Here is a 144,179-nt window from a genome sequence, read left to right as displayed (position 1 = left end):
CAACGACTACAGAAGTATCTCCCTTGGAGTGAAGGAGTCACTCCCCGGCACCATACAGGTTCCGTGTAGGACACTGTGGAGCATCAAAGACTACAGAAGTATCTCCCTTGGAGTGAAGGAGTCACTCCCATGCACCATACAGGTTCCGTGTAGTACCCTGTGGAGCATCAAAGACTACGGAAGTATCTCCCTTGGAGTGAAGGAGTCACTCCCATGCACCATACAGGTTCCGTGTAGGACCCTGTGGAGCATCAAAGACTACGGAAGTATCTCCCTTGGAGTGAAGGAGTCACACCCATGCACCATACAGGTTCCGTGTAGGACCCTGTGGAGCATGAAAGACTACGGAAGTATCTCCCTTGGAGTGAAGGAGTCACACCCATGCACCATACAGGTTCCGTGTAGGACCCTGTGGAGCATCAAAGACTACGGAAGTATCTCCCTTGGAGTGAAGGAGTCACTCCCATGCACCATACAGGTTCCGTGTAGGACCCTGTGGAGCATCAAAGACTACGGAAGTATCTCCCTTGGAGTGAAGGAGTCACTTCCCTGCACCATACAGGATCAGTGTAGGACCCTGTGGAGCATCAAAGACTACGGAAGTATCTCCCTTGGAGTGAAGGAGTCACTCCCATGCACCATACAGGTTCCGTGTAGGACCCTGTGGAGCATCAAAGACTACGGAAGTATCTCCCTTGGAGTGAAGGAGTCACTCCCATGCACCATACAGGTTCCGTGTAGGACCCTGTGGAGCATCAAAGTCTACGGAAGTATCTCCCTTGGAGTGAAGGAGTCACTCCCATGCACCATACAGGTTCCGTGTAGGACTCTGTGGAGCATCAAAGACTACGGAAGTATCTCCCTTGGAGTGAAGGAGTCACTCCCATGCACCATACAGGTTCCGTGTAGGACCCTGTGGAGCATCAAAGACTACAGAAGTATCTCCCTTGGAGTGAAGGAGTCACTCCCATGCACCATACAGGTTCCGTGTAGGACCCTGTGGAGCATGAAAGACTACGGAAGTATCTCCCTTGGAGTGAAGGAGTCACACCCATGCACCATACAGGTTCCGTGTAGGACCCTGTGGAGCATCAAAGACTACGGAAGTATCTCCCTTGGAGTGAAGGAGTCACTCCCATGCACCATACAGGATCAGTGTAGGACCCTGTGGAGCATCAAAGACTACAGAAGTATCTCCCTTGGAGTGAAGGAGTCACTCCCATGCACCATACAGGTTCCGTGTAGGACCCTGTGGAGCATCAAAGACTACGGAAGTATCTCCCCTGGAGTAAAGGAGTGACTCCCATGCACCATACAGGATCCGTGTAGGACCCTGTGGAGCATCAAAGACTACGGAAGTATCTCCCTTGGAGTGAAGGAGTCACTCCCCGGCACCATACAGGTTCAGTGTAGGACCCTGTGGAGCATCAAAGACTACGGAAGTATCTCCCTTGGAGTGAAGGAGTCACTCCCATGCACCATACAGGTTCCGTGTAGGACCCTGTGGAGCATCAAAGACTACAGAAGTATCTCCCTTGGAGTGAAGGAGTCACTCCCATGCACCATACAGGTTCCGTGTAGGACCCTGTGGAGCATCACAGACTACGGAAGTATCTCCCTTGGAGTGAAGGAGTCACTCCCATGCACCATACAGGATCCGTGTAGGACCCTGTGGAGCATCAAAGACTACAGAAGTATCTCCCTTGGATTGAAGGAGTCACTCCCATGCACCATACAGGTTCCGTGTAGGACCCTGTGGAGCATCAAAGACTACAGAAGTATCTCCCTTAGAGTGAAGGAGTCACTCCCATGCACCATACAGGTTCTGTGTAGGACCCTGTGGAGCATCAAAGACTACGGAAGTATCTCCCTTGGAGTGAAGGAGTCACTCCCATGCACCATACAGGTTCCGTGTAGGACCCTGTGGAGCATCAAAGACTACGGAAGTATCTCCCTTGGAGTGAAGGAGTCACTCCCATGCACCATACAGGTTCCGTGTAGGACCCTGTGGAGCATCAAAGACTACGGAAGTATCTCCCTTGGAGTGAAGGAGTCACTTCCCTGCACCATACAGGATCAGTGTAGGACCCTGTGGAGCATCAAAGACTACGGAAGTATCTCCCTTGGAGTGAAGGAGTCACTCCCATGCACCATACAGGTTCAGTGTAGGACCCTGTGGAGCATCAAAGACTACGGAAGTATCTCCCTTGGAGTGTAGGAGTCACTCCCATGCACCATACAGGTTCCGTGTAGGACCCTGTGGAGCATCAAAGACTACGGAAGTATCTCCCTTGGAGTGAAGGAGTCACTCCCATGCACCAAACAGGTTCCGTGTAGGACCCTGTGGAGCGTCAAAGACTATGGAAGTATCTCCCTTGGAGTGAAGGAGTCACTCCCATGCACCATACAGGTTCAGTGTAGGACCCTGTGGAGCATCAAAGACTACAGAAGTATCTCCCTTGGAGTGAAGGAGTCACTCCCATGCACCATACAGGATCAGTGTAGGACACTGTGGAGCATCAAAGTCTACAGAAGTATCTCCCTTGTGTGGAAAAGTAAATTTTGCCATGTTCTGTGTCCCTACGCCTCATCCATCATATGTTATGTGTGCATGACCAATATGCATATGTTATTCCCCATGTCCGATTAATGACGCAATTCCAGTTGTGTCCACCTTTTTCTATGCTAGTTTCCAGTCCTCGTGAATACTACGAATATCAGGCCTATGTAAAGTTATGTTGCCACGTTTCTCAGTGTGCACGTTATTCCATTGTAAAGTCCCCGTTTCCAGGCCTCAAAAGGGCCCGGACATCAGATTCAGCTCCTGTCTCCTGAAAACCTCGCTGAGGAGCGATACAGCCCCCACCTGTATCCTCGACCCTTCACTTACTTCCTGCCTCGCAGTGCCCGGTGCAGCTTGGCTCTGCCTCTGAGTCTGCCAAAAGTATGTTATAGTTCCAGCTATCAGTTCAGTCCTCCTCCTTAGCATTCCTAAGCTACTGAACTGCATCAATAGTTTCCGTCATTGTCTAGCCTTCTCGTCTCCACGTTAGAGAAATACTGTATTAATGGTCATTTAATATTCTTCATCACGCACTACATGTAGAATAATGCATGGTCCAGTCTTAGAGTCAAGTTAGCTTTTCCCCTCATGACTCCTAGTTTATATCAACATGTTCCCTAAACATCAGATACCAGATAGGGTTTAGGTACATGTCGCTCCGACCCTCCAGACTTTAGTCTCTGCTCCTAGCACAGAGTTCGTAGCCCCCAGCTTCTCCTAGTGATACGTCATTGTCAGTTTTCGCGCACCATTAGATTAGAGGTCCCGGCTCCTTAGGTAGCCCCCTCCAATGTTTCCGCCCATTCATGACATATTCTGTTACGTTTTGCATCACATGTCTATGTATACTCCCAGTTACACCTCTTTTTACTGTTATCTTTCGCGACTGCTACGCGTCACGCCTTCTGCTCCACCCACTGCTACGCCTACTGCAATGTAATGCTATGTGTTTGCGCTATGTATATAAGTCAATGTATTGTTATTAAAAGTTAGCGCGCTCATCCCAGACCAAGCCCCAGCAGCTGCTGGGTCATCCTATGCAGGTTGTCCTGATCCTGTCCTTATGCTGTAATAAACCTGCAGATACTCCTACTACCTCGAATCTTGACTCTTATTTTATTGAGCTATCTGTTATTCATTCATTCATTTAAAAATAGATCCGGTATTATTTATTTATATACCACATAATGGCGCCCGAACAGGGACTTGCCCTTTCCCCACGCGTCGGTGAAGCCACGCCGACCCCCTGACCCTCTGCAGCCGTGACGGAACCATACCGGCCACGTGCAGATATTTCTGCTTCAAGTATCCCTCAGGCCCACGGAGGAGACGGAGGAGGCGGTCCAGCATCCGAACGAGACGGTGGAGGAACGCGGCGAGTCCCGACCAGAGCCCAAGCCGAGAGTCCAAGGTCCGAGGTATCCGGAGGCCCACCCGTAACTGAAGTCCGAAGTCCGAAGTTCGTCGTCGTAGCAGTCCAGTCCCGTCCGAGGCCTTCCGTTCCGTGCTGCCCGGTGAGTACCATTGCTGGGGTAGTATCTAGACAGGACCAATCTAAATTGACTCCTGGTCCGTGGGTTGGTGGTGCCCAGACTCACAAACGAAGTGTTCACCTAGGTGGATACGGGTCTTGATGCGTCCCTTTATGGGACCGGTATGTTCCGTACTGTTACAGCAGTGCATCCAGTAACTCTAGTCTGTTCCGTTCTCGAGAAAATCTGTCCTGTTTCTGTTTTCAGTATTTTCAGGTAATATTCTGTTCGAACTGTTATGTTATGATATTGTTTAATGTATTTCCAATGTCGTGGTATGCCTGAATTGTTTTCCCACTTGTTATTGTTCTTCGTGTATTGTATTGTGTTCCGATTTAAGTTTACAATGCCGCTCTTTTCAAGATTACGTCAGTTAAAAACTAGAAAGGGTCTGTTAGAGGAAGCAGTTCCTGTCCCGCCTAGGGACAGTCCAGGTCATTTTATGTATCAGAAACATGGCATAAGCGCCATAATGTATCTAGATTTATGGGTAGAGTATACCAAACAGTTAGAAGAAAAGTATAGATGGCCCGTATCGGGTACATGGGATGCCGAATGCATCATGCGAGTAGAGGAAGCATTATGGAAAAAGAAAGCCAGACAGTCACAGAAAGATGCCATCGAGTTATGGCGCAAGGAAGCTCATAGAAGAACGGAAAAGGAAGTCAGAAAGTCAGAGTTAAGTAGAGAATCCCAGGAACGAGCCCAAGAAAGAGAATTAATCGAGATAGGTGAACAAGTCAAAGCCGAACAGTCAGACAGACAGAGGCATGCCCTCATTAAGGGTATGTATCCTCTCCTTGCCGAAGGTTTGCCAAAAGCGACCCCAGAGGCATCCAGTAATTTCCCGCCGCCATTAGTTCCGACCAAGCTACGTCACAAACAGACCGCAGCTGATATTTTTATTTCGTCCTATTTGGACGACACAGTCCCCGAATATGCAAATCCTGTTCGCGCTCCGCCAGTCCCTGTAAATCAGGCACTTCCTGCTCCTCCAGACACCGGGGTGCCCTTAACAGCTCCCCCGGCCCAGTCCGCCATACAAGTCCAGCCCACGTTACAATTACCGACCCTGCCAGGACGAAGAATGTCAGTCGACGATTCTAGTCTAGGGGCCGCAGGAGGAGGTCCTCCTCAAACCCCGCCGCCACACAAGCGTTTATCAGCACTCGAATTACATGCTCAAGCATCACAGCGTACTCCTAAAAGTAATAAGTCTGTCACAGAAATCAGACAAGCCCTTGGCGAATGTGTCTATGATCCAGTCCCAGGCGAGTATAATATGGTTTTATATTCCGTACGTGTAAGGAGAGTGACCGAGTATCTAGTCACCTTACCGAATATGAAAGAAGATCTAGACAGAATATATCGTTTCATCCGTACAGGGGATGATCCAGAAAGTATTGGCGAGATTATGTCTCAAAGGAAAGCCGAGATTCAGCTCATGATATTAAAGTTCCTGATCAATTGTCTAATAAGAGAACAAGATTATCCGTCTAAAGATCCCGCCGAAATGAGAATCCTGACAAGGTGGAGTGATAATATAGCCGAGGGTAAGCACAAGACCGTCGGTGCCATGGAGAGTATGTACAAGAAAATTCGTAAAGAAATAATAAAGATACACGAACAGCGTAAAGCAGCACAAGTAAGCGAGAAAGAAAGTATCTCTGATCCTGAAGAAGAGGACGAGAATCCCGTCAGAATAGCGTATGTAGGAAAATCTAGATTTCCAGATCGCCATTTACGCCTAGAACACAAGTCTATTTTTCATCATCCAGCACCAGAACAAGGTTCCCTAGAACAAGTATTTCAAGTTACCGATCACATTCTGAAATCACGAGTCGGTTACAGTGAATTAAGTACTATGCATGAACAAGAACTAGCCCGATCAGCAGTCCGATGGATTACTGATTCTACCACTTTTCCAGACGAAATAGTGGCACAAATGTTTCTGGAACTGCCCCCAGCCGAGCAGCGACTGGTGGGTATGTATATGATTCAGCACCTCATTACTTTGTATGAGGGTCAACATTCCGACCCAGGTCCGTTGCATCATATCCTGAACGAGTTACTCCAGTATAGATGGAGAGGTCTAGGTACCGATTTAATTAGTGTCATTCTAGAACAGCGCCACAAATATAGAACGTTTCTGAACCCGCATTTCGTTCATGTCTCACCCCCAGAAAGTAAATCATTCTACATAGACAGACAGAATCCGTTACGAGAAGTCCACCCAGTCCAAGGGGCGGGTGGCGTAATGCAACGAGTGTTTGTATACACTCCGATATCAAAGATGGAACTTCTTGAAATGAAGAAATTAATTCCCTGTCATGACAAAGATCCAGCAGGGTTCCATAGAGAATTAAAAGACATGCTCCGTATGGGAGAATACACGTACCCAGATATCATTAAAATGTTAAAGGTCCTGTTACCCGCAGGGGTGTATGAAAAGTTAAAGGAAAAGGAATGGGAGGTGGGAGAGAAAAAGATCGATTGGACAGCTCTAGAAGCTGAAGACAAGGCACGAGTACCAGGTACCGGTCTTGGAGATAAATGTAAAGAATTACCAGAATTATTGATTCAAGTTTTACCCAGATTATTGACAACGAGAAAAGAAGACTGGGATGCAATCTCAGCCTGTAAACAGAAACAAGACGAAGATATTAGTGATTTTTATTCTAGATTTGAGAAATGTTTCAGTATTAACAGTGGTCTCAAGACAAGTAGTGAGTCATACCCTCATCTTTTTGTTACTAAATTAGTCGAGAATGCGAGTCCACAAATTAAAAACCGAGTTTTGAAAGTCGAAAGCACCTGGCAAGCAAATACTCCGTCCCAGATGCTCCAGATGCTCCAGTATCACCAGAATAGAATCAGAGAAGAGCAAGAACACGAGAGAAAACGTATGAAAGACACGAAAATGAAAGTGCTAGTTGCACAAACTGTTCCTCAAGACAGTCAGAAGAGGGGTCCGAATCAAGCCAGTCATCCTGCAGCTCCCGTTACAGGGAACTGCAATTATTGTAAACAGCCAGGTCATTTTATAAACGAGTGTGCAGTTCTGAAACATAACATAGCTACTGGTAAGACTAAAGAAAGACCACGTCCGCCTAGACAAGAACAAGTTTCACAGACTCCTCAGTCACAAAATGCACAACAGACAGTTACAGTACCGCAGCCTATTGCTGCAACACAGCACGTTACATCGCAGATGTACCAGTATGCACAGTCTGAGTATCCAGAATATCAGTCATATTCATGAAACAGCCTAGAGAGGGAGGTAGGCTTGCCTCTCATCGAGATACCTGTAGATCAAGAAGGTCCCTATGTTCACAGTCAAGTATTAGGGAAAGACAGAAAGTTTTTGATCGATACAGGGGCAAGTAGGACCACAATTAGTCATGCCGAAGTTCCAGGGGCTCCGCTCTCAGGCTCAAGAAATGTTTCCCTTGGATTTTCAGGAAAGCCAATAGTTAATGAGATATCAAAGCCAGTCACTCTAGAAGTAGGTCCATTGTCCCGTACTACTGATCTGTTACTTACTAAGTCATGTCCAGAAAATCTGTTAGGCATTAAGACACTGAAAGAGTTAGGTGCAGTTATTTGCTGTTCCCCAGAGGGAATACGTCTGTTCCTACGTGACTTTAAGGGTCACTATGTATTACGAGATTTTGATTCAAGATTGTCTAATGTTCCGCAGCATCTATGGGCGCAAGGTCCAACTGATGTAGGTTACATGCAAATCACACCCCATCGTGTGACTCTCAAACCAGGTGTAGTGTTACCCCGAATCAGACAGTACAGATTGCCACCTGAGGCTGTAGCAGCCTTATCCAAAATTATTGACGAGCTCATGGCTCAAGGAGTAGTTGTAGAAACTGACTCCAATGTATGTAATTCTCCGATCATTCCAGTCATGAAACGTACTGATCCGAATGCACCCCCAGTATATCGATTAGTGATTGATTTGCGAGAGCTTAATAAATGTATTATTCCTCAGTACCCAGTTGTCCCAGATATTTCTTCCCTGTTAACTGCTATTGATTCCGAAGCCATGTTTTTCACTGTCATAGACCTCAAGAATGCATTTTTCAGTGTTCCAATTCATCCAGACAGCCAGTTTCTTTTCGGATTTTGTTTAAATGGAAGGAGCTATATGTTTACACGCGCTCCTCAAGGTTTCACAGAAAGTCCTAGTATTTACAGTCAAGCACTCAAGAGACAACTAGACAACATTCACATGCCAACTGACACTGCCCTGCTCCAGTATGTTGATGATCTACTGATCACAGCCCGTTCTGAACGTGACTGCGAGCAAGCGTCACTGACAGTTTTGTATTTTCTAGCCGAGATGGGGCACAAGGTGTCACCTTCGAAGCTTCAATTCTGTGTCCAGCAAGTGGTATACTTAGGACACTTGCTGTCCAAGAGGGGTAGGCAGTTGACACCCGACCGTATCCAGTTAATAGCGAGTCTTCCCCAGCCCAGAACCCAGAAGGAGGTACGTGCCTTTATCGGCCTTACTTCTTATTGTAGACAATGGATTCCCCAGTATGCATTTCTAGCCAAGCCACTGATACAGTTAACGACACAGGAGGCAGCCGTATCGACTGTCCTCCCTTGGACATCTGAACATACACTTAGTTTCAACGAGTTAAAGAAAGCCCTATGTCAAGCTCCAGTTCTAGCTACACCGAACTACAGTAAGCCTTTTACACTTTTCGTTACTGAACGCGAAGGTACAGCATTATCTGTTCTCACACAAGATCAAGCAGGACAATACAAGCCCTGTGCTTATTTTTCGAGCACATTAGATCCAGTCGCCCAGGCGTTGCCTGCGTGCCTCAAGTCAGTTGCAGCCACAGCACTAGCTATCAGACAAAGTGATTCCATAGTTTTAGGACATTCCCTGACAGTACAAGTCCCACATTCAGTAGAAGTTCTTTTAAACCGAACACAAACACAGCACTTGACAATTGCACGTTTAACAGGTTATGAATTGACACTGTTCCAGCCACACATAGAGATTAGACGCTGCAACGTCCTGAATCCTGCTACACTGTTACCATCAGTTAGTTCAAATCCAGACCCACATGATTGTGTGGAAGTAGTTAACATTACGACTAAGCCAAGACAAGACCTGACAGACATTCCGTTACCAGATTCCGACCTGACACTTTATGTGGATGGTTCATGTATGAGAACTAGTACAGGAGAACTAGTCGCCGCGTATGCAGTGACTACTGACACTGAAGTTATTGAAACACACCGTATTGATACTCTGTCCGCTCAAGCAGCAGAGCTGGTTGCTCTGACACAAGCCTGTATACACGCCAAGAACCTGAAAGTTAATGTTTACACAGATTCACGTTACGCATTCGGAGTTGTACACGACTTCGGAGTGCTCTGGCAGGAGAGAGGTTTCATGACTTCTCATGGAACCAAGATTCAGCATGGTCTCCTTATTCAAGCCCTGTTAGATGCCATACATTTACCGACATCCATTGCTATCATGAAATGTAAAGCACATACGAAAGTTACTGACATTATTTCCCAAGGTAATGATCTAGCAGATCGCACAGCCAAGCATACAGCACAGACTCCCGACATTCCAGTTAACCTGACACATACTCCAGATCCGATTACATGCATGACAGTTAAGGACCCTACACAAGATGTCATAGATATCCAGTTACATGCTACTCCCGATGAAATCAAGAAATGGTCTGAACAAGGAGGGGTTCAGACAGATCAAGGATGGTTGACGAAGGGTAGAGCCACATGGTTTCTCCCCGATTCTATGGTTCAAGTCCTTATCAATACCGCACATAGTCCAGCACATTTAGGAGAAAAAGCTATGTTAGACAGTATCCAGAACATTTGGTTCAACAAGCATTTACGTGCTGCAGCCAAGCAGAAAGTCCGCACCTGTATGATATGTTGTCAGTTTAATCCAGGTAAAAGTGTCCCGGTGGAACAAGGTGGTTTCCAGCCCCCTGACCACCCTTTTGAGGTCCTCCAGATGGATTATATTCAGATGGAGCGATGTCGAGGTTTCAAGTATGTCCTTGTAGTTGTATGCGCTTTGTCCAGGTGGACAGAAGCATATCCAGTCCCAGATTACACAGCCGCGACCACTGCCAAGCAGTTGGTTCGTGAATTCTTCCCTAGATATGGACTCCCTAAAGTCGTATATTCTGATAACGGTCAGCCATTCTCATCCGAACTCATGAAGCACGTTTCCCTTTTGTTAGGGTACCAGTGGAAGTTCCATTGTGTACGCCATCCTGAAGCAGCCGGTCTCGTAGAGAGACACAATCAGACCCTGAAAATCCGTATTGCCAAAGTCTGTAAAGAAAAAGGTGTGGACTGGCTAGTAGCTCTGCCAGTCGCTTTGTTTTATATGCGCATGGTCGCACATTCCAGATCAGGTCTGTCCCCGTATGAGGTCGTATTCGGCCGCCCCCCTAACATGTGGGGTACTCCTAGACCCCGAAGTATTACCGATGTTTCATGTAATATGCTGACAGATTACCTAGCTTCCTTGATGTCTGCCCTCAACTCATGTCGTTCACAGGTTGCTGCCGCCTTTCCAGACAATACCGAGGTGGCACCGCACGAGATCGTTCCAGGCTCCTTGGTGATGATCAGAAATTTCGACAGATCAAGTCCGCTGGAACCACGTTGGAAAGAGCCACGTCAGGTCCTCTTGACCACCCGTACTGCCGTCAAGTTGGAAGGCAGAAAAGGATGGATCCACCTTTCTCATGTAAAACTTTTTAAAGGACTGAAATCTGTTTCTAAAAACATTTCCCAGGATTTGAAGGATTGCCCGAATATTGCTCTTAAGGACTGTCCCGCACAAGACATTATTACAACCCCTCCCTTGTTAGAGAAAACTCCGCAGCAGGAGTATAAGTTAAAGCTCAGGTCTAGTAAAATAAGTCAGTCAGTTTGATTGTATAAGTCCTCCCCTAGGTGAAACGGTTAGACTGTTTCTGACATGTATAAAATAGACCCCCATAGTGAGAGAGTCAGTCAAAGTTCAATCAGATGTATCGTTTTTCTGAGTTTCCTATTATTCAGCAGCATAATGATTTCCTGCACCAGCTATGCGTTCTATCTGTATTTTCCAGTTCCTCATGTAAATATGTCTGCTAATGCTACAGTAGAGCACACGTTTAGTGATCTGCCTCCTCACGAATATTCTTACCGCCTCGCTATGCGAAACAACTCATTTATCCGTATGTTACATTACTCACACCAGACCAGCAATGCCACTAATTGTTGGGTGTGTGGTCGACTCCCCCCTTTCCAGACACCGAAGGGAGTTCTGCCACTCTTTCCTTATCCATTCTCACACAATGGTTCGTGTGGAGCATGGTCCACGTTAACGTCATCCTCAACAGATATGTCTTTTCTTAACAGTACATGTTTTCCAGACAAGCAAGGTCTCCCCCACAGAACAGGTTTAGATCTAGAAAATGAAGTATATAATTTAGGTAATTATTCGTCGAATTTTATGGTCCTGAATGTTCAGTCTGATACTACTCCAGACTTACCTGCTATTTCAGTACTACCTGTCAAAGGCGAATTATGTGTCCGTAGTTATGGTTCCATACATGTAGGTCATAGTGAATGTACTACTGTTATCCAGTATAGTGACAGTGGGAAATCTGTTTTCAAAGCTTCACGTCATTCTTATTTTATTTGTGGTCAGACCGCATATGTCCGTCTGCCCCTCGATTGGGAGGGAACCTGTTACATTGCCTTCCTACTGCCACCTGTTTTTCTAGCCCCATCTGATTATCACAGAAACACACATCTAGTACACATTAGACATAGAAGGGAGTCCCCAATTGTCGATTATACTGAAACTACTCTAGAACAGTATACAGATTTCAATAAAGGTTTCTTCTTCTTTGTAGGACCTGTCCAGAATAGTAAACTGATCCGTAGGTTAACAAGAACCCTTGAAGCTGTAGTAAATGAGACTGCCTCTGCTCTAGGTAACTTAACCGAAGAACAATCTGCTATGAGATTTGTCGTTTTGCAAAATCGTCTCGTCCTTGACGTCATACTGGCCGATAGGGGCGGGGCCTGTAGAGTCATCGGATCTAGTTGCTGCATTTTCATTCCAAATAACGCGCCGTCTGTTTATTCAGCTATAACCAGACTCCATAAAATTGCCCATCTGTTACATCAAGATCCAGGCACCTGGACATGGTCCGGTTGGTTCTGGAATATACTGTCCGCATGGGGATGGAAAGTCCTGTCCTTTCTAGGTATTGCAGTAGCGATCATATTTAGCTGCTGCCTCTGTATACAATGTGGCCCTGCGATTTGCAGCATGTGTGCTACCTCTTGTATTTCTAGTCCCAAGCCCCGTTCTAAATCCCGTTCCAAGACAATTCGAGATGAGCAAATGGTACTGTATGAAATGATAGATGGTATCATGAAAATTGATGTTTCCTGATGGAAACGTAGTGACAAGGAGGGAATGTGGAAAAGTAAATTTTGCCATGTTCTGTGTCCCTACGCCTCATCCATCATATGTTATGTGTGCATGACCAATATGCATATGTTATTCCCCATGTCCGATTAATGACGCAATTCCAGTTGTGTCCACCTTTTTCTATGCTAGTTTCCAGTCCTCGTGAATACTACGAATATCAGGCCTATGTAAAGTTATGTTGCCACGTTTCTCAGTGTGCACGTTATTCCATTGTAAAGTCCCCGTTTCCAGGCCTCAAAAGGGCCCGGACATCAGATTCAGCTCCTGTCTCCTGAAAACCTCGCTGAGGAGCGATACAGCCCCCACCTGTATCCTCGACCCTTCACTTACTTCCTGCCTCGCAGTGCCCGGTGCAGCTTGGCTCTGCCTCTGAGTCTGCCAAAAGTATGTTATAGTTCCAGCTATCAGTTCAGTCCTCCTCCTTAGCATTCCTAAGCTACTGAACTGCATCAATAGTTTCCGTCATTGTCTAGCCTTCTCGTCTCCACGTTAGAGAAATACTGTATTAATGGTCATTTAATATTCTTCATCACGCACTACATGTAGAATAATGCATGGTCCAGTCTTAGAGTCAAGTTAGCTTTTCCCCTCATGACTCCTAGTTTATATCAACATGTTCCCTAAACATCAGATACCAGATAGGGTTTAGGTACATGTCGCTCCGACCCTCCAGACTTTAGTCTCTGCTCCTAGCACAGAGTTCGTAGCCCCCAGCTTCTCCTAGTGATACGTCATTGTCAGTTTTCGCGCACCATTAGATTAGAGGTCCCGGCTCCTTAGGTAGCCCCCTCCAATGTTTCCGCCCATTCATGACATATTCTGTTACGTTTTGCATCACATGTCTATGTATACTCCCAGTTACACCTCTTTTTACTGTTATCTTTCGCGACTGCTACGCGTCACGCCTTCTGCTCCACCCACTGCTACGCCTACTGCAATGTAATGCTATGTGTTTGCGCTATGTATATAAGTCAATGTATTGTTATTAAAAGTTAGCGCGCTCATCCCAGACCAAGCCCCAGCAGCTGCTGGGTCATCCTATGCAGGTTGTCCTGATCCTGTCCTTATGCTGTAATAAACCTGCAGATACTCCTACTACCTCGAATCTTGACTCTTATTTTATTGAGCTATCTGTTATTCATTCATTCATTTAAAAATAGATCCGGTATTATTTATTTATATACCACACTTGGAGTGAAGGAGTCACTCCCATGCACCATACAGGATCAGTGTAGGACCCTGTGGAGCATCAAAGACTACAGAAGTATCTCCCTTGGAGTGAAGGAGTCACTCCCATGCACCATACGGGATCAGTGTGGGACCCTGTGGAGCATCAAAGACTACAGAAGTATCTCCCTTGGAGTGTAGGAGTCACTCCCATGCACCATACAGGTTCCGTGTAGGACCCTGTGGAGCATCAAAGACTACGGAAGTATCTCCCTTGGAGTGAAGGAGTCACTTCCCTGCACCATACAGGTTCAGTGTAGGACCCTGTGGAGCATCAAAGACTACGGAAGTATCTCCCTTGGAGTGAAGGAGTCACTTCCCTGCACCATACAGGTTCAGTGTAGGACCCTGTGGAGCATCAAAGACTACGGAAGTATCTTCCTTGGAGTGTAGGAGTCACTCCCATGCACCATACAGGTTCCGTGTAGGACACTGTGGAGCATCAAAGACTACGGAAGTATCTCCCTTGGAGTGAAGGAGTCACTCCCATGCACCATACAGGTTCCGTGTAGGACCCTGTGGAGCATCAAAGACTACGGAAGTATCTCCCTTGGAGTGAAGGAGTCACTCCCATGCACCATACAGGTTCAGTGTAGGACCCTGTGGAGCCTCAAAGACTACGGAAGTATCTCCCTTGGAGTGAAGGAGTCACTCCCATGCACCATACAGGTTCCGTGTAGGACCCTGTGGAGCATCAAAGTCTACGGAAGTATCTCCCTTGGAGTGAAGGAGTCACTCCCCTGCACCATACAGGTTCAGTGTAGGACCCTGTGGAGCATCGAAGACTACGGAAGTATCTTGCTTGGAGTGCAGGAGTCACTCCCATGCACCATACAGGATCAGTGTAGGACCCTGTGGAGCATCAAAGACTACGGAAGTATCTCCCTTGGAGTGAAGGAGTCACTCCCTTGCACCATACAGGTTCAGTGTAGGACCCTGTGGAGCATCAAAGACTACAGAAGTATCTCCCTTGGAGTGAAGGACTCACTCCCATGCACCATACAGGTTCCGTGTAGGACCCTGTGGAGCATCAAAGACTACGGAAGTATCTCCCTTGGAGTGAAGGAGTCACTCCCCGGCACCATACAGGTTCCGTGTAGGACCCTGTGGAGCATCAAAGACTACAGAAGTATCTGCCTTGGAGTGAAGGAGTCACTCCCATGCACCATACAGGTTCCGCGTAGGACCCTGTGGAGCATCAAAGACTACGGAAGTATCTCCCTAGGAGTGAAGGAGTCACTCCCCTGCACCATACAGGTTCTGCGTAGGACCCTGTGGAGCATCAAAGACTACGGAAGTATCTCCCTTGGAGTGAAGGACTCACTCCCATGCACCATACAGGATCAGTGTAGGACCCTGTGGAGCATCAAAGACTACGGAAGTATCTCCCTTGGAGTGAAGGAGTCACTCCCATGCACCATACAGGTTCCGTGTAGGACCCTGTGGAGCATCAACGACTACAGAAGTATCTCCCTTGGAGTGAAGGAGTCACTCCCCGGCACCATACAGGTTCAGTGTAGGACCCTGTGGAGCATCAAAGACTACGGAAGTATCTCCCTTGGAGTGAAGGAGTCACTCCCCGGCACCATACAGGTTCAGTGTAGGACCCTGTGGAGCATCAAAGACTACGGAAGTATCTCCCTTGGAGTGAAGGAGTCACTACCATGCACCATACAGGTTCCGTGTAGGACCCTGTGGAGCATCAAAGACTACAGAAGTATCTCCCTTGGAGTGTAGGAGTCACTCCCCGGCACCATACAGGTTCAGTGTAGGACCCTGTGGAGCATCAAAGACTACGGAAGTATCTCCCTTGGAGTTAAGGAGTCACTCCCATGCACCATACAGGTTCAGTGTAGGACCCTGTGGAGCGTCAAAGACTACGGAAGTATCTCCCTTGGAGTGAAGGAGTCACTCCCATGCACCATACAGGTTCCGTGTAGGACCCTGTGGAGCATCAAAGACTACGGAAGTATCTCTCTTGGAGTGAAGGAGTCACTCCCATGCACCATACAGGTTCCATGTAGGACCCTGTGGAGCATCAAAGACTACGGAAGTATCTCCCTTGGAGTGTAGGAGTCACTCCCCGGCGCCATACAGGTTCAGTGTAGGACCCTGTGGAGCATCAAAGACTACGGAAGTATCTCCGTTGGAGTGAAGGAGTCACACCCATGCACCATACAGGTTCAGTGTAGGACCCTGTGGAGCATCAAAGACTACGGAAGTATCTCCCTTGGAGTGAAGGAGTCACTCCCATGCACCATACAGGTTCCGTGTAGGAACCTGTGGAGCATCAAAGACTACGGAAGTATCTCCCTTGGAGTGAAGGAGTCACTCCCCTGCACCATACAGGTTCCGTGTAGGACCCTGTGGAGCATCAAAGACTACGGAGGTATCTCCCTTGGAGTGAAGGAGTCACTCCCATGCACCATACAGGTTCCGTGTAGGACACTGTGGAGCATCAAATACTACGGAAGTATCTCCCTTGGAGTGTAGGAGTCACTCCCATGCACCATACAGGTTCCGTGTAGGACCCTGTGGAGCATCAAATACTACGGAAATATCTCCCTTGGAGTGAAGGAGTCACTCCCATGCACCATACAGGTTCCGTGTAGGACCCTGTGGAGCATCAAATACTACGGAAGTATCTCCCTTGGAGTGTAGGAGTCACTCCCATGCACCATACAGGTTCAGTGTAGGACCCTGTGGAGCATCAAAGACTACGGAAGTATCTCCCTTGGAGTGAAGGAGTCACTCCCCGGCACCATACAGGATCAGTGTAGGACCCTGTGGAGCATCAAAGACTACGGAAGTATCTGCCTTGGAGTGAAGGAGTCACTCCCATGCACCATACAGGATAAGTGTAGGACCCTGTGGAGCATCAAAGACTACAGAAGTATCTCCCTTGGAGTGAAGGAGTCACTCCCATGCACCATACAGGATCAGTGTAGGACCCTGTGGAGCATCAACGACTACAGAAGTATCTCCCTTGGAGTGAAGGAGTCACTCCCATGCACCATACAGGTTCAGTGTAGGACCCTGTGGAGCATCAAAGACTATGGAAGTATCTCCCTTGGAGTGAAGGAGTCACTCCCATGCACCATACAGGTTCCGTGTAGGACCCTGTGGAGCATCAAAGACTATGGAAGTATCTCCCTTGGAGTGAAGGAGTCACTCCCATGCACCATACAGGTTCCGTGTAGGACCCTGTGGAGCATCAAAGACTACAGAAGTATCTCCCTTGGAGTGAAGGAGTCACTCCCATGCACCATACAGGTTCCGTGTAGGACCCTGTGGAGCATCAAAGACTACGGAAGTATCTCCCTTGGAGTGTAGGAGTCACTCCCATGCACCATACAGGATCAGTGTAGGACCCTGTGGAGCATCAAAGACTACGGAAGTATCTCCCTTGGAGTGAAGGAGTCACTCCCATGCACCATACAGGTTCCGTGTAGGACCCTGTGGAGCATCAAAGACTACGGAAGTATCTCCCTTGGAGTGAAGGAGTCACTCCGATGCACCATACAGGTTCCGTGTAGGACCCTGTGGAGCATCAAAGAGTCACTCCCATGCACCATACAGGGTCCGTGTAGGACCCTGTGGAGCATCAAAGACTACGGAAGTATCTCCCTTGGAGTGAAGGAGTCACTCCCATGCACCATACAGGTTCCGTGTAGGACCCTGTGGAGCATCAAAGACTTCGGAAGTATCTCCCTTGGAGTGAAGGAGTCACTCCCATGCACCATACAGGTTCAGTGTAGGACCCTGTGGAGCATCAAAGACTACGGAAGTATCTCCCTTGGAGTGAAGGAGTCACTCCCATGCACCATACAGGTTCCGTGTAGGACCCTGTGGAGCATCAAAGACTACGGAAGTATCTCCCTTGCAGTGTAGGAGTCACTCCCATGCACCATACAGGATCAGTGTAGGACCCTGTGGAGCATCAACGACTACGGAAGTATCTCCCTTGGAGTGAAGGGGTCACTCCCGTGCACCATACAGGTTCAGTGTAGGACCCTGTGGAGCATCAAAGACTACGGAAGTATCTCCCTTGGAGTGAAGGAGTCACTCCCATGCACCATACAGGTTCCGTGTAGGACCCTGTGGAGCATCAAAGACTTCGGAAGTATCTCCCTTGGAGTGAAGGAGTCACTCCCATGCACCATACAGGTTCCGTGTAGGACCCTGTGGAGCATCAAAGACTACGGAAGTATCTCCCTTGGAGTGTAGGAGTCACTCCCATGCACCATACAGGATCAGTGTAGGACCCTGTGGAGCATCAACGACTACGGAAGTATCTCCCTTGGAGTGAAGGAGTCACTCCCCGGCACCATACAGGTTCAGTGTAGGACCCTGTGGAGCATCAAAGACTACGGAAGTATCTCCCTTGGAGTGAAGGAGTCACTCCCCGGCACCATACAGGTTCCGTGTAGGACCCTGTGGAGCATCAAAGACTACGGAAGTATCTCCCTTGGAGTGAAGGAGTCACTCCCGTGCACCATACAGGTTCAGTGTAGGACCCTGTGGAGCATCAAAGACTACGGAAGTATCTCCCTTGGAGTGAAGGAGTCACTCCCCGGCACCATACAGGTTCCGTGTAGTACCCTGTGGAGCATCAAAGTCTACGGAAGTATCTCCCTTGGAGTGAAGGAGTCACTCCCATGCACCATACAGGTTCCGTGTAGGACCCTGTGGAGCATCAAAGACTACGGAAGTATCTCCCTTGGAGTGAAGGAGTCACTCCCATGCACCATACAGGTTCCGTGTAGGACCCTGTGGAGCATCAAAGACTACGGAAGTATCTCCCTTGGAGTGAAGGAGTCACTCCCATGCACCATACAGGTTCTGTGTAGGACCCTGTGGAGCATCAAAGACTACAGAAGTATCTCCCTTGGAGTGAAGGAGTCACTCCCATGCACCATACAGGTTCCGTGTAGGACCCTGTGGAGCATCAAAGACTACGGAAGTATCTCCCTTGGAGTGTAGGAGTCACTCCCATGCACCATACAGGATCAGTGTAGGACCCTGTGGAGCATCAACGACTACAGAAGTATCTCCCTTGGAGTGAAGGAGTCACTCCCCGGCACCATACAGGTTCCGTGTAGGACACTGTGGAGCATCAAAGACTACAGAAGTATCTCCCTTGGAGTGAAGGAGTCACTCCCATGCACCATACAGGTTCTGTGTAGGACCCTGTGGAGCATGAAAGACTACGGAAGTATCTCCCTTGGAGTGAAGGAGTCACACCCATGCACCATACAGGTTCCGTGTAGGACCCTGTGGAGCATCAAAGACTACGGAAGTATCTCCCTTGGAGTGAAGGAGTCACTCCCATGCACCATACAGGTTCCGTGTAGGACCCTGTGGAGCATCAAAGACTACGGAAGTATCTCCCTTGGAGTGAAGGAGTCACTTCCCTGCACCATACAGGATCAGTGTAGGACCCTGTGGAGCATCAAAGACTACGGAAGTATCTCCCTTGGAGTGAAGGAGTCACTCCCATGCACCATACAGGTTCCGTGTAGGACCCTGTGGAGCATCAAAGACTACGGAAGTATCTCCCTTGGAGTGAAGGAGTCACTTCCCTGCACCATACAGGTTCCGTGTAGGACCCTGTGGAGCATCAAAGTCTACGGAAGTATCTCCCTTGGAGTGAAGGAGTCACTCCCATGCACCATACAGGTTCCGTGTAGGACCCTGTGGAGCATCAAAGACTACGGAAGTATCTCCCTTGGAGTGAAGGAGTCACTCCCATGCACCATACAGGTTCCGTGTAGGACCCTGTGGAGCATCAAAGACTACGGAAGTATCTCCCTTGGAGTGAAGGAGTCACTCCCATGCACCATACAGGTTCCGTGTAGGACCCTGTGGAGCATCAAAGACTACGGAAGTATCTCCCTTGGAGTGTAGGAGTCACTCCCATGCACCATACAGGATCAGTGTAGGACCCTGTGGAGCATCAACGACTACAGAAGTATCTCCCTTGGAGTGAAGGAGTCACTCCCCGGCACCATACAGGTTCCGTGTAGGACACTGTGGAGCATCAAAGACTACAGAAGTATCTCCCTTAGAGTGAAGGAGTCACTCCCATGCACCATACAGGTTCCGTGTAGGACCCTGTGGAGCATGAAAGACTACGGAAGTATCTCCCTTGGAGTGAAGGAGTCACACCCATGCACCATACAGGTTCCGTGTAGGACCCTGTGGAGCATCAAAGACTACGGAAGTATCTCCCTTGGAGTGAAGGAGTCACTCCCATGCACCATACAGGTTCTGTGTAGGACCCTGTGGAGCATCAAAGACTACGGAAGTATCTCCCTTGGAGTGAAGGAGTCACTTCCCTGCACCATACAGGATCAGTGTAGGACCCTGTGGAGCATCAAAGACTACGGAAGTATCTCCCTTGGGGTGAAGGAGTCACTCCCATGCACCATACAGGTTCCGTGTAGGACCCTGTGGAGCATCAAAGACTACGGAAGTATCTCCCTTGGAGTGAAGGAGTCACACCCATGCACCATACAGGTTCTGTGTAGGACCCTGTGGAGCATCAAAGACTACGGAAGTATCTCCCTTGGAGTGAAGGAGTCACTCCCATGCACCATACAGGTTCCGTGTAGGACCCTGTGGAGCATCAAAGACTACGGAAGTATCTCCCTTGGAGTGAAGGAGTCACTTCCCTGCACCATACAGGTTCAGTGTAGGACCCTGTGGAGCATCAAAGACTACAGAAGTATCTCCCTTGGAGTGAAGGAGTCACTCCCATGCACCATACAGGTTCCGTGTAGGACCCTGTGGAGCATCAAAGACTACAGAAGTATCTCCCTTGGAGTGAAGGAGTCACTCCCATGCACCATACAGGTTCCGTGTAGGACCCTGTGGAGCATCAAAGACTACAGAAGTATCTCCCTTGGAGTGAAGGAGTCACTCCCATGCACCATACAGGTTCTGTGTAGGACCCTGTGGAGCATCAAAGACTACGGAAGTATCTCCCTTGGAGTGTAGGAGTCACTCCCATGCACCATACAGGATCAGTGTAGGACCCTGTGGAGCATCAACGACTACAGAAGTATCTCCCTTGGAGTGAAGGAGTCACTCCCCGGCACCATACAGGTTCCGTGTAGGACACTGTGGAGCATCAAAGACTACAGAAGTATCTCCCTTGGAGTGAAGGAGTCACTCCCCGGCACCATACAGGTTCAGTGTAGGACCCTGTGGAGCATCAAAGACTACGGAAGTATCTCCCTTGGAGTGAAGCAGTCACTCCCGTGCACCATACAGGTTCAGTGTAGGACCCTGTGGAGCATCAAAGACTACGGAAGTATCTCCCTTGGAGTGAAGGAGTCACTCCCATGCACCATACAGGTTCCGTGTAGGACCCTGTGGAGCATCAAAGACTTCGGAAGTATCTCCCTTGGAGTGAAGGAGTCACTCCTATGCACCATACAGGTTCAGTGTAGGACCCTGTGGAGCATCAAAGACTACGGAAGTATCTCCCTTGGAGCGAAGGAGTCACTCCCATGCACCATACAGGTTCCGTGTAGGACCCTGTGGAGCATCAAAGACTACGGAAGTATCTCCCTTGGAGTGTAGGAGTCACTCCCCGGCACCATACAGGTTCCGTGTAGGACACTGTGGAGCATCAAAGACTACAGAAGTATCTCCCTTGGAGTGAAGGAGTCACTCCCCGGCACCATACAGGTTCCGTGTAGGACCCTGTGGAGCATCAAAGACTATGGAAGTATCTCCCTTGGAGTGAAGGAGTCACTCCCGTGCACCATACAGGTTCAGTGTAGGACCCTGTGGAGCATCAAAGACTACGGAAGTATCTCCCTTGGAGTGAAGGAGTCACTCCCCGGCACCATACAGGTTCCGTGTAGTACCCTGTGGAGCATCAAAGTCTACGGAAGTATCTCCCTTGGAGTGAAGGAGTCACTCCCATGCACCATACAGGTTCCGTGTAGGACCCTGTGGAGCATCAAAGACTACGGAAGTATCTCCCTTGGAGTGAAGGAGTCACTCCCATGCACCATACAGGTTCCGTGTAGGACCCTGTGGAGCATCAAAGACTACGGAAGTATCTCCCTTGGAGTGAAGGAGTCACTCCCATGCACCATACAGGTTCCGTGTAGGACCCTGTGGAGCATCAAAGACTACAGAAGTATCTCCCTTGGAGTGAAGGAGTCACTCCCATGCACCATACAGGTTCCGTGTAGGACCCTGTGGAGCATCAAAGACTACGGAAGTATCTCCCTTGGAGTGTAGGAGTCACTCCCATGCACCATACAGGATCAGTGTAGGACCCTGTGGAGCATCAACGACTACAGAAGTATCTCCCTTGGAGTGAAGGAGTCACTCCCCGGCACCATACAGGTTCCGTGTAGGACACTGTGGAGCATCAAAGACTACAGAAGTATCTCCCTTGGAGTGAAGGAGTCACTCCCATGCACCATACAGGTTCTGTGTAGGACCCTGTGGAGCATGAAAGACTACGGAAGTATCTCCCTTGGAGTGAAGGAGTCACACCCATGCACCATACAGGTTCCGTGTAGGACCCTGTGGAGCATCAAAGACTACGGAAGTATCTCCCTTGGAGTGAAGGAGTCACTCCCATGCACCATACAGGTTCCGTGTAGGACCCTGTGGAGCATCAAAGACTACGGAAGTATCTCCCTTGGAGAGAAGGAGTCACTTCCCTGCACCATACAGGATCAGTGTAGGACCCTGTGGAGCATCAAAGACTACGGAAGTATCTCCCTTGGAGTGAAGGAGTCACTCCCATGCACCATACAGGTTCCGTGTAGGACCCTGTGGAGCATCAAAGACTACGGAAGTATCTCCCTTGGAGTGAAGGAGTCACTTCCCTGCACCATACAGGTTCCGTGTAGGACCCTGTGGAGCATCAAAGTCTACTGAAGTATCTCCCTTGGAGTGAAGGAGTCACTCCCATGCACCATACAGGTTCCGTGTAGGACCCTGTGGAGCATCAAAGACTACGGAAGTATCTCCCTTGGAGTGAAGGAGTCACTCCCATGCACCATACAGGTTCCGTGTAGGACCCTGTGGAGCATCAAAGACTACGGAAGTATCTCCCTTGGAGTGAAGGAGTCACTCCCATGCACCATACAGGTTCCGTGTAGGACCCTGTGGAGCATCAAAGACTACAGAAGTATCTCCCTTGGAGTGAAGGAGTCACTCCCTTGCACCATACAGGTTCCGTGTAGGACCCTGTGGAGCATCAAAGACTACGGAAGTATCTCCCTTGGAGTGAAGGAGTCACTCCCATGCACCATACAGGTTCCGTGTAGGACCCTGTGGAGCATGAAAGACTACGGAAGTATCTCCCTTGGAGTGAAGGAGTCACACCCATGCACCATACAGGTTCCGTGTAGGACCCTGTGGAGCATCAAAGACTACGGAAGTATCTCCCTTGGAGTGAAGGAGTCACTCCCATGCACCATACAGGTTCCGTGTAGGACCCTGTGGAGCATCAAAGACTACGGAAGTATCTCCCTTGGAGTGAAGGAGTCACTTCCCTGCACCATACAGGATCAGTGTAGGACCCTGTGGAGCATCAAAGACTACGGAAGTATCTCCCTTGGGGTGAAGGAGTCACTCCCATGCACCATACAGGTTCCGTGTAGGACACTGTGGAGCATCAAAGACTACAGAAGTATCTCCCTTGGAGTGAAGGAGTCACTCCCATGCACCATACAGGTTCTGTGTAGGACCCTGTGGAGCATGAAAGACTACGGAAGTATCTCCCTTGGAGTGAAGGAGTCACACCCATGCACCATACAGGTTCCGTGTAGGACCCTGTGGAGCATCAAAGACTACGGAAGTATCTCCCTTGGAGTGAAGGAGTCACTCCCATGCACCATACAGGTTCCGTGTAGGACCCTGTGGAGCATCAAAGACTACGGAAGTATCTCCCTTGGAGTGAAGGAGTCACTTCCCTGCACCATACAGGATCAGTGTAGGACCCTGTGGAGCATCAAAGACTACGGAAGTATCTCCCTTGGAGTGAAGGAGTCACTCCCATGCACCATACAGGTTCCGTGTAGGACCCTGTGGAGCATCAAAGACTACGGAAGTATCTCCCTTGGAGTGAAGGAGTCACTTCCCTGCACCATACAGGTTCCGTGTAGGACCCTGTGGAGCATCAAAGTCTACGGAAGTATCTCCCTTGGAGTGAAGGAGTCACTCCCATGCACCATACAGGTTCCGTGTAGGACCCTGTGGAGCATCAAAGACTACGGAAGTATCTCCCTTGGAGTGAAGGAGTCACTCCCATGCACCATACAGGTTCCGTGTAGGACCCTGTGGAGCATCAAAGACTACGGAAGTATCTCCCTTGGAGTGAAGGAGTCACTCCCATGCACCATACAGGTTCCGTGTAGGACCCTGTGGAGCATCAAAGACTACAGAAGTATCTCCCTTGGAGTGAAGGAGTCACTCCCTTGCACCATACAGGTTCCGTGTAGGACCCTGTGGAGCATCAAAGACTACGGAAGTATCTCCCTTGGAGTGAAGGAGTCACTCCCATGCACCATACAGGTTCCGTGTAGGACCCTGTGGAGCATGAAAGACTACGGAAGTATCTCCCTTGGAGTGAAGGAGTCACACCCATGCACCATACAGGTTCCGTGTAGGACCCTGTGGAGCATCAAAGACTACGGAAGTATCTCCCTTGGAGTGAAGGAGTCACTCCCATGCACCATACAGGTTCCGTGTAGGACCCTGTGGAGCATCAAAGACTACGGAAGTATCTCCCTTGGAGTGAAGGAGTCACTTCCCTGCACCATACAGGATCAGTGTAGGACCCTGTGGAGCATCAAAGACTACGGAAGTATCTCCCTTGGGGTGAAGGAGTCACTCCCATGCACCATACAGGTTCCGTGTAGGACCCTGTGGAGCATCAAAGACTACGGAAGTATCTCCCTTGGAGTGAAGGAGTCACACCCATGCACCATACAGGTTCCGTGTAGGACCCTGTGGAGCATCAAAGACTACGGAAGTATCTCCCTTGGAGTGAAGGAGTCACTCCCATGCACCATACAGGTTCCGTGTAGGACCCTGTGGAGCATCAAAGACTACGGAAGTATCTCCCTTGGAGTGAAGGAGTCACTTCCCTGCACCATACAGGATCAGTGTAGGACCCTGTGGAGCATCAAAGACTACGGAAGTATCTCCCTTGGAGTGAAGGAGTCACTCCCATGCACCATACAGGTTCAGTGTAGGACCCTGTGGAGCATCAAAGACTACAGAAGTATCTCCCTTGGAGTGAAGGAGTCACTCCCATGCACCATACAGGTTCCGTGTAGGACCCTGTGGAGCATCAAAGACTACAGAAGTATCTCCCTTGGAGTGAAGGAGTCACTCCCATGCACCATACAGGTTCCGTGTAGGACCCTGTGGAGCATCAAAGACTACAGAAGTATCTCCCTTGGAGTGAAGGAGTCACTCCCATGCACCATACAGGTTCTGTGTAGGACCCTGTGGAGCATCAAAGACTACGGAAGTATCTCCCTTGGAGTGTAGGAGTCACTCCCATGCACCATACAGGATCAGTGTAGGACCCTGTGGAGCATCAACGACTACAGAAGTATCTCCCTTGGAGTGAAGGAGTCACTCCCCGGCACCATACAGGTTCCGTGTAGGACACTGTGGAGCATCAAAGACTACAGAAGTATCTCCCTTGGAGTGAAGGAGTCACTCCCATGCACCATACAGGTTCCGTGTAGGACCCTGTGGAGCATGAAAGACTACGGAAGTATCTCCCTTGGAGTGAAGGAGTCACACCCATGCACCATACAGGTTCCGTGTAGGACCCTGTGGAGCATCAAAGACTACGGAAGTATCTCCCTTGGAGTGAAGGAGTCACTCCCATGCACCATACAGGTTCCGTGTAGGACCCTGTGGAGCATCAAAGACTACGGAAGTATCTCCCTTGGAGTGAAGGAGTCACTTCCCTGCACCATACAGGATCAGTGTAGGACCCTGTGGAGCATCAAAGACTACGGAAGTATCTCCCTTGGAGTGAAGGAGTCACTCCCATGCACCATACAGGTTCCGTGTAGGACCCTGTGGAGCATCAAAGACTACGGAAGTATCTCCCTTGGAGTGAAGGAGTCACTCCCATGCACCATACAGGTTCCGTGTAGGACCCTGTGGAGCATCAAAGTCTACGGAAGTATCTCCCTTGGAGTGAAGGAGTCACTCCCATGCACCATACAGGTTCCGTGTAGGACCCTGTGGAGCATCAAAGACTACGGAAGTATCTCCCTTGGAGTGAAGGAGTCACTCCCATGCACCATACAGGTTCCGTGTAGGACCCTGTGGAGCATCAAAGACTACGGAAGTATCTCCCTTGGAGTGAAGGAGTCACTCCCATGCACCATACAGGTTCCGTGTAGGACCCTGTGGAGCATCAAAGACTACAGAAGTATCTCCCTTGGAGTGAAGGAGTCACTCCCATGCACCATACAGGTTCCGTGTAGGACCCTGTGGAGCATCAAAGACTACGGAAGTATCTCCCTTGGAGTGTAGGAGTCACTCCCATGTACCATACAGGTTCCGTGTAGGACCCTGTGGAGCATCAAAGTCTACGGAAGTATCTCCCTTGGAGTGAAGGAGTCACTCCCATGCACCATACAGGTTCCGTGTAGGACCCTGTGGAGCATCAAAGACTACGGAAGTATCTCCCTTGGAGTGAAGGAGTCACTCCCATGCACCATACAGGATCAGTGTAGGACCCTGTGGAGCATAAAAGACTACAGAAGTATCTCCCTTGGAGTGAAGGAGTCACTCCCCTGCACCATACAGGTTCCGTGTAGGACCCTGTGGAGCATCAAAGACTACGGAAGTATCTCCCTTGTAGTGAAGGAGTCACTCCCATGCACCAAACAGGTTCCGTGTAGGACCCTGTGGAGCATCAAAGACTACGGAAGTATCTCCCTTGGAGTGAAGGAGTCACTCCCATGCACCATACAGGTTCCGTGTAGGACCCTGTGGAGCATCAAAGACTACGGAAGTATCTCCATTGGAGTGAAGGAGTCACTCCCCTGCACCATACAGGTTCCGTGTAGGACCCTGTGGAGCATCAAAGACTACGGAAGTATCTCCCTTGGAGTGAAGGAGTCACTCCCATGCACCATACAGGTTCCGTGTAGGACCCTGTGGAGCATCAAAGACTACGGAAGTATCTCCCTTGGAGTGAAGGAGTCACTCCCATGCACCATAAGGTTCTGTGTAGGGCCCTGTGGTTCATCAAAGACTACGGAAGTATCTCCCTTGGAGTGAAGGAGTCACTCCCATGCACCATACAGGTTCCGTGTAGGACCCTGTGGAGCATCAAAGACTACGGAAGTATCTCCATTGGAGTGAAGGAGTCACTCCCCTGCACCATACAGGTTCAGTGTAGGACCCTGTGGAGCATCAAAGACTACAGAAGTATCTCCCTTGGAGTGAAGGAGTCACTCCCCTGCACCATACAGGATCAGTGTAGGACCCTGTGGAGCATCAAAGACTACGGAAGTATCTCCCTTGGAGTGAAGGAGTCACTCCTCTGCATTCACAGGCATGTAACACAATTAACCATTCTGCTGATCCTGAGCTCCTGCGGATTCCGAAGGCTCCAACAACACAGGAGGCAGGTTGCCAAGTTCCCTGAGGTCGAGCTGCCCTCTCACCGAGTTTGAGGCCAGTATCCCTCGTGGGGACCGCATAACCCATACCCCTGTTCACCGCGTTCATTTGCAAGTGCATATGCTTGTTGGCATTCCCCAAATTTGTGCATTGGGGTGTCAGCCCCAACCTGTGCGCACATTTCCTACCAAGGACTTCGGCCTCCTCACACTCTTGTGCCCTAGGAACTGAGATTTTGTGAAATTGCCCGAGGTCCCCTCGCGACTCCTGTGCCTCCAGCATGTGGGTCCTCTTGAGGGTCAACACTGCTTTATTTGGGCTCCCCTGGTTGCTCCAGGCTTGCCCGGACTTCCTTTGCTGTGGTGAGTCTCATGGTCCTTGTTGGGCCAGACCCTAACCAATCTTGACCATCTTCGTGGGTTGCCATTGCCAAGGCTTGTTGGTGTTCCCGCCGGACACTGACCCCTCAGCACTCGACATCCGGGTCAGCTCACATCTGGCTCCTGGTCGTCCTCGATGTCTCCTTGTCCCTGCAGCTGAAGAATCAAGTACCCCCTCATCTCACCAGAAGCACCCGATGTTGGACTTGGCCCGCAGGGCAGGTTCGCCCCTAAACTTTTTGCCTTATGTGTGACCCTGTGTCAGTGATTTTTGGGTCTCTGCGCACTTTCCCCTGGGTCCCAGAGTGAAAGTGCGTGCGTGTAGTATGGCTGGCCTGCCCTCCCATAGGAATGCATGGGGAATGTGTGTGTCCATGGTAGTTCCTGATGCGTGGGGAGTGCAGGCTCGAGTTTAGTATGTGTAAACTCGTGAGAGTGAATGCTGCGAGATGGTGTCTGCGGCATGTATGTGTCTAGAAGGGAAGTGCTACTTCTGGACACTGAGATATGTGTGCATGTGCTGTGAGGGTGCTGGAGCGTGATTGGCTGGAGCTGGCTGGCATGCCAGGCTCCAGGACGTCTAGATGGGTTTGCCCGGTGGTGAGTGGGAGATTAGCATGAGTGATGTGTGGGAGGAGTGTACCTGTGTCCTGGATGGGCTGGGTTTTCCCCACACAATGCTGGCTCCGCCCCCCTGTGGTGTGTCTAACGACCCTAGCCTCCCCAGTGAAAGAAATGGGTGGTTGGGCCATCAAGAGTGCTCCAAAGCCAGCTGAAACTGGTTTTCCCCCCACCCTGCATCTCAAACAAAGGGAAATACTGTATAAAAATGGGGCTGTGTCCCCACTGAAGTTGTTCTCTTCCAGGATCCTGAGGGGGCTGTTGCTGCTGCTGGGCCAGAGGACCGCCACTTGGGGTGTCTCCCTGCCTGGAGACCCAGTGTGCTGGCTCTGGGCCCAGCCTTGCCCCCTGCCTTGCTGAAGGACTCTGCTGGACCTTTATTTTACTTATAGCGCCTGGGAGCGCTCTATTTTGGTCCTCTAGCGCTTGGGAGCGCTTGATTTTGTCCCAGCGCTGGGAGCGCTGTATTTTGCCCCCGCAAGCGCCTGTGAGCGCTTTAATGGTGTCCTAGCGAGGGAGCGCTTTATTTTCCACATATAGCGCTTGGAGCGCTTTAGGTTTGCCTGGCGCCGCCTTGATTGCTTCGGCCGGTGCCCACCCGGCATTGATCGCCCCGTTGTGGATCAACTCGAGGGAGCCAACCCCTCGGTTGAGTCATCGTCTGCTTACATCCCACCGCTGCCACCAATGTTGGAAATGGGATCCCTGGCTGGCCAGGGCTTTCGCCAAAGTCAGTCAGAGACCACCACACCCAAGTCAGGGCAAGGGAGTTACACGCCAAGATAACCCCTACTCGCCCTCTAGGTAACGTGGCGCGAGCAGCAAGGCTAAACTTGGAGGCGATGTAAGTTAAGTATTTGCGCACGCACCCCAGCAACAACAACCAAAGGCCCACCACAAAGGAAAACTCCACACAAGGTTATATAAAAATAGCCTTTGTATTATAATAAATATACATCAGATAAAACACACATCTTGTTACACTGTGCCAACAGGCACGGGTAGAATTTACAAGGGATATTGTACAGGACAGGGCCACTTGGACCACTGTCAGGGGTATCAGCACTTTTAGAACTTTGTAGAAATAAAAATCAGTGTAGCACACAAGATAAAAATAGAGCACACCACCAGCAATCACTGGTAACAGGACCTCACTAGCACCACCTGTACTAGGGAGAAAACAACCACCTACACATCACAGTACCTGTAGGGGTGTAAAAACAAAACACATGATGCATTAACATTCAGAGGTGTAGCAATAACATTGCGCAAAACTCAGATCAGTCACCACCTGTGACAGTCCCTGTGTCCCAATGTCAGGGGCCTAAACGTAGCAGTTGCCCACAAAGTGCTGGGCAACTGGTTCAGGGAAAGTTAGGGCAACTGTGGAGCCTCTCTGGGCTCAAGAACCGCTGCTGTGGCACTCTGGGGCAGTGGTTCTGGAAAGAAGTGCCTGAGCGAGGCTCAGGGCGCCATTTCTTGTCCAGAAGCCCAGTGAGGCCCGGGCCTGCGTCCGTGTTCTATCGCCCCAAGCAGGGAAGTCCATCACGGTGGTGATTGTTCTCCCCTGCGTTTTGGCTGGAAGGGGGTTGTGTTGGACTTGGCCCGCAGGGCAGGTTCGCCCCTAAACTTTTTGCCTTATGTGTGACCCTGTGTCAGTGATTTTTGGGTCTCTGCGCACTTTCCCCTGGGTCCCAGAGTGAAAGTGCGTGCGTGTAGTATGGCTGGCCTGCCCTCCCATAGGAATGCATGGGGAATGTGTGTGTCCATGGTAGTTCCTGATGCGTGGGGAGTGCAGGCTCGAGTTTAGTATGTGTAAACTCGTGAGAGTGAATGCTGCGAGATGGTGTCTGCGGCATGTATGTGTCTAGAAGGGAAGTGCTACTTCTGGACATTGAGATATGTGTGCATGTGCTGTGAGGGTGCTGGAGCGTGATTGGCTGGAGCTGGCTGGCATGCTAGGCTCCAGGAAGTCTAGATGGGTTTGCCCGGTGGTGAGTGGGAGATTAGCATGAGTGATGTGTGGGAGGAGTGTACCTGTGTCCTGGATGGGCTGGGTTTTCCCCACACAATGCTGGCTCCGCCCCCCTGTGGTGTGTCTAACGACCCTAGCCTCCCCAGTGAAAGAAATGGGTGGTTGGGCCATCAAGAGTGCTCCAAAGCCAGCTGAAACTGGTTTTCCCCCCACCCTGCATCTCAAACAAAGGGAAATACTGTATAAAAATGGGGCTGTGTCCCCACTGAAGTTGTTCTCTTCCAGGATCCTGAGGGGGCTGTTGCTGCTGCTGGGCCAGAGGACCGCCACTTGGGGTGTCTCCCTGCCTGGAGACCCAGTGTGCTGGCTCTGGGCCCAGCCTTGCCCCCTGCCTTGCTGAAGGACTCTGCTGGACCTTTATTTTACTTATAGCGCCTGGGAGCGCTCTATTTTGGTCCTCTAGCGCTTGGGAGCGCTTGATTTTGTCCCAGCGCTGGGAGCGCTGTATTTTGCCCCCGCAAGCGCCTGTGAGCGCTTTATTGGTGTCCTAGCGAGGGAGCGCTTTATTTTCCACATATAGCGCTTGGAGCGCTTTAGGTTTGCCTGGCGCCGCCTTGATTGCTTCGGCCGGTGCCCACCCGGCATTGATCGCCCCGTTGTGGATCAACTCGAGGGAGCCAACCCCTCGGTTGAGTCATCGTCTGCTTACATCCCACCGCTGCCACCAATGTTGGAAATGGGATCCCTGGCTGGCCAGGGCTTTCGCCAAAGTCAGTCAGAGACCACCACACCCAAGTCAGGGCAAGGGAGTTACACGCCAAGATAACCCCTACTCGCCCTCTAGGTAACGTGGCGCGAGCAGCAAGGCTAAACTTGGAGGCGATGTAAGTTAAGTATTTGCGCACGCACCCCAGCAACAACAACCAAAGGCCCACCACAAAGGAAAACTCCACACAAGGTTATATAAAAATAGCCTTTGTATTATAATAAATATACATCAGATAAAACACACATCTTGTTACACTGTGCCAACAGGCACGGGTAGAATTTACAAGGGATATTGTACAGGACAGGGCCATTTGGACCACTGTCAGGGGTATCAGCACTTTTAGAACTTTGTAGAAATAAAAATCAGTGTAGCACACAAGATAAAAATAGAGCACACCACCAGCAATCACTGGTAACAGGACCTCACTAGCACCACCTGTACTAGGGAGAAAACAACCACCTACACATCACAGTACCTGTAGGGGTGTAAAAACAAAACACATGATGCATTAACATTCAGAGGTGTAGCAATAACATTGCGCAAAACTCAGATCAGTCACCACCTGTGACAGTCCCTGTGTCCCAATGTCAGGGGCCTAAACGTAGCAGTTGCCCACAAAGTGCTGGGCAACTGGTTCAGGGAAAGTTAGGGCAACGTTGGAGCCTCTCTGGGCTCAAGAACCGCTGCTTTGGCACTCTGGGGCAGTGGTTCTGGAAAAAAGTGCCTGAGCGAGGCTCAGGGCGCCATTTCTTGTCCAGAAGCCCAGTGAGGCCCCACAGTGCCACAGCAGCGGTTCTTGAGCCCAGAGAGGCTCCAACGTTGCCCTAACTTTCCCTGAACCAGTTGCCCAGCACTTTGTGGGCAACTGCTACGTTTAGGCCCCTGACATTGGGACACAGGGACTGTCACAGGTGGTGACTGATCTGAGTTTTGCGCAATGTTATTGCTACACCTCTGAATGTTAATGCATCATGTGTTTTGTTTTTACACCCCTACAGGTACTGTGATGTGTAGGTGGTTGTTTTCTCCCTAGTACAGGTGGTGCTAGTGAGGTCCTGTTACCAGTGATTGCTGGTGGTGTGCTCTATTTTTATCTTGTGTGCTACACTGATTTTTATTTCTACAAAGTTCTAAAAGTGCTGATACCCCTGACAGTGGTCCAAGTGGCCCTGTCCTGTACAATATCCCTTGTAAATTCTACCCGTGCCTGTTGGCACAGTGTAACAAGATGTGTGTTTTATCTGATGTATATTTATTATAATACAAAGGCTATTTTTATATAACCTTGTGTGGAGTTTTCCTTTGTGGTGGGCCTTTGGTTGTTGTTGCTGGGGTGCGTGCGCAAATACTTAACTTACATCGCCTCCAAGTTTAGCCTTGCTGCTCGCGCCACGTTACCTAGAGGGCGAGTAGGGGTTATCTTGGCGTGTAACTCCCTTGCCCTGACTTGGGTGTGGTGGTCTCTGACTGACTTTGGCGAAAGCCCTGGCCAGCCAGGGATCCCATTTCCAACACCCGACATCGGTGGGCATTCGTCTCCAGAGCCCCTGGTCACTCCTGAATGACCCAAACTCTGTCCCCTTTGCTTTCAGGTTCCTTCCATCAAGAATCCACTTGTGGATTCCACTGGACATTCTTCTTCCTTCCAGCAGAGGCATTTCCTTGAAGTCTCCCATTGAGAACGACATCGTTTTCCGACACCACTTCAGCCCTATGCACCCAGCTTCCCTGGGATAGGTAACACTGGTACTACGGTATCCACGTCTCTCCAACATTCTAAGTTCCAAAGGGCTTCTTCGTAATCCACTGGGAAGGGTCCTTAATCTTTAAAAATTCAACCGCAACTCTCCCATAGAGTTGTACGGAGCACGCGTCCTCCGTGGGGTTACTATGTACTCACCTTGGGTCGTTCCTTGGGGTTGTGCGATTCTACACCCCCTAGACATTGTCTTGACTCAAGTCGTGGTTCTTATTCCACTATTTTAGTATATGGTTTGGTCTTCCCCTGGAGCCCACTGTGTATTGTGCTACTTATGATTGTTTAATTGCTAAAGTATTGCGTGCTGTGTGTTGTATCCTCAAATAGAGGATACTAGAGAGTGTTATATTAATAAATACATATTTTTATAACTACTGTGTGGTTTACCTTTCATTCAACCAATACTATAAGGTTGCATTCTGGTAAAACAAGCTGCTTAACATTCCTTCAAGACTAATCCTAACAGGTGCTCTCCACAGATACCACTTGGATAGCTTTCTAAGGTTATCATTAACCTAATTATCATAAGGGATGTTTGGACTGGAGCAAGGTGCCCACTTTAACTAGTGGACAGCATATACCAGACCAACTTCTCACATTGGTGTGCAGCCGTTGGGATTCACCCCTGCATTATTTTACCACATACATCTTTGTATTGATTAACTGGAAAACCACAAGTACTCGGTACCTATAATGCTAGCTTGGATAAGTAAGTTCTACTGAACTTGGGGTTGAGAAGTCAAGGGTTTAGCACACCTTTCCCCAACCTAAGAGAGTTTAGTTTCCCATTAGGTTAGGTAGGTGCACACACCACACCACACTTAGTATGTTTACTAAAGGAGAAACCAGTGGCTCTCTGCCCTCTAGATACCGTGAGCTTTCATTCCAGGAATTGAAAGCCCTGTGTGCCTCTAGAAAGCTGAAGACAGGGCGAGCAGCCAACACTCAACGCCTGACTGAGGTGTTACTCATAAATGACCTTAGGAAGACCCCTGGGTCAGATGAGCTGGAGAGAGTGGGTGGGTCAAGGAATGAGGACATGTCAGGAGGTGACACCTTTTATGACTTAGACTCAAACCCTGGCAGGAGGAACCTGAAGGTTCCCACCTGGACTGTTCAGATATTCCAGAGGATCAGGGAGATGGCTCAGGGGAGCCAATCTTCACCCCTCCCGGAAGAGAGCAGAGTTTACCAAGGAGATCTAGATCCCCATTTGCAGAATGAGATCGCTCATGGCACTCAGTAGGGACCTCTGTATCCAGCTAAAGGGATCACTCTTTAGATAGAGAATAACAGTTACTTGAGCTTGAGAAAGCTAGGTTTAGAGTCAGGCAAGAGCAACTGCACTTGACAAAAAGTCCCTGGAAGTCTAGAGAGCTAGAAAAAAAGTTGGGACTAGAGTCCCATGGTGGCAGCAACAGTATCCCTAGAGTTAAGAAACATTAATTTGACAACAGGAACCTGAGCAAGATTGTCCCTCTCTACCATGTTGGGGATGACATCCACAAATGGAGACCTGCTTTAGAGAGGGCATGTAAAGTACAGAGGGTCCCTCAAGAGCAGTGGGCAGCTATCTCGCGGCTCTCCTTTGCTGACAATAGAGATAAGCCCCTCACTGTTAGACAAGAAGATGCTGACAATTATTCAGTTCTGAAGAGTGCTCTCATTGATGGGTTTGGCTTAACCACTGAGCAATACAAGATTAAGTTCAGAGACACCCAGAAGGCACAGACTCAGGCCTGGGTGGACTTTGTGAACAGTGCTATTAAGGCTCTGTAAGGCTGGTTGCTTGGCAGCATGATTTTGTAGGATTGTATAATAAATTATGAGGGAGAAGATACTTAATAATTGCCAAAGTTCGTTATTGCATCAGTACCTGGTTGACTCAGATTTGACTTCTCCCCAAGAATTGGGAAAGAAGGCATATAAGTGGGTCAGAACCAGGGTGAAGCAGAAAACCCAGAACACTGGTGGTGACCAAAAGAAGCAAGATTCCAAGACTCCGGATGGGGGTTTGGAGAAAGGTAAAGATCTGAAGTCTTCATTGGGGCCCCATAAACCTAAATCTAGGGGGGAGAGGTATCACAGTCTAACAAAGGTAAAGGCAAAAATAAACCTTGGTGCTATTTATGTAAAGAAAAGACCCATTGGACAAAAGATGTCAATTGTCCAAAAGGCAAGGATTCAACTCCACCTATTACCACTGCCCCTAAGGTAACTTCACCACCTAGCACAGGTACAAGTGGTGGTACAGGGAACAAGGCAATAGTAGGGTTAACCTTGGGCTCCGAGGTGGGTTCTGTCTTAGCCAGAACTCCAGCACGGGCTGTACTTGTCTGTGATGGTGGCAAGCCCGTCTGCGCCCATCCGCTCCTGACCGGGGCCAGGGGCCAGGACCCCTGCTACTCGCAGCACGGACCTGCGATACTCGCAAACCTATTCCACAGATGTTCCTCACTGACCTCAACAGGCATGCCCCAAGCAACCACGAAGAATGCTTTAGAGCTTCTCCTGAAAACATCAAAGGACCATTCACATGCTTAAAATGCAAATGGTGCAGCCTAGCACACATAGAATCCACACCCAAAACGGTGAATAGCGGCCTAAGAACCAAATGCCTATAGTTCAGATCCCTCCACAAAAACTCCGAGGAGATCTGGAACATTATTAACGAAATGAACCCCAACTTAGTGTTTATAACTGAAACCTGGCTAGATGAGAACAACTGCCCTGATATAGCCAACGCATTCCCCCCTCCGAAATATAAAATCATATGTCAAGATAAGCAAGGGAAAAGAGGAGGGGGACTTGCAATAATATTTAGGAACAACATCAACTGCCTCCCACTCACAGTAGCCCAGCTTGATGAGCACGAATTACTAGCATTCCAAGTAGCTAAGGGTAATCACACCCTATTAGGAGGAGCAGTGATGTATAATCCCCCCGGATATCATGCAGACTTCAGCGCGAAGCTGCTCACGCAACTATTCCCTGTCTGTCTCAAATACAAAAACTTTCTGGGGATCGGAGATTTTAACATTCACTTCGACAAACCAGACAGCTTAGCTGCCACACATCTAAACAATGACATGCAAATTCTCCAATTTAAACAATGGATCCAAGGTCCCACTCATAATGCAGGCCACACATTGGACCTACTGTTCTCCAACATTGAAACTACCTCGATTGAGGAGATTCAACCCGTGACATGGACGGACCACTCCCTTGTCTCCTTTTCATTTGCTCTGCCTGCGTTATCCGCTAGACCTTCTCTACCTGCACCCGACTTTTACAGACCTTGGAAACTGGTAACTCCAGAATCATTTAAACTCCACTGGCCAACAAACACCAACCTAGAACACCTAGGTACTCCCCTCACCAACAAAGGTGCTCTGAATCTAGACACGGAGATCACCCACACTTTGAACTTATGTGCCCCCTTAATCAAATCTAAATCCATAAAAAGAACCACCTCTGAAAAATGGTATACCTCAGAAATCAAAACACGTACAAAGAAATGCAAAATCAAGGCGGAGTAAGCAGAGCGGCTAGCGCCTTTCTAAACACTGCGAATATTTTAATTGTAAAATCGTGACTACAACGTTTTACATTGTTTTAAAATTTAACTCGCACATGTTGTCACTATTTTGATTGTAACCCGAACGCGCACAATTGATTGCAGAATTGTACGTTTGTCTTACCTGACACCCTAATCCCTGGTCCGCCGCGGGAAGTCCCGTTTGAAGCGGAGGGATAATAGGGTTGCTCAAGAATCCATCTGTCACTTAGCCGCCATCTTAGGTGTGGCGTGACTAGTAGGACGCGATCTAGCTGTCGCGACTTCCGCCCCACGAGCCCTACGAGCCTATTTAGCCCTATGCTCTTCCGGAAGTGCAGCGGGCGCGCCGGCAGCGCGCCAAAGGCGCGCAGTAGGCAAGCCCGTCTGCGCCCGTCCGCGCCGGGCCAGCGCCCAGGGCCCTAGCCCCTGCCCAAAACCCACTAGCTCATATGAAACATGTCTACTCCAAAGAAACGCTTATTAACCTAAGACGCAACGATTTTGAACATCTGGCTAAACCCTCTGACAGAGGCATGCCGTACACTCGCAAATGCGGACTGTGCGGCTACACAATACCTTATCTCGCATCCAGCGAACCCAATACTATACCCAGGGCAACTTCTCTCTACCCCCTGCTCCACCCCCGCACTGGTGTTTTAAACCGAATATCAAATCCTTAAAAAACATACTTCTAAATGTCAGGTCAATGCCAAAACACAAATATGAAATTGAATCCCTCATCTCAAACAACGAGATCGATCTGGCCTTCCTGACTGAAACGTGGGCCACAGATTCATCTGGGCCAGACTGGAACATCGCAGTACCCACAGATTACTCTGTGGCACATGTGGACAGACAGGGAACCACTGGTAGAGGGGTAGCCATCATTCACCGGTCTATCTTTAAACTACACATTCTCCATCAGCCGGGACTAGAAGCAGAGGCTATATCTTTTTCGGTCAAATATAACAACCAACTTATATTTACCGGACTTCTGATATACCGACCCCCAGGACCCAGAGGTCCATTTACCAATGCCCTTCTAACCTTCCTGGAGTCCACATCAGACCATCCCACCTTTACTGTTCTGGGAGATTTTAATTTTCACCTCGAAGACAATAACTCCAATGAAACCACCACCCTTATAGATAACTTCCATAGCTACGGACTAACCCAACTAAGGGCTGGACCAACCCACACAGCTGGTCATACGCTAGATTCAATTTTTACCAATAACCACCACATCCAGATCACCTCCACTACGCCTCTCCCCTGGTCCGATCACGCTGTAATAAACTTCAACCTTGCATTTACGTTGACAAATGCAAGGAGAAAGGACCTTGTACTTCCGACTAAATCCCGTCCATGGAAAAAATTAGAAGCTACATCCCTAGCAAATACACTCAGCAGGGATCTATCCACTTTAGCTAGCACGGACAGTAACGATGGAGCCCGCAAATTTAACACCTGGCTCACACAGGCAATGGACAAGCTAGCCCCGGAAGAATCCAAAAAACCTAAGATTCGTTCAGCAACCTCACAATGGTACACCCCTGAGGTTAAATTGATAAAACTGAAATGCAGGAGGGCCGAGAGGCTGTGGCGAAATGACTACAGTTCCCAGTCTAGAAAGGAGTATACGGCCACTCTACATGATTATAAGCTCGCTATAGAGCAAGCTAAGGCTGCTTTCTATACAAAGAAAATCCAAGAGTCCGCAAACTCCTCAAAGGAATTATTTAAAACCATCACACACCTAGCTAAAAGCCGCAGAGAAACCATTTTTAAGCCTCACCGAGATTTTGTGGAAACTATAGCAAAATTCTTTCAGCAGAAAGTCCAGACAGTGTATGATGACCTTCGCTTGCTTCCCACGTGTGAAGAGGTCCCCCATGAAATAGACCAACAGCTATCAGTTCCAGAATTCCCCAAATTCTCCCAGCTTAGCTACGATCAGGTTGCCACCTTGCTCCTGCAGACTAAATCTGAGTCACCGCTAGACCCATGTCCCCCTCACATCCTACATTTGGTCCCTGAAACTATCAGCTTAGCCTTAACTCCCCTCCTTAACACTGCAATTAACTCCGGCCAATTTCCCAGCAGTTGGAGGAAGGCGTGTATCAGGCCCATCCTTAAAAAGGAGACCCTGGATCCTAAGGAAGCTAAACATTACCGTCCTATATCGTGTTTGCCCCTTCCTGCTAAAATTCTTGAAACTGCAATGAATCAAGAACTTACCAAACACCTTGAAGACAGCCACCTATTAGACCTCACACAACATGGTTTCAGGGCCTGTCACTCAACGGAAACTGCTCTGATTATAGCATCTGATGACATTCGTCAAACCATGGACAAGGGAGGCAGAGCCGCTCTGATCTTATTGGATCTGACAGCGGCGTTTGACACCGTTAATCATGACGTCCTTGTAAATAGACTAACAATGATGGGCATTACACATACCGCCCTAAAATTGCTTCATTCCTTTTTAGAGGCACGCATTCATCAAATTCACTGGGATGGTCTCCTTTCTAAGGAGTTCCTTCTACCATGTGGAGTCCCTCAGGGTTCGGCTTTGTCACCAACCCTTTTTAATCTCTATGTCAATCCCCTAGCTGCACTGATAAAAACCCATGGCCTGCATTTAGTCTCTTATGCCGACGACACCCAACTGGTGGTCTCACTGGCGCACACAGTAGAAGCCACAGCCACCAGTTTCAGGAACTGTATATCGGATGTTAAGTTATGGATGAACGCTCACTTCCTCAAACTTAACACTGGAAAAACGGAGGTCATCGAGTTTGGCCAAAAACCCTCCATTTGGAACGATCTATGGTGGCCCTCTGAAGCTGGCACCTGCCCGACTCCGGCCGACAAGGTCAGAAACCTCGGTTTCATAATGGATAAGGACCTTTCCTGCACAGCCCAAATAAACCAGGTCACATCGGGTTGTTTCTTTACACTTAAGGTCCTTCGAAAAATCCTGCCCAACATCCCTTTCCCCCTGAGGAAGACAGTGGTGGCAGCTCTGATCATGTCCAGGGTAGATTACTGTAACGCCCTGTACATAGGGGCCGGAGAAAAACAACTTAACCGCCTCCAGTCAATTCAAAATGCTGCGGCCAGAGTACTGCTTAACCTCCCTAAACGACATCCCACTTCTAAAGCAATTAGTGAACTACATTGGCTTCCGGTCAGGAGAAGAATTCAATTCAAGGTCATGTGCCTGGCCCACAAATCCCTTTATGGGCAGACCTCCAAACAGCTCTCTAATCTCCTTTCCCCGTACATACCTGAGCGTTCACTCAGATCCAGTTCCAAAAATCTACTGTGCATTCCTAGGACTAGGAGAGTCCGTTGGGGCGGCAGATCTTTCTCCCATCAAGTCCCAAAGCTCTGGAACAGTTTACCATACTTGCTTCGTTCCGAAAAGAGCATAGCTAAGTTTAGAAAGGCACTGAAGACCTGGCTTTTTGTGCTGCCCTAATTCCAACTTCTCTCTCTCCGTCCCACAGCGCCAAGACGCCTCGGCATAAGAGCGCTCTAAAAATAATTCAGTCTGTCAGTCAGTCAGTCAGTCAAGGAACACCACCTGGAGAATGTCCCGACTAGATGCTGAAAAGTTAATCTACAAAACTGTTCTCAAAACTTACAATCATGCCATACAAAAAAGGCAAAAAGGACACACTATGCACAAAGAATCAACGAAAATAGCAACTCAACCACAGAGCTATATAAAACCGTAAAAGAACTGTGTAAACCCGCCTGCATGTCCCAAACATTGCACCGTTCAACAGAAAACTGTGAAATGAGGAGTAATTTTTTCACAGATAAAGTAGAGAAAATCTACTCAACATTGGACCTAAACACCCCAGTGGCCCCCACTAGCAGGGGAAAATCAGACCCCCCCCTTGAATAATCACACCCAACTAAATAGCTTCACCCCAATTTCAGAAGCAGAAGTTGCCAGAACCATGAACGATATCAAATCTGGATCCCCCCTTGAATCCTGCCCACATTTTATTTTAACCGCATCGCTGCGGCGGCTATTCCGCCACAGCGCTAAGGGGGCGGGGCGGCCGCGCGGAGACCGCATGCTGGTGACGGAACCAATCCGTCACCAGCCGCGGTTGCGCTGTGCTCATGACGGAGCGGATCTGTCATGGCCCCGCCTGCTCAATAGAACGCCCAGCGCAGGCGCGGAATTCGCACCGCGCAGGCGCGGCGGCCGGGCCATGACGGAACCGCTCCGTCATCAGCACAGCGCCACCGCAGCTGATGACGGAGCGGTTCCGTCATCAGCATAGAAAGGGTTAAGACAGATCATACCTTCCCTCGCCCCAGCTATCAAGCAGCTTTTCAACAACTCCCTAGAAGCAGCAACTCTCCCAGAAACATGGAAACAAGCGATTCTGACCCCGCTGCTAAAAAAAGCAGGTACAGATGTGACAAACCCGGTCAACTACAGACCCATATCTCAACTCCTGTATCTCGCCAAAGTGTTGGTGGAGCTGATTAATATACAGCTATCCAAATACCTAGAATACAACAACCTACTGGACCCCTACTGGAAAAAGGGATAAATGGAAAAGCCCTTGAATGGCTCAGTTCTTTTCTGTGCAACAGAACCCAAACGGTCCAGCTAGGAGCCTTCTCATCTAAACAGAAACAACTGAAATGTGGTCTCCCGCAGGGAGCATCCCTCAGCCCCACGCTGTTCAACGCCTATGTCTCACCTCTGGCACAAATTGGGACAAAATTGGGCTTTGGGGTTTGCTCCTATGCGGATGATACACAACTTACAATCACCATAGGGAAGGGGCATGAAGATACCAAAACTAAACTTACTAGCTGCCTTACCGAAATGGCTGACTGGATGGTAGACCACTGCCTAAAGCTAAATGCAGACAAAACCGAAATCCTGCTTCTCGGAGAAGCCAAACACATCTGGGACTCTTCCTGATGGCCCTCCTCTTTAGGAGACGCCCCCACACCCAAGCACTGTGCCAAAAACCCATGTGTAACTATTGACGACACACTATCTATGCAGGCCCACGTACGAACTCTATTTGGGAAAAGCTTCACCACCCTGAAACTCCTAAAAAGGTTATTCCTGTGGATCCCCCTGGAAAGCAGGAAAACAGTCACACAGGCCCTGCTAGTCAGCAGGTTCGACTATGGCAATGCCCTTTTCGTGGGCATGCCAGACTACCATTTAAACGTTTACAGGTGGTGCAGAATGCTGTAGAAAAACTAGTGTGCAACAAAGGCAAACACAGTTAAGCAAAGGACTGCCTAAAGCAACTCCACTGGCTGCCCATGCGTCAAAGAGCCTGCTTCAAGCTCCTTGGTCATGCTCACAGGACACTCCATGACACAGGCCCCATGATCCTTCAGAACAAAATACACTTTTATATTCCCACTAGACCACTAAGATCGCAACACCTTGCTCTGGCCGAAACAAAAAAGATAAATAAGTCTAGAACAGGAGGCCGTACCTTTTCACATCTGGCAGCACGGCATTGGAACGAGCTCCCAGTCGAACTTAAGTTGACTAAACAGTACAACGCCTTCAGGAGAAAACTCAAAACACACGTATTCCCTAAAGACTGATATCTGGCCCTCACCCACCTACTCACTACCGTAACCCTTAGCGCCGTGACATACCCTGGGATAAATGTTGAGCTTTATAAATATATGAATAAATAAATAAATAAATAAATAAATAAATATAAATAAATATGGTCACCTTATTTGTCAGTCCAAGTAACTTCGGAAAATGCAGGCAGCAGCCTTTGATTAATGGTAAGGAGGCCATAGCATACAGGGACACAGGTGCCAGTGTCACTATGGTGGACCCTAATCAAATCAAACTTGGTGAGATGTAGGAAGTGATCAAAGTTAACAATGTCAGGGCTGATCATTACTTGCCAGTTGTTAATTTCAGCTGGGAAGGGTTCACAGGCGCTAAAAAAATTGTGGTTAGTTCAGACCTTCCGGTGGAATGCTTATTGGGCAATGATTTAGAATCTTCAGCATGGGCTGAAGTAGACCTAAGGACTCATGCAGCAATGCTGGGCATCTCTGCAGATGTGTTTGCTGCGACTAGGTCACAGGCCAAACAGACATCCACTGAACAGACCCTGGATCCTGGAAGAATGGACCAGGAGGGGTAAGGCTGTGTCTTCCCCCCAGGCTCAGAAGGAGGACCAGTGTCTACTGAGGGAGATGATCACGGTCCCTGTGAAGGTACTGTCTCAGAGGAACTTATATCTGATCAGGTTGAGTTCTTGGGGACAGGGGGCCCTTCAGGTCAGATCTGAGCCAGGAGAAGCAAACCTGCCCCTCTCTTGAACCCCTCAGCCAGCAAGTTGCTGCTGAGGCTGATGAGAGTGCCAGTGGGTCCCACAGGATCTACTGGGATGAAGGACTCCTTTACTCAGAGGATAGAGACCCCAAGCCTGGTGTCACCAGGAGGTTGGCCATTTCTACCTCTGAAGTTTAGGGGCTTCCTACTGACACTGGCACATGACATCCCTTAAGCAGGACACATAGGCCAAAGTAAGACTTGGGACAGGCTTGTCCCTCACTTTCATTGGCCTCACAAGTCAGAGGACACAAAAGAGTTTTGTCACTCCTGACCCACCTGCCACAGATGGCTCTTCCTGACCAGGGGGAGGTGTGAACACCTCCAACCAACAAAGGCATTATCGACCTCAAAGTGCGCAGGCACTCTCCCCATGAGGACAGAACACTGTCCGGTGGTAGCAGGCTGGCTCAGGCCAGTTGGTGACCCCCCTAAGGATTGGTAGATTTTAGGGGACCCCTCTAAGGTGCACTCTGTGTGCAATTTTTAATAAATCGGACACTGCATCAGTGCAGGTTTATTATGCTGAGATGTTTGGTACCAAATATCCCATATTTCAGTGCTTCCTTCATGGAGCTGTGGCACTTGTAATGACGAGTGTCCAGCCAATGTACTTACTATAGAGCTTCCCTGGTCACTTACAATATCCAGGAATCGACAAGGATATTGTAGGGGCATATCCAGGAATCGACAAGGATATTGTAGGGGCATATCTGCTCATGTAGATATGCCCTCTCAGGAGATATCCATAAAACATCATGCACTATAAGGCCTGCTAGAGCGGTGTCTTACCTACATCTCAGTAGAAAAAGGACAATCCCTTGGTGGACAAAAACTTTCTTAAACTAATCTGTGTGCTCTTCACACAGATTGCAGCCCATGTATTAGAATGTACACCTAATACCAACACCATTGATTATAAGGTAAGTAAATACTATAATTTCTTTATTTTTTGTTAAAGTCAACATCCTAAACATTATACCAGTCAGTACTAAAAATTCATTGCCATTAAAAACATATGCAGTAATATTACATATACATCCAACAGTATCTCATCAATCAAGCAAAAAATATTATTCCATTAAAAAAAGTTTGAACCTAAACAATACTACACCTAAATTGCCCAAGCTAAATACTAATAGGCACTAGACCACAGGGAGAGACAAAAGACAGACACTATTTTTTGTCATGAAATCAGGGTTAACAATACTTCTTAGCTTTTCCTAAATATGCTCAATATTTCATATCTACAGGTTAGGCTATTTCCATTGATTGTGTACAATGAAGCGTCGATGGTTTATATACGATAGTTCATCTTTATCAAGACAGTTATATATGTCTCTCTTTTTATAGGCAGGGCTCGAAAAATCTGAACAATGGTACTAGTCCTGCAGGTCTAGTACCTTTAAAAGTCCCCTTGACCTAACAGTAACCTACTTCACCTCCGTCCCTGAAAGCAGAGCAAACGTGACAGGATAAAAAGATTTAAAGGCATCTTTATTGCTCATTTGGTTTGTGAGCAATAAAAAGGCCTTTAAATCTTGTTATCTTGTCACATTTGCTCCATTTTAAAAGAGGGAGAACAAGAGCTAGTATGTTTTCCTACTCGCCAGAAAAGGCGAGTAGGACCTAAAAAAAGCTCGACCTCATAAAATTTACCTCGAAATGCCAGCGGTTGTGTGGATTTGTCGAGCCCTGATAGGCACTGGTAGGTTGCCACTTTAGTTTGATTCCTGTAGAAAAACACAATTAAATAGTTGTTTTAGAAAACAAGGCAATCTCACATTGTCCCATTCTATACATTTCCTATTCAATATAGTTGTATGGACATATTCCAACTGCACATTATCTTGGGTGCACATTCCTCCTATACATTTCCTTTTTAGGTCTCGCCTGTCAATGCGCATGCGCATTGAGCAGAGCGAGACTATAGGGGCTTAAACAGAGCTTACCTACACTGGCGATTTGATGCAGTGCATGTGTAATTTTAACTCAATGCGCAAGCGCAATCAGTTAAAATGCGCGTGCACAGCATCAAATCGTCAGCTTGGTGCCGCCAGCAGCTCTTCCCGCCCCGCCCCCTGCTGCATCAAAGGCTTTGCGCTCTGCCTCAGCCCAGCCATTCTCCTCCCCTAATTACCCCCTGCTGCATCAAAGGCTTTTTCACGGCCGGCCGGCCGTGCTTTCAGTTTCACGGCCGGCCGGCCGTGTCTTCTTTTCTTTTTTTCTATATATTTTCCCTTCTCTCCCATTCACTCATTACCTCTCTCGCCCTTTCACTCGTACTCTCGTTTTCCGTCTATATCTGTCTGTCAGCCCTCTTTCTTTCTATAGTTCACCCTCGTTCTTTCTCGCTCTCATATTTATACAACTTGCTCGCTCCTCTGATTCGTCCCCCACTCTGTCCCTTCTTTTTTTCTCTCTCTCAAGATACCCCCTTCTCTCCTCGTATGTCGGTCTCTCTTCTTCTGTCCGTCTCTCCCCCCACCACCGCCTCTCTTGTCCTGCCCTCGGTTATGTAAGAAGCTCTCCTTCTGATACTTTTACTTGGACAGTACCGGCACTTCTTAGAAACAATCGGGTATTTATTTATTTATTTCATGCAATTGTATATTGTTCTATTTCAGAGGGGTGGGGTTTCTTATTTCCTCTCCCTCGCTCTTGACTTTGTTTGCCCCCTCGTCCTCCCTTCCTTGACCTCCGTCTTCAAGTGTATTGGTTGTAATTTATTCACGTTAATTAATGTTATTGTGGCTGCTATTTTCCACCTAACACTCCATCTAGGGAACAGCAGTAGTATTGCAGGCGTTAAAGCAGCTTTCAAAAGGGGCATCTATCTTCGTACACTGAGCACACTTCGTCAGCTCCAGTATTTAAGGAATACTCCACTACAGTGCACCTCCCAATCGTCGCGACTCCAACTCTATTTCTACCCCTTTACATACAGTTTATGGTCCAATGGAGAAATTAATAAAGAACATTGCGGCTGCTATCAGAGAGTGGCAGCAGCAACTCGCAGAAAACCGCCTGACCCATAACTTGGTTTTTTTGGATTTACTTTAAGCTAGTGCCTTTATAAATTACAATTACTTTCATTTAAGTATTAATTATTAGAAAAAAATTTAAAAGCCATTGTTATTTGTAAAATCAATTAATATTTCACCTCTGTTCTTGCATTTTCGTCATAATAAAATACACTGAACATATTCTTCACAAAAGTTATTTACAATAGTTTAAGCTATTGCTATTATAAATTACAAGAACTTTTATTTAAGTATTAATTATTTAAAAAAATTAAAAGCCATTTGTATTTGTTATATGAATACATGTAAGTCACGTACATACAAAACATGTTGCATTACAAATGCTATAGGTGGCGCATTTGAAAAAGTTAAAAGTATTGGCATTGTAAATGACAAAGATATTAATTTTGCTATTTTCAAGACCAACCCCAAAAAAAAATTGTCATTTACAAAACCAATAGCTCCAACTTTTCTAATGCGAGACCTATTGCATTTCCAATGCTTGTTAAACATAGTTGTATGAACATATTCCAACTACGCATTTCTTGGGTACACATTCCTCACTAGCTAGAAAACCATTCTTAAGGGATCTTGTCTCCTATCTTTATTTATACAATATTGTCACAACCATATTTGATTTGATCGTTCTGATAAATGGGCTGTATCCCTTTTATCTATTGGTCACCCGCTGTTCCATCCCAAAGGTCCCCTCTACGTATATCTGCTCTTTCACTAGATCCAGGGTAGCAGGAAAATGGGTTTGGTAATGGGGGCGAAAAGACCTGCCTGTACCATTGGATACAATCTTGCAACTTATACTGGAAACATGCTTTGGAGGCACTACAGTAAAACAAATGTGGGTGACCTTATCTCATGTTAGTCATTCCTCTCATCAATATCCACAATGTCTTGGATTTTGGGACCATGACCTACGGGTTTCCGAAGGGTAAATTATATTTCATTATTATTCTTTCCTTCCTTTTTAAAGTGGGCTAAACGCTGTTCTTTAAATAGACAGAAAATCATTACCTTAGCTTTCACGACACCTTGTGTATGTGTTTCTGATGTATTCGCTTCTTTAAGTACAGTACTATTAATATGTTCGATCCATTAAAATCATTTAAAATCCGGCTCTCATCTAAAGAGAAATAGATGTTTTAGTGCTAATTCTAAATAAACAACCAGATAGACCGAGTGTCTTTTGTCTATTGTTATCAACTCTATACCTACTTTAACCCCTTAAGTGCTTCTGTCGGCCATTGGGAACACTACCTCCGTAGTGCTGCGCGCGTCCAACGGCACTGGCGCTGAACGTTCGAAGCAAGAAACGGGTTAAAGCCACATTTGCGTGATGTCTTCTCAGTCTTTCAAATTTGCACCGCGGGGATAATCCTTTATCAGACAAATTCACTGCCACCTCGAGGCTATTTCTGTTAAAAAAAAAGGGGTCTCATTTCAGTTTGCTGTTTTGTTTGCACATATCCACACTTGTTGGCAATCCCTAGGGGGATCCATGCCTCACCTGTACACAAAGCCTGGGCCGGCCGTGGAGTCCCTGCCTTTGAGTGATATTTATCTCTCTTGCCCTCCAGGTGCTGTTGGTGCTTGCTCTAAGGAGAACGAAGACAAGAGGAAATACTGGTGTTAGGGCGTTTAATTGCCATTGGCATTATCTGACTAGTATTGCTCTCCTTCCACGACGCTTCCCCTCCTCACCGGGAGTGCTGTCCTTTTCCAAAACCGCCACAATGCTGGAGCCTCACCCTCTATGTTTACATCTATTCTTCTGTCCCCTCGGTGGCCCTTCGCGGAATAACTTCCGGTGCACCTCCTCTGTACCCCTTAGTTCTGCCTATCGCGGCATTTCGCATTCATTTAGCTGCTTCCTAGGTTTACCCGGAAGTGTTTCGCACTGCGAGCGAGTTCCAAGCCTCGCTTTCGCGCTAGTATAGCGAATCCCAAGACTCGCTTTCATGTCACTGTGGCGCGTTCCAAACCTCGTTTTCATGCCTCTATGCCTCCTCCCGAATCTTTGGACAAAAATCATGTTGTTTATTTATTCTGGGAATGCATCTGAGCTTTATCTAGGTAAAGTGAAACGAAGTGGCTATACTACATTTTGTGCAGCCTAAATACAGTTTTGAAAATGATTATTTTTCTAGGAACAGCATTTGGTGTTACATTTACTTACCACCACTGTTTCGGGTGATTGCAAAAAGAACAAATGAAACAAAATATGCTTATGAGGGAAAGGGCCAGGGATCAGCATAGGCGGCTACACCCCCTCCTCATGAAGCCATGGCTCTGTGTTGCTGGGGTAGCCAAGAGGTGAAATAGGTCGCAGCTGAAGAGAGTTATGCAGAGCTGGGACAGCGCCCACTCACACCTGCTCTTCAGCCACAGGCGCTACAATAGAAACTCCCACCTCACCATTGCAAGGGATGGGGGCTCGTACAGAACATGGGGCACTAAAAGGGGCCTTCCCTTTTTAAGAAGGAAAAGCTTTTGCAAAGGTACATGAACTAAATAGTGTTCTCTGCTAAGCAAAAGACAGGAGAAGGGAATGCTTGTAAATGGGCATTTGGACACCTTTATGCGTCGGGTTGGAAACGTAGGGGCATTTACAATGCAGCGCACCATGGGGCAAAAACGGCACAGATGCGTGACCCATCTGTGCCGTAAAGGTGGCGCATTGCTGGAGCTGCGTCGCAAGCGCGACGCAGCTCCAGCAAGGCTCGGGGGTGCCCCATCTCCACAATGCTGCGTCAAGACCTACGCCTGCTTCAAGCAGGCGCAGGGTTTTGACGCAGCATTGTCCTGAAAGTGACTGAGTGAAATCTCATAGATTTCACTCAGCCACTTTTAGGAGGCGTTCCTGCGCCGGAACGCCCCCCCCTGCGCAGGAACGCCTCCTTATGGCGCAGGGCTTTACAACGTGACGCATCTCCTAGATGCGTCACGTTGTAAATAGGGCGCATTGTTTGCGCCGCCGTAGCGTCAAATAAAGTGACGCACCGGCTCCGCAAGGCCTTCATAAATCTGCCCCGTAGTGTACAAATCAACTAGCAATTGTAATCCGCTTTTAGGAAAATTATTAAGTGCACATGAAACGTAAAATGTATTTATTCACTGTAAATGTTTTCTTTGAATAATATCTTCTTTAAATCATGTAGTAGCAAAAGTGTTTTTCTTTGAATTCTGCAAATTACAGATTTCTTTTGCTATTACAAATGCAGGATTGCAAGCCATAAAATGCAAAGAAAAAAACCGGAAGGGATGAGAGGCTAATATTGTTAACTTGATCTATGAAAATGAAAGTGCTTGATGGTTAATTAAGTGATTCTCAATCTAGGATTCCAAAAAAAACACATAGAAAATGTGCTCCTGTATTTGCTCAAATCAACCGCAGATACCTGGGATTAAGCCAGTTTTCACATATCACGTTGTATGCTCCTGTGTTATCCTGGATCAGATAGAGCAGGACGGTTAGCTCTGGTTACTTTTTTGTACGCAGGGCCTATGCATCACACATCTCGCTTTCACTAAAGAAACAAGACTAGTCCTGGCACACCCAGGAATTAATTTACACAATTTTTTATACATATGCTTACAATTGAATTTTGCTTCCTGAACAAACAGTAAATGTGTGCAGGGCTGCAGTCTGAACTGGAAGAGAACTTCTCGAATTTGGACAGGGCCGGACAGGGAACCAAAACCGGCCTGGCATAGTGCTCAGCCGGCCGCCCCCTCCCCTCCTGTTGGAGGTGCCGCCGAGCTCTTTGCCAGGGCTGGTTTTTGGCCGATTTTGTTACTGGGCCGATCTTGCAGCTATGCTGCAAAAACGGCCCCCAGAGCCCACAAACTGGACCCCCACACGTGTGGCGCACTGTGGGATTGCCCGGTGCCCGCTACGGCCAGTTCGGCCCTGTGTTTGGATGCTGACATCATACAAGTGTCTACTGTGCGAGTAGTGGGACGCATGTGGGTTTGGCCCTCACATGTATCAGGGATTTGGAAAAACTAATGAAAAACAGTCAAATTTAGGGAAGAACATCACAATTTCTTGTGCTATTTAATACTTTTACCACTACTTAGTGACCAAGAAAGTGAAGACCGAAAGCACTAGACTTTTACAGACCATTTTTCAGAATGCGTTTTACTACTACCTTCTACTACTGAATTTATGATGGAACAATGCATTCAGTTGCAACGTATGCCTTTACCATGCATGTCTTATAATGATTATGCCTTTACCACACGTGCCTTTACAACACATTTTGTTATAAAGGCATGCATGTTAAAGGCCTATGCATGGTACAGGTTTTTACAGACACCTACCCTCAAACCAGCCCTAGCACAAACCCCCGACCCCTAGCCCTTGTTAAAATCCCCAATCCCCAGGCCCAGGGCCCCAAAAGTATACCCCAAACACACCCCCAGACTCTTTTAGATTCACCCGACCCCTGCCCTGAGAACTAAAACTAGACCCAATACATTTTTTTTAATTACCCGATTACTGCCCTAAGACCTCAAACTGGACCCCAGCATGACCCCTCCCAGGCCCCAAGCCCTTTTTAAAATTACTCAAACCCTGCCATGAGCCCTAAAACCAGACTCCACACCCTCCAGGATAAAATAAATAAATCAGCACCAGTCTAAATCCCTAATCCGTACCCCCCTGCCCCAGGCCCACTCCCCCTTACCTCCACAGGATGACAAGGCAGTTCTTCTGAGGTGAGGTGCGGCCGAGGTTGTCAAGAGGAAGCAGAAGTGGCTCTCCATTTCCTCTAACGAAGCTGATAGCCTTGACCACGCAGGTGCCTTTATCACCACTACCAACATATGCCCTTACCACCAGTGCAAAATACATGCCATTACCATTCATATATCTACAACGTTAATTTGTTTTTAAGGGCATGCGTGGTAAAGGCATATGCGCTGTAAAAAATGTGTGGTATTGGCTATGTGTGGTAACAGTGCATGACTTGTAATGCATGGGTGGTAAAGGTACTGCGTGGTTACAGCCATGTTGTAATGGCTGTTTCCCACTACTACCGCCCAACCGCCATTAGTCTATTATCATGATGCATTGAGGTCTTACAAATTGGATGCCATTTCCACCGCAGCCACCTCACTTTGGCATGGCTCATGGATTCCCCAGGTAATGCAGCATAATTGCGTTTATCAAGAAGAACCTCACTAGAATGTCTACCATCATAGATATATAGTATACCAATCACATTAAATCTTATGAAAAGGTCACTAAACACTTTTCTATGCCATTCTTTACTATCTTCAGGTAAGACCTGCATTAACTCATCAGGCGTCGCAACCCGGGAGAGTTTCATTTCATCAAGGCTAAAGTGACCTAAGGTGTACTAGAGCAGAAAGCTAATTCTAATCAGCATCGAGTGTTAGTGAATAATGCCCCAGACCCATTGATGACATAAGGAGGATATGGGAAGCCGACCTGGGTGAGATGGATGACTTCCCAGACTGCCCTATCCTCGTGTCTGCACTTAATCCAGTTCAAATATCTCCATTGTTTTTATTACACACCTGCTAGACTGTGGCACATGGGGAAATCAGATATTACCAAGCAGGGGCTGGCTTCATATGTTTTGGTTGAGCCCTTTTGAGGCCAGCTACTGGAACACTGTATGCTTTATCTTTGTGTCCACCATTGGGCGAGAAATATAACTCGCCTAAAAATTATCCTATTGGGGCCGATAGACACCTGGTTTCAAATTTACTAAGCCCTTGCATTGCCACTGCATCACACAAGGTGATGCCAAGCAACGCAAGGGTTGAAGTGATATTTACTAAGCCACTCAAAACCATCTTGCGTGGCTTAGTAAATGCGGAGTAACTCAAGGCAGCACAAATCGTCCCCTTCAGTACGCTGTGTTGGGAAGGCATTCAATGGGTGGAGTGTGGGCGTTCCCAAGCATCCACCCATGGATTTTAGTGTATTCCCAGATTTACTAAGGGTAGTAAACCTGGCAATGCGTCAAAATGCTGTCATCTGAACAGAGATGTACCAAGGAGAAATATGTTTATTTATCCTCGTTATTTCTTCTATCTATGTATGCTTTATTTTGCAGCACACATAGAAAGAAGAAAATGCCTCTGCAGATTTTTTTTTTGCAGGAAGATGTCACTTCTTGCACAAAAACAATGTTGCCTGTAAGGCAGGCACCCTTGCAACATGGCACAAGAGTGCCTGAGTTGGAGCTAGGCAGCACTCAGTGCGCAAGCGCAGAAAGAGTGCAGGAAAGCGCCATGTCTTTGTAAATATGGTGCATTCCTGCTCTCCATTTGACGCAGCACAGCAAGTTGTCTTTCTGAATTGCATTAAATGTTAGGAAATCTGGGCCCAGGTGGGTCCTCACCATATCCATGCCTTCGTTGCAATTGACCTGCAGGTCACCAAGAGAGATGTGGCCCATCACTGATGATGTGTAGAGGCCTCTGAACTGTGTAAATGGACCAGAGACATGGATTTTTGTGCAAAATCAGAGGAACTGCTTTACAAACCCCAAAGCACAGCACAGAAACGTGGGGCCGATGGTGGAGCCACCCTGATGATGTAATGTCTGTGTAAACTCTTACTTGCCATCATTTTGTCTTGTGTCCCCCAACCCTGTAGTCCTTAGATCTGATTACTTTTATATTATTTTACATTGCATCTGTCACAAATAATTCATGATTGAAATACTGAGAGTACTTAGTGCTGCCTGGTTGTTTAAGTTGTTAATGTATTAAAATCTTAATGAAAAACATTCAAACATCTGTTGCCGTAGAAGAGTTCACTAACAGTGCTCTTTGAGTAATGTTTCTATAGTCTAAGCCAGTGATACTCCTCACCATTCAACTTTATTTCGCACTTCATTAAATGCATGAAAGTTCACATATAAAAAGACATCATAGAATACATTAAAATTAGATATGCAATATATTCGAAATTTAAAAACAATACTGAGCCCACAATAATATCCTTCACTTAAAATAGGTTAGATCTAAAAGTACATTCTGAAGATTTAAAAAGGCCGAATATGATGGTAAGAGAATTAATTTGATGGTGCTACAAGAGAAGTGCTAAAGGCCTTGTGAGTTCTTAAGCAGCCAGTAAAAAGGAGGCTAGTGCAAAACAGAGCAATGGGGTATCTAATGAGTAAAATAAAAAGAGAGCTGAGGCTACAGTTCACGTTGATAGTTTTCTTAAAAGCGGGACAATAAAAACCTTTCTCTCTTTGAGATATAATGGGCAGGCAAGGAGGAGGTGTAAAGTCGATTGGGCTGTCTTTTTGTCATAAGGACAAGGCAGTAAGTTCTTAAGAACAAATTGATTATTTGGATAACCAAGCATTAATGGAATAAGGTTCAGTCTGAATCTAGTCAGAATGAATCGATGCTAGTTATTCTGAACTATCCGTAGATACGAGTGCGAATGATTTAATATCTGCGGTATAGATGCATACAACTTTACGGTTTGTTTCCCTTTGTGGGTATTCCACCTATTCTGTGTGACTTGATTTGGAAAGATCACCTTTAGTATTGATTTGGGGAAATGTTTGCAAAGATGTGGGGTATCATACAGAAACCCAAGACCCAAAGAAATAAGGGTTTTTCTGACATATGATATCCAGGGGATTCTGTGGGCATAGTCCAAATTCAGGACATCTTTGAAGAATTTTTGGTTAAAACCCACCGATTCCCTTTTCCAAACTGATAGCCAGAGAAAAAGTGGTGCTAATATTATGGCATCTGTCATAAAAGGCATACCAGCTTCTTTATGGGTTATAACATTATTGCTTGATTGTGAAATTGACAACAATCTTTTTATGAATTTATCTTCTTGTACTTGGGGTGGTATTACATCAGTGATACCCCATATTGCTGCTCTGAACATGGCCATTGGGAGTGTTTTTGCCATACAGATAGTAGACATTTCAAGTATCAACTTATGGCCTAGTTTTTGGGAAAATCAAATAAGGCTTCGATACTTTGAATCATTAAATTAACTTGATTTTGCATCATCTCCTTCCAAAGGTTTTTTTGCTATCAAAAACAACCCCTAAATAATTAAAACAATGTTCCTGCTTCATTATTTCCCCATCTAATTTATATCTCATTTTCTTCTTTTTGTCACTGTCTATTGCCATGAGGTAGGATTTAGTTTTATTAACGTGCAGATCTAGGTTATGCATAAAATCTGTTTAGTGTGTGATTAGTTTTTGTAATGCCATGCGTGTCCTTGCCAGCAGGACAGCATCGTCTGCGTAGAGGATAGGAAGAGCAGAAGATGGAACTAGCGGGGTATCTTTCGCACTCTTGATCAGGACGTCATTTTGTTTATTTTTATAGAGAGCAAACAGAAAGGGGGCCAGGATACAGCCTTGCCTGACACCCCTTTCAATTTTAAACGGTTTGGTGCATTCACCGTTTTCCTGTATCGTACCACAGCGGTAGCATCCAGATATAGCCCCCTAAAGAAGTTAATATTAGCTTCCTCCACACCCATCTCCTTTAACATTTCCCATAGCTTGCTGTGAACCACACAGTCGAAGGCCTTACATAAATCCATGAATGCCAGATAAATTTGTGCATTTTTTGCTCTCGTGTATTTACCAATTGTGAGTCAAGTTGAGATTTTGGTCCAGTGTTCCCCTACCCTGCCTAAACCCATACTGAACGTCTGTGAGGATGTCCCTTGCCTCTGCCCATATTTCTAGTTTATTTAAAAATAACTGACCCATTAGTTTGGCTGAGCTTTTGAGCAAATAAATGTGACAATAATTGCAGTGACCGAAGCATTCCTTTTTTTGTGTATCGGGATGATTACTGATTTTTTTCAGGAGAGGGGGAGGACCACTCTCAGCTATGGTGTTAAAAGCCACAGTTAATAGAGGATACCAAAAAGGGATATTAGCTGGAAAAACATGTATAGGTACCCCACCGGGCCCCTGCGTTTTGCCAGAAGGAGATTGGGTCAGGGCAAGTTTGATTTCATCAAAGTCAAATAAGAGGCGCATAGGGGAATCAATAGTAAGGCTAACATTTGCGCCTGTAGATTCCTCTATCCCATGAAAAATACCCTGAAAGCGTTTTGCCCAAGAATCTTCTTCAATATTGGTATCTAAGGATGGACCATTATTGTCATTCAGGAAGGGAGTATTGAGAACTTATCAGAAGGCCGTGCTAACTCGAAGGGAAGAAGATTTCTTTAGATTGTCCCATTGCTCTAGTTTCAGCTGACTCAGCCTGTTTGTCCTAGATAGCTTATAGGTTTTCCTCAGCACGTGAATCTGATCTGCATTCCTAGGTGATGACTTGAGTGCCTAGTGCAGATTTGAGGAAGCAATCGTGCAATTCTTAACAAACTATCGATGAGATATGGAATCTCTAGTAGAGGGCGGGCATATCAAATGATTTTAGATATATTAGTAACTTGTTAAATCCCTCAGCTACTAATTGTTGCCTCTATACCTAGTTGGGTATAGTTGTCCCCCTGGGCACTGATTTGTGCTGTGTTCCAGCTTTGAAATTTATTCACAATTCTTGTTATAATGATTCAGACTTGATTCTTTGTTGTAAAAATAAATCAATTATTCCATAGCCGATTGTATTTCATTTATTTTCCAATGCATTTCGGCAGTTCTTTCTGCCTTCATCAGGGAAATATAGACTCTACAACATCAAAACAAATATGCATCACATTAACCATCTTTCATTTCCGATTTTCATTATTCATGTAATTATATACTTTTTCAACATCATTATTTCATGCGTCATGATATAGCGATTACTTGTCTCGCCTGTTTTAAACTGCTCTGGTCGGCTCCTGAGTTCGAGTGATGCTCGGCTTAGTTAACCAAACCCTCGTGGGTAGTAATGGACGCTATTGCCGTTAAACTAACTTTTTACTCTGTTATTATAAGGCGCTGTTCGGCGCTTTCTACATTCAGTCGAGTTCAGTTCCTACTCATAAACTCAGTGTGTTTACGCGCTTTTAAATCAAAACTAGTAAACTGCTAACTGCTCACCTCGGCGTATTCCTCTACCCGTCTCTGGATGCGTTTGCTTCCGGTATGACGGATTATGCGCATGCGCGTTACTTATCCTTATCGGTGCAACATTTTTTTTCTTTTTATGAAACTTTATTGTTGTGTTGTTTTGTAGTGGGTTTAACTGCGAAGCTCGCTGCTACATGAGTAAATACCGCTGTGCTCAAACGAATTAAATAAACATCTAGTGATTACATGATGAGTGTCATATACGTATTTACAAATAACACAAAAATTCTGTCCTTTCACTCAGCCCGCCTGGCTTCAAGCTTCCCAAGTTGTAAATCCAGTAATTTTCTTGTTTTAGTAACCTCGTTTTGTTCGTGCTTCCTTCTGTTTTTGTTATTGTTTCTAACACACATACTCTCAATTGGCTCACATTATGTTGTTTTTTTGTGAAATGATCCGCTAGGGAGGTTTTTTCAGATTTTAGTCTTATTGTGCTTTTATGTTCATTTATGCGCACTTTCAATTTTCTTTCGGTGTGACCCACATATACGTCCCCACATGGGCATTTAATCATATAAACAAGGTTGCTGGTGTCACACGTTGCATTCACTTTCAATTGGATGGGGTACCCCTTCTGTGGATGTGTAATGGTAGAGCCTCTCATGATGTTGTTACACGTGTTGCAGTTATAGCAAGGTGTTGTTCCTCGATAGGATGTTTTTGGGGTCACTTCTTCGGTTGTTTTTAGTAGCTCTCCTATGTTCTTTGCACGTGTATGAGCAAAAATTGGTTCTTGAGAAAAAATATCTTTGAAATCTGGTTCCATTTTTAGCATTGGCCAATGTTTTTTGATTATCTGCTTAAATGGTGTGCTGACTGTTGAGAATTTACTCACGCATGTAATGCGGTTACTGGGTTGAGTTACTTTCCTTCTCAGTAATTCTTGTCTGGATTTTTGTTGGGTTCTGATTAAGGCTTGTTGTGTTATCTCAGGGGGATATCCCCTGTCTTTGAATCTTTGGATCATGTCGCTCATTTGTATTCTACATTGTGAGGCCTCCGAAACTACTCTCTTCACCCGTAGCATCTGGGAATATGGCAAGTGTTTCTTAAGAGCCGGGGGGTGGTGACTTTTAAATTGTAAAAGATTGTTTCTGTCAGTGTCTTTTCGATATAAGTTTGTAGAGAACTCTGTGGTCTGTTTTGTGATCTCTACATCCAGGTACTGAATTTGCCTTTCATTGACGTTCCATGTGAAACCTATTTAGTCTAGTTTTGTATCCAAAATTCCTAGTTGGTTTTCCAGCGTGGTTCTCGGGCCTTTCCATATCGTGAAAATATCATCGATAAATCGTACATACATAACGGTATTGTTCATCCAGATAGGATCCTGGTATACGTGTTCTTCCTCAAAAGATGCCATAAATAGGTTCGCATATGCCGGCGCGGCACAGTTACCCATTGACGTTCCACTCTGTTGCATGTACCATTTTTTATCCTGCTCAAAATAGCTGTTTACCAACGTAAATTGCATTAGTTCTAGTATGAAAATTTGTTGTTCTTGTGAATAGTCGCTATCTAAGAGGGCTCTTTCGATAGCTTCAAGTCCTTGTTGGTGTGGTATTGAGGTATAGAGTGCTTTCACATCTATTGTTGCCATGATCATTTCGTCTTTTGGTTCTATGGTTGATAGTTTGAGAAGAAAGTCTGTGGTATCTTTCAAATATGATCTGGTTCTTAATACCAACGGTTGGAGGTACCTGTCTAGATACTTTCCTACTGGCTCGTGTATGCTCTGTTTGGTTGATACTATTGGTCTGCAAGGCGGTTTGTATAAATCTTTATGTACTTTGGGTACTAAGTAGATGTTTGGTGCTTTGTAGTTCTCTTGAATAAGGTATTTGCGGGTTTTATCTGTGATGGTTCCATTATCATATGCTTTATTTACAATCGTAAGCAAAAATTTTTTGATTTCCATGGTTGGATCTGTGTCAATTTCCATGTATAGGTTGGTATCTCCGAGATGTTCTCTCAAAGTTTCCTGGTAATATGTTTTATTCAGAATCACTAGTGCTCCCCCCTTATCCGCTTTTTGACATATGATGTTCTGATTTGCTGCCATCGATCTCAAGATCCCAAATTCTTTTTTTGTCATGTTCCTTTTATTTCTATACAGATCTGGTCTAGTGATGGATCCTGACAGATTTTTATGCCCTCCGGGTTAGCCAAAACAAAAGTAATGAAAAGAGTGACCACATCGACCTTCTCCCATTTCAAAGTGATGCCATTGGATCTACTTATAATTGGTTTGGAAAATTTGGGGCCGTTTTGGGACTAAGGCACCAGCCATAACAGACCACTGGACAGTATGGCAGGATCACTAAATTCAGTGAAGTTAGTTTTTGGTTTTGAAAGCCTTGAATTTAGGATCTCAGATTAGATGATATAATCTAGAGTAGATATATATTCCCTCTATGAAAAGTTGGAAAGAAAGTCCCCGTGTGTGTATCTATAGTGTTATGGATCAAAGGTTACCATTTCACTAGTATGGTATTGAGGCCGTTCCCCTGAGTGTCGTGATGAAAATAGGGGATACAGACATTTTTGTGATCCAAAATTCCGCATAGCTCTGCAGAATTTCGAGAGCAAGGTTTCAAATTAAAATCTCTCAACCAAATTACATATAGGGGTTTGAGATGAGACTCCACTAAATCCTCTAACAAATTATCCAGAGATTGGGGTACCACTACTGGGTCCAAAAAGTTGTTATTATAATAGTTTACCAATAATAGATCCCAGGTGTCAGCGCCTTTAATAACCAGAAAATGAAAATTTGGAGAATTATTTATATATGTCCAGACTTTAAGTGCCACCACGTTGGAAATCAGTGTTAATAAGACACCCCTGGGCCTAATCCCTGTAGATGGTAAGACCAAAGTTTGAAAAGACCTATATCCATCGATGTATATTGGGTCTGTCTCCCAGGTTTCTTGGATAAGGATAATCTGGTAATTGGACAGAACAGAAAGCCATTCCTCATTGTTACGCTTGCTGCTGTATCCAGCTATGTTCCAGGATGCAAAAGAGTATGTTAGGTCTGTGTGTCCCTAATAAGAGATAAATTAGTGCATTGGTCGGGAGCTGATATGTGTGAGACAGCACAACTCTGATGTTCCTTTCCCCGGGGTAAGAGCTGACAAACATCCATTTGCTTCTCCCCTTCAAGCTGTATTCTGTTAGACAACTGGTTTTCACCCGTATGTCAATCAGAAGAATCTAGACCTGATAAAGGGGCAAATCTATTGGAGGTGGAATAATGTACAGGATTAATCATTGGAATCCTGTTCACATGTGGATGGCGATCTGAAACTGTATGCTGGACCCCTCCCAGAATGGCAACGTGCTTATGTTTATTTACACTATATATGTAAATAACGAATGTGAACACTTAATACTTACAAAATGTGCTGTATTACTCTGCTATAATAAATTGTGTCTAAACTGAACAATGGGCCATTGTATGCCGTTTTTCGTCGACATCAGCAGTTCCTCAAGTGTGTTCAAGATAGTTTAAACAGGATGTAGTTATCATCAAATTAAGTATTTGTGAAGTCTTTACGTTTCATATTTATTAATCACTTACTGTTGTAAAAAGGCTTTTCACCAAAATAGGTAATCAATATTACTAAACTAACAAAAGTGGCTTGTATTATATATTTTGGTTGTGTACAATCAAAGAAAGTTCAGACAGGATAAAAGTAGTTATTCTGCAACGTCAGCTGTCCAAATTATTACATTCATGTGCTACCCTGAATTCATAACGTATTTATCTATTTAACAAGATTAATTACAACTGCGTAATTTGTAATTTTCAGCTCTGTGTTGATCGTATTATATTGTTAGTCGATCTATATAGCACTGACTATCCTGAAGCGGTATCAAGGCACTTTCACAGGTTCTTAACTCGAAATTGACCGAAATTGCTTTTAGAAATGTTTATAAAACAACTAACAATTTTAGACACAAATGGTCTGAATTCAAAAGCTTCATGTAAATAAAGGTTTACTTTAATAAAGAGGGAAAATGTTACTTTGCAGGAAAAATATTTTTAACACTCTGCTATGCAGCTTTTCCCTTCAAATGTCTGTGCTTTCTGCTGCTAGCATGTGTTCCTGGTGAAGAAAGTGTGTTTAAATGCAAAGTGTGTTTAAGCCTGCAGTACCTTCTCCTTTCTACAGGGGCAGAGCGAGCAAAAAAATAAACACACTTCATGAAACACAGGTCCCCACAAGGCAATTGCTTTTAAAGTTGTAAAAATTGACACAAATGTTCCTGAAGTCATTTTTTGTTATTTAAAGGGCATTGCCTTGTGGGGACCTGCGTTCAGGTCACGCACACACACATACACACACACGCACACACAGACACACACACAGACACGCACACTCAGACACACACAGACACACACACACACAGAGACATGCACACACAGACACACACAGACAGACAGACACACACACACACACGCACACACAGACACACACAGACACACACAGACAGACAGACACACACACACACACGCACACACAGACACACACACACAGATACACGCACACACACACACAGGTGTGCAGCTCTGGTCCCTGCTCTGGCTCAGAGAAGCCAGTCTCATGCACAGACCTCAATGCACAAGAAACAAAACAGAAACAAAAACTAAAATTTTAAAGAGCTAAGGATGCGTGAGATTACACTGAATTAAATCCCCTCGAGTGACATTTCTCAAAAGTAGTCGAAGATGGACCCTGCTTGGTGTTTGCTTAAGAAACCAGGAAGTAGAAGTGTCCCGACTGTGAGTGTCTTAGCACCCACGTCTGTGTCTTTGCCAGCGCCAATGCTTGTTTCTCATACGAGACCCTGTCATGGACTCAAACACCCATGTCTGTGTCTTTGCAGGCGCCAATGCTTGTTTCCTATAGTACCCATGTCTGTGTGGTTATAGGAGCCAATGCTTGTTTCCCATAACACCCATGTCTTTGTGTTTGCCGGCGCCAATGCTTGTTTCCAATAACACCCATGTTTGTGTGTTTACAGGCGGCAATGCTTGTTTCCCATAACACCCATGTCTGTGTATTTACAGGTGCCAATGCTTGCTTCCCATAACACCCATGTTTGTGTGTTTACAGGCGGCAATGCTTGTTTCCCATAACATCCATGTCTGTGTGTTTACAGGAGCCAATGCTTGTTTCCCATAACACCCATGTCTGTGTCTTTACAGGAGCCAATGCTTGTTTCCCATAACACCCATGTCTGTGTGTTTACAGGCGCCAATGCTTGTTTCCCTGCTGGAGGCGGCGGTTCCGTCAGCGGCCACCAGAGGGTCTGCTGATGAATCCGCTGAGCTGCACATTGGATGAAAGGAGAAGGGTTTCCTCTTCCGGGTCAGCGGCGGCAGAGACAGCACCAGCAGCAAATGCTGACATCACTTCTTACCTCTCTCTCAGGAGGAAGGAGCCCTGTCTGGTGAGCAGCTACCTTCATCTGCAGATCCCCCCTCAGACCCCTGATCTGCCCTCCTCAGACCCCAGATCTGCCCCTCCCCCCGGCCCCCAGGAGGAGGAGAGAGCCTGGACACGTCTGCACAGGTCTCTGCTCAGGTAGGAGATTGTCAGCACCTTCTGCTGTGTTTGTAGAAATAGACTGAATAATCCTGGAGGGAATCTCTGCAGGAGCCGGGCTGAGTTGGGCTCTTCTATCCGGGGGCCCCTGGGGCTGAGCTGGGCTCTTCTATCCGGGGCCCCTGGGGCTGATCACGGCCCTTCTATCCGGAGGCCCCTGGGGCTGAGCTGGGCTCTTCTATCCGGGGGTCCTGGGGCTGAGCTGGGCTCTTCTATCCGGGGCCCCTGGGGCTGAGCTGGGCTCTTCTATCTGGGGCCCCAGGGGCTGAGCTGGGCTCTTCTATCCGGAGGCCCCTGGGGCTGAGCTGGGCTCTTCTATCCGGGGGCCCCTGGAGCTGAGCTAGGCTCTTATATCTGGGGACCCCGGGGCTGAGGTGGGCTCTTCTATCCAGGGGCCCCTGGGGCTGACCTGGGCTCTTCTATCCGGGGGCCTGGGGCTGAGCTGGGCTCTTCTATCCGGGGGGCCCCTGGGGCTGAGCTAGGCTCTTTTATCCAGGGGCCCCTGGGGCTGAGCTGGGCTCTTCTATCCGGGGGCCCCTGGGGCTGAGCTGGGCTCTTCTATCTGGGGGCCCTGGGGCTGAGCTCGGCTCTTATATCTGGGGACCCCGGGGCTGAGGTGGGCTCTTCTATCCGGGGCCCCTGGGGTTGAGCTGGGGATATCTATCTGGGGGCCTCTGGGGCTGTGCTAGGCTCCTCTATCCAGGGGCCCTGGTGGGCTGAGCTGGGCTCTTCTATCCGGGGGCCCTGGGGCTGAGCTGGGCTCTTCTATTCGGGGGTCCTGGGGCTGAGCTGGTCTCTTCTATCCGGGGGCCCCTGGGGCTGAGATGGGCTCGTCTATCCGGACGCCTCTGGGGCTGAGCTAGGCTCTTCTATCCGGGGCCCTGGGGATGAGATGGGCTCTTCTATCCGGAGCCCCTGGGGCTGAGCTGGGCTCTTCTATCCAGGTCCCTGAGGTGGAGCTGGGCTCTTCTATCCGGGGCCCCTGGGGTTGAGCTGGGCTCTTGTATCCAGGGGCCCCTGGGGCTGAGCTTGGCTCTTCTATCCCGAGGCCCCTGGGGCTGAGCTGGGCTCTTCTATCTGGGGGCCCCTGGGGCTGAGCTGGGTTCTTCTATCCGGGGGCCTTGGGGCTGAGCTGCGCTCTTTTATCCGGGGCCCCTGGGGCGGAGGTGAGCTCTTCTATCTCGGGCCCCTGGGGCTGAGTTGGACTCTTCTATCCGGGGGCCCCTGGGGCTGAGCTCGGTTCTTCTATCTGGGGGCCCTGGGGCTGAGCTGGGCTCTTCTATCTGGGGGGCCCCTGGGGCTGAGCTGGGCTCTTCTATCCGGGGCCCCTGGGGCTGAGCAGGGCCCTTCTATCCGGGGGCCCCTGGGGCTGAGCTGGGCTCTTTTATCTGGGGGCTGAGCTGGGCACTTCTATCAGGGGGGGGCCCTGGGGCTGAGCTGAGCTGGGCTCTTCTATCCGGGGGCCCCTCGGGCTGATCTGGGCCCTTCTATCCGGAGGCCCCTGGGGCTGAGCTGGACTCTTCTATCTGGGGGCCCTGGGGCTGAGCTGAGCTGGGCTTTTCTATCCGGGGGCCACTGGGGCTGATCTGGGCCCTTCTATTCAGAGGCCCCTGGGGCTGAGCTGGACTCTTCTATCTGGGGGCCCTGGGGCTGAGCTGGGCTCTTCTATCCGGGGGGCCCCTGGGGCTGAGCTAGGCTTTTCTATCCCGGGGCCCCTGGGGCTGAGCTGGGCTCTTCTATCCGAGGGTCCTGGGGCTGAGCTGGGCTCTTCTATCCGGGGGGCAACTGGGGCTGAGCTGGGCTCTTCTATCCGGGGGGGGCCTGGGGCTGAGCTAGGCTTTTCTATCCCGGGGCCCCTGGGGCTGAGCTGGGCTCTTCTATCCGGGGCCCCTGGGGCTGAGCTCAGCTCTTATATCTGGGGGCCCTGGGGCTGAGCTTGGCTCTTCTATCCGGGGACCTCGGGTCTGAGATGTGGTCTTTTTTTCCGGGCTGTTCTTGCCTTAGTACAGAGGTCTTCAAACTTTGCTGCGCTGAGCCCCCTAAGCAAACTATTTTGAACTTGGGCCCCCCCTTTCAAAAATTTATGAAAAGAACTGCAGGAGCTGGAACCACAGGGAGAAGCACAGAGGTTTGAGACAGTTTATGGGGTACTTTTTCTGTAGCTCCTAATGTACAGTAATATGAGACTTATAAGAGAGTAAATGCTTGAACCAAAAACAGAATATGATCAACAAACACTGCTCCCCAAAATTGGGAGAGTTGTGAGCTTCACACACTCATCAGCCCCAATGCAACACCACTTGCTTCACTAATGATAGCTTCTTTCCTGTAGTAGTAGTCTGTCTTGTGTGCCTCTTTCACCCCTTCCCCACCATGCCTAGCCATCACTCCAATCTTAACATAGGCCCTCTATCCCTTTCACACAAAAAATTGTTCCCTCACATTGTCCCCTCTGCAGCAATGGTTCCATTTGCTATCAAGGAATATGAGCCCAAGTGTCTTTTTTGTAAAGACACCCATGCGCTAACAATGGAACACCCCTTTGATGCAAACTATCCAATGTCATTCCTGACTTGCTTTGGATAGTAAATCCCAGTGTAACACTCTGCATCAGGTTTACATTACAAAAGTAAAGCAAACCTGTTGCAAAGCATGAGTAAATCTGGGTCCAAGAGCGTTGCTGCACAGACCTGCATAATGTTTAGGTACAATCCAAGCCAAATCGGGATTAACGCTGGATTGTAAATACCAACACACTTTGCGTCAAGTTTCTGTTAAAAAAAGTAACACAAACCTGATACAAAGTCTTTGTAAATCTGGGCCTAAATCTTTTGCTGCAGCCTGTCTCATGCTGTGTGTAATAAAATTATACAACATTGACACATTCACAGTACTTTCTGGCAAAGACAGGTAGCTTGTAGCACTATAAAAACAAAAGTCACTATTCCCCACTGCACCAAGCTGAAGTGATTGCACTAACCAGCTTAGATTTCATCCTTTTCCACAGAATAACACATCAAACGAGGTACTGAAAAATGTTGTTCCTGGCATGCTAGTAACGGACCTCTTCGCCATTACACTTGTAATCACAGTCCTCATGCTTTTTTATGGCCTTTGGCTGCATGCAAATGATAGCGTAGAACAGGACAAATAAACAAGTTCGCGCTTCCAGGCCATCTCTATTTACAAGATTTACAAGTCTTTACGGAGACATTGGCGCCCCCCCCCCTGGGAATGCATCCACGGAGCCCCAGGGGGGCGAGCCCCCCAGTTTGAAGACCTCTGCCTTAGTACATCAGGTAGTGCCATGGGTAGTACGATTGATACTTCTTTTCATTCATAGATCTAGGGCTGGTGCAGCCTTGTACTCATTTGTTCTTGCCTTAGTACATCGGGTAGTACCGCCCATGACGGCGTGCCATGGGTAGTACGGTTGATACTTCATCTCATTCCTAGATCTGGGGCTGGTGCAGCCTTGTACTCATTTGTACTTTCCTTAGTACATCGGGTAGTACCGCCCATGACGGCGTGCCATGGGTAGTACGGTTGATACCTCATCTCATTCCTAGATCTGGGGCTGGTGCAGCCTTGTACTCATTTGTACTTTCCTTAGTACATCGGGTAGTACCGCCCATGACGGCCTGCCATGGGTAGTACGGTTGATACCTCATCTCATTCCTAGATCTAGGGGGGGTGCAGCCTTGTACTCATTTGTTCTTGCCTTAGTACATCAGGTAGTACCGCCCATGACGGCGTGCCATGGGTAGTACGATTGATACTTCATCTCATTCATAGATCTAGGGAGGGTGCAGCCTTGTACTCATTTGTTCTTGCCTCAGTACATCGGGTAGTACCGCCCATGACGGCGTGCCATGGGTAGTACGGTTGATACCTCATCTCATTCCTAGATCTGGGGCTGGTGCAGCCTTGTACTCATTTGTACTTTCCTTAGTACATCGGGTAGTACCGCCCATGACGGCGTGCCATGGGTAGTACGGTTGATACCTCATCTCATTCCTAGATCTAGGGGGGGTGCAGCCTTGTACTCATTTGTTCTTGCCTTAGTACATCAGGTAGTACCGCCCATGACGGCGTGCCATGGGTAGTACGATTGATACTTCATCTCATTCATAGATCTAGGGAGGGTGCAGCCTTGTACTCATTTGTTCTTGCCTCAGTACATCGGGTAGTACCGCCCATGACGGCGTGCCATGGGTAGTACGGTTGATACTTCATCTCATTCCTAGATCTGGGGCTGGTGCAGCCTTGTACTCATTTGTACTTTCCTTAGTACATCGGGTAGTACCGCCCATGACGGCGTGCCATGGGTAGTACGGTTGATACCTCATCTCATTCCTAGATCTAGGGGGGGTGCAGCCTTGTACTCATTTGTTCTTGCCTTAGTACATCGGGTAGTACCGCCCATGACGGCGTGCCATGGGTAGTACGGTTGATACTTCATCTCATTCCTAGATCTAGGGAGGGTGCAGCCTTGTACTCATTTGTTCTTGCCTCAGTACATCGGGTAGTACCGCCCATGACGGCGTGCCATGGGTAGTACGGTTGATACTTCATCTCATTCCTAGATCTGGGGCTGGTGCAGCCTTGTACTCATTTGTACTTTCCTTAGTACATCGGGTAGTACCGCCCATGACGGCGTGCCATGTGTAGTACAGTTGATACCTCATCTCATTCCTAGATCTAGGGGGGGTGCAGCCTTGTACTCATTTGTTCTTGCCTCAGTACATCGGGTAGTACCGCCCATGACGGCGTGCCATGGGTAGTACGGTTGATACTTCATCTCATTCCTAGATCTGGGGCTGGTGCAGCCTGGTACTCATTTGTTCTTGCCTTAGTACATCGGGTAGTACCGCCCATGACGGCGTGCCATGGGTAGTACGATTGATACTTCATCTCATTCATAGATCTAGGGAGGGTGCAGCCTTGTACTCATTTGTTCTTGCCTCAGTACATCGGGTAGTACCGCCCATGACGGCGTGCCATGGGTAGTACGGTTGATACCTCATCTCATTCCTAGATCTAGGGGGGGTGCAGCCTTGTACTCATTTGTTCTTGCCTTAGTACATCGGGTAGTACCGCCCATGACGGCGTGCCATGGGTAGTACGGTTGATACTTCATCTCATTCCTAGATCTAGGGAGGGTGCAGCCTTGTACTCATTTGTTCTTGCCTCAGTACATCGGGTAGTACCGCCCATGACGGCGTGCCATGGGTAGTACGGTTGATACTTCATCTCATTCCTAGATCTGGGGCTGGTGCAGCCTTGTACTCATTTGTACTTTCCTTAGTACATCGGGTAGTACCGCCCATGACGGCGTGCCATGTGTAGTACAGTTGATACCTCATCTCATTCCTAGATCTAGGGGGGGTGCAGCCTTGTACTCATTTGTTCTTGCCTCAGTACATCGGGTAGTACCGCCCATGACGGCGTGCCATGGGTAGTACGGTTGATACTTCATCTCATTCCTAGATCTGGGGCTGGTGCAGCCTGGTACTCATTTGTTCTTGCCTTAGTACATCGGGTAGTACCGCCCATGACGGCGTGCCATGGGTAGTACGATTGATACTTCATCTCATTCATAGATCTAGGGAGGGTGCAGCCTTGTACTCATTTGTTCTTGCCTCAGTACATCGGGTAGTACCGCCCATGACGGCGTGCCATGGGTAGTACGGTTGATACCTCATCTCATTCCTAGATCTAGGGGGGGTGCAGCCTTGTACTCATTTGTTCTTGCCTTAGTACATCGGGTAGTACCGCCCATGACGGCGTGCCATGGGTAGTACGGTTGATACTTCATCTCATTCCTAGATCTAGGGAGGGTGCAGCCTTGTACTCATTTGTTCTTGCCTCAGTACATCGGGTAGTACCGCCCATGACGGCGTGCCATGGGTAGTACGGTTGATACTTCATCTCATTCCTAGATCTGGGGCTGGTGCAGCCTTGTACTCATTTGTACTTTCCTTAGTACATCGGGTAGTACCGCCCATGACGGCGTGCCATGTGTAGTACAGTTGATACCTCATCTCATTCCTAGATCTAGGGGGGGTGCAGCCTTGTACTCATTTGTTCTTGCCTTAGTACATCGGGTAGTACCGCCCATGACGGCGTGCCATGGGTAGTACGGTTGATACTTCATCTCATTCCTAGATCTAGGGAGGGTGCAGCCTTGTACTCATTTGTTCTTGCCTCAGTACATCGGGTAGTACCGCCCATGACGGCGTGCCATGGGTAGTACGGTTGATACTTCATCTCATTCCTAGATCTGGGGCTGGTGCAGCCTTGTACTCATTTGTACTTTCCTTAGTACATCGGGTAGTACCGCCCATGACGGCGTGCCATGTGTAGTACAGTTGATACCTCATCTCATTCCTAGATCTAGGGCTGGTGCAGCCTTGTACTCATTTGTTCTTGCCTTAGTACATCAGGTAGTACCGCCAATGAGGGCGTGCCATGGGTAGTATGGTTAATACTTCATCTCATTCCTAGATCTGGGGCTGGTGCAGCCTGGTACTCATTTGTTCTTGCCTTAGTACATCGGGTAGTACCGCCCATGACGGCGTGCCATGGGTAGTACGATTGATACCTCATCTCATTCCTAGATCTAGGGGGGGTGCAGCCTTGTACTCATTTGTTCTTGCCTTAGTACATCGGGTAGTACCGCCCATGACGGCGTGCCATGGGTAGTACGGTTGATACTTCATCTCATTCCTAGATCTAGGGAGGGTGCAGCCTTGTACTCATTTGTTCTTGCCTCAGTACATCGGGTAGTACCGCCCATGACGGCGTGCCATGGGTAGTACGGTTGATACTTCATCTCATTCCTAGATCTGGGGCTGGTGCAGCCTTGTACTCATTTGTACTTTCCTTAGTACATCGGGTAGTACCGCCCATGACGGCGTGCCATGTGTAGTACAGTTGATACCTCATCTCATTCCTAGATCTAGGGGGGGTGCAGCCTTGTACTCATTTGTTCTTGCCTTAGTACATCGGGTAGTACCGCCCATGACGGCGTGCCATGGGTAGTACGGTTGATACTTCATCTCATTCCTAGATCTAGGGAGGGTGCAGCCTTGTACTCATTTGTTCTTGCCTCAGTACATCGGGTAGTACCGCCCATGACGGCGTGCCATGGGTAGTACGGTTGATACTTCATCTCATTCCTAGATCTGGGGCTGGTGCAGCCTTGTACTCATTTGTACTTTCCTTAGTACATCGGGTAGTACCGCCCATGACGGCGTGCCATGTGTAGTACAGTTGATACCTCATCTCATTCCTAGATCTAGGGCTGGTGCAGCCTTGTACTCATTTGTTCTTGCCTTAGTACATCAGGTAGTACCGCCAATGAGGGCGTGCCATGGGTAGTATGGTTAATACTTCATCTCATTCCTAGATCTGGGGCTGGTGCAGCCTGGTACTCATTTGTTCTTGCCTTAGTACATCGGGTAGTACCGCCCATGACGGCGTGCCATGGGTAGTACGGTTGATACTTCATCTCATTCCTAGATCTAGGGAGGGTGCAGCCTTGTACTCATTTGTTCTTGCCTTAGTACATCGGGTAGTACCGCCCATGACGGCGTGCCATGGGTAGTACGATTGATACTTCATCTCATTCATAGATCTAGGGAGGGTGCAGCCTTGTACTCATTTGTTCTTGCCTCAGTACATCGGGTAGTACCGCCCATGACGGCGTGCCATGGGTAGTACGGTTGATACCTCATCTCATTCCTAGATCTAGGGGGGGTGCAGCCTTGTACTCATTTGTTCTTGCCTTAGTACATCGGGTAGTACCGCCCATGACGGCGTGCCATGGGTAGTACGGTTGATACTTCATCTCATTCCTAGATCTAGGGAGGGTGCAGCCTTGTACTCATTTGTTCTTGCCTCAGTACATCGGGTAGTACCGCCCATGACGGCGTGCCATGGGTAGTACGGTTGATACTTCATCTCATTCCTAGATCTGGGGCTGGTGCAGCCTTGTACTCATTTGTACTTTCCTTAGTACATCGGGTAGTACCGCCCATGACGGCGTGCCATGTGTAGTACAGTTGATACCTCATCTCATTCCTAGATCTAGGGCTGGTGCAGCCTTGTACTCATTTGTTCTTGCCTTAGTACATCAGGTAGTACCGCCAATGAGGGCGTGCCATGGGTAGTATGGTTAATACTTCATCTCATTCCTAGATCTGGGGCTGGTGCAGCCTGGTACTCATTTGTTCTTGCCTTAGTACATCGGGTAGTACCGCCCATGACGGCGTGCCATGGGTAGTACGGTTGATACTTCATCTCATTCCTAGATCTAGGGAGGGTGCAGCCTTGTACTCATTTGTTCTTGCCTTAGTACATCGGGTAGTACCGCCCATGACGGCGTGCCATGGGTAGTACGATTGATACTTCATCTCATTCATAGATCTAGGGAGGGTGCAGCCTTGTACTCATTTGTTCTTGCCTCAGTACATCGGGTAGTACCGCCCATGACGGCGTGCCATGGGTAGTACGGTTGATACCTCATCTCATTCCTAGATCTAGGGGGGGTGCAGCCTTGTACTCATTTGTTCTTGCCTTAGTACATCGGGTAGTACCGCCCATGACGGCGTGCCATGGGTAGTACGGTTGATACTTCATCTCATTCCTAGATCTAGGGAGGGTGCAGCCTTGTACTCATTTGTTCTTGCCTTAGTACATCGGGTAGTACCGCCCATGACGGCGTGCCATGGGTAGTACGATTGATACTTCATCTCATTCATAGATCTAGGGAGGGTGCAGCCTTGTACTCATTTGTTCTTGCCTCAGTACATCGGGTAGTACCGCCCATGACGGCGTGCCATGGGTAGTACGGTTGATACTTCATCTCATTCCTAGATCTGGGGCTGGTGCAGCCTTGTACTCATTTGTACTTTCCTTAGTACATCGGGTAGTACCGCCCATGACGGCGTGCCATGTGTAGTACAGTTGATACCTCATCTCATTCCTAGATCTAGGGCTGGTGCAGCCTTGTACTCATTTGTTCTTGCCTTAGTACATCAGGTAGTACCGCCAATGAGGGCGTGCCATGGGTAGTATGGTTAATACTTCATCTCATTCCTAGATCTGGGGCTGGTGCAGCCTTGTACTCATTTGTTCTTGCCTTAGTACATCGGGTAGTACCGCCCATGACGGCGTGCCATGGGTAGTACGGTTGATACTTCATCTCATTCCTAGATCTAGGGAGGGTGCAGCCTTGTACTCATTTGTTCTTGCCTTAGTACATCGGGTAGTACCGCCCATGACGGCGTGCCATGGGTAGTATGGTTGATACTTCATCTCATTCCTAGATCTAGGGAGGGTGCAGCCTTGTACTCATTTGTACTTTCCTTAGTACATCGGGTAGTACCGCCAATGACGGCGCGCCATGGGTAGTACGGTTGATGCTTCATCTCATTCCTAGATCTAGGGAGGGTGCAGCCTTGGACTCATTTGTACTTTCCTTAGTACATCGGGTGTACCGTCAATGACGGCGTGCCATAGGTAGTACGATTGATACTTCATCTCATTCCTAGATCTAGGGAGGGTGCAGCCTTGTACTCATTTGTACTTTCCTTAGTTCATCAGGTAGTACCACCAATGACGTCGTGCCATGGGTAGTACGGTTGATACCTCATCTCATTCCTAGATCTAGGGAGGGTGCAGCCTTGTACTCATTTGTACTTTCCTTAGTACATCAGATAGTACCACCAATGAGGGTGTGCCATACGTAGCAGTGTAGATACTTTCCCAGGTGTTGTACGCCTCTGAAGATGGCACCATTCCAAGGGGACGTCTCATCGCCACAATGCTGCTCCTCTGGTTGGTGTTGCAAGCGATCCAGAAGGCAGTTTTGTTGCTTTTTACGGGCACTTTGCCCGTAGTGGCGCTTATAGTCCGAGGACAGATTGCTTGTATGGAACCCTGTGTCTGTGGTACAGGTCCCACTCGACCCGCTCTGCCTGCTTTGTTCTGCAATACATACTGTCTGAGCAACCTATACAGGACACTGTGTGTACAGAGCCAGTACGGTATCAGGTGACCCCACTTTAGGGAACCCTGTCTGACATTCTGAGGTATGTGGGGGCTAAGTGACCAACAAACCAATCTTATGAACTGGAAGGGTGAAATGGTCCACAAGGGTCGTGATATGCTTGGGGCTGAGTAGGAACGGCTGCATCTCTGTAGGAGTGGAAAGCGTAGTACCGGCATCTATAGGACCAAAGTTCACCCATGAATAAAACATTTCAAAGGCATACACTGCATGTGCATGTACAACACATGTTACTGCCCCCCTGTGCTCAGGGTTGCCTATGTCTTCACAATGTTGTGTAACTTCTGCCCTGTAATTGACTCCGATCAAACCAGGAGCTTCATGTTTAAAGAACCATTTCAACTAACGAAAGATCCAATGTGCAAATACCACAGATTTGTTTGGATTAGTAGTTTTGTGCTGAAAAATTCCCCTAATTGTTCGCTCTGGAAAAAAAATCTACCTGAAATGTTTGTTAACTGCTCACATTGACCCCTTAAATGCTGGCCCTTCTCTCTCCCCTCCCCCACGTGCTGAGCACTTTCTTTTAACGTATTTTGGGTAGTTTGTGCTTAGGGTACATAACTTTTTTTCACAAAAGGTACCCATGGCAAATTTGGCACCCTCTTATGTCTAACATCCAGGGGATTGTAAAGGTACCCAGGGTTTTTGGATTCCCCTGGAGGGGACCCAGAAAATAGGCAAAATAGGGAAAAAGTGCTCCAGAGAAAGTTTTTTTCCTATAAATGTCATCATCGAACATTTTCTGTGCTAAGGTCACCATCTTCCCAGCTTGTAGGGACAAAAACAATTTTTTTTACAACAGTTGTAGCCCATTTTGCCTATTTTTTGTGCTCTCAACTTTCTTCCAGTTTTTGGTGGAATCCACTATGAAACCCAGGGGGGATCCAGGAAAGCTGCAGATTTATGAAAGTAGACAAAATCCAGAATTCAGAAAGGGGTTATATGTGTACATCCCTCAAGATTTTCCCAAAGATGTTGAGTGTTGAAATAACAAAATATTGAAAATGAGTAGGACAAAAATGCTGTTTGTTACAACATTTTCATCTGTGAATTTCTGTCACACTGGCCAATTTACAAAACTGTTATTTGTACATCTCTAAATTTGAGGGTGCCCATACTAGAATATGATTCAGAGGACGAGTCTGGCTGAGGTGTTCTGGTTGGTCTGGAGTTTGTGTAGCAGGGTTTTGTTGATTCCGGCATCGAGGGCGTTGCCGTAGTCCGGTCTGCGCGTTATGAGTGCATGGGTGACGGTCTTTTTGCATTCTGTGAGGATCCACGTTAAGGTCTTGCAGAGGATGTGGAGGGAGTTGAAGCATGTTGAGGTGATTGCGTTGATCTGGCGGGTCAAGGTTTGCTGTCTAATACGATCCTGACATTCTTGGCATGGGTGGTGAGGGTAGATGTTCGTCCTATCTTTAGTAGCCACCAGGTGGAGTCCCACGCTGATGTGCTTTTCCCGAAGATCACGGTTTAAGTCTGTCAGTGTTTTAGACAGTTGATCTTCATCCATTGGGCAATTCCAGTCACACAGGAATAAAACTTCATCCGGGTACTGGGCGTATTGGCCATGAGAGACAGTTGTGTGTCAGGATAGGAGAGGGCGTTGATGTTATGAGAGTGGATGATTCTAGCTAAAGGGATCATGAATGCATTGAAGAGGGTCGGGCTCCAGGAAGATCTGCGTGGAACTCAGCAGACAAGGCCACCGAAATGCAACGTGTACGGTGACAAGATGACTGACTTGGTTCTTCCAGTCAGGAAGAAGCAGATCCATTGGAGTGCGTCTCGTTGGATTCTGATCTGGAGGCGTTGGATAAGGATGCTCGACAAGGGGGAAACAGTGGCCCTCATCCTCCTGGACCTCTCCGCTGCGTTCGACACGGTCTGCCACCGCACCCTAGTCCAGCGCCTCAGCAACATCGGTATCCAAGAGAAGGCACTGGAGTGGATCATCTCGTTCCTCGCCGAAAGAACACAAAGAGTCCGCCTCCCCCCGTTTCGCTCCGAGGCCACCGAATTCATCTGCGGCGTCCCGCAAGGATCTTCACTCAGCCCCACCCTCTTCAACATCTACATGAAACCTCTCGCAGCCATCGACCGCCAGCACAACCTCAACATCATCTCTTACGCCGACGACACCCAGCTGATCCTCTCCCTCACCAGAGACCCCGACACCGCCAGAACCTGCCTACACGAAGGGATGAAAGACGTCGCCGAGTGGATGAAGGACAGCCGCCTGAAACTGAACTCGGACAAGACGGAAGTCCTCATCCTGGGATCTTCGCCCTCCGCCTGGGACGACTCCTGGTGGCCCCCAGCCCTGGGCACCGCACCCAAGCCAACCGACCACGCACGCAACCTGGGCTTCATCCTGGACCCCTCCCTCTCGATGACCAGACAAGTCAACGCCGTCTCCTCATCGTGCTTCAACACCCTGCGTATGCTTCGCAAGATCTTCCGCTGGATCCCGACCGAGACCAGGAAGACTGTCACCCAGGCACTCGTCACCAGCCGACTGGACTACGGAAACGCCCTCTACGCCGGAACCACAGCCAAGCTACAGAAAAGACTCCAGCGCATCCAGAGCGCCTCCGCCCGACTCATCCTGGATGTCCCCCGACGCAGCCACATCTCCAGCCACCTGAGGAACCTGCACTGGCTCCCCGTCGACAAGAGGATCACGTTCCGGCTCCTCACCCACGCACACAAGTCTCTCCACGACCTGGGCCCCAAGTACCTCAACGACCGCCTGACCTTCTACACGCCCACCCGCCAGCTACGGTCCACCAGCCTCGCCCTCGCAGCCGTACCACGCATCCAAAGAGCCACCGCCGGAGGAAGATCCTTCTCTTACCTGGCTGCCAAGACTTGGAACTCCCTCCCCATCCACCTTCGGCTGACCCAGGACCATCTCGCCTTCAGGAAACAACTCAAGACCTGGCTGTTCGAGCAGTAGCATACCCCTCCCCCAAGCGCCTTGAGACCCTCCCGGGTGAGTAGTGCGCTATACAAATGGCATGATTGATTGATTGATTGATTGATGGGGTGGGAGACTGTCTCAAACTCTACAGAGAGGACCAGGAGAATGAGATCACCATGTCTCTTGTGTCCAGAGTCATGCGGATGTCATCCATGGCGGGGATGTGGACAGTTTCCCAGCTGTGGTTGGGGCTCAAACCAGACTGAGTAGTTTTGAGGAGCTCGTGGTCCTTGAGGTATTCTACAAAGTGTCTGTTGACCATTTTCTCCAGGACGTAAACCGAGAATGGTAGCAGGGGGATCGGCCTGTGGTTGGTGAGCGTTTACGGGTTTGAGGGGGTTTCTTCAGCAGTGGGAGGACAGTGGTGTCTTTCTCTCAATCAGTTCTTCCTCGGGGTCTGTAGTAAGATCGAGAGATCCACCCCTAGGCACCACCAACTCTGAATGCTGTATTAGCGCAGAGTATTGGAGTGGCCAGGCAAGGGAAAGGGGTTTAGGAGATAGGAACTGCGAGGAGCGAGATTTAAAAAAGAGAACACACATAATATTCAGATGGAACTTGAGTTTTGAGTTCCCCATAAAACTTCCCCCGCTTTTGAAGGATTAGGTTTTTTACCCTGTTTGGTGAACTTAGAACAACTCTCTCTCTCTCTCTATTCTGCTTTTTCGAGGGTTTCTGCTCTATACTGGCTCTCTTAAACTTAGGCTGTAAGATAAAGGTGATAAGGTGAAGTCACTTGTTCAACGCTAACCTTTTAACACCTTAGCTGCACCCGATTCTAGACACTGCTACAAGGATACATTCCGCAAAGAGTTTCATTAAACATTTCTCTCCCTCTTCTTCAATATTTCAATGCCCCAGGTTAAGTCATCTGGCTGAGAAAGATAGTTATATGAACTGAACAATAATATTCATGAATCATGTTCTTTACTCCTCAGTCAAACGGATTTGTCTCTATGGAGCTGCCTTCCCTGGAATTGTTTCGACTAATAATGATCTTTAGTGGTAGCACAAGAAATTAGGTTACATTTAGTCTCTTACTTCGAGTAAGAACCAAAACTATGACGAGGCTTGAAACGCCAAGGAATCAGCTCTCTCTGACTCTCTCAGCCCTCACTAGGGGGGCATCCTCTCTGTCCCAAGTGAAGGCTGGATCACTCACAGTGTGAGCGTACTCACCACCAAAGAGCTCAGCTGAAGAAACGTTGGCCAACAAACTCCGTCAACAAAACTGAGTAATCCTGTTTATCGCGGGAGCTTAGGAAAGAAGGGGTTACTCCGATCATTTCCTGGAGTAGTAATTGTAAGTGGGAGCACTGTTCCAATCCTTGTCAGTGAGGCTGTTCTTGTTTTTGCGGGCTGGTCCGGTGGGGTTGTGTGTGTTGGACCAGGATGCTGAACTTGATGAGGGCTTGGTCTGTCCGTTATGGAACCAGTGAAGTTTGTGTGCGGTCCTGGTGGTCTGCAGATGAAAATGCCGCTTAGGGTGAAGTTGGCTGTGATGTTGTGTCTGGAATGGAGTTCTTGTGGATGATGGTGATTCCGCCTCTGAGCTTGTGAAGTCTGTCTTGCCTGGTGATCTTACACCTGGGGGGGTGTGGCTGTGGAGATGCCAGGTGCTGATGCAGGGTTAGCCAGGGTTCTGTGAGGAAAAGTAGGTCAGTGTTTTGTTGTGCAGTAGGTCCCAGATCTTTGTGGCTTGGTTGGTGAGTGAGCGGACGTTGATTAACTTGCATTCGAGTGCGGAGTGTTGTGTGACTAGTTGCGAGACTGTGTGTGTGAGAGAGTGGGGTGTTGGTTGCTGCTGGTGCGGAGGCGGTGAGTGTTGGGTGTGGGTGAAAACTTGCAGGAAGCGCAAAAGAAGGCTCCCTCGATGTTGTGTGGGGAGGTGAGGCACCAGCATGTGGAAGGGTGGCGGAGGGTCACAGTAGGTAGTAGTGGGAATGGACAAGACCAGGGTTCCTGTCACTGGGCATCGTCCATGCAGACTGACTTGCCTTTGGCATGCCTTCAGGGCATATGGCCATGTCTGAACTGGGGTGGCGGAGTGAGCTAAAGAATGATGTTGGATTAAACCCAGATCAGTTGACTGGGGGTGAGTGCTTGCAATGTTCAACACTTCGTCCATCTTCCCCTTTAGTATCGCTTTGTTGGCCCTAAGTTGGCAGAGTATGTCCAGACGTGGGTCCCGTGCTCACTTTGCCACTGAATTCAAGCTAGCCTGGCTGATGACGGATCATTAACCAGAAACTGGTCCTAGGATGCTTGCTTCCGGTCCAGGGAACACATGGCTTGGCAGTTCGGGCTGGACTGTTCCCATGAGGCACAAGGTCAGACTGATTTGCATATGGCCATGTCTGCACTGGGGTGATGGAGTGAGCTAAAGAATGATGATGGACAATGGGCAGATGGATAAGATCCCCTCCCCCTTTAAACTTATATTAAGGAAAGAAACCAGTGGCTGTCTGTGGCATCAGTTGCATGACAGCTACTGCAAGACAGTCCGGCTCAAAACCATCTTTAGTGTTTTTAAAGCATGGAGTGCTTCACGGAGAGCATGTGGCATTGGTAGATTATCATTCCACACAGCCTTAAATAATAATTTTACACTCCAAGAAGTATTGTATGGGAAAATGGAAGAGAGCAGGAGTAAAAAGAATTGGCTGTTTCTTTTCCCAAACTGGTCTTCGATCCTTCGAAGAACTGAAAGAAGATTTTACTTTGAATTGGTGGGAATTTTAAAAATTTCTTCAAATTAGAGATCTTCTTGAACAGAAAGCAGGGGGACAGGTTACATTTGGGAAAGTTTAAATTATTGAAAGGATAATCCAAAATAAAGTAAGCAGCCCTCCCAGATGATATGGAAAAACCGCCAAAAAATGAAAGGTGAAGGTAGGAGTGTCCGACGAGACATTTTTTATGCTCATGAGTTATTGCATACGGTTTTGATATCAGCTAGGTCACAGGCACAGTTTTATAGAAAGTGTTTCTTTTTGTATGATACACCTGACAAAATCTCGAAATGGGGTTGAGGGAAGGGAACATGTTGTCCTCGCTGTGCAGTCTGTAATGCAGAGAGTGTTCATATTTTTGCATCATGTCAGGTTTTGCAGAAATGTTATAAAGATATCACAAAGTTTTTATCAGAGGTGTTAAAAACTGAAATAACACATAGGGGCTGATTCTGATGCGGGTTGGAAAGCATTCCCACCCAGGGCCTGATTCTGATGCGGTTAGGAAGGCCTCCTAATGACATTTGCTCCTTCCAAAAAGTATCGGGAGTGACCCAGTGCCCAATTATAATGCGGTTAGGAACATGTGCTCCCAGTCCAACCAAATCGTATCTGGAGGCATCCGGATGCATCGTACTTGGTCGGTCGGACTCTCCCGATCCGAGTGGGTCAGAAACCATTTCCAACCCGATTCGGTCGAGAAGCATTTCCAACCCGCATCAGAATCAGACCCTGAGTGTGTAATCCTGCTCGGGACTTTTGAGACTAATCGGCGTAGGGCAAGGCATGAACTGATTTTTATTTCTATGGCGGTTTTACGAATGTGTATTGCGGCTGCCTGGTTGGATGCTAATGCACCGACATTACAACAAAGGCTTGGTAGGTAGTTAGCAATGTCTAGAAACAGCCATATATAGGCGAAAAGGGAGGATTCAGTGTAATAAAGGTATGAAAATCTGGGACCCTCTACGTGTCTGGATTCAAACTCAAAGTGGAGATTGAAGATGAGTAAGAATTTGCACTTTATTGAATCTGCACAAATCACATTAGGATAGATCTTCTTTTCCAGGATTATTTTAGTCTTTTGTAGTAAATTCTATTGTCATTCGAAATTTGAGATGGAAGCAGTTTATTACCTTACATGAAATAATGTAAAGAACTTTGGGAAGTAGGTGATGTATTAACTCTTACTCCTGTCTGCGTGGGCGAAGGGTGGGGTGAAAAATGCAAAATGATTATAGGTTCACCTTGTCAAGTGACGCTATTCGATACATTAAAGGGGCTGAAAGATGCGAAATGGATCAGGACATTTCCCTCATTTCTCTCATTCTGAGGTCGGAAAAAACACATGCCTCGTGTGTAGCGCCTCGATTCTGGGGAGTGGGATTAAAGCGCCTCGGTCCAAGCCACAGTCCTGCCCCCAGAGGGCGCCTCTGGGCAGGTCCAGGGGAGCAGTGTCTCTCTTCGGGGCCTGTGCATAGTGCCCTGAGGCTCAGGGTTGAGTCAGAGGCTCTGTCCTTAATGAGAATCCTTCACAGAGAGGCCTGTCCAGAGGAGGGGCAGAGGAGGAGAGGCCTGTGCAGGGGAGCAGAGGAGGTGAGGCCTGTCCAGAGGAGCGGCAGAGGGGGAGAGGCCTGTCCAGGGGAGCAGTGTCTCTCTTCGGGGCCTGTGCAAAGCGCGCCGAGGCTCAGGGCGGAGTCAGAGGCGCTGGATGGGGTGGAATGAACTCTGTGCTCCTCTGTCCTGAATGAGAATCCTTCACCGAGAGGCCTGTCCAGAGGAGGGGCAGAGGAGGAGAGGCCAGTCCAGAGGAGGGGCGGAGGAGGAGAGGCCTGTCCAGAGGAGGGGCAGAGGAGGAGAGGCCTGTCCAGTGGTACAGAGGAGGTGAGGCCTGTCCAGTGGTGCAGAGGAGGTGAGGCCTGTCCAGGGTGCAGAGGAGGTGAGGCCTGTCCAGGGGTGAAGAGGAGGAGAGGCCTGTCCAGGGGTGCGGAGGAGGAGAGGCCTGTCCAGGGGGTGCAGAGGAGGAGAGGCCGGTCCACAGGGGGCAGAGGGGGTGAGGCCTGTCCAGAGGAGCAGAGGAGGTGAGGCCTGTCCAGAGGAGGGGCAGAGGGGGAGAGGCCTGTCCAGGGGAGCAGTGTCTCTCTTCGGGGCCTGTGCATAGCGCACCAAGGCTCAGGGCGGAGTCAGAGGCGCTGGATGGGATGGAATGAACTCTGGGCTCCTCTGTCATTACTGAGAATCCTTCACCAAGAGGCCTGTCCAGAGGAGGGGCAGAGGGGGAGATGCCTGTCCAGAGGAGGAGAGGAGGTGAGGCCTGTCCAGAGGAGGAGCAGAGGAATTGAGGCATGTCCAGAGGAGGGGTGCAGAGGAGGAGAGACCTGTCCAGAGGTACAGAGGAGGTGAGGCCTGTCCAGAGGAGCGGCAGAGGAGGAGAGACCTGTCCAGGGGTGCAGAGGAGGTGAGGCCTGTTCAGGGGTGCAGAGGAGTAGAGGCCTGTCCAGGGGTGCAGAGGAGGTGATGCCTGTCCAGGGGTGCAGAGGAGGAGAGGCCTGTCCAGGAGTGCAGAGGAGGCGAGGCCTATCCAGGGGGTCAGAGGAGGTGAGGCCTGTCCAGGGGAGCAGTGTCTCTCTTCGGGCCATGTGCAGGTGTGCACAGGAGGTGAGGCCTGTCGAGGGGGCAGAGGAGGTGAGGCATGTCCAGGAGTGCAGAGGAGGAGAGGCCTGTCCAGAGGAGGAGAGGAGGAGAGGCCTGTCCATGGGGCAGAGGAGGAGAGGCCTGTCCAGGGGGCAGAGGAGGAGAGGCCTGTCCAGGGGGGCAGAGGAGGAGAGGCCTGTCCAGGGGGCAGAGAAGGAGAGGCCTGTCCAGGGGTGCAGTGGAGGTGAGGCCTGTCCAGAGGTGCAGAGGAGGAAATGCCTGTCCAGGGATAAGAGGAGGTGAGGACTGTCCAGGGGTCAGAGGAGGCGAGGCCTGTCCAGGGGGGCAGAGGAGGAGAGGCCTGTCCAGGGGGCAGAGGAGGTGAGGCCTGTCCAGGGGTGCAGAGGAGGGGAGGCCTGTCCAGGGGTGCAGAGGAGGAGAGGCCTGTCCAGAGGAGGAGAGGAGTAGAGGCCTGTCCATGGGGCAGAGGATGAATTCCTGTCCAGGAGTGCAGAGGAGGTGAGGCCTGTCCAGGGGGCAGAGGAGGTGAGGCCTGTCCAGGGGTGCAGAGGAGGAGATGCCTGTCCAGAGGGCAGAGGAGGGGATGCCTGTCCAGGGGGGCAGAGGAGGAGAGACCTGTCCAGCGGTGCAGATGAGGTGAGACCTGTCCTTGGGTACAGAGCAGCTGAGGCCTGCCCAGGGTAGCAGAGGAAGAGAGGCCTGTCCAGGGTGCAGAGGAGGAGAGGCCGGTCCAGGGGGTCAGACGAGGAGAGGCCCGTCTAAGGGTGCAGAAGAGGAGAGGCCTGTCCAGTGGGTCAGACGAGGAGAGGTTTGTCCAGAGGAGCAGAGGCCTGTCCAGGGGTGCTGAGGAGGAGGGGCCTGCCCAGGGCTGCATGAGAGGTTAGGCCTGTCCAGGGGTGCAGAGGAGGCGAGATCTGTCTAGGGGGTCAGGCAAGGAAAGACCTGTCTAGCGGAGCTGAGGCCTGTCCAGGGGTGCATAAGAGGTGAGGCCTGTCCAGGGGTGCAGCAGAGGAGGAGAGGCCTGTCCAGGGGAGCAGTGTCTTTCTTCGGGGCCTGTGCATAGCGCGCCGAGACTCAGGGCGGAGTCAGAGGCGCTGGATGGGGTGGATTGAACTCTGGGCTCCTCTGTCCTTAATGGGAATCCTTCACCAAGAAGCCTGTCCAGGGGTGCAGTGGAGGTGAGACCTGTCCATGGGGCAGAGGAGGCGAGGCCTGTCCAAGCATGCAGAAGAGGTGAGGCCTGTCCAGGGGGCATAGGATGCGAGGCCTGTCCATGGGTGCAGAGGAGGAGAGGCCTGTCCAGGGGTGCAGAGGAGATGAGGCCTGTCTAGGGGTGCAGAGGAGGAGAGGCCTGTCCAGGGGTGCAGAGGAGATGAGGCCTGTCCAGGGGTGCAGAGGAGATGAGGCCTGTCTAGGGGTGCAGAGGAGATGAGGCCTGTCAAGGGGTACAGAGGAGGTGAGCCTGTCCAAGGTGTTGCAGAGGAGGTGAGTCCTGTCCAAAGGGGTGCAGAGGAGATGAGGCCTGTCTATGGGTGCAGAGGAGGAGAGGCCTGTCTAGGGGTGCAGAGGAGGTGAGTCCTGTCCAGGGGTGCAGAGGAGGTGAAGCCAGTCCAGGGGTTGCAGAGGAGGTGAGGCCTGTCCAGGGGGTACAGAGGAGTTGAGGCCTGTTGTCAAGGGTTGTGTTTGCTGACAGTGTAGACACTCCTAGGAGCAGAACGATGAGATTTTTCAAATTCCACCCCTGGTTTTCCCACAGCCACCAACTGAAGAGTTAACTAGTGGCCATGCGAACCCAGCCGGGGGAAAGGGTAATGAGACAGAGAAGAGACTGCCTGACCTTCTATGCTAACGACACGCAGCTGGTGGTCTCACTGGCGCAGGAGGCAAACCGACCTCCGCCAGGAGGGCTTAGAGAATGCCTGGAGGAAGTGAAGACCTGGATGTCTTCATCATCCCTTAAGTTGAATGGGGACAAAACAGAGCTGATGCTCCTTGGCCTTTTTGATTGTGGCCTTCCTCCCACCCTGTGCCCCCCCCTGTCTAGGCCCCCACCACCCCCCAAAAATAACATTAAGAGCCTCGGAGTGTGGCTGGACAGATCTCTGTCCTTCAATGTTCAAGCCACAAAACTTTCAGCTACCTGTTTCGGCATCATGAGGATGCTAAATAAAATATCCCCCCTCCTTCCTATGGAAGCAAAACAGGTGGCTATACAAGGTCTCATACACTCACGCCTTGATTTCAATAATGTACTCTACCTCGGCGCCCCAGAGTACACCCTTCGTAGGCTGCAGATTGTGCAGAATTGCGCAGCGCGCCTACTGCTCAAAATCCCCCGTAGACACTCAGTGAGGGCTGGACTGGCTAGCCTTCATTGGCTACCGGTTCGGCAGAGAGTTCTGTTTAAAGCACTATGCATAGCCCGTCAAGCCTTCTGGGACACAGGCCCCAGCATCACCCGAGATCTGGTCACTCATTACACCCCTAACCGCAGTCTCCGTTCCGGTCAGACCTTCTTGGCAGTGGTACCAAGAATAAAAAGATCCAGATCTGGCGGAAGGACGTTTGCATACAATGCCTCCAAGATCTGGAATACTCTGCCACTCCATCTCAGAGCCAACCCGAACCTCAACGTGTTTCGTAAACAACTAAAGACCTTTTTGTTTACAGCCCCCCACTAACTGCCGCTCTTCCTCCCTCTGCTCAACAGTAGGTCCTGGTTATCGTAGCGCTTGGACGCCTCCGGGCAGCAATTGCGCTATATAAATCTGCAAGTTTACAAGTTTACCTTCTGGCTCTTCCACTCTACTTCTTCTTTTCTGCCTTACTCCGTTTTATTCCTTTCTTACTCCCTCTCCATCTTTAAGCATGAGTGGAAATTGCTGTGAAAGAAAAGCACACCATTACTAATTTCCTTCAATTCCTTCTCCACTTTCTTTCTCTCTCTCTTTATTTCCTTACCCGGAGTGCCTATGGCTTTTGCTCCTCTTCTATTCTACAATATAAGTATTTTATTCTTTGGTAACCTGCATTATAAACAACATTTTAGCATCCTTTCACCCTGTGAGTTAATTTATTGTTTTTCACTCCTTCATTCTTTCCCTCTTTGCCTTACTTTCTTATCTTCTGAATTCTTCTTACTTCTCTCTTAGAAACCTTCTGGAGCTTCCGCAGTCAACCAAGCTACGAAGAAATCAGGAACTGAAGTATTCAATGGGTAAGTATTAATTCTTCTCCTTATATATTTTTTTCTATTTACTTTAAATTGGTATTTCTCTCTAGTTCTAAATTACCTAACTAACCGACACACCGAAGCGCTCTAACCTGCACCTAAGCCTGGCACAAAACTGCACTTTTTCTATCTAACTAGGCTACAGAAAATCCGTTGATGAGTGTATGGTTCTAAAATCAACCGGCGCACTTCACAGCTTGTCTAGAACTCGTGCCCGTGTCCAGTACAACAGGACTAAACCGGCAACTTCCACCTCGGTCCTCCCTGTTGGTAGTACAGGGGAGAATGCCCGGTTCCGCAGTATAATCACCCGCGACCTTTTGCGAGCGGGTGATCTTTGCAAAGCCGGTTCAATTGCAGATACTACGGGACAAAGAAGAGCTTTGATTCCTTTTTCCTGAACCCTGACTGTACCCCCTCGCATGGTTAAGCCTCCGGGCTGAGGTTTGTGAGGAGTTTACGAGTGAAAAATCTTAGTTAATCAGGGAGCATGAACATATGATTGTTCCACCCACAACCTATCCTCTGGGCCAAAACCCTTCGAGTCTACAAGATAGAACATTTTCCCTCTAATGGGCTTTGAAACTAGGATTCTTTTAACTTCAAATTCTTCTCGTCTTTCCACTAAAATAGGTTCTCAGTTTCTCAATTCTTTCAGATGAGGTGAAACCTTTTTAAGGTGAGAAACATGAAACACTGGGTGTATTTTTAGATGTGGTGGTAGTTTTAGTCTGAAAGTCATTGGATTCACTACTTGCTCCACAAGAAATGGACCTATAAATCGGGTTTGAAACTTTCTATTTCCTTTAAGCTTTAGGTTCTTGTGCTTAACCAAACCCTGTCCCCTGTACTCAAATCTAGTTCAGGTCTTCTTTTTTTATCTGCACTTTGCTTGTAGCGTTCCTTAGCTTTCATTAAGTTCTTGGTGGCAGACTTGTGTACCTTGATAAGATGTTGTACAAAGTTTTGTGCTGCAGGCACCGACACTTCTTTAGAGGAAACCACAGAATTTGGATGCCTTCCATAATTCAAGTAGAAAGGGGAAAAAACAGTAGAGGCATTCTTAGCATTATTATGTGCAAACTCTGCGGTCCAAAGGAGATCAAGCCACTCTCCCTCTTGATCCAAGAGAAACAGTATAAGATACTTTTCTAACTCTTGATTGGCCCTTTCAGTTTGACCATCTGTTTGTGGATGAAAACTCATTGAATAACGTGTCTCAATTCCCAAACCCCTTGTGTAAGCCTTCCAAAAATAGGATAGAAATTGAGATCCAGATCTGTGATCAATACCTTTGGAATGCCATGTATCTTAATAGCACTTTGATTGAATTGTGTGGCTATTTGTTTTGCAGTTGACTTCCCTTTCTGGGCAACACAAAGCTCCATTTTTTAGAAGGCTTCTTCTATGACTAATACTGAACTGAATCCCTGACTAGAAGGCAATTCAACAATCAAATCCATAGTCACAGTGTGCCAGGAAAATGGAGGGGTAGGCAAAGGTCTCAATAAACCCCGAGGAGCCAACTTATCTGTCTTCCCCATTGCACAAATCTCACAGACTTCCACATAAACTCAAACATCTTTGGACAACCCTGGCCACCAAAACTGTCTCCTTAACAACTCCTCTGTGTGATGGATTCCAGGGTGACAAGCCAATGGACTGTCAGGACAGTCGATCAATGCTTGTTGTTGAAGTTCTTTGATTGGTAAGTACAAGGCCTTGGAATGAAACGGTAATCCATCGACAATTTCTTGAGTTGACTCCTTCTCTGCCCAGGTCCGCATTTCTTCAGAAGTTAAGGCTTCATTGACCCTGTCTACGACAGTTTTCTCACTAGTGGCTCCAACGATCTAAGTTTCAAGAATTATCTTTTGATCTTTGTTAGATCTGGGGGTCTCTGGTTGGCACAGGTAGGTACTTGTGAGGGACCCTCTCCTCTAGTCAGTACAAGGGGATTACACTCCTAAAATAACCCCTGATCACCCTCTAGGTAGCTTGGCACAAGCAGTAAAGGCTTATTTCTGAGGCATTGGAAGTTAAGCAGTTGTGACCACATACAGTAACCCAGTGACAACACTACAAATGGACACCACACATGGTTTATATAAAAAAGTAGACTTTATATAGTGTTACCACAAGAACATAAACCAAAAAATACACACTATGATTACTTTAAGATGGTAGATTTAAGCTTAGTTCAGTTCAGTTCTTAGATGTGAAACTCTGCGTCAATGTACCTTAGGTTGCGTTGCGCTTCCACGACAAGCAATGTCGCAGCGATGGGAAATGCGGCAAAGTTCAGGTGCAAAGAAATAAAGACATGAAGATCTTCCAGATGCGGCATGCTTCTTGGGGATGCGAGAAGATCTCGGTTCGATGCGTGGACTACAGCGGCAACATCCAAGAAGCGACGGCAGCAGCTCCAGGGGGGGACGCTCTTCACCCACGATGCGTGGAGCTTCCAGACGATGCGACAAGTACAGCGGCAACATCCAAGATGCGCAGGCAGCAGCTCCAACCGTGGCACGCTTCTCGGGGGATGCGAGGTGCTCTTGGTCGATGCGGTGCAATATGACAGTTCCAGCGGCGACACCCTCTTTCGGAGTTGCGACGGCAGGCACAGCGACGGCGACATGCTCCGACCTTGTTGCGAGATTCTTCTCCTGATGCGGTTCAAAGCGACAACTACAGTGGTGACACCCTCCTGCGGAGTTGAGACGGTAGCAGCAGCGACGGCGACACGCTTCCTCTTTGTTGCCACACGCTTCTCTCCGATGCGGTGCAGTGCGACAGTTCCAGCGCTGACACCCTCCTTCGGAGTTGCGACGGCAGGCACAGCGACTGCGACACGCCTCTTCTCATTGAGAGTTGCTTCCAGCTCCTTGCGACACGCAGTTCCTCAGAAGGCCCAAAACAGCAGCAGGTACTTCCACAAGAACTCTGGGGAGCTGGGGGTGAAGTCTGTTGTCCCTGAGACTTCAGCAGGAGGCAAGCTCTTTTCCAAGCCCTTGGAGATCCTTCACAAGTTGAAAGCAAAGTACACAGAGTTTATTTCTCCTTCCTCTGGCAGTAAGGCCACCACTGCAGGCCAATCCCCCAAGCAGCACTTCAGCTTGGGAATAGTCTCTTGTCAGTTTCTTCAGGTTCCTCTCCTCAGTAAAAGTTTTTTTTGTAGTCCAAAGTGATCTAATTTCATGGGATCAGGGTCTCAATATTTATACCCCAAAATCCTTTGTTCTCTGAGGGGGAGAGAGGTCTCTGCCCAGTCCAAACCAGTTCTGAAGCACTCTGTTTACCAGACTTCTCCTTTCCTTTCACAGTACAGGGCATGCACATCAGACGCCCCACAGGAAGGGGAGCCAGCATTGTGGAAGGCAAGTACAGTCCTGGAGCACTTTGTTTACAGGACTCCTACTCTTCTTTCAGTGTGCAGGGCAGGGACATCAGCCGCTTCCCAGGAGGTGGAGTCAGCATTGTGGAAGGCAGGCACCGCCCTATTCAGAGTTGAGGTGCAATTCCTCCCTCCCATCTAGATGCAGATCTCTCTATTCACCACTCGGTTACTCATCCTGTCTCTCAGAATCCCCCAGCACTGTCACTCACAAAATCAGACAAAGGAATACACAACCTAGGAGAGGCAGGCTTGAAACGTTAGGCAAGCAAATACCTACTTTCTAAAAGTGGTATTTGCAAGCACAGAAGATTAAAACCAACTTCACAAAAGATGTATTTTTATTATTCTGAGTTCAGGCATACTAAACTCGAATTTCTACCATGTTCTCTGAGTCAGTTAGGATTATAAAATGTAACAATTCTAACAGCCCATTCTGGCCTATGGAAAACAGGTAGCCTTGCAATAGTGATAAAACGAAAATGGCTGTAATTCACTATTAGGACATGCCACACACATCAGGGCTTGTCCTACCTTATACTGACAATGCACCCTGCCTACCCTAGGGCTGTCTGATATGAAGAAAGGGGAAGGTTTAGGGACTGGCAAGTGGGTGCACTTTCCCAGTCAACATGAGAGTACCACACTGCACACAGGCTCTGCAATGGCAGACCTTATACACATTTTACAAGGCCGCTTCTGTGGGTGGCACAACCAGTGCTGCAAGCCCAACAGCAGCATTTGGAATTACACGCCCTGGGCACACTTAGTACATTAGACTAGGGTCTGATAAATACACCAAATAGCCAAACATGGAACCACTGATTAATACATTAATTTATAATAGGGAGAGCATATGCACTTTAGCACTAATCAGCAGTGGTAAAGTGCCCAGAGTCATTAAACCAATAAAAACAGGTCAGACAAAATACAGGAGGAAGGCAAAAAGTTCATGGATGACCCTGCATAAAGGGCTAAGTCCAACAATCTCTAATGGGACTCTTTCTTCCATCTGTGTCAATGCGAGACAAGGCATCTACCTTCCCATTATTTCTTCCCAGCCGATAATTATTACAAAGTCATAATTGGCCAAACTCAGGGACCCCCTAAGTTGGCATGGTGTGAGCATTCTGGTACACTTCAGAAACTGAAGATTCCAGTGATTGGTGAATACCGTCACCACGTTTTGCTCTGAGAAGGTAATGTCGCCATTCTTGGAAGGCATCTTTGAAAGTGAGGAGTTCTTTATCCGAAATAGTATCAGTTATTTCCGCTGGTTGCAATTCTCTAGAGTAATATGCCACCGGATGCAACTGTTCGGTCTCATAATGTCTCTGTGAAAGTACCTCTCCGATGGCCTGTTTAGAAGGATCAGTCTCCAGGTAAAACGGTTGCGTAGGATCCGCATGCAGCAGAATTGGCGCAGTGGACAAAACTCTTCTTCAGGAACTGGAAAGCATCTTCTGCCTCGGCAGACCATTAAAAAGGTACTCCTTTCTGTAGCAATTTAGTAATTGGAGGTACCGTCAGGGAAAATTCTTGAATGAATCTGCGATAGAAATTTCCAAACCCGATTAACCTCTGAATTTCATTCACAGAGGTTGGAGGAGGCCGATTTAAGGATGCCTTATTCATTTTAGCATCCATGGTAAGACCTTCTGGAGCAATTACAAATCCCAAGAAATCCACAGGTTTCACTCCAAAAGCGCACTTTTTAAGTTTTACGTAAAGCTCGCTTTCCTTCAGGCAATGCAATACTCTTTTGACCTGTTGCTGATCTTCTTCTGATGAGAAATAAATGAAAATGTTTTCGATGTAAACAATCGTGCATTGATCAATGAACTCCTTCAGGACATAATTAATTAAGTACTGGAACGCTGCAGGAGCGTTGCTCAAACTGTAGGGCATCACTTGGTACTCATATAAACCATACTTTTTTATGAATGCTGTTTTCCATTCGTCTCCACTTCTCATTCAAATTAAATGGCACACCCCCTGTAAATCTAACTTCATGAAGATTTTGGCATCTTTTAGTTGATCTAGAAGGACTGAAATCAGGGGAAGAGCATAACGATTCTTTATTGTAATCTTGTTCAAGGCACAATAATCCATACACGTTTTCAGATCTCCATCACGTTTCGGAACGAAAAATAATAGTGAAGAAACGGGGGACTGTGATTGTCGTATGAACCCGTTTTCTAAGTATTTCTGAATGCAATCTTTAAGATGCTGGTTTTCAGCTTCAGTAAGCGCATACATTTGGCTGCAAGGAAGGTTAGATCAAGGTTCCAAATCGAATTTTGCAGTCATACGACCGATGTGAGGGCTACTTCTTTGATTCCAATTCACTGAAAACTTCAGCAAACTCTTGATATTCTACCGGAAGACTCACAGTTTGCACCTCACACACCATCATCTTTTGCTCGCATAATAAAGCTGCTGGATTTCCATCTTACTCTTTCTGCTTTTCTCCGAAGCAATTCTTCTAACAATAACTTGAGTTAAACTTCACGGTTTGTTCACTCCAGTTAATTGTTGGGTTGTGTTCAGTTAACCAAGGCAAATCCAGGATGATTCCAAACTGCGGAGCATAGATCAAGGTAAATTGAATCTATTCCTTTTTTCCTTCGACAGAGACAAGTTCCACAACTTGTGCGTGACTGGTTATTGGGCCAGAAGATGCATTTGTACCCTCATACCCTCAACAGCACTAACTGCCTTACTTCTATTTTTAGGTAATGCCTCAGACCAATTTTCGAGGCATATTTGAGGTGACAAAAGTTCCCTGTAGCACCGGAGTCCAGCATCACGGCCACTCCTGAAAGAACTCTGTCTCAAGATCTTAGGGTCATCGTCAGAATGAGGTGCGGATCGGAAGATTGTAGAGTATTGGCCACTTGATGAGAAATTGGAGTTGTATCCTTGTTAGCAACCACCAGCCCAACTCCTTCTACTGGTGGTGCAGAGAGTTTTCCTTCTTGAAGGTTTTTGGCTTCTTGGGACATTCCTTTTTTACAAAATGTCCACTGATACCACAATAAAGCCATAGATTATTCTGTCAATGCTTTTCTTTCTCTTCTTTGGAAAGGGGGCCTCTAATAGTTCCAATTTGCATAGGTTCGACTCCATGTTAATTATCACCAGATTTTACAACCTCTGCTCTGACCCGGTCTAAGTGTGGTACACTGGGCCAAAATTCACGTAATCTTTCACCCCCTCTTTCCGTTTGTCGATAGTCTATCTCTAAAACGAGATCAATCAAAGCTGAAACTTCTGTAGGGCAATTTGGGATCTGTGACAAAGCATCCTTTAAGTCATCTTTCAAACACCGATAGAACAAGGTTGCCCTTTTGGCCTCCAGCCATTCAGTTTCGACAACAAGTTTGTTAAATTGGGCCAGGTAAGTGACAAGCTCTCGATTCCCTTGCCTCAACTCCAGTAATTCATTATCCGTAGCCTGTGCCTCCTTCCGACGATGAAAAATTGGCAAAAACTCTTTCTTGAATTCCTCAAAGTTATATAAAATTGGTGAGTCTTGGGTGACCAGGGGCATTGACCACGAAGCTGCGTCTCCATTGAGCTACAACAAGATGAAAGCTATACAAGATTGTGCATCTGGGAACACAGTGGGCCGCCACAAGAAGTACAACGAGCACTGAGTTAAGAAAATGTGGGCCTTCATTTCAAATTTGATTACCTAATTTTTCTCCCTGACTCCTATGAACTCTTGTTGAATCTCCTTAAGAATATTTCCTACATTATTTTAATTGAACCCTTTAGCCATTCTGCTCGGGTGAGTATTGACGTGGGCACTTCACTCTGTCAAGGGTCGTGGTTACTCACAGTGCCAACAGTCCCAGGAGCAGAATGATGAGAGTTTCCAAATTCCACCATTGGTTTTCCCACAGCCCAGCCACCAACTGAACAGTTAATTAGTTGTCGTGCGAACCCAGCCGGAGGAAAGGGGAATAGGACAGAGAAGAGACTGCCTGACCTTCTGGCTCTTCCACTCTGTTTCTTCCTTTCTTCCGTACTCCATTTTATGCCTTTCTTATTCCCTCTCTCTCTTCAAACATGAGTGGAAATCGCAGTAACATAAAAGCACACCATTACTAATTTCCTTCAATTCCTTCTCCACTTTCTAACCCTCTCTCTCTCTCTCTCTCTCTCTCTCTCTCTCTCTCTCTCTCTCTCTCTCTCTCTCTCTTTCCTTACCCAGAGTGCCTATGGGTTTTGCTCCTCATCTATTCTCCGATATAACTATTTTTTTCTTTGGTAACCTGCATTATAAACAACATTTTAGCACTCTTTAACTCTGTGGGTTCATTTATCCTTTTTCACTCATTTGTTCGTTCACTCTCTGCCTTACTTTCTTATCTTCTGAATTCTTCTTACTTCTCCCTTAGAAACTTTCTGGAGCCTCCGCTGTCAACCAAGCAACGAAGAAATCAGGAACTGAAGTATTCAATGGGTAAGTATTAATTCTTCTCTTTATATTTCTTTTTTCCTATTTACTTTAAATTAACTGACGCACCGAAGTGCTCTAACCTGCGCCTAAGCCTGGCAGAAAATTGCACTATTTCTATCTAGCTAGACTACAGAAAGAACGTGACTAATCTCTGAAAATCCGTTGGTGAAGTGCCTCGGTTCTAAAATCAACCGGCGCACTTCACAGCTGGTCTATACCTCACGCCTGTGTCCAGGAGCTCAGGACTAGACCAGCAACTTGCACCACGGCCCTCTGTCACTGCACAACAATGATAATAAATTCCTGCCTGAGGTGATGCGACTCGGCTATCCCTCCTACTAGAGAAAATAGTCTCCCCTGTAGAGCTGCGATTTATCCCACATAAATCCACAGCGGTTCATCTACGGACGGTATTCGCAGTATTCGCAGTGCTGCATTACGTAAACCCAAACATGAAGTCAGCTGATGCCGATAAGGCGTTTGACTCCCTGGAGTAGCCTTTTATGATCGAGATGTTTAGGCGGCTTTAGGCTGCTTGGTATGTCAGGGAGTTTGAGATCACGTATGAAGCTGCTGAGCACCCAGCCTATGGCCTGCGTTTACGTAAATGGGCTCAACTCAGACGCCATTCAGATCGCCTGGGGCACTGGGCTTAGTGGTATAATTTCTGATGTCTTCATCTCAAACTGGAGGGTTGCTAATTTGAATCCTGGTTGGTGCACTAGGGAATAGTGACTTGTATATTTTTACAGTGCTAGGACGTCTCTGCCTGTGAGAGACAGCAAATTTGAATAGGAAAGCCAATAGTTTAAAGAAAGAATTAAACAAAATATAAAATAGGCTACACAAATTATAGGATGTGCTGTACAGAGTATAAGATCAGTCGAGCATAATTTGCAAAAAGAGAGAACGTGATATTTCTTACTGTGCTATCAGATGTTACTTTTTTAGTACCCGCAATCATACTGTAGCAAGTGTTAACCTTTTTTTAAGGTTTCCATGAAAATACTGCATTAAAGAAGTACTGGTAACACCCTCACAGTAATCTTAAAAAGAATTACTCTTTGTCACCATGAACCTCCAGGTTTGTTGCTCCCTCGGGTGGTCTGCTCCATTGTCTGCACTCATCTAGTGCAGCTCGGTGATGCCAGCACAACTGGAACAGCCTGGCAGGGCGCACACATCTCAGCTATAAAAGACCTGCTCGTTGGGTGGCAGGAGCTGCCAGGCAGCAAGGATCCCGAAGTGAGTGTCCACATGCCAGTTTGTGGATCGTGTTCGCAACCCAACCCAACCATATCAGCATACTACAATTCTTTGCCGCAACCACACAAGCAAACTGACCCAGGAGTTACAAGTTAGCCATGGCGGCTCCGGGCCATTGCTTACATTTGTGGTCCCACCCAGATCTCTGGCCCTCTGGACAGCTATCGAAACAGAGGACATGCCCTTTTGGGAAGCTGGTAACCCCAGTGCTTCTTCAAACAGTTCTTTTATCATGGCGCTCCATTTTACGCGGCCAACTCTCACCCCAATGGCCTCCTCAAATGGTGCGATGTTTGGGTGACATTCGTTCCGCGAAGTCCTGAAGCGTGTATAAAGCACAAGCCCGAAACCCATCAGCCTATATCTTTCAGGATCAAGACCTAACGAGAAGAGCAAATGCAGAATTCAAATGTTTCGATAGCTTAATGTCACAGTCACAGTTTGATGCGCTGTAGTCGTTCACCGTATTTGCAGGTCTTTTGTAATTAGGCGCTCCTACCTGGAGACTGTTGTTATGTGGTCACTATTAATAAGGGGTTATTGTCCGCCTTTGCGGATACACTGTCTACCTTTATACTTCTGCTTCTCCTTAACCTTTGTGTTGTTCTAAAAATACCAGTAACCTTTATAAGGCAAGTTGGTAAGCTTTATAATGTTGTCTATCAGTTGTCGCTTTATACCTTTGTTGTAAAATATGCAAACCAAACTTGAAATAAGTACACTTTGTTGTGAGAATAGCTATTGTTGCTGCTGATTTCTTTTATTGCAGCACAGCAATGCCTCTATTATAAATCAAACATTGATTATTCGAATAGTATTGATTCCATTCCAGAGTGACTTTTGCACCATTAAGGCGATAAATAATACGTTGACCTCATATTTGAGTTGGATCGGTTTATTCTGTTAGAGTCCTGTACTTCGTCGTTGTTTTCTAGTGAGCGGCCTAGGCTCTAGAGGATCATAGGGCTCTCCCCCTCCCTTTGCTTCGACAGTGTTTGCCTTTAGAGATGCTGATATGCAGTGCGGAGACCTGCAGTTAAGCAGCTCTGAACGAGTGATTGAAATCCATGCTGGTGGTTTGTGCTGGGAACGTTCCTTTGCTGTTTATTTCTTCCATCCAGGCTCCTTTGAGGTGCACACAATGTCAGATCAGGGGACAGAGGCACAGACAGAGTAGGATTTGTCTACTACTAAACAGTTTAAGTCTGATGAACGCAGAACTACTTTTTCCAAAGGTTATTATTTGGCCACATTACATTCTGGTGAATAGTCCATGAGAGTGGGTGTTGTGTAACCCCACCCCCCAAAGGGCAATGTCTATGTGGTATTCAAACTTTTGTGTCATTGGTGGTCTAAGGGTAAGATTTATTCACTACTCACCCAACTGCACCAGGAATGTACCTGCCGGGAACACTCCTGGCAACGCATCAACAACACTCCTGGGAAAGTTCTTTTCTTCCACTCTCATGAGATGGTTTTGAAAGGCAACTCTGAGCTCACTGAGGGTGGCGCTTCCATGAATCTCAGAGATGGGCCGTTCCAAGGACAGTAACAGAGAAGGTTGAAAGATCTGAGTCTTGATCCTGGCAGATGGACGGGTGATCGCTGAGGGGGTGTAGTTGGTCTGTGTGTTGCCACGGCTGTCCAGAGAGTGTAAGAAAATGTCAGCAATTTGTGGAAGGCTCTCTTCTGCGTGAGAACCACCCAGCTTCATGCAATACGGACTAAGGGGTTTGTGTCTGCGCAGGATGAGTTACATTCTGATAGCAACATGGAGGACCTTGTCCAAAGGGGATTGATGTTGCCAAGGTTTAACATCTTCATTTATGACAGATAGAGAAAGTCCATGTACCTTGAGGTTTTGAAAAGCTGTCTGCGCTCTGCTGGTGCAGGCAGGATGTTCATTCTCTAGTTAGCATTTGTCAGGGGATGTTCAGATACAGTGGTTGAATTAAACCTTGGAGCAGCACTTGTAGCGATGACTCTTGGAGTCTTGTAGTGTGTGGTGGATGCGGTAGAACTGTCTTAATGTTCTACGGAGCTTGGAATATCCAGACTCTCCTTCATCTCAGAGCTCCAGCTCTGTGGCTTGACCAGTTTAACTGCAATAAAGAAGATGCTCTAGACCAGTTCTACCTCTCCTGACCTTTGAACTGATCATTGAGGAAAGAAGCCCTTGTCTGGAAGAAAGATCCGCACAAGGCACAGCTGACAGAAGTCCAGCCTGGAAGGAAGATCTGCTCAAGGCACAGCTGACAGAAGTCCTGCCTGGAAGGAAGATCCGCACAAGGCGCAGCTGACAGAAGTCCAGCCTGGAAGGAAGATACGCACAAGGCGCAGCTGACAGAAGTCCAGCCTGGAAGGAAGATCCGCACAAGGCGCAGCTGACAGAAGTCCTGCCTGGAAGGAAGATCTGCACAAGGCACTGCTGACAGAAGTCCAGCCTGGAAGGAAGATCCGCACAAGGCGCAGCTGACAGAAGTCCAGCCTGGAAGGAAGATCCGCACAAGGCACAGCTGACAGAAGTCCAGCCTGGAAGGAAGATCCGCACAAGGCGCAGCTGACAGAAGTCCTGCCTGGAAGGAAGATCTGCACAAGGCACTGCTGACAGAAGTCCTGCCTGGAAGGAAGATCTGCACAAGGCACAGCTGACAGAAGTCCTGCCTGGTCTGCCCGAATGGCCTGCTTGTAGGGATCTCATCACAGGGATCATAGTGGATGCGCCGTTTCCTTTCTAGCCTTCTGCAGCTTGTTTGTGAGCTCTAAGGTTCTCGTCAAACCAAGGTTCGGAGAGAAAAAGTCTTTTATTTTTCTGATTTTTAAATGGAGCAAACGAATGGAGACTGGAATCAATCCACTGATGATATACATCCGTGGCTGCATCTAAATCTGCAGTAATCTCAGGCAAAGATTGAGTGAGCTGTGCCATCAATAGTTCAGGGGTCAATTTATCCCAGGAGCGGCATCAGGACCTCAGCAGCTGCGGATGAACACTGAGAACATCCGCTTCCAAATTCGGTTGAAGCATAACTGCACGATGGTCTGACCAGAGAAGTGGACGAGCAGTAGTGACTTGAAGAGAGGGATTGTCTGAGAAAATACCATCTACTAAGTGGCCGGCTGAGTGTGTCGGAGCCGTCACTAACGGGGTGAGACCGAGACTTGCCCCAGGGTCTGAGAGATAAATCCTATCTTTATCCCCAGAATTTTCAAGATGGAAATTGAAGTCACTGAGTAGAGTGAAATCGAGGGAATTTGATTTAATGTCCTAGAGCTGATTGTTACTATTTAAGAAGGCTGTCCTAGCTTTTGGGGGGCAGTAAATAAGTACACCATTTAAGGAGTAACGATTAGAAAGAGGAATTTTATATGCACGTGCTTCATAATCAGAGGCGGCCGGTAATGTCTCAAAGGAGGCATTGAGGTTGTCCCTGTAAATGATTGTTAACCCACTGCCCCTTTCCCCAAATGATCAAGCCTGAAATTGGAAAAACCGGGGGTGTTGCAACAATTAGATCAGGGTCGGATGAAGCATCTGCTCAGGTCTCAGTGATGAAAGCAAAATCCAGTGCACAAGATTCTAGAAAGTCCGCAAAATAGGATGCACTCTCTGTTAGAGACCATGCATTAATAAACATGCCTCTGATTTCCATCTGAGGAGTGGGCAACCTAAAGACATGCGGTGTAGGAGAGCTAAGTTTGACAATTCTGTAGGTTCTCAGAGTGAGCTTACAATCTAGGCAACTATTCTTGCTGATAGTATTAGACGGAATCAAAGTAGGGTCTAAACAAGTCTTACCTAAAGGTTTAAAAGCGAGCAGCTCATCCCATGAGTAGCGGATATGAACAGCCGGATGGGGGGTGAAACCAACAGAAGCTTGCCTTAGGCACAACTTCGGTGCACCCTAGATCTGTCTTTGTAGCACAACCTCCGGGGGTTGCCGGAGAGGCATGTACGAAACTAAAGTACTACTCAGCACAATATTAGCAAATTTAAAAGATAATGTAAAGGCAAAATATAAACCTAATTAGGGTCCAGCAACCCATGCGACCTTCACACGCTCCCTGGTGAAGTATCAGCTACTAGTAACAGAGACAAAGAAAAGAAATGGTGTCAAACGCTAACAACACATAAAACAAAAGTCATAACAATCCACCATTTCCGTGTGGCGGCAGGGGAGCCAGATACATCCCAAAACTACATGCTTGTGTAATACAGGGAAATCAAACAATTGCACAAGGTGCTGCTGACAGAAGTCCTGCCTGGAAGGAAGATCTGTACAAGGCACGACTGACAGAAGTCCTGCCTGGAATGAAGATCTGCACAAGACGCAGCTGACAGAAGCCCTGCCTGGAAGGAAGATCTGCACGAGGCACCACTGACAGAAGCCTCTGTCTGGAAGGAAGATCTGCACGAGGCACCACTGACAGAAGCCTCTGTCTGGAAGGAAGATCTGCACAGAGCACAGTTGACAGAAGCCCCTGCATCAAAGGAAGATCTGCACAAGGCACAGCTGACAGAAGTCCTGCCTGGAAGGAAGATCTGCACAAGGCGCAGCTGACAGAAGCCCCTGCCTGGAAGGAAGATCTACACAACGCGCAGCTGACGGAAGTCCTGCCTGGAAGGAAGATCTGCACAACGCGCAGCTGACGGAAGTCCTGCCTGAAAGAAAGATCGATACAGAAAAGGGGGTGGTGATGAACAGAGTGTCTGAATTAAGCAGACCACTCTTACCCAGTCCAAAGATCAGGGCTTGATCCAGCACCGTTATTTATCTCACTGCCCCATCCCAGCTCAGAACCTGGCTATATGCAAATTAGTCTGTCCCTGGCCCAGAGCATCATGGGAACAGGGCAGACCAAACTACCAAGCCAATTCTTCACCAGAAAGGAGACAAGCTACCGGGGACCGGTTTCTGGCATTTCAGCCTCTTCGGCCCGGCTTGCTTGAATCCTGATGGAGCAGTGAGAAAGGGACTCATGTCTGAGTATACCCTGCCACACCTATAGTGGCCAAAAACGATACAGAAAAGGGGGTGGTGATGAACAGAGTGTCTGAATTAAGCAGACCACTCTTACCCAGTCCAAAGATCAGGGCTTGATCCATCACCGTTATTTATCTCACTGCCCCATCCCAGCTCAGAACCTGGCTATATGCAAATTAGTCTGTCCCTGGCCCAGTGCATCATGGGAACAGGGCAGACCAAACTACCAAGCCAATTCTTCACCAGAAAGGAGACAAGCTACCGGGGACCGGTTTCTGGCATTTCAGCCTCTTCGGCCCGGCTTGCTTGAATCCTGATGGAGCAGTGAGAAAGGGACTCATGTCTGAGTATACCCTGCCACACCTATAGTGGCCAAAAACGATACAGAAAAGGGGGTGGTGATGAACAGAGTGTCTGAATTAAGCAGACCACTCTTACCCAGTCCAAAGATCAGGGCTTGATCCATCACCGTTATTTATCTCACTGCCCCATCCCAGCTCAGAACCTGGCTATATGCAAATTAGTCTGTCCCTGGCCCAGTGCATCATGGGAACAGGGCAGACCAAACTACCAAGCCAATTCTTCACCAGAAAGGAGACAAGCTACCGGGGACCGGTTTCTGGCATTTCAGCCTCTTCGGCCCGGCTTGCTTGAATCCTGATGGAGCAGTGAGAAAGGGACTCATGTCTGAGTATACCCTGCCACACCTATAGTGGCCAAAAACGATACAGAAAAGGGGGTGGTGATGAACAGAGTGTCTGAATTAAGCAGACCACTCTTACCCAGTCCAAAGATCAGGGCTTGATCCATCACCGTTATTTATCTCACTGCCCCATCCCAGCTCAGAACCTGGCTATATGCAAATTAGTCTGTCCCTGGCCCAGTGCATCATGGGAACAGGGCAGACCAAACTACCAAGCCAATTCTTCACCAGAAAGGAGACAAGCTACCGGGGACCGGTTTCTGGCATTTCAGCCTCTTCGGCCCGGCTTGCTTGCATCCTGATGGAGCAGTGAGAAAGGGACTCATGTCTGAGTATACCCTGCCACACCTATAGTGGCCAAAAACGATACAGAAAAGGGGGTGGTGATGAACAGAGTGTCTGAATTAAGCAGACCACTCTTACCCAGTCCAAAGATCAGGGCTAGATCCATCACCGTTATTTATCTCACTGCCCCATCCCAGCTCAGAACCTGGCTATATGCAAATTAGTCTGTCCCTGGCCCAGTGCATCATGGGAACAGGGCAGACAAAACTACCAAGCCAATTCTTCACCAGAAAGGAGACAAGCTACCGGGGACCGGTTTCTGGCATTTCAGCCTCTTCGGCCCGGCTTGCTTGAATCCTGATGGAGCAGTGAGAAAGGGACTCATGTCTGAGTATACCCTGCCACACCTATAGTGGCCAAAAACGATACAGAAAAGGGGGTGGTGATGAACAGAGTGTCTGAATTAAGCAGACCACTCTTACCCAGTCCAAAGATCAGGGCTTGATCCATCACCGTTGTGAGAAGTTGGCCTGATAGGTGATGTTTCCAATTCTGGAACCACCTGATATCAGACCCAACAATCCCTTATGGTGTCTGGTTGTAAGTCAACCTTATTAGACAAGCTATCCTAGGGGTAGCATGGACTAAGCAGCCTAAAGGCTTAACTTAAGAGGTCGTGTTAAGCGAGCTGTTTTACCACATACAATCCTGTAATATCAAATGAAAGGACACCACACAAGTATATATTATAAAAATATATGTATTTATTACTAAAAACAATCCCCAGTATTCTTTATGAATAAAGGGGCACAAGCGTTAAATCAAAAGCACTGTTTAAACATACAAGTTGCACAATTATGGATGAGGGCAGGGGGCCACTCAAACCATATACTAAACAAGTGGTATAAGAGATGCCACTCGAGCAGTGGTTAGGCCTAGGGCCTAGGGAATCGCTGGGAGCAGTCAGGACAAGCAATGCTGAAGTCGGGAATGGCCCTCGGGATTCGGGAGCTGTGCGGAAAGCGCACGCATGCACCAATGTTAACCAATGGTGCGTAAAAAGTGTAAAGTTAGAGTTTAAGGACACTTCCGCTGAACCTAAATGAACAAAACTTAAGACACAGACCCTAGAGATGTGCACCAGTGTGGGAACACCGGCGGAGCAAAGTTACCTCACCCACAGGAAGTGGGTGCACAGGGTCGAAGTGGCGTCGGGTTTTGACACGCAGGCTCTTGGTGCTTGAAGCTGAAAGGGCTGCAGGCGGGTTGAAGATGAAGTGTCCGGTGGAGTCCAAGGGTGGACTCAAGTCGAAGGGTACCTGAAAGCAGAGGGGACAGAGTCTGGGTCACTCAGCAGTGACCAGGGTGGAACCAGGACGGAACCAGGCAATGTCGGGCGCAATCAGGTGGTCGTCGAGGAGCTTCTCTCCGCTGTCACGTGGGCTCTGGGGCATCTGCGACGTCCAGGAGCAGGTCACGATCTGTCCCACGCAGGCTCTCACCGTCGGCGCTGTCGGCTTCAAGTTTGGAGCAAACAACACTTGGCAAGAGCAATCCACGCGGAACCGGGAGATTGCTTCTCACTCGAACCAGGAAGGTCAGAGTGGGGGCTCCTTTTCAGGGGAGCTGGTGTGGATCTGGAGCAACCAGATTCATGAGTCTTCTTCGTAGTTTCGTCGGCACAGGGACCACTAGCCGGCTGGCAAGTGACCGGGCCAACGCATTGAGCCAAATGGAGCAGAAGGGCCCCACGCAGCACTCGTCGAGTGTGGAGGGCTGAACTTCGGCTCAAGAGTAGCTCAGGGTGGGGGCTTCTCAAACCCCGGTGCACAGCTTCGAGGGTCACTCGTGGGCTGCACGGTCAGCGTCTCGTGGTCAATTCAAGATGGCGTGCCCCACGCTTCCGGTCGCCTCCACGGGTCTCAGCTCTGCAGGGACTGTGGATCGGGCTGTTGGAAGGCAGGCAAGCTTGATCTCGTCGATCTCAGTCGCTCGAGTTCCGGCGGGAACTGCAACCAAGTAGACGTCGAGGGCTGGATGGTGCCTGCTGCTGCAGGGTGGTCACTCCTTGACCACAAGGGAGATTCTTCGGGCTTCCACGTTGAGATGGAGGTCCAAGGGTCCAGAGTTTCGTTTCTAATGTTTCTTCCAGGAAATCTGATGTGCATTGGCACTGCTCCCACTCTTATTCGAATCTGGGGGGCGTGATTACCTGCTAGGTCCCCCCCTATGGGAGGGACCCAGGAAGTGGGTGGATACACCCCCTTCCTTTGATCCAGGCCGCCCTGGCACGAGGGCTGGAGTGCCCCAGAACCGGTTTGGCCGGATTATGCAAGGGGCAGCCTTGTGCGCCCCAAGCAGTGTCTGGTTTCTTTCAAACCTCCCTGCTACAATCCACTATCTCCTGTCTGGAGGGCGGTGACACCCTCCTGTGACAGGAAACCCTTTGTCCAGGCCCCATTTGGCTGAGTTTCGGTCAGCTGCAGGGGTCCAGACATTTTTCTGTGGCAGAGGCATCCATTTTGTGGATCTAAGGTCTTTGGAGAAATTAACCGCATTTAAGTAAAGCAACATGTCCTACCCCTCTAGAGGGGTGGAATGCTATCCCCGTCGCCAGAACTGGCGAGGGGATAGTATTCCAAATCGTATGACACCTTACACGACATGTTTTGATAAAGCCAAACCAAAGTTGCTATTTAACCGCGAGGATTATAAGGCACTTAAGAGTATATGGTATGGCATTATCCTGAAACAGCTTAGGGAGTTGTTCCCGACAGCTGCAGACAGGCTCAGCTCATGCTAGAGCTCCAACTCACATAAAACCACGCACTCTGCCTCCAGGATTGATGAGGCCTTCCATAGGAGTGGCTAACAGGTTTACATGTGTCCAGATATAGGTTTAGATATAGGTATACTATATCTAAGCAAGGGGTGATTACACCACCTTACCCCAGCTGAGTGATCAGCCAGTTGTGTCAATTTAAGAACCAGCCAGGGGTGGCAAAAGATATGCTGCAGCCCCTTGTAGGCCTTGGTGGCCCCTATGCCCTGGGCACCTATAGTGCATTATACAGGGGCTGACAAGGAGTCCATTTCCAATTGTGGTATGTGCCTATAGCACATGTGTCAGTAATTTAGTGAGAGAACAGCAGGCTGGGGGTCTGATCAGCAGGCCCACAGCCTCAGTAGTCGAAAACCAGTGAAGCAAAAAGCAAAAATTTGGGGTGACCATAGGATAGCAGACCCTACTCTCCTACACAACCCCCCCCCCAAACGCAGGGACATTAAACTAACCTTGACCAGATAAGTCTTCATGTTCTAAGTGGAAGTACCGGGAGAGACCATCTGCATTACCATGGTCAGTCCCTGGGCGGTGCTCCACTGTAAAGTCCATCCCCTGTGGGGAAATGGACCACCTGAGCAGTTTGGGATTTTCACCCTTCATCTGATTAAGCCATAAGAGGGGCTTATGGTCTGTCTGAACTAGGAAGTGAGTTCCAAACAAGTAGGACCTCAACTTCTTCAGGGCCCAAACCACAGCAAAGGCCTCCCTCTCAATGGCTGACCAACGTTTCTCTCTAGGGGTCAGCCTTCTGCTAATGAAAGCAATGGGCTGGTCTTGACCATCTTTATTAAGTTGTGAGAGCACAGCTCCCACCCCCAACTCAGAAGCATCTGTCTGTACAATGAACTGTTTGGAGTAGTCAGGACTCTTCAGGATAGGTGCAGAGCACATGGCCTTCTTCAGGTCATCAAATGCCTTCTGACAGCTAACTGTCCACTGAACCTTTTTTGGCATCTTCTTGGATGTCAAGTCATTTAATGGTGTCACTATAGACCCATAGTTCTTCACAAACTTCCTGTAATACCCAGTCAGGCCCAAGAAGGCTCTGACTTGTGTCTGGGTAACTGGAGGAGCCCAGTCCTGTATGGCCTGGATTTTGCTCTCCAGTGGCTGAACCTGGCCTCCACCTACTAGGTGGCCCAGGTATACAACCTTACTCTGCCCTATCTGGCACTTAGTGGCCTTGATAGTTAGGCCTGCCTTTTGCAGGGCCTCCAAAACTCTCTTCAGGTGGATCAGGTGATCCTCCCAGGTGGAGCTAAAGACAGCAATATCATCTAGATATGCTGCGCAAAAGTCATCCAACCCAGTAAGGACTTGGTTCACCAACCTTTGGAAAGTGGCAGGTGCATTCTTCAAACCAAAGGGCATTACCACAAACTGATAATGTCCACTAGGGGTAGAGAATGCTGTTTTGGCTTTTGACTCTTCAGCTAGTCTGATTTGCCAGTAGCCAGCTGTCAAATCAAATGTGCTCAGAAACTTGGCAGAAGCCAATCTGTCAATGAGCTCATCTGCTCTTGGAATGGGGTGAGCATCTGTCCTAGTGACAGCATTGAGACCCCTGTAGTCCACGCAAAACCTCATTTCTCTCTTTCCATCTTGGGTATGAGGTTTTGGCACCAGGACTACTGGGCTGGCCCATGGGCTCTCTGATGGCTCAATCACTCCAAGCTCCAACATCTTTTGCACCTCAGCCTTGATGCAATCCCTGACATGGTCAGGTTGCCTGTAGATCTTATTCTTCACAGGCAGACTGTCACCAGTGTCCACTACATGGGTACACCAGTCAGTCTGGCTGGGTGTGAGTGAAAACAAATGCCTGTGGGCCTGCAAAACCTGTCTGCAGTCCATCTGTTGCTGGTCAGTGAGGCTGCCCGCCAAGGCTACTCCATCAACTGAACCATCATCAGGGTTCTGAGAAAGCAGGTCTGGGAGAGGGTCACTCTCTTCCTCCTGATCCCCATCTGTGGCCATGAGCAAGCTCATGTCCTCCCTGTCCACAAATGCTTTCAAGCGATTCACATGGATTACCCTGTGAGGGCTCCTGGGTGTTCCAAAGTCTACCAAGTAGGTGACTTCTCCCTTCTTTTCAATGATAGGATAGGGTCCACTCCATTTGTCCTGGAGTGCTGCTGGGGCCACTGGCTCCAGTACCCACACCTTCTGTGCTGGTTGGAACTCTACCAGTACAGCCTTTTGGTCATGCCAAGCTTTCTGTAATTCTTGGCTGGCCTCCAGGTTTTTGGATGCTCTTTCCATGTATTCAGCCATCCTGGAGCGGAGACCAAGTACATAGTCCACTATGTCTAGTTTGGGCTTTTTGAGAGGTAACTCCCATCCTTCCTTCACCAAACACAATGGACCCCTCACAGGGTGGCCAAACAAAAGTTCAAAAGGGCTGTAGCCAACCCCCTTCTGTGGGACCTCTCTGTAAGCAAAGAGCAGGCAAGGTAAAAGAATGTCCCATTTCCGCCTGAGCTTCTCTGGTAATCCTTTTATCATGCCTTTAAGGGTCTTGTTAAATCTCTCCACAAGCCCATTGCACTGTGGATGATAGGGGGTGGTAAACTTATAGTTTACTCCACACTCCTTCCACATTGCTTTCAGATAGCTAGACATAAAATTCGTGCCTCTATCTGATAGTACCTCCTTTGGAAAGCCCACTCTTGAGAAAACTGCAATGAGGGCTTTGGCCACCACAGGGGCTGTGGTGGTCCTTAGGGGAATAGCCTCTGGATACCTGGTAGCATGATCCACTACCACCAGTATAAATCTGTTCCCAGATGCTGTTTGGGAGTCCATTGGACCCACAATATCAATTCCAACTCTTTCAAAGGGAACCCCCACCACAGGTAGTGGTATTAGGGTGGCCTTTGTTGTGCCACCTGACTTACCACTGGCTTGGCAAGTGACACAGGAGCGACAAAACTCCTTGACATTTTCTGACATGTGAGGCCAGTGAAAGTGTGAAACAAGCCTGTCCCACGTCTTGTTCTGGCCTAAGTGTCCTGCAAGGGGAATATCATGGGCCAAGGTAAGAAGGAACCCCCTAAACTGCAGAGGTATGACCAACCTCCTGGTCATGCCAGGCTTGGGGTCTCTAGCCTCTGAGTAAAGGAGTCCATCATCCCAATACACAGTATGGGTACCTTGGGCATCCCCAGCAGCCTCAGCAGCAGCCTGCTGTCTGAGGGGTTCAAGGGAAGGGCAATCTAATTGAGCCTGCCTCAGGTCTGCCCTTGAGGGTCCCCCTGTCCCCAGAAACTCAACCTGGTCAGGTTCAAGTTCCTCAGAGACAGTCTCCTCTTGGACTGCAGAATCAGTTTCCTCTGAAACTTGATCCTCAACCTGGGGCAAGGTGGAAGGCTCAGCCTTTCCTCTCTTGCTCCTTCTCTTGGGTTGTGGTTGGTCTATTGTTCCAAGATCCACCACTGGTTCAGGAAGGCACTTCTTAGCCTGAGCCCTTGTCATGGCAAGGACATGCTCTGAAATCCCTAGCATTTCTGCATGAGTCCTGTACTCCACTTCTGACCACGCTGAGCTTTCAAGATCATTGCCTAACAGACAGTCTACTGGAAGGTCTGCACTCACAACAACTTTCTTTAGGCCATTTACCCCTCCCCAGGAGAAGTTCACAACTGCTACACTATGGGAAGTAGTGCAGTTGCTTGCATTGGTCACTAGGTAACTCTCACCTAGTACAATCTGTCCAGGGTCCACAAAGTCAGGTGTCACCATTGTGACACTGGCACATGTGTCCCTATAGGCCTGAGCCAGTTTCTCATTAATTAAGGGAGTCTGCCTGTATTTGCCCAGGTTACTGGGGCTTACTGCAGTGGGCAACTCTATGTCCACATCATACAGGAGAACTGCCTGTGTAGGGATTCTGACTAGGCCAGATCCTACTTCAATACCCAGGGTCAACCCAGCTACACCCTTGGACTGTGTTCCACCACTGCTTACTGTACTTGGGGTTGCAGTTGCTTTAGGAGCTGGAGTGGTGGAGACTGGATTTGCCTTGGTGCACTCACTGCCCCAGTGTGAAACTGATTTGCAGGTATTACACCAAGGTGTCTTTGGACCTTTGTTCTTCTTCTTCTTGTTTCCATTTTGGGAACCACCCTCCTTACTATTAGTTTGGGGGCCTAAAGACTTCTGGTCTTTTTCTTTATCTTTCTGATTACCACCCTTCTGGTCTGTTTTCTTCTGGTCACCACCTTGGTTCTGGGGTTTCTGCTTAATCCTTGTTCTGACCCATTTGTCCGCCTTCTTTCCCAATTCTTGGGGAGAGGTCAGATCAGAGTCAATAAGGTATTGATGCAACAGCTGGTTTGTACAGTTATTAAGGATCTGTTCTCTCATCATAAGATTGTACAATCCTGTATAGTCTGAAACTTTACTTCCCTGCAACCAACCCTCCAAAGCCTTAGTGGCACACTCAACGAAATCAGTCCAGTCTTGAGTCTGTGCTTTTTGGGTGTCTCTGAACAACAACCTGTATTGCTCGGTGGTTAGGCCAAACCCTTCAATAAGAGCACTCTTCAAAACAGAGTAGTTTTTGGCATCCTCAGGTCTAACTGTGAGGAGCCTGTCCCTCCCTTTCTCAGAAAAGGAGTACCACAAAATTGCAGCCCACTGATCCTCAGGAACCTGCTGTACCATGCAGGCTCTCTCAAGAGCAGTCATCCATTTGTGGATGTCATCCCCTTCTTTGAAGGGGGCCACAATTTTTGTCAGGTTTCTATTGTCATAGCCCCTGTCTTTTTCTCTTGGAAAATTGCTGCCACCAGTGGCATCTAAGCCACATAATTTCTGCTCTCTTGCCAAGGCAAGTCTAGCTTGAGCTAAGGTAAGTTTAGCTTGAGTCAGGGCTACCTCCTCCCTCTCTATTTGGAGTTTGACAGCCCTCATTCTAGCCCTATGCTCAGTGTTCTGAGAAGCAGTCATGCCTCTCTGTGATTCTCTGGAGGCACTAGAAATATGAGAGTCCCCTGAGGGAGATCTCACTCTTCTGTTGCCTGGGAGAATAACATGATGGGATCTGGGGAGGTGCTGGCCCTCTCCATTCCCCAGTAGGTCTAAGTTGGCCTGGTTAAGCCTGGCAACTTGGACCTGGCTACCCCTCTGATCCTGATCTTCTGGGTCCTCAACTTCTGAGTCCTCCTCCTCATCTTCTTCTTCCTCGTCTTCCTCCTGAGGGGGATCAGTTACAGGGGGGTTCCCTCCATTTCCTGTCTCTAGGGAAGCTTCCTTCGCCCTTTCTAAGTCATCCTGCTCTAGGATGTCTATCAGGATTTGGCAGGTGGGACTTCTGCCCCTTTTTAACCCTCTTGAGATGCACAAGGCAACCAAGTCCTTTCGGGTTAACTTGTCATAGCTGGAAGTTGCCTTGGTAAGGTCAACTGTCGCAGGATCAGACTCTGAGGCCCTACCTGTGTCAGACATGACTACTAGTGAGGTGTAAGTGGTGCACTTACCTACACTAAGTGTTATCCTACTGTACCTTGCTAGTGAGTTGTAGTCAGGGTGTGCTAATCCCTTTAATCTACAACTACTAAATTCAGTAGAACTTAATATGCTAAGCTTTTGATTTATATGTACCTAGAGGTACTTGATGTGATCTTTCAATTTGATACAAGGATTGCAATGGTAAAACAACAGCAAGCTCAAATCCGCACCGCTGCTCACCAATGTGAGAAGTTGGCCTGATAGGTGATGTTTCCAATTCTGGAACCACCTGATATCAGACCCAACAATCCCTTATGGTGTCTGGTTGTAAGTCAACCTTATTAGACAAGCTATCCTAGGGGTAGCATGGACTAAGCAGCCTAAAGGCTTAACTTAAGAGGTCGTGTTAAGCGAGCTGTTTTACCACATACAATCCTGTAATATCAAATGAAAGGACACCACACAAGTATATATTATAAAAATATATGTATTTATTACTAAAAACAATCCCCAGTATTCTTTATGAATAAAGGGGCACAAGCGTTAAATCAAAAGCACTGTTTAAACATACAAGTTGCACAATTATGGATGAGGGCAGGGGGCCACTCAAACCATATACTAAACAAGTGGTATAAGAGATGCCACTCGAGCAGTGGTTAGGCCTAGGGCCTAGGGAATCGCTGGGAGCAGTCAGGACAAGCAATGCTGAAGTCGGGAATGGCCCTCGGGATTCGGGAGCTGTGCGGAAAGCGCACGCATGCACCAATGTTAACCAATGGTGCGTAAAAAGTGTAAAGTTAGAGTTTAAGGACACTTCCGCTGAACCTAAATGAACAAAACTTAAGACACAGACCCTAGAGATGTGCACCACTGTGGGAACACCGGCGGAGCAAAGTTACCTCACCCACAGGAAGTGGGTGCACAGGGTCGAAGTGGCGTCGGGTTTTGACACGCAGGCTCTTGGTGCTTGAAGCTGAAAGGGCTGCAGGCGGGTTGAAGATGAAGTGTACGGTGGAGTCCAAGGGTGGACTCAAGTCGAAGGGTACCTGAAAGCAGAGGGGATAGAGTCTGGGTCACTCAGCAGTGACCAGGGTGGAACCAGGACGGAACCAGGCAATGTCGGGCGCAATCAGGTGGTCGTCGAGGAGCTTCTCTCCGCTGTCACGTGGGCTCTGGGGCATCTGCGACGTCCAGGAGCAGGTCACGATCTGTCCCACGCAGGCTGTCACCGTCGGCGCTGTCGGCTTCAAGTTTGGAGCAAACAACACTTGGCAAGAGCAATCCACGCGGAACCGGGAGATTGCTTCTCACTCGAACCAGGAAGGTCAGAGTGGGGGCTCCTTTTCAGGTGAGCTGGTGTGGATCTGGAGCAACCAGATTCACGAGTCTTCTTCGTAGTTTCGTCGGCACAGGGACCACTAGCCGGCTGGCAAGTGACCGGGCCAACGCGTTGAGCCAAATGGAGCAGAAGGGCCCCACGCAGCACTCGTCGGGTGTGGAGGGCTGAACTTTGGCTCAAGAGTAGCTCAGGGTGGGGGCTTCTCAAACCCCGGTGCACAGCTTCGAGGGTCACTCGTGGGCTGCACGGTCAGCGTCTCGTGGTCAATTCAAGATGGCGTGCCCCACGCTTCCGGTCGCCTCCACGGGTCTCAGCTCTGCAGGGACTGTGGATCGGGCTGTTGGAAGGCAGGCAAGCTTGATCTCGTCGATCTCAGTCGCTCGAGTTCCGGCGGGAACTGCAACCAAGTAGACGTCGAGGGCTGGATGGTGCCTGCTGCTGCAGGGTGGTCACTCCTTGACCACAAGGGAGATTCTTCGGGCTTCCACGTTGAGATGGAGGTCCAAGGGTCCAGAGTTTCGTTTCTAATGTTTCTTCCAGGAAATCTGATGTGCATTGGCACTGCTCCCACTCTTATTCGAATCTGGGGGGCGTGATTACCTGCTAGGTCCCCCCCTATGGGTGGGACCCAGGAAGTGGGTGGATACACCCCCTTCCTTTGATCCAGGCCACCCTGGCACGAGGGCTGGAGTGCCCCAGAACCGGTTTGGCCGGATTATGCAAGGGGCAGCCTTGTGCGCCCCAAGCAGTGTCTGGTTTCTTTCAAACCTCCCTGCTACAATCCACTATCTCCTGTCTGGAGGGCGGTGACACCCTCCTGTGACAGGAAACCCTTTGTCCAGGCCCCATTTGGCTGAGTTTCGGTCAGCTGCAGGGGTCCAGACATTTGTCTGTGGCAGAGGCATCCATTTTGTGGATCTAAGGTCTTTGGAGAAATTAACCGCATTTAAGTAAAGCAACATGTCCTACCCCTCTAGAGGGGTGGAATGCTATCCCCGTCGCCAGAACTGGCGAGGGGATAGTATTCCAATTCGTATGACACCTTACACGACATGTTTTGATAAAGCCAAACCAAAGTTGCTATTTAACCGCGAGGATTATAAGGCACTTAAGAGTATATGGTATGGCATTATCCTGAAACAGCTTAGGGAGTTGTTCCCGACAGCTGCAGACAGGCTCAGCTCATGCTAGAGCTCCATCTCACATAAAACCACGCACTCTGCCTCCAGGATTGATGAGGCCTTCCATAGGAGTGGCTCACAGGTTTACATGTGTCCAGATATAGGTTTAGATATAGGTATACTATATCTAAGCAAGGGGTGATTACACCACCTTACCCCAGCTGAGTGATCAGCCAGTTGTGTCAATTTAAGAACCAGCCAGGGGTGGCAAAAGATATGCTGCAGCCCCTGGTAGGCCTTGGTGGCCCCTATGCCCTGGGCACCTATAGTGCATTATACAGGGGCTGACAAGGAGTCCATTTCCAATTGTGGTATGTGCCTATAGCACATGTGTCAGTAATTTAGTGAGAGAACAGCAGGCTGGGGGTCTGATCAGCAGGCCCACAGCCTCAGTAGTCGAAAACCAGTGAAGCAAAAAGCAAAAATTTGGGGTGACCATAGGATAGCAGACCCTACTCTCCTACAACCGTTATTTATGTCACTGCCCCATCCCAGCTCAGAACCTGGCTATATGCAAATTAGTCTGTCCCTGGCCCAGTGCATCATGGGAACAGGGCAGACCAAACTACCAAGCCAATTCTTCACCAGAAAGGAGACAAGCTACCGGGGACCGGTTTCTGGCATTTCAGCCTCTTCGGCCCGGCTTGCTTGAATCCTGATGGAGCAGTGAGAAAGGGACTCATGTCTGAGTATACCCTGCCACACCTATAGTGGCCAAAAACGATACAGAAAAGGGGGTGGTGATGAACAGAGTGTCTGAATTAAGCAGACCACTCGTACCCAGTCCAAAGATCAGGGCTTGATCCATCACCGTTATTTATCTCACTGCCCCATCCCAGCTCAGAACCTGGCTATATGCAAATTAGTCTGTCCCTGGCCCAGTGCATCATGGGAACAGGGCAGACCAAACTACCAAGCCAATTCTTCACCAGAAAGGAGACAAGCTACCGGGGACCGGTTTCTGGCATTTCAGCCTCTTCGGCCCGGCTTGCTTGAATCCTGATGGAGCAGTGAGAAAGGGACTCATGTCTGAGTATACCCTGCCACACCTATAGTGGCCAAAAACGATACAGAAAAGGGGGTGGTGATGAACAGAGTGTCTGAATTAAGCAGACCATTCTTACCCAGTCCAAAGATCAGGGCTTGATCCATCACCGTTATTTATCTCACTGCCCCATCCCAGCTCAGAACCTGGCTATATGCAAATTAGTCTGTCCCTGGCCCAGTGCATCATGGGAACAGGGCAGACCAAACTACCAAGCCAATTCTTCACCAGAAAGGAGACAAGCTACCGGGGACCGGTTTCTGGCATTTCAGCCTCTTCGGCCCGGCTTGCTTGAATCCTGATGGAGCAGTGAGAAAGGGACTCATGTCTGAGTATACCCTGCCACACCTATAGTGGCCAAAAACGATACAGAAAAGGGGGTGGTGATGAACAGAGTGTCTGAATTAAGCAGACCATTCTTACCCAGTCCAAAGATCAGGGCTTGATCCATCACCGTTATTTATCTCACTGCCCCATCCCAGCTCAGAACCTGGCTATATGCAAATTAGTCTGTCCCTGGCCCAGTGCATCATGGGAACAGGGCAGACCAAACTACCAAGCCAATTCTTCACCAGAAAGGAGACAAGCTACCGGGGACCGGTTTCTGGCATTTCAGCCTCTTCGGCCCGGCTTGCTTGAATCCTGATGGAGCAGTGAGAAAGGGACTCATGTCTGAGTATACCCTGCCACACCTATAGTGGCCAAAAACGATACAGAAAAGGGGGTGGTGATGAACAGAGTGTCTGAATTAAGCAGACCACTCTTACCCAGTCCAAAGATCAGGGCTTGATCCATCACCGTTATTTATCTCACTGCCCCATCCCAGCTCAGAACCTGGCTATATGCAAATTAGTCTGTCCCTGGCCCAGTGCATCATGGGAACAGGGCAGACCAAACTACCAAGCCAATTCTTCACCAGAAAGGAGACAAGCTACCGGGGACCGGTTTCTGGCATTTCAGCCTCTTCGGCCCGGCTTGCTTGAATCCTGATGGAGCAGTGAGAAAGGGACTCATGTCTGAGTATACCCTGCCACACCTATAGTGGCCAAAAACGATACAGAAAAGGGGGTGGCTGAATTGCCAGAAACCGGTCCCCGGAAGCTTGTTTCCTTCCCAGTGTAAGAATTGGCTTTTGTAGTCTGGTCTGCCCTGTTCCCATGATGCACTGGGCCAGGGACAGACTAATTTGCATACAGCCAGGTTCTGAAACTGGGATGGTGCAATGAGCTAAAAAACGGTGTTGGATCTAGCCCTGATCTCTTGACTGGGTGAGAGTACTCTGCTTAATTCAGAGACTCTGTCCATCACCACCCCTTGTTGTAAATAATTTTGTCCACCCTAAGCGTGGAAGGGTATACTCAGATGTGAGTCCCTTGCTCATTGCACCATCAGGATTCAAGCAAGCCGGGCCGAAGACGGCTGTAATGCCAGAAACCGGTCCCCGGAAGCTTGTTTCCTTCCCAGTGTAAGAATTGGCTTTTGTAGTCTGGTCTGCCCTGTTCCCATGATGCACTGGGCCAGGGACAGACTAATTTGCATACAGCCAGGTTCTGAAACTGGGATGGTGCAATGAGCTAAAAAACGGTGTTGGATCTAGCCCTGATCTCTTGACTGGGTGAGAGTACTCTGCTTAATTCAGAGACTCTGTCCATCACCACCCCTTGTTGTAAATAATTTTGTCCACCCTAAGCGTGGAAGGGTATACTCAGATGTGAGTCCCTTGCTTATTGCACCATCAGGATTCAAGCAAGCCGGCCGAAGACGGCTGTAATGCCAGAAACCGGTCCCCGGAAGCTTGTTTCCTTCCCAGTGTAAGAATTGGCTTTTGTAGTCTGGTCTGCCCTGTTCCCATGATGCACTGGGCCAGGGACAGACTAATTTGCATACAGCCTGGTTCTGAAACTGGGATGGTGCAATGAGCTAAAAAACGGTGTTGGATCTAGCCCTGATCTCTTGACTGGGTGAGAGTACTCTGCTTAATTCAGAGACTCTGTCCATCACCACCCCTTGTTGTAAATAATTTTGTCTACCCTAAGCGTGGAAGGGTATACTCAGATGTGAGTCCCTTGCTCATTGCACCTTCAGGATTCAAGCAAGCCGGGCCGAAGACGGCTGTAATGACAGAAACCGGTCCCCGGAAGCTTGTTTCCTTCCCAGTGTAAGAATTGGCTTTTGTAGTCTGGTCTGCCCTGTTCCCATGATGCACTGGGCCAGGGACAGACTAATTTGCATACAGCCAGGTTCTGAAACTGGGATGGTGCAATGAGCTAAAAAACGGTGTTGGATCTAGCCCTGATCTCTTGACTGGGTGAGAGTACTCTGCTTAATTCAGAGACTCTGTCCATCACCACCCCTTGTTGTAAATAATTTTGTCCACCCTAAGCGTGGAAGGGTATTCTCAGATGTGAGTCCCTTGCTCATTGCACCATCAGGATTCAAGCAAGCCGGGCCGAAGACGGCTGTAATGCCAGAAACCGGTCCCCGGAAGCTTGTTTCCTTCCCAGTGTAAGAATTGGCTTTTGTAGTCTGGTCTGCCCTGTTCCCATGATGCACTGGGCCAGGGACAGACTAATTTGCATACAGCCAGGTTCTGAAACTGGGATGGTGCAATGAGCTAAAAAACGGTGTTGGATCTAGCCCTGATCTCTTGACTGGGTGAGAGTACTCTGCTTAATTCAGAGACTCTGTCCATCACCACCCCTTGTTGTAAATAATTTTGTCCACCCTAAGCGTGGAAGGGTATACTCAGATGTGAGTCCCTTGCTCATTGCACCATCAGCATTCAAGCAAGCCGGGCCGAAGACGGCTGTAATGCCAGAAACCGGTCCCCGGAAGCTTGTTTCCTTCCCAGTGTAAGAATTGGCTTTTGTAGTCTGGTCTGCCCTGTTCCCATGATGCACTGGGCCAGGGACAGACTAATTTGCATACAGCCAGGTTCTGAAACTGGGATTGTGCAATGAGCTAAAAAACGGTGTTGGATCTAGCCCTGATCTCTTGACTGGGTGAGAGTACTCTGCTTAATTCAGAGACTCTGTCCATCACCACCCCTTGTTGTAAATAATTTTGGCCACCCTAAGCGTGGAAGGGTATACTCAGATGTGAGTCCCTTGCTCATTGCACCATCAGGATTCAAGCAAGCCGGGCCGAAGACGGCTGTAATGCCAGAAACCGGTCCCCGGAAGCTTGTTTCCTTCCCAGTGTAAGAATTGGCTTTTGTAGTCTGGTCTGCCCTGTCCCCATGATGCACTGGGCCAGGGACAGACTAATTTGCATACAGCCAGGTTCTGAAACTGGGATGGTGCAATGAGCTAAAAAACGGTGTTGGATCTAGCCCTGATCTCTTGACTGGGTGAGAGTACTCTGCTTAATTCAGAGACTCTGTCCATCACCACCCCTTGTTGTAAATAATTTTGTCCACCCTAAGCGTGGAAGGGTATACTCAGATGTGAGTCCCTTGCTCATTGCACCATCAGGATTCAAGCAAGCCGGGCCGAAGACGGCTGTAATGCCAGAAACCGGTCCCCGGAAGCTTGTTTCCTTCCCAGTGTAAGAATTGGCTTTTGTAGTCTGGTCTGCCCTGTTCCCATGATGCACTGGGCCAGGGACAGACTAATTTGCATACAGCCAGGTTCTGAAACTGGGATGGTGCAATGAGCTAAAAAACGGTGTTGGATCTAGCCCTGATCTCTTGACTGGGTGAGAGTACTCTGCTTAATTCAGAGACTCTGTCCATCACCACCCCTTGTTGTAAATAATTTTGTCCACCCTAAGCGTGGAAGGGTATACTCAGATGTGAGTCCCTTGCTCATTGCACCATCAGGATTCAAGCAAGCCGGGCCGAAGACGGCTGTAATGCCAGAAACCGGTCCCCGGAAGCTTGTTTCCTTCCCAGTGTAAGAATTGGCTTTTGTAGTCTGGTCTGCCCTGTTCCCATGATGCACTGGGCCAGGGACAGACTAATTTGCATACAGCCAGGTTCTGAAACTGGGATGGTGCAATGAGCTAAAAAACGGTGTTGGATCTAGCCCTGATCTCTTGACTGGGTGAGAGTACTCTGCTTAATTCAGAGACTCTGTCCATCACCACCCCTTGTTGTAAATGAAAGAAAGATCTGCACAAGGCGCAGCTGACAGAAGCCCCTGCCTGAAAGAAAGATCTGCACAAGGTGCAGCTGACAGAAGCCCTGCCTGGAAGGAAGATCTGCACAAGGCACAGCTGACAGAAGTCCTGCCTGAAAGAAAGATCTGCACAAGGCGCAGCTGACAGAAGCCCCTGCCTGGAAGGAAGATCTGCACAACGCGCAGATGATGGAAGTCCTGCCTGAAAGAAAGATCTGCACAAGGCGCAGCTGACAGAAGGCCCTGCCTGGAAGGAAGATCTACACAACGCGCAGCTGACGGAAGTCCTGCCTGGAAGGAAGATCTGCACAAGGCAAAGCTGAGAAAAGTCCTGCCTGGAAGGAAGATCTGCACAAGGCACAACTGAAATAAGCCCCTCTCCCCCCGGAAGGAATATCTGCACGAGGCACGACTGACAGAATTCCAAATTCCTGCCTGGAAGGAAGATCTGCACAACGTGCAGCTGACGGAAGTCCTGCCTGAAAGAAAGATCTGCACAAGGCGCAGCTGACAGAAGCCCCTGCCTGGAAGGAAGATCTACACAACGCGCAGCTGACGGAAGTCCTGCCTGGAAGGAAGATCTGCACAAGGCAAAGCTGAGAAAAGTCCTGCCTGGAAGGAAGATCTGCACAAGGCACAACTGAAATAAGCCCCCCTCCCCCCGGAAGGAATATCTGCACGAGGCACGACTGACAGAATTCAGAATTCCTGCCTGGAATGAAGATCTGCACAAGATGCAGCTGAAAGAAGTACAGCCTGGGAGTAAGATCTGCACAATGCACAGCTGACAGAAGCCCTGCCTGGAAGGAAGATCTGCACAAGGCACAGCTGACAGAAGTCCTGCCCGGAAGGAAGATCTGCACAAGGCGCAGCTGACAGAAGTCCTGCCTGAAAGAAAGATCTGCACAAGGCACAGCTGACAGAAGCCCCTGCCTGGAAGGAAGATCTGCACAACACGCAGCTGATGGAAGTCCTGCCTGAAAGAAAGATCTGCACAAGGCGCAGCTGACAGAAGCCCCTGCCTGGAAGGAAGATCTACACAACGCGCAGCTGACGGAAGTCCTGCCTGGAAGGAAGATCTGCACAAGGCAAAGCTGAGAAAAGTCCTGCCTGGAAGGAAGATCTGCACAAGGCACAACTGAAATAAGCCCCCCTCCCCCCGGAAGGAATATCTGCACGAGGCACGACTGACAGAATTCAGAATTCCTGCCTGGAATGAAGATCTGCACAAGATGCAGCTGAAAGAAGTACAGCCTGGGAGTAAGATCTGCACAATGCACAGCTGACAGAAGTCCTGCCTGGAAGAAAGATCTGCACAGGGCACAGCTGACAGAAGTCCTGCCTGGAAGGAAGCTATGCACAAGGAGCAGCTGACAGAAGTCCTGCCTGGAAGGAAGATCTGCACAATGCACAGCTGACAGAATCCTGCCTGGAAGGAAGATATGCACAAGGCGCAGCTGATAGAAGCTGCAGCCTGAAAAGAAGATCTGCACAAGGCGCAGCTGACATAGGTCCTGGCTGGAAGGAAGATCCGCACAAGGCGCAGCTGGAAGAAGTCATTGCCTGGAATGAAGATCCGCACAAGGCACAGCTGACAGAAGTCCTGCCTAGAAAGGAAGACCTGCAAAAGGCGCGGCTGACTGAAGTTCTGCCTGGCGGTGACCTCACAGCAGTGAGAGACCGACAAACAACAAGATCCTTCTAGCCCAGCTAGCCACACTGGACATAATGTACACCAAAGGCCTGATTTAGATTTCAGCGGATGGTTTACTCCATCACAAATGTGACAGGTATCCTGCCCGCCCAATAAAAATGTATTACATCTTATGGCACTTATAATAAGGCAGACAGGATATCTATCACATTTTGATTAGGCCTTGGTGTAGTTCGCAGAGTTTTAGTCCGCTGAACTCCACGAAGTGCCAGGGAAACCCGCCGCACTCTGAAAACTTGCGCTAGTGGCAGAGTTTCTAAGTTGCACTACTCTCGCTGATTTTTTGTGCCAGGAGTTTTTCCCGCACTGTAAAATCAGCGCGAACAGCACTATGGGTCACACAAGAGGGCGCTGCTGCTTTCTGCTGCTCTAATTGACATTCTAATCAAGTGGCAGCTTTATCAACAAAAATTAGAGATTTCTACACTCGAGTGGTCGCGACCTGCCGCGACTTTCCGCAGTGAGAAATCTCACCAGGAGGAGGTCTAGCGCGTTATATTTTCTCACAAGCACTCGTCACCTTACCATTGGCGAGCCGCTTGAGAAGAAAAACTCCGTTCTGCATCACTTTGAGGAGTTTTTGGGGAACTGTGTGGGCAAATCTTTGCGAGGTCTGCCGGCAGAGCAGAATTCTTCAGCCACCTCTAGTTTTGAGGCAATACTCTGTTGGACAAATTCCTAACTAGGCCCTATGTCTGCAATAATTGTTGTACAAGAAGTGAGATCCATGGCCTTCAATCAATCAATCAGTCAATCAATCAGTCATTTGTAAAGCGCACTGCATACCTGCGAGGGTCTCAAGGCGCTGGGTTGGCTGCTACTGATCGAACATCCAGGTCTTGTTTATCCTCCTGAAGGTGAGCAGGTCTTGAGTCTGTCGTAGGCTCAGTGGGAGGGTGTTCCATGTCTTGACGGTGAGGGGGGAGAAGGATCTCCCGCCGGTGGTTGTTCTTCGGATGCGCGGGACAGTGGCGAGTGAGAGGTCGGCGGAGCATAGCTGGCGGTTGGGGATGTAGAAGGAAAGTCGTCTGTTGAGGTAGGCTGGGCCGGTCTTGTGGAGTGCCTTGTGTGCGTGGATGAGGAGCTTGAAGGATATCCTCCTTTTGACGGGGAGCCAGTGCAGGTCTCTCAGGTGGGGGGTGATGTGGTCATGGCGTCGAGGATCAGTCGTGCTGAGACATTTTGGATGCGTTGTAGTCGTTTGATGAGCTTGGTTGGGGCTCCCGCGTAGAGGGCGTTTCCGTAGTCGAGTCTGCTGCTGACAAGGGCCTGGGTGACTGTCTTTCTTGTATCTGTCGGGATCCATCTGTAGATCTTGCGGAGCATGCGGAGGGTGTTAAAGCAAGAGGAGGAGATGGAGTTGAATTGCTTGGTCATTGAGAGCGTTGAGTCGAGAATGATTCCCAGGTTGGATTTGTGGTCGGTGATTGTCAGGACTGCCCCCAGTGCCGTCGGCCACCAAGAGTCGTCCCAGGCTGAAGGGTTGGCGCCGAGGATGAGGACCTCCGTCTTTTCTGAGTTCAGCTTCAGACAGCTGATCTTAATCCAGTCGGCGACGGCCTTCATTCCTTCGTGGAGGTTTGCTATGGCGAGATGGGGTCCTTGGTGAGGGAGTGGATCAGTTGAGTGTTGTCGGTGTAGGAGAATATGTTGAGGTCATGCTGTCGGGCTACGTGTGCGAGCGGGGCCATGTAAATGTTGAACAGTGTCGGGCTGAGGGAGGATCCCTGTGGTACGCCGCAGAGGATCTCGGAGGCTACAGATCAGAATGGGGGGAGGCGGACGCTCAGGGTTCTGCCTGAGAGGAAGGAGGTGGTCTATTCCAGAGCCTTGTCTCGAACCCCTGCAGCGTGGAGGCATGTGCGTAGTGTGCGGTGGCAGACGGTGTCGATGGCGGCGGAGAGATCTAGGAGGATGAGTGCTGCGGTCTCACCGTTGTCCAGCAGGGTCCTGATGTCGTCGGTGGCGGCGATGAGGGCGGTCTCAGTGCTGTGGTTGCTGTGTAACCCTGACTGGGAAGGGTCCAGGATTCTGTTTTCTTCCAAGGTATTGGGTTAGCTGTCTGTTTATGATCTTCTCGATGACCTTGGGAACGGGAGCAGAGAGATGGGCCGGAAGATCTTGTGGTCTCTTGGGTCTGCCTTAGGTTTTTTGAGTAGGGCATTGATCTAAGCATGTTTCCAGCTCTCTGTGAAGGTCGCGGTCTTGAGGGAGAAATTGATGACGTTGTGCAGGTGGTGTGCGATGGAGCTGCTTGCTTTGTTGAAGACGTGGTGCGGGAATGGGTCTGACGGAGAGCCGGAGTGGATTGTGCTCATTGTCTTGATGTCATCGATGCTCATGCTGGCCCAGGCTAGCAGGGGATCGTGGTTGATTGTGTGCAGAGAGTCTGTTGTGTTGCTGTTTGTTTGGGGCTGTATGGGTGTTGAAGCTGTAGTGGATATGTGCTATCTTGCGGTGGAAGAAAGTGGCGAGGGAGTCGCACAGGGCTTGCGAAGGCGGGATGTCCTTGGTGTTGGAGTTGGGGTTCTGAGAGTTCCTTCACTATGTTGAAAAACCTCCTTGCTGTTGTGTGCGTTGTAGTTGAAGCGGTCTTTGAAGGAGGTCCTCTTGGCAGCCCTGATGAGGTGGTGATGGTTGCGGATGGTGTCCTTTTGTGCTGCGTGGCAGTCCGGAGTCTGTTCACTGTTCCATTTCTTCTCTAGTTTCCGGCAAGCTTGCTTGGAGGCTAGGAGTTCTGGGGGGAACCAGCTGGCCCTCTTGCTGGTGTCTCAGTGGGGGGGTTTATTCGGCAGGCCGAGGGTGTTGGCGCAGTCGTCGATCCAGAATCTGAGGCTGTGGGCAGCGTTGTCGGTGTTGGAGGGTTCGGTGGGTAGGCTGAGAGCGAAGTTTGCACGTAGTTGGTCTTTGGTGATTTTGCTCCAGCAGCAGCGGGGGATCTGTTGGGTGCGGTGGTGTGGTATGGGTTTCTGGAAGGTGAAGTGGATGCAGCGGTGGTCGGTCCAGAGGAGTTCGGTGGTGTGGTTGAAGGAGACGTGCGGGCTTGAGGAGAAGAAAGGGTCGAGCGTGTGGCCGGCGGAGTGGGTGGGCGTTGTGACGAGGTTGTCGATCAGGGTTGTGGAGTTTCTGTAGTTGTTGTTCTCAAGGTGAAAGTTCAGGTCTGCGAGGAGGATGTAGTCTCTGGAGGTCAGGGTGTGCGTGCTGATGAAGTCGGCGATGGAGTCGCTAAACTAGGGGTGGGGTCCGGGGGGTCGGTAGATGAGGTTGCCTCTGAGGGTGGAGTTGGGGTCTGTGTGGATCTGGAAATGCATTGGTTCGGTGGTGCTGAGAGTATTGTCGGTGCTAGTCGAGACCCTGATGCTGTTCTTGTGGACGATGGCGATTCCTCCTCCGACTCCATTGGTGCGGTCTCTGCGGGTGATCTTGTAGCCGTCTGGGATGGCTATGGCGATGTCGGGTGCGGAGGAGTCGTTCATCCAAGTCTCTGTCAGGAAGGCGACGTCCGGGGATGTTATGTCGAGCAGGCCCCAGAGCTCGACGGCGTGTTTGCGGGTGTTCAGCAGTATGCATCGGAGGTGGTTGAGGTCTTTCTTGGCGGGTGGTTCGTCGGCTCTGAAACTGGTGTTGCTGCAGTTCCGGCAGGTGAAGGGACCGTGTGTGCATTTTGGGGCAGCCTTGAAGCAGGTGTGAGTCTGTCCAGAGTTGAGAGTGTGCAGAATGCTGGCATCATAGTGGTGGCGTTCCTCGTGGCGGGTGCGGGGACCAGGGGTTCTGGTGCTGGGTGCGGTCCAGGGACGGACCGGCGCAGATGGGCTTGCCTTAGGCGCGCCATTGGCGCGCAATTGTCATATATGGGGAGGTGGGAGGTAGGAGCAGCTGGGAGGTGGGAGGCGGGGGCACCGAATGGAAAGTAAGGGGCCACAGGGGACACAGCGGCGGGAACGGTGCGGGATGACAAGGGAACAGAAGGCAAAAGGGCACAAAAATAGAGGGGCAATGAATGGAACAGAAGGCAAAAATGGGCACAGTGTTACAGGGACAACGAGGGAACAGAAAGCAAAAACGGGCACAGGGTTACAGGGGCAGCTAAGGAACAAAAGGCAAAAACGGGCAGAGAGACACAGGAGCAGCGAGGGGGACAGAAGGAAAACCGGGCAGAGAGACACAGGGACAGCGAGGGGAACAGAGGGAAGAAACAAGTACAGAAGAAGTACAGGCAGCCAGGACGGACAGAGAGCAGCACAGAGAACAGCAGTCAGCGGCACAACAATGACAATAAGGCAATACAGGCAATTCAGAAAATACAACATATAGCGGAAGAGGAACGAACCTACGGCCTACCACTGGCCACCAGGGATGAGGCGCAGATGGTAGCCTGTGGGTGGAGGAGGGCCTTGAACTTCCTCAGCAGCGGCAGCTGGGGCAGGGACACACAGGCGGTGCCTTGCAGAGGGGGGGGAACCTACCTGGTAGGGTCAAGGGTCGCTCTCCTCGCCGCACTGCAGCTGGCATATGTGGGGAGGTGGGAGGGAGGAGCAGCTGGGAGGCAGGGGCAGCGAATGGGCAGTCAAGGGGCGGGGCCGCAGGTGACGCAGCGGCAGGAGCGGTGCGGGACAACAAAGGCAACAGGATGTAAAAGGGCACAAAAATAGAGGGGCAACGAGTGGAACAGAAGGCAAAAGGGAACAGGAATACAGGGGCAACGATGAAACAGAAGGCAAAAACGGGTAGAGTGTTACAGGGGCAACAAGGGAACAGAAAGCAAAAACGGGCACAGGTTTACAGGGGCAGCTAAGGAACAAAAGGCAAAAACGGGCAGAGAGACACGGGGCAGCAAGGGGGACAGAAGGAAACCCGGGCAGAGAGACACAGGGACAGCGAGGGGAACAGAGGGAAGAAACGGGCACAGAACAAGTACAGACAGCGGGAGAGCAGCACAGAGAACAGCAGTCACAGGCCTTGTGACTATCAGGCCGTTATCTGACTTCTGATGAACCCCACAGAGTGAGTGTGCAGCCAGAGGGCAACAGAGTGGTCGAAGGACAGGAAATTAGGTAAACTTGAATATGAGAAATATGGAAAGGTAGAAATGCGCATCACCTGTGGATAAATGACACCTCCTCCCGCTCTGCCAAATACCCATCCAGTCACAAAGTGGCATCCTGGGCTCCAAACGGACAACGGCATGCCATATGCCATGTAATGGTGGAAAAGGGGGGAAAAAGAGTAATATGCACACATCTGCTGTGGGGATATGTCAGGTAAATTATTGGTTGTGATGGATTCTCTATAAGTACTAAATGACTGATTTCGCTGAATATTATATTATATGAATCAACATTTGTTTGCCTTATCTGCGTGCATAATCTAAAGGACGGGCCTTACAGTTAACCCCTCATTCTGCTTTACACAAAAGCTCCGAAAAGAGCTGCATCTTACAGAACATTTACATTTACATTACTCTAGGAAGAACTAAAGACTTACTTATTAAAGTTATCTTTTAGGTCCAGAACCAGGTGCTGTAAGCTTCACCAGTTTCAGGGAAATGGACAGATGTTATGTCGATAGGAAACCCCCCTCAACTCACAATAATGTTCCAATCTTCCAGGTTAGAAGAAACCAGAAATGCTTGAACCAAGGGAGCTGTTGAAAGTGTCAAAGGTGACTTATGAACAGCGAGTAAAGACAGGAGTTGGTATTTGAGATGATCTTAAGTGAATAGGAAAGGAATGAGAAGAAGTGTGTGAAAGGAGTTACTTTTGTTGTATACTTCGTAAAGAGTTACTGGAAATTTTGCAGCCCAGCCTGATCTATCTCTTGTTCTAAAATCTATTGTTGTTTAAATTAAATCTTGACCATGTGCTTCTATCTTCAGCTTTACCACTAAGTACTTGGGAGCTCCGAGAGCACCCTTACTTTGCTCAGTTACTCTGTGAACACTGATAAATCACCTCCTTTTCAGACATTAATAAGATGTCACCTGATCAACAGAACTTTTAGTTAAATATCTTTGTATGCCGAAATATTCCTTGCTAAGTTTCAAAGGCAGTAAAGAAGAAGGGGGAGATTTACTAACATTTTGTGCTGTGTTTTCGTCACAAAAGTGGCACAAGACAGTGCAAAATCCTTTTTTCCTAATTTACTTTCAGACAAATAACGTAAAATTAATGTTAAGCAGCGCATAGCACTGCGTTGTATTACTTTGCGCCGGAGGGCATTGCAAGGGGGGTGCATGGGCGTTCCCATGCAACCACCCAAGGTTTCTCACGCTAAACCCAATTTACCAAATACAGTAGATTGGGTTTAGCGTGAGAAAACTGCACCCTTTTAACCTAGGCGCAAGGAAGGAGAAATACTTTAATTTGTCCTTCCTTTTCTAACTTAGCATGCATGCTGCACTGTGCAACACGTATACAAAATGGGAAAAGCTTTCCCTCGTGTCTGGCAAAGTATTTTGTACAGGAAGGGTGCCCTTCCTGTACAAAACCTATGCTAGACTCTGACACACACACACCCTAGCGTTCTGGTGCTAAGGTGTATGCATGGCGCAGGGCCGCTGTAATCAGGGCCAGCGCAAGGGAAAGGGAAGGTGAGAGCCATATCTTTGAAAATATGGTGCTCTCCTGCTCCCGCCCTGTCACGCAGCGCAGCCTCGCAGGGGGAGGACTGCGCTGCATTGCGTGGAGATTTGGTAAATCTCCCCCGAAATGTCTTTTACAACCAGTTAAATATTGTGAATTCTCATTCCATTATGTTTCAATTTAGTAATGTTAAATATCTTTACATCCAGCAGAAAACAAGCTTCGACTGTATGAAATGACCATCAATGATGAAGCGAATGCTGTAAATCTTCAATAATAGCAGAAATAATGAGCTACAGTATTCAGCACAGTGGGCGACATAGGAACCTGCACACAAACTGACATATCCTGGATGAAGCATCAAGGGCAGTTCAGGGATTATAAGAGGCCGAACTGTGCACCTCCACGCCACAAGATAAAGAAATGACCTTAGGAAAATTAAGGCAACAACAATAACAAACCACCTCCTGTATAAACAAGTGTCCAATACCAACTTTGATCATGGGATCGGTATGATGTGATTACTGCAGTGCTCTGTTTTGTAAAATGAAGACAAGCCATCATTCCGTGCTCTAGGAGAATTGTAAACTCTTTCTGGACAAACAGCAGTAACCAGAGAAGAGCACAACAGATCAGAGCCGGACAACTGACGGGTAAAGGAAAGAGGAGTTCTATCTACAATACAACAGACTGTCCCAATTTGCACCGGCCAGAAGGAAGATACATTTTTACCCGCAAGCGTGCATAGCCATAATCCAATCTAAAGGCACAATCACATACAAAGACACCTTCTACATATTAGGAGTGTGGCAAATATTTGGTGGATATTGCATTTTAATATTAAAACAGAAATCAAACGTGTAAAATACCGCACACATTTAAAGTGTGTGACAAAACCCCAAGTGCTTTATCAGCCATGTTAGCCCATCAGGAAATACAGTCATGTAATATAGACAAATATATACCCGACCCAAAGACACTAACCAAGAAAGAAGAATCATACACATGCAGCAAGAGCTTTAGTTTGTCATCACTACTCAAGCTTCATCAGCACACGTACACAGGACAAAAACCATTCAAGTGCAGTGAATGTGTCAAGAGCTTTAGTAGGTTATCAGAACTACAAAGACACCAGCGAACACACACAGGGGAAAAGCCATTCAAGTGCAGTGAATGTGTCAAGAGCTTTAGTCACTTATCAAACCTCCAAATTCATCAGCGAACACACACAGGGGAAAAACCATTCAAGTGCAATGAATGCGCAAAGTACTTTAGTGAGTTATCAAGTCTTCGAAGACATCAGCGAACACACACAGGGGAAAAACCATTCAAGTGCACTGAATGTGCAAAGTGCTTTAGGCACTCATCAAGCCTTCAACGTCATCAGCAAACTCACACAGGAGAAAAGCGATTCAAGTGCAGTGAATGTGTAAAGAGCTTTAGTCGCTTATCAAATCTCCAAATTCATCAGCGAACACACACAGGGGAAAAACCATTCAAGTGCAATGAATGTGCAAAGTACTTTAGTGAGTTATGGAGCCTTCAAAGACATCAACGAACACACACAGGGGAAAAACCCTTCAAGTGCAGTGAATGTGTAAAGAGCTTTAGTCAGTTATCAAACCTCCAAAATCATCAGCGAACACACACAGGGGAAAAACCATTCAAGTGCAGTGAATGCGTAAAGAGCTTTAGTGAGTTATCAAGTCTTCGAAGACATCAGCGAACACACACAGGGGAAAAACTATTCAAGTGCACTGAATGTGCAAAGTGCTTTAGGCACTCATCAAGCCTTCAAAGTCATCAGCAAACTCACACAGGAGAAAAGCGATTCAAGTGCAGTGAATGTGTAAAGAGCTTTAGTCGCTTATCAAATCTCCAAATTCATCAGCGAACACACACAGGGGAAAAACCATTCAAGTGCAATGAATGTGCAAAGTACTTTAGTGAGTTATCGAGCCTTCAAAGACATCAACGAACACACACAGGGGAAAAACCCTTCAAGTGCAGTGAATGTGTAAAGAGCTTTAGTCACTTATCAAACCTTCAAATTCATCAGCGAACCCACACAGGGGAAAAACCATTCAAGTGCACTGAATGTGCAAAGTACTTTAGTGAGTTATCAAGTCTTCGAAGACATCAGCAAACACACACAGGGGAAAAACCATTCAAGTGCACTGAATGTGCAAAGTGCTTTAGGCACTCATCAAGCCTTCAAAATCATCAGCAAACTCACACAGGAGAAAAGCGATTCAAGTGCAGTGAATGTGTAAAGAGCTTTAGTCACTTATCAAACCTCCAAATTCATCAGCGAACCCACACAGGGGAAAAACCATTCAAGTGCACTGAATGTGCAAAGTACTTTAGTGAGTTATCAAGTCTTCGAAGACATCAGCGAACACACACAGGGGAAAAACCATTCAAGTGCACTGAATGTGCAAAGTGCTTTAGGCACTCATCAAGCCTTCAAAGTCATCAGCAAACTCACACAGGTGAAAAGCGATTCAAGTGCAGTGAATGTGTAAAGCGCTATAGTTACTTATCAGACCTACAAAGTCATCAGCGAACACACACAGGGGAAAAACCATTCAAGTGCAGTGAATGTGGGAAGAGCTTTAGTCAGTTATCAAGTCTTCGAAGACATCAGCGAACACACACAGGGGAAAAACCATTCAAGTGCACTGAATGTGCAAAGTGCTTTAGGCACTCATCAAGCCTTCAAAGTCATCAGCAAACTCACACAGGAGAAAAGCGATTCAAGTGCAGTGAATGTGTAAAGCGCTATAGTTACTTATCAGACCTACAAAGTCATCAGCGAACACACACAGGGGAAAAGCCATTCAAGTGCAGTGAATGTTTGAAGAGCTTTAGTCAGTTATCAAGCCTTCGAAGACATCAGCGAACACACACAGGAGAAAAACCATTCAAGTGCAGTGAATGTGCAAAATGCTTTAGTCAGTCATCACACCTTCAATTTCATCAGCAAACACACACGAGGGAAAAACAATTTAAATGCAGTGAATGTGTGACGAGCTATAGTCGATTATCAGACCTACAAAGTCATCAGCGAACACACACGAGGTAAAAATCCCTATCATTGTAGTGAATGTGATAGGAGGTTTTGTGACTCTTCAGCATTAAGGAATCATCAGCAGACTCACACAGGAGAAAAACCATTCAAGTGGTGTGAATGTGGGAAGAGCATTTTTATTCGATTATCAGACCTATAAAGACATCAGCGAACACACACGGGAAAAGCCATGCCATTGCAATGAAAGTGTGAAGAGCTTTAGTCAATTATAAAGCCGTCAAAGACACCAGCAAAGACACACAGGGGAAAAGCCATTCAAGTGCAGTGATTGTGCAAGGTGCTTTAGTCATTTATCGGACCTAAAAAGTCATCAGCGAACACACACGGGGAAAAAAGCAATTCAAGTGCAGTGAATGTGCAAAGGGCTTCAGTACGTCATCACTCCTACAAAATCTTCAGCGAACAAACACAGGAGAAAAGCCATTCAAATGCAGTGAATGTGCAAAGTGCTTTAGTCGGTTATCACAACTTCGGAATCATCAGCAAACACACACGGGGGAAAACCCTATCATTGTAGTGAAAGTGACAGTTGTTTTCGCTTCTCTTCAGCATTAAGGTCTCATAAGCTAACTCACACAGGAGAAAAACCATTCAAGTGCAATGAATGTGGGAAGACCTTTAGTCGATTATCAGAGCTACAAAGTCATCTGCGAACACACAGGGAAAAAAACATAGAAGGGCGCTGAAAGTGTGAAGGACTTTTGATAGAAGACCCGACTAGCAGTAAAGAAGAAAAACAGATAACAGTATTTGCAGAGTTATAAAAGTGCTTGTTTCCAGAGATTGTTCACTTCCGTGCACAAAGCAAAGCAACATGATGCACCAGGATACACATTTGAAGGCGAGCACAATGTGGATTAAAAGAAAATAAACATTCTTGATTTTTATTTGATGAAGAGATACAAAGAAAAAAATTCAATCACACCTGATCACACTTCCTGTAAAAGCAACACTGAACAATACTGGGACTAACAACTGTATTTTCAGCTATCTTGTTGGATTAGTGATAGAACCTATAAACCCAACACACCCAAAGTAGGCATGTTGTCAGGGCTCAGGAGATGGAAGCTTCATTGGTAAAATGTATGTATTACTATTAACAAATGCCACTGCAGTATATGTAATGAACTAAAGCGAAGCACAGGTGTTCAAGAAATAACCTATTTTTAGATATAACAGAGCATATACCTTGTTTTTAAGTAACTTTTGCTGCATCTTTTACACACTGTTTTCGGTTGATGGATCAGCTTGTGTCTCAGGCCTTATAACTAAGTGTGACCCATGGCTCCTCTCCGACTTGGCTCTCCCTATTCATTTTCTGCCGTGCCAAACTCTTCTTTTTACCAGAATTGAGCCACTGTTAGCAGCAGACTCTGTTTGAAGAATGTGGTGAAATAGCGAAATTCCACATCAAAAGCATATATGTGCTAGGACAATCTGTTGCACTGTGGTAAATAAATAAATAATACCTCTCTTTTTGACTAGACATATAACATAACAGATAGCTCAATAAATAAGAGTCAAGATTCGAGGTAGTAGGAGTTTTGCAGGTTTAATACAGCATAAGGACAGGAACAGGACAACCTGCATAGGAATAGGATGACAGGGCCCAGCAGCTGCTGGGGCTGGGTCTGGGATGAGCGCGCTGACTTTTAATAACAATACATGAGCATATATACATAACGCAAACACATAGCATTACATTGCAGTAGGCGTAGCAGTGGGTGGAGCAGAAGGCGTGACGCGTAGCAGTCGCGAAAGATAAGGGCGAAAGTAGGTGTAACTGGGCGTATACATAGACATGTGATGCAAACGTAACAGAATATGTCATGAATAGGGCGGAAACCATGGAGGGGGCTACCTAAGGAGCCGGAACCTCTAACCTGATGGTGCGCGCAAACTAGCAATGACGTATCACTAGGAGAAGCTGGGGGCTATGAACTCTGTGCTAGGAGCAGAGACTGAAGTCTGGAGAGTCAGGGCGACATGTACCTAAACAGTATCTAGTATCTGATGTTTAGAGAACATGTTGATATAAACTAGAAGTTAGGAGAGGAAAGGCTAACTTGATTCTAAGACTGGACCATGCATTATTCTACATGTAGTGCGTGATGAAGGATATTAAATGACCATTAAATGCAGTATTTCTCTAACGTGGAGACGTGAAGGCTAGACAATGACGGAAACTATTGATGCGATTCAGTAGCTTAGGAATGCAGAGAAGGAGGACTGAACTGATAACTGGAACTATAACATACTTTTGGCAGACTCAGAGACTGAGCCAGGCTGGGCCGGGCACTGCGAGGCAGGAAGTAAGTGAAGGGTCGAGGATACAGGTGGGGGCTGTATCGCTCCTCAGCGAGGCTTCAGGAGACAGGAGCTGAATCTGGTGTCCAGGCCCTTTTGAGGCCTAGAAACGGGGACTTTATAATAGAATAACGTGCACACTGGGAAACGTGGCAACGTATCTTTACATAGGCCTGATATTCGTAGTATTCACGAGGGCTGGAAACTGGCATACTAGAGGTGGACACAACTGTAATCGCGTCATTAATCGAACATGGGGAATGCATATGCATATTTAATCATGCACACATAACATATGATGGATGACACGTAGGGACACAGAACATGGCAAAATTTACTTTTCCACATTCCCTCCTTGTCACTACGTTTCCATCAGGAAACATCAATATTCATGATACCATCTATCATTTCATACAGTATCATTTGTTCGTCTCGAATTATCCTGGAACGGGATTTAGAACGGGGCTTGGGACTAGGAATACAAGAGGTAGCACAAATGCCGCAAATCGCAGGGCCACATTGTATACAGAGGCAGCAGCTAAATATGATCGCTACTGCAATACCTAGGAAGGACAATATTTTCCATCCCCATGCGGAAATTATATTCCAGAACCAACCGGACCATGTCCAGGTGCCTGGATCTTGGTGTAACAGATGGGCAATTTTATGGAGTCTGGTTATAGCTGAATAAACAGACGGCGCGTTATTTGGAATGAAAATGCAGCAACTAGATCCGATGACTCTACAGGCCCCGCCCCTATCGGCCAGTATGACGTCAAGGACGAGACGATTCTGTAAAACGACAAATCTCATAGCAGATTGCTCTTCAGTTAAGTTACCTAGAGCAGAGGCAGTCTCATTTACTACAGCTTCAAGGGTTCTGGTTAACCTACGGATCAGTTTACTATTCTGGATAGGTCCTATAAAGAAGAAGAAACCTCTGTTGAAATCTGTATACTGTTCTAGAGCAGTTTCAGTATAATCGACAATTGGGGACTCCCTTCTATGTCTAATGTGTACTAGATGTGTGTTTCTATGATAATCAGGTGGGGCTAGAAAAACTGGTGGCAGTAGGAAGGCAATGTAACAGGTTCCCTCCCAATCGAGGGGCAAACGAACATATGCGGTTTGACCACAAATAAAATAAGAATGACGTGAAGCTTTGAAAATAGATTTCCCACTGTCACTATACTTGACAATAGTAGTACAATCACTATGTCCTACGTGTACGGAACCATAATTACGGACACATAATTCGCCTTTGACTGGTAGTACTGAAATAACAGGTAAGTCTGGAGTAGTATCAGACTGAACATTCAGCACCATGAAATTCGACGAATAATTACCTAAATTATACACTTCATTTTCTAGATCTAAACCTGTTCTGTGGGGAAGACCTTGCTTGTCTGGAAAACATGTACTGTTAAGAAAAGACATATCTGTTGAGGATGACGTTAACGTGGACCATGCTCCACACGAACCATTATGTGAAAATGGATAAGGAAAGAGTGGCAGAACTCCCTTCGGTATCTGGAAAGGGGGGAGTCGACCACACACCCAACAATTAGTGGCATTGCTGGTCTGGTGTGAGTAATGTAACATGCGGATAAAGGAGTTATTACGCATGGCGAGGCGGTAAGAGAGTTCATGAGGAGGCAGATCACTAAACGTGTGCTCTACTGTAGCATTAGCAGACTTATTTACATGAAGAACTGGGAAATACAAGAAAAATGCATAACTGGTGCAGGAAATCATAAGGCTGAGAAACAATATGAAACATAGAAAAACGATACATCGGATTGAGTTTTGACTAACTCTCTCACTATGGGGGTCTATTTTATACATGTCAGAAACAGTCTAACCGTTTCACCTAGGGGAGGACTTAGACAATCAAACTGACTGACTTATTTTACTAGACCGGAGTTTTAGCTTGTACTCCTGTTGCGGAGTTTTCTCTAACAGGGGAGGGGTTGTAGCAATGTCTTTTGCGGGACAGTCCTTGAGAACAATATTTTGGCAATCCTTTAAATCCTGGGAAATGTTCTTTAAGACGGGTTTCAGTCCATTAAAAAGTTTGACATGAGAAAGGTGTACCCAGCCTTTGCGTCCTTCCAACTTCACGGCTGTACGGGTGGTGAGGAGGACCTGTCGGGGCTCTTTCCAACGAGGTTCCAGCAGACTTGATCTGTCAAAGTTGCGGACCATCACCATGGATCCTGGAACGATTTCATGCGGTGCCACCTCGGTATTGTCTGGAAATGCGGCGGCAACCTGTGAACGACATGAGTTGAGGGCAGACATCAAGGAAGCTAGGTAATCTGTCAGCATATTACTTGAAACATCGGTAATACTTCGGGGTCTAGGAGTACCCCACATGTTAGGGGGGCGGCCGAAAACGACCTCATACGGGGACAGACCTGATCTGGAATGTGCGACCATGCGCATATAAAACAAAGCGACTGGCAGAGCTACTAGCCAGTCCACACCTTTTTCTTTACACACTTTTGCAATACGGATTTTCAGAGTCTGATTATGTCTCTCTACGAGACCGGCTGCTTCAGGATGGCGTACACAATGAAACTTCCACTGGTACCCTAATAACAGGGAAACGTGCTTCATGAGTTCAGATGAGAATGGCTGGCCGTTGTCAGAATATACGACTCTAGGGAGTCCATAACGGGGGAAAAACTCACGAACCAACTGCTTGGCAGTGGTCGCGGCTGTGTAATCTGGGACTGGATATGCTTCTGTCCACCTGGACAAAGCGCATACAACTACAAGGACATACTTGAAACCTCGACATCGCTCCATCTGAATATAATCCATCTGGAGGACTTAAAAAGGGTGGTCAGGGGGCTGGAATCCACCTTGTTCCACCGGGACACTTTTACCTGGATTAAACTGACAACATATCATACAGGTACGGACTTTCTGCTTGGCTGCAGCCCGTAAATGCTTGTTGAACCAAATGTTCTGGATACTGTCTAACATAGCTTTTTCTCCTAAATGTGCTGGACTATGTGCGGTATTAATAATGACTTGAACCATAGAGTCGGGGAGAAGCCATGTGGCTCTACCCTTCGTTAACCATCCTTGATCTGTCTGGACCCCTCCTTGTTCGGACCATTTCTTGATTTCTTCAGGAGTAGCATGTAACTGGATATCTATGACATCTTGTGTAGGGTCCTTAACTGTCATACATGTAGTCGGATCTGGAGCATGTGTCATGTTAACTGGAATGTCTAGAGTCTGTGCTGTAAGCTTGGCTGTGCGATCTGCTAGATCGTTACCTTGAGAAATAATGTCAGTAACTTTCGTATGTGCTTTGCACTTCATGATAGCAATAGATGTCGGCAAGTGTATGGCATCTAACAGAGCTTGAATAAGGAGACCATGCTGAATCTTGGTTCCATGAGAAGTCATGAAACCTCTCTCCTGCCAGAGCACTCCGAAGTCGTGTACAACTCCAAATGCGTAACGTGAATCTGTGTAAACATTAACTTTCTGGTTCTTGGCATGTATACAGGCTTGTGTCAGAGCAACTAGCTCTGCTGCTTGAGCGGACAGGGTGTCAATGCGGTGTGTCTCAATAACTTCGGTGTCAGTAGTCACTGCATACGCGGCGACTAGTTCTCCTGTACTTGTTCTCATACATGAACCATTCACATAAAGTGTCAGGTCGGGGTCTGGTAACGGAATATCTGTCAGATCTTGTCTTGGCTTTGTCGTAATGTTAACTACTTCCACACAGTCATGTGTGGCAGAATTTGAATTAACTGATGGTAACAGTGTAGCAGGATTTAAAATGTTGCAGCGTCTGATTTCTATGTGTGGCTGGAACAGTGTCAATTCATAACCTGTTAAACGTGCAATTGTCAAGTGCTGAGTTTGTGTTCGGTTTAAAAGAACTTCCACAGAGTGTGGAACTTGTACTGTCAAGGTATGTCCTAAGACTATGGAATCACTTTGTCTGATAGCTAGTGCTGTGGCTGCAACTGACTTGAGGCACGCAGGCAGAGCCTGGGCTACAGGATCTAATGTGCTCGAAAAATAAGCACAGGGCTTGTATTGTCCTGCTTGATCTTGTGTGAGAACAGATAATGCTGTACCTTCGCGTTCAGTGACGAAAAGTGTAAAAGGCTTACTGTAGTTCGGTGTTGCTAGAACTGGAGCTTGGCATAGGGCTTTCTTTAACTCATTGAAACTTAGTGTATGTTCAGATGTCCAAGGGAGGACAGTCGATACGGCTGCCTCCTGTGTCGTTAACTGTATCAGTGGTTTGGCTAGAAATGCATACTGGGGAATCCATTGTCTGCAGTAAGAAGTAAGGCCGATAAAAGCACGTACCTCCTTCTGGGTCTTGGGCTGAGGAAGACTCGCTATTAACTGGATACGGTCTGGTGTCAACTGCCTACCCCTCTTGGACAGTAAGTGTCCTAAGTAGACCACTTGCTGGACACAGAATTGAAGCTTCGAAGGGGACACCTTGTGCCCCATCTCGGCTAGGAAATACAAAACTGTAAGGGATGCTCGCTCGCAAGCACGTTCAGAACGGGCTGTGATCAGTAGATCATCGACATACTGGAGCAGGGCAGTGTCAGTTGGCATGTGAATGTTGTCTAGTTGTCTCTTGAGTGCTTGACTGTAAATACTAGGACTTTCTGTGAAACCTTGAGGAGCTCGTGTGAACATATAGCTCCTTCCATTTAAACAGAATCCGAAAAGAAACTGGCTGTCTGGATGAATAGGAACACTGAAAAATGCGTTCTTGAGGTCTATGACAGTGAAGAACGTGGCTTCGGAATCAATGGCTGTCAATAGGGAAGAGATATCTGGGACAACTGGGTACTGCGGAATAATACATTTATTAAGCTCTCGTAGGTCGATCACTAATCGATATACTGGGGGTGCATTTGGATCAGTACGTTTCATGACTGGAATGATCGGAGAATTACATACATTGGAGTCAGTTTCTACAACCACTCCTTGAGCGATGAGCTCGTCAATAATTTTGGATAAGGCTGCTACAGCCTCAGGTGGCAATCTGTACTGTCTGATTCGTGGTAACACTACACCTGGCTTGAGAGTCACACGATAGGGTGTGATTTGCATGTAACCTACATCAGTTGGACCTTGCGCCCATAAGTGCTGCGGGACATTAGACAGTCTTGAATCAAAATCTCGTAATACATAGTGACCCTTAAAGTCACGTAGGAACAATCGTATTCCCTCTGGGGAACAGCATATAACTGCACCTAACTCTTTCAGTGTCTTAATGCCTAATAGATTTTCTGGACATGACTTAGTAAGTAACAGATCAGTAGTGCGGGACAATGGACCTACTTCTAGAGTAACTGGCTTTGAAATCTCATTTACGATAGGTTTTCCTGAAAATCCAAGGGAAACATTTCTTGAGCCTGAGAGCGGAGCCCCTGGAACTTCGGCGTGACTAATTGTGGTCCTACTTGCCCCTGTATCAATCAAAAACTTTCTGTCTTTCCCTAATACTTGACTGTGAACATAGGGACCTTCTTGATCTACAGGTATCTCGATGAGAGGCAAGCCTACCTCCCTCTCTAGGCTGTTTCATGAATACTGTTGGTACTCTGGATACTCAGACTGTGCATACTGGTACATCTGCGATGTAACATGCTGTGTTGCAGCAATAGGCTGCGGTACTGTAACTGTCTGTTGTGCATTCTGTGGCTGAGGAATCTGTGAAACTTGTTCTTGTCTAGGCGGACGTGGTCTTTCTTTAGTCTTACCAGTAGCTATGTTGTGTTTCAGAACTGCACACTCATTTATAAAATGACCTGGCTGTTTACAATAATTGCATGTCCCTTTAACGGGAGCTGCAGGATGACTGGCTTGATTCGGACCCCTCTTCTGACTGTCTTGAGGAACAGATTGTGCAACTAGTACTTTCATTTTCGTGTCTTTCATACGTTTTCTTTCGTGTTCTTGCTCTTCTCTGATTCTGTTCTGGTGGTATTGAAGCATTTGCAACATCTGGGACGGGGTATTAGCTTGCCAGGTACTTTCGACTTTCAAAACTCGATTTTTAATTTGTGGACTTGAATTCTCGACTAATTTAGTAACAAAAAGGTGAGGGTATGACTCACTACTTGTCTTGAGGCCACTGTTGATACTGAAACACTTTTCAAACCTAGAATAAAAATCACTAATATCCTCATCTTGCTTTTGTTTACAGGCTGAGATTGCATCCCAGTCTTCTTTTCTAGTTGTCAATAATCGGGGTAAAACTTGTATCAATAATTCTGGTAATTCTTTACATTTATCTCCAAGACCGGTACCTGGTACTCGTGCCTTGTCTTCGGCTTCTAGAACTGCCCAATCGATCTTTTTCTCTCCCACCTCCCATTCTTTTTCCTTTAGCTTTTCATACACCCCTGCGGGCAGCAGAACCTTTAACATTTTAATTATATCTGGGTATGTGTATTCTCCCATACGGAGCATGTCTTTTAATTCTCTATGGAACCCTGCTGGATCTTTGTCATGACAGGGAATTAATTTCTTCATCTCGAGGAGTTCCATCTTTGTTATTGGGGTGTAAACAAACACTCGTTGCATTTCGCCACCCGTTCCTTTAACTGGGTGGACTTCTCGTAACGGATTCTGTCTCTCCATGTAAAATGGTTTACCTTCTGGGGGTGAGACATGAACAAAATGCGGGTTCAGAAACGTTCTATATTTGTGACGCTGTTCTAGAATGACACTAATTAAGTCGGTACCTAAACCTTTCCATCTATACTGGAGTAACTCGTTCAGGATATCATGCAACGGACCCGGATCAGAGTGTTGACCCTCATACAAAGTAATGAGGTGCTGAATCATATACATACCCGCCAGTCGTTGCTCGGCTGGGGGCATTTTCAGAAACATTTGTGCCACTATTTCGTCTGGAAAAGTGGTAGAATCAGTAATCCATCGGACTGCTGATCGGGCTAGTTCTTGTTCATGCATGGTACTTAACTCACTGTAACCGATTCGTGATTTCAGAATGTGATCGGTAGCTTGGAATACTTGTTCTAGAGAACCTTGTTCTGGTGCTGGATGATGGAAAATAGACTTGTGTTCTAGGCGTAAATGGCGATCTGGAAATCTAGATTTTCCTACATACGCTATTCTGTCGGAATTCTCGTCGTCTAACTCTTCAGGATCAGAGTTACTTTCTTTCTCGCTTACTTGTGCTGCTTTACGTTGTTCGTGTATCTTTATTATTTCTCTACGGATTTTCTTGTACATACTCTCCATAGCACCGACGGTCTTGTGCTTACCCTCGGCTATATTATCACTCCACCTTGTCAGGGTTTTCATTTCGGCCGGATCTTTAGACGGGTAATCTTGTTCTCTTATTAGACAATTGATCAGAAACTTTAATATCATGAGCTGGATCTCGGCTTTCCTTTGAGACATGGCCTCGCTAATACTTTCTGGATCATCCCCTGTACGGATGAAACGATATATTCTGTCTAGATCTTCTTTCATATTCGGTAAGGTGACTAGATACTCGGCCACCTTTCTTACGCGGAATGAATATAAAACCATATTATCCTCGCCTGGGACTGGATCATAGCCGCATTCGGCAAGGGATTTTCTTATTTCTGCTACAGTCTGATGTCTGGGCGTACGCTGTGACGCTTGTGCATGTAATTCGGCTGTCGTTAGACGCTTGTGTGGCGGCGGGGTTTGAGGAGTACCTCCCCCTGCGGCCCCTAAACTGGAGTCTAGGTCTACTGAGGCTCTTCGTCCTGGCAGAGTGGGAAATGGAAATGTAGGCTGGACTTGTATGACGGACTGGACCGGGGGTACCGTAACAGGTACTCCGGTGTCTGGAGGAGCGGGAAGTGCCTGATTTACAGGGACTGGTGGAGCGCGAACAGGATTTGCATATTCTGGGACTGTGTCGTCCAAATAGGACGAAATAAAAATATCAGCTGCGGTCTGTTTGTGACGTAGCTTGGTCGGAACTAATGGTGGCGGGAAATTACTGGATGCCTCTGGGGTCGCTTTTGGCAAGCCCTCGGCAAGGAGAGGATACATACCCCTAATAAGGGCATGCCTCTGTCTGTCTGACTGTTCGGCTTTGACTTGTTCACCAATCTCGATTAGTTCTTTTTCTTGTGCTCGTTCTAAGGATTCTCTACTTAATTCTGACTTTCTGATTTCCTTTTCAGTTCTTTTATGAGATTCTTTACGCCATAACTCGATGGCATCTTTCTGTGACTGTCTGGCTTTCTTTTTCCATAATGCCTCTTCTACTCGCATGATGCACTCGGCATCCCATGTACCCGATACGGGCCATCTATACTTTTCTTCTAACTGTTTGGTATACTCTACCCATAAATCTAGATACAATATGGCGCTTATGCCATGCTTCTGATACATAAAATGACCTGGACTGTCCCTCGGCGGAACAGGAACTGCTTCTTCTAACAAACCCTTTCTAGTTTTTAGCTGACGTAATCTCGAAAAGAGAGACATTGTAAACTTGAATCGGAACACAATACAATACACGAGGAACAATAACAATTGGGAGAACAATTCAGGCATACCACGACATTGGAAATACATTGAACAACATCATAACATAACAGTTCGGACAAAATATTACCTGGAATACTGAAAACAGAAACACAAGAATTTCTCGAGAACGGAACAGACTAGAGTTTACTGGATGCACTGCTGAAACAGTACGGAACATACCGGTCCCATAAAGGGACGCATCAAGACCCGTATCCACCTAGGTGAACACTTCGTTTGTGAGTCTGTGTACCACCAACCCACGGACCAGAGTCAATTTAGATTGACCCTGTCTAGATACTACCCCAGTAATGGTACTCACCGGGCAGCAAGAACGGAAGGCCTCGGATCGGACTGGACTGCTACGACGACGGACGACGAACTTCGGACTTCAGTTACGGGTGGACCTCCGGATACCTCGGACCTTGGACTCTCGGCTTGGGCTCTGGTCGGGACTCGCCGCGTTCCTCCACCGTCTCGTTTGGATGCTGGACCGCCTCCTCCATCTCCTCCGTGGGCCTGAGGGATACTTGAAGCAGAAATATCTGCCGGTGCACAGAAGAGTTCCGTCACGACTGCAGAGGGTCAGGGGGTCGGCGTGGCTTCACCGACGCGTGGGGAAAGGGCAAGTCCCTATTCGGGCGCCATTATGTGGTAAATAAATAAATAATACCTCTCTTTTTGACTAGACATATAACATAACAGATAGCTCAATAAATAAGAGTCAAGATTCGAGGTAGTAGGAGTTTTGCAGGTTTAATACAGCATAAGGACAGGAACAGGACAACCTGCATAGGAATAGGATGACAGGGCCCAGCAGCTGCTGGGGCTGGGTCTGGGATGAGCGCGCTGACTTTTAATAACAATACATGAGCATATATACATAACGCAAACACATAGCATTACATTGCAGTAGGCGTAGCAGTGGGTGGAGCAGAAGGCGTGACGCGTAGCAGTCGCGAAAGATAAGGGCGAAAGTAGGTGTAACTGGGCGTATACATAGACATGTGATGCAAACGTAACAGAATATGTCATGAATAGGGCGGAAACCATGGAGGGGGCTACCTAAGGAGCCGGAACCTCTAACCTGATGGTGCGCGCAAACTAGCAATGACGTATCACTAGGAGAAGCTGGGGGCTATGAACTCTGTGCTAGGAGCAGAGACTGAAGTCTGGAGAGTCAGGGCGACATGTACCTAAACAGTATCTAGTATCTGATGTTTAGAGAACATGTTGATATAAACTAGAAGTTAGGAGAGGAAAGGCTAACTTGATTCTAAGACTGGACCATGCATTATTCTACATGTAGTGCGTGATGAAGGATATTAAATGACCATTAAATGCAGTATTTCTCTAACGTGGAGACGTGAAGGCTAGACAATGACGGAAACTATTGATGCGATTCAGTAGCTTAGGAATGCAGAGAAGGAGGACTGAACTGATAACTGGAACTATAACATACTTTTGGCAGACTCAGAGACTGAGCCAGGCTGGGCCGGGCACTGCGAGGCAGGAAGTAAGTGAAGGGTCGAGGATACAGGTGGGGGCTGTATCGCTCCTCAGCGAGGCTTCAGGAGACAGGAGCTGAATCTGGTGTCCAGGCCCTTTTGAGGCCTAGAAACGGGGACTTTATAATAGAATAACGTGCACACTGGGAAACGTGGCAACGTATCTTTACATAGGCCTGATATTCGTAGTATTCACGAGGGCTGGAAACTGGCATACTAGAGGTGGACACAACTGTAATCGCGTCATTAATCGAACATGGGGAATGCATATGCATATTTAATCATGCACACATAACATATGATGGATGACACGTAGGGACACAGAACATGGCAAAATTTACTTTTCCACAGCACTCCGAGCAACTCGTCTTCCACACTGATTGTCCTTTGTCCTGAAATGTTCCTCAGGATTTGTCATATAAATGCCAGAAGTGGCAGTGAGATTCATGAAGCTAAAGCTAACAGGAGTGTGTGGGAGATAGAGAGGGGGAGAGATACAGAGAGCGAGAGAGACAAAGAAAGGCGGTGAAAAAGAAAAAGAAATGGAAGGAGGGGGAACGGCAGGTGATTTGTATTCACCTAAAAATAGAAGAAGCAGACGAAAACTTGTCAATGTGTGACATCACCATAGAAACGGGCTGAATACCTGTGAATTTATATAATTATTTTTAATATCTATAGAACCATGTCATGGAATAAACAGGGCACAAATGAGGAAAATAGTGAAGGAGCCCATTATCATATGCAAATCACAATGATGTCGCAAGTAGTGACATCACAAGAAGTGATGTCAGGCCCTTATAATAATTTTCACATGAAAGATCGACGGCCTGTTTTAAAAACAAAAAACAAGAAACATAAAATATTGTAAAAAGAAGTTTTTGGTATCATTTTTTATACAACATGTGTTTTTCCCACTATCAGTTTGTAACTAAACTCGAAAATGACTGAAAGTGTAAATATTTTTAAACAGATATGTGGAACTTGTAAATTACATTTTTAACCAGTTTTCAGCTAATAAATCAAAAGTGCTTTTAATTTGTGTTTGTTTCCTGACGTTCTTTATCCAGCCCCTAAGCCCCAAAGTGTTTCACATTTATAGTGTATTAAGCAATAGAGGGGCTGATTTCTCTGTTCCTCTCTTGTGCCACTCACACAAATAAATAAAGGGAACACAGCTACTGGGACAGACAGTTACAAACACTCTGAGGCCTGTGTCTGCTGATACAATAAACAAAGTAACAATTCCCAGTCGCAGCCTAAGGAGCTATGTGGAACTAACAGCCTGATTCATCAAAGACCCGTTTTGCGAGTCTACAATAGCGATTCATAAGGAATCGCTATTAAGGACTTGCAAAACGGTATTCATGTAGGAATTGCAAAAAAATTGCGATTCCTACATGTTCTTTATTTGCGATTAGCAAATTGCTAATCGCAAATAAGGAATAACTCCCCATTCATTCCTATGGGCCAAAAGGCCCATAGGAATGAATGGGGAGTATTCCTTATTTGCGATTAGCAATTAGCTAATCGTAAATAAGATAGCGACTTAAAGGGTGCCAGGGTTGTCCAAAGGACACCCTGTAGCACCCCTTAAATGCAAATTGAAACAGGTGTTGCGCACACACATGTCCAAAGGACATGTGTGAGTGCAACATGCAACTTAGAAAAATGCTTTTAAAAGCATTTTTCTAAGTTTTCGCTATTTACCACGAGGTTTGACCTCGCGGTAAATAGCGGGCCGAAATTGCGAATTCGCAATTTTTAAATGGATGATGAATTGCATTTAAGGAATCTCAAATAGAGATTCCTTAAATGTAATTCCTCGCAAAATAGCGAAATCGCTATTACCGATTTTTGCATTTGGGATGATGAATCCCAAATGCAAAAATAGCGCTCGCAAAGGGCCAGATTCTCAAAATCTGGCCTTTGCGAGCCGATTTCGGCTTGATGAATCAGGCTGTAAGTCTCTTTTCTAGGTAATAGTGGGGGGACCGCATCAAACTGTGTCGAACCTCGACTTGTGCCGTGCTGATAAAGCAATAGTGAATTTTAGTAATTTACGATGAATTGAAATGCGAGGAAGAGATGAAGAGAGCGAGGTGCAGGATATATTAAAGAAAACGAAAAAAAGAGACACAAGACTTTACCCTGTTCTGTGTACAAGCATTTTACGTAAACAATTTGTACTGTGCGATGTGAACAGGCTGTCACTCCCCTTTGTATGTAAATGATCTTCTGTGACCATACACCCCAGGCTCCCATCTCTTCTAGCACGGGTGATAATGTGAGCACTTTAAGGTAATCACAAACTAGGGCTATATTGAGAAACCATCGGCTTCATGGGTCACACAGCTGTGGTTTTGTAGTTCATTATTAGTTTTTTAAAATGTACTTTTATTTGCAGCAATTCTCCTGGTTACTTTTTTTCAGTATTGCGCTTCAGGTCGCTCTTAGCTCTTCATCAGTTAAACGTGAGGTTTGATGTAGGATTTGTTGTTAGTGTCCCTAGACCATGTACTAATCCCTTTGCCCTCAATTTGTCAGCATGGGTTTTGTCCACACACTGGTCTAGGATGGGCCTTCTCAAGGTAGAAGGCGCTGTAATGGGAATAATAAATCAGACATATATGAAATTGTATGAAAACAAATGTGTGCCTTTCAGTTATCAGGCATCACCAGACTCACATCTACACATGTAATTGAGCACCAGACTAAAGTGACTGCTCCCTGTATAAATATGTGCCATCAGTAATCGGGCTGATGGTTCCGCTGATGCGCACAGCAAATACAATTTCTGGGACTGTACGCATTGGCCTAAATTTTAATTGCTGAAGTTTCATGCAGTGTCGCTGATGCACACAGCTTATAAGGTTTGTGCATATTGCGCACTGTAAGCAGATCACTGAAGATCACCCTTAAGTAGTAACTAGGTCAAAACATAGTACAAACATTATGCAAAATGTCACTGCCCCTCCCTTCTTTTTGACATCTCCCGGAGTTCCTCCTCTCTCGTCTAAGAAGGTTTTCACACATTATGCTCATGTCTGTGGCACTTCCTTAAGTGCAGAGAGGGAAGCCTCATGGTTAATGTATTGTTTGGGCTCTGAGGGACAAGAATTCTTTGAACACCTTCCTGAACTCGCTGATAGTTACTCTGCCACTCTTAATGAATATGAGATCTGCCTCAAAAAGTTAGACTTGCACTACCTCCCCAAAGTGAGTACTGTCCTTGAACGATATCACTTCGGGAGAAGAACGCAAAAGCAGGATGAGTCAGTGGAACAATACATTGCGCAAATTGGCTTCCACATGCAATGTTGGTGCAGCTTTAGAGGGGCGCTTAAGAGATCAGTTTATGTTGGGAAGCGCCCTAGACAAAACAAGACAGGCCCTGTGGCAAAAAGACATGCCATTGCTTCAAGAAGTGCTGACGAAAGCCAAAAGTCATGAGCATTCAGAAGCGTGTGTTGATATTATACGCAAAGACAGTTCAGGTGATAAAAAGGAGAACATTAATGTAAAAGTGCTAGTGAATAGATTTGTTAAACCCAAATCGAGCACCACTTTAAAGCCCTTTAACACAAAAAATTTCAGGGGAAGTGCTTCAGGTGTGGCAACTCTGGCCTTATGGCCAACTTTAACCCGTTGCGTGCATCGGACGGCCCCCGGCCATCTGACGTCACAGTGAGCATGTGCGGAGGATGGCCGGGGGCCGTCCGAACCACGCCCACTCATTAATATGCCCGCACCTTGGTGAAAGTCACGCCGCAGTCAACAGGTTAAAGACTACCCAGGCTGGAAGGCCATGTGCAAAACTAGTGAGCGAAAAGGTCAAGTCTCAAAAAGCTGCAGAACGGGCAATGAGCATAAAAAAGTGAGGGAAGTTGATCTTTATGTAGAAGAATTGGAAGGAATCAATATTCTCCCGGTCACAGGGAATGCTAGTGATGGCCCTCAGGAGGTAGTTTTGATCAATGATGCTCCAGTGAGCATGCTCTTCGACTATGGGGCCAAGATAACTCTAGTTCCAAAAACATTTTATGAGCGTAATCTGCAGAGGTCTTTGCTGGTGAACTGGTTTTGTCTCAAAAACTATGTACATTGGATAAAGGTCAAATCTGACGCTGTTCCAAAAACATTTAAGGTCAGGAATACACCTTTGTAAGTAAGGGAGAGCATGCTAGATGAATTAGACAATCTCTTAGGCAAGTGCATCATTCAAGAAGTTGAAGCAATGGAGTGGGGAGCCAATGGGGAGGCCAGGCTCTGTGTCAGCTAGAGGGAGCTCAAGAAAGCAGTTATTGTTGATCATTACCCTTTACCTAACATAACTAAAATGCTGTGTTTTGTTGAGGGGGAAAGGCATTTTTCTTCCTTGGACTTAACCTCCGCCTATCACCAGGCCAGCCTTCACTCCTCTTTAGAACATTCAGAATATTCACTCCTCTTCCCAGGACCTCACCTCCTGTGTAACACCCTTTGGTACCTTTAGATTTCTAAGAATGCCCTTTGGACTGATTTCTGCAGCCTCATTTTTTCAGAGGGCGATGAAGGGCATTCTTGGAGGCCTTCAGGGTGTCAAGGTGTACCCAGAAGATGAGCTAATCTTTAGTGTGGATCTTGAGGAGCATGACGGGGGGCTGAGGTCAGTATTGAAGAAGTTACGCGATGCTGACCTCACCCTTAAGGCTGACCAGTGCAAATTTGATGTCAAAGAAATAGAGCACTTAGGGAAAATCCAAAGACTCATTGGTAAGCACCTTTTGTAATTTGCGCACCCCTTTGAACAAAGAAGAGTTTGTAAACGTTCTGAGCATAGCTGAATTTTATCACAAGTTTGTTCCTAACTTTGCAGGGAAAAGTTCTTGTTTGAGGTCTCTCTTCCTGAAGGGAAGCACATTTGTTTGGTCCAAGTGCTGTGAGGAAGAGTTTGAGTGCATTAAGAAACATCTGAATGAAACACCTTTTCTAGGAAGTTTTGACCTCACAAAGGTATCTTATCTCATGACTGATGTCAGCTCAAAGGGGTTAGCAGCAGTTCTTTTGCAGAAGGTTGATGGGGAGGTTAAAACAATTGTTTTCATCTCTAGGCTCTTGAGGGGTGCTGAATGCAACTGTTCTGTTGTAAAGAAAGAAGCTCTGGGTGTTTTCTGGGCGGTGCGCAAGCTGAGAAAGGTTTTGTGGGGGAAAAGTTTCAGAATTCTTACTGACCACAAACCTCTTAAGGAGGTCTTCTCCAAGAAAGGCATTGTTAGAATTGGGGGTCTCTAGTTGGCACAGGTAGGTACTTCTGACAAATAGGGACCATCTCCTCTAGTCAGGGTAAGGGGGTACAACTCCTAAAATAACCCCTGCTCACCCCCTTGGTAGCGTGGCATGAGCAGCAAGGCTTTATCTCAGAGGCGTTGTAAGTTAAGCATCTGTGACCACATACAGTAACCCAGTGACAACACTACAAATGGATACCACACAAGATTTCATACATCAAATAAGTATATTTTCTATAGAGTTACCACAAGACCAATAAACGACAAAAATAATCCACAGTACTATTAGATTTCAAGAGTTCTTGTTAAAAAGGCTTAAATCAAGGTTCTGTGTGTGTTGGTAGCCAGGTCCGGCTACAGCGTTGTCGAAAATAACACAGAGTCTAGCAAATCCAGCAGACGGCATCGGTACGGGCCCACTCAACAACAGACTCAGTCACGGTACCTTTTACTTGATGCGGCTGGCATGGACATGCGAGCCGGTCCCGGTGTTCATCGCGGTGCAGAAAAGAAAGCATTGCAGGACATGTTGTCCCTCGAAGCGTTGCAGGCAGCGGCCCGTTGACAGAGTTGGTGGATCCAAGGCCTGCATTGCAGGGTGAGATGATGCTTCGTTGCGGTGCTTCCAGCTTGCGGTGTGGCGACCGAGCCAGAGTTCAGGCGCTGGCATCGATCAGTCCAGACAGCGGTGTGAGTTTGGCGGTGCGTCATGAAGTGTGCGAGGCGGTTCCTAACTCTGGTGCGTTCACAGGACTCAAAGTCACCAGCAGTGACCGCGTCGGTCA

At 47.8% G+C, this 144,179-nt stretch overlaps 2 long non-coding RNA genes across 3 annotated transcripts; one reads left to right on the top strand and one right to left on the bottom strand.

The window, feature by feature from the left end:
- Window positions 1–44,563: 44,563 nt before the first annotated feature.
- LOC144806256 (uncharacterized) lies at window positions 44,564–47,767 on the bottom strand. Of its 2 annotated transcripts, XR_013605744.1 has the most exons (5): window positions 47,645–47,767; window positions 47,451–47,538; window positions 47,159–47,358; window positions 46,958–47,066; window positions 44,565–44,638 (listed from the first exon to the last, which is right to left on the bottom strand). It is a non-coding gene; the product is annotated as an uncharacterized LOC144806256 (long non-coding RNA). The 2 variants fall into 2 exon arrangements; XR_013605745.1 differs by lacking the exon at window positions 46,958–47,066 and having other exon boundaries at window positions 44,564–44,638.
- A 13,684-nt stretch (window positions 47,768–61,451) lies between these two features.
- On the top strand, window positions 61,452–123,456 carry LOC144806254 (uncharacterized). The gene is made up of 4 exons (XR_013605743.1): window positions 61,452–61,598; window positions 83,220–83,284; window positions 91,100–91,164; window positions 122,884–123,456. It is a non-coding gene; the product is annotated as an uncharacterized LOC144806254 (long non-coding RNA).
- The last annotated feature ends 20,723 nt before the right edge of the window (window positions 123,457–144,179 follow it).

Source organism: Lissotriton helveticus (genome assembly GCF_964261635.1).
Source record: "Lissotriton helveticus chromosome 1_1 unlocalized genomic scaffold, aLisHel1.1 SUPER_1_unloc_57, whole genome shotgun sequence".
In the NCBI taxonomy this organism is placed as follows: Eukaryota; Metazoa; Chordata; class Amphibia; order Caudata; family Salamandridae; genus Lissotriton; species Lissotriton helveticus.
This window is presented reverse-complemented; position numbering and strand designations above follow the sequence as displayed.